The sequence below is a fragment of the Polypterus senegalus genome, chromosome 15, assembly GCF_016835505.1.
Source record: "Polypterus senegalus isolate Bchr_013 chromosome 15, ASM1683550v1, whole genome shotgun sequence".
Taxonomy (NCBI): domain Eukaryota; kingdom Metazoa; phylum Chordata; class Cladistia; order Polypteriformes; family Polypteridae; genus Polypterus; species Polypterus senegalus.
This window is the reverse complement of record NC_053168.1, coordinates 21,671,829-21,816,007: the sequence shown is the minus strand read 5'-3', so window position 1 is coordinate 21,816,007 and position 144,179 is coordinate 21,671,829. Positions and strand designations below refer to the sequence as shown.

Here is a 144,179-nt window from a genome sequence, read left to right as displayed (position 1 = left end):
TGCCCAGTCACCTTGTATGTTCTTCCTATGTGGTGTTTATCTCTTAAAACCTACTTTTAACTTTCCAAACACCTTCATGCCACTACAATATGAAACCTCCGCTGAATACTGATTTGACATTTATTTTTACCAACCAACATTCTTCTTCTGTTAAGTATTTTTTTTGTAAACTTACATAGTAGGTTATTTAGTGAGTCTAAACTTGCCCACTGTGACTAAGTGCATACTATTAGTAGGCTTCTGAAGACTGACTGGAGTTCTGTCCAAGGCTGGTTTTGCTTTTTGCCTGATGCTACAAGGATGGGTTCCCTGTAATCCATCCATTATCCATCCATCTATCCATCCGTTATCCAACCAGCTATATCCTAAGTTCAGGGTCACAGGGGTCTGCTGGAGCCAATCCCAGCCAACACAGGACATAAGGCAGGAAACAAACCCCAGGTAGGGCGCCAGCCCACCGCAGGGTTCCCTGTAATTCAGAATTAAATTAAGTGAATTTGAAAATGCTATGAATGCTTTATTTTTCAATTCAAGGAAGGGAGAACTTTTCCTAAAATAAAATTGCTAAACACGATGTGCAGAATGATGTATCAACTGCGCCACAAATTAAAAATCACTTTACACACTTTAATAAGCTGATGCTTTTTCCCTAAAACTCAACGCATTGATGATACTAATGAGCTTTATTCCACCATAAACACAATTGTATAGTTAAGCCTTTCTGATGTTCCTGTTAGATAACCAAGTGCTTTAAAAATTCAGAGGATAATTAAAAATGGAAACTAATCCAGCATTTACTATATTAGTACCATAGTGTAACTGCAAGGAACTTCTGCTCAAGTCACTTGAATCATCTGAAATCAGAGCTTTTAAAATTCCAAATTCAAAAATTCTGAAACTAATCTTGACACCTTGGTGAATATTTACTAATCTGTTATTAAGTTAAGTTAAGTATAAGTTATACAGATCCTTTTGAGTGCAAGAAATTCAACACAGAATTTAAAAAAGAGTATTACATTAAAGGCTTAATTTAGGAAGTGTATCTCCAGGCAAAAGGCTGTTGGAATGTGGAACAAACTATTGAGTTATGTAGTTTAAGAGGGAACAGTGAAAACATTTTAAAAGGAGCTGCAGGAGAGACTTAAAAATAATATAGATGTTATCTAATGTCCATTGGACTAAATGGTGTCTGTTTTGTTGCAGTACTGTCCTAGGGTGACCCTATTCTATATTGAGAGACACAAAGATCTCTTTTTATTATGCAGACCTTTAAAGAATGCATCAGATCCTATCCATAGTCTTTATATGTTTATTCTTACCAGGTTGATCTCTATAGTTAAACATTTCTCCCTTTCTTTTTCACCTATAACCCCAGGCAACTACATAAGAGTACCAGAACAGGCAGGAGAGACATTGTGCCTAAATATAGGCAAAGTAAAAATCCAGTGCGACAATAATACCATTGCCACTGTGAGACCTGGTCCGAACACCATCAGACAGACACCAGTATCAGTACAAAACACACACGTTTATTCTTATAAAGACACAGCACAAACACCGCTAATCACAGGCCTTTCAAACGTCCGTGGGCTGCCTTTCTTCCCTCTGTCGCTGGAGCTTCATCCACCTCCAGCTCATGACTCTTGCTCCCTGACTGTAGGAAGGCGGCCCTTTTTATTGTCACCTGGATGTGCTCCAGGTGCTTGTTGATGAGTTTCCTGCGGCACTTCCTGGAAGCACTCTGGGTGTCCCTGGAAGGTCCTTCCTCCACCGTCCCAGGTGTGGTGGAAGTGCAGATCTCCCAGGCTCCACTGGGCCCCAGTGGGTTTGAGCCTCCTTGCTCCGTCCCCGAGGTCTCCTCATGGTAGCGCTGCTGCCTCACAGTGAGGAGACCTGGGTTTGCTTCTTGGCTCCTCCCTGTTTGGAGTTTGCATGTTCTCACTGTATCTGCGTGGGTTTCCTCCCACAGTCCAAAGACATGCAGGTTAGGTGCATTAGTGATCCTAAATTGTCCCTAGTGTGTTCTTGGTGTGTGTATAAGAGTGCCCTGCGGTGGGCTGGCGGCCTTCCCGGGGTTTGTTCCTGCCCTGCGCCCTGTGTTGGCTGGGATTGGCTCCAGCAGACCCCCCGTGACCCTGTGTTGGGATATAGCGGGTTGGATAATGACTGACTGACTGACTGAATGGTAAAGATAAGAGCAGATCTTCTTTACCCAATTAAAATAAGGGTTGTTTTTATATAAATGCTACTAAGGAAATACTCCAATTACCTTTGGAATTAGGCTTCGTTTGACTCTTTAAAAAAGTTGGAAATAAATGACTGAATACTTAATTAAAGAGCTTTGTTTTTCAAATTGGAAACAAAATGTTAAGTTTATTTCCCAAAGTACTTGCAAACTACTGTATATTTGATGCTCTCTAATTCTCTTTGAATATCATGGCAAGACTTTGAAAGCAAATTCCCTTGAAGGAAAATCAATTAACATCTGTGCAAATCTTTGTGAAATCTTTCTTTCCTTACGTAGGAAGCTTAACATGCTGCTGTGCTTGAATCGGCTCTAATGCTTGAAGATCAAGGCGCAGTATGCTGCTTAACAAGAATAAAGTAAACTGCCAATCAGATTCTTGGCATAATGTTCATACTAAAATGGCCAGTAACGGGAGAAATCATTAATGTTTTTTTCTTTTGACTGAACATCGAGGTGGGCGGCACAGTGGTGCAGTGGGTAGCGCTGCTGCTTTGCAGTTTGGAGACCTGGGTTCGCTTCCCAGGTCCTCCCTGCGTGGAGTTTGCATGTTCTCCCCGTGTCTGCGTGGGTTTCCTCGGGGTACTCTGGCTTCCTCCCACAGTCCAAAGACATGCAGGTTAGGTGCATTGGCGATTCTAAATTGTCCCTAGTGTGTGTGTGTGTGTGTGTGTGCGCCCTGCGGTGGGCTGGCACCCTGCCCAGTGTTTGTTTCCTGCCTTGCGCCCTGTGTTGGCTGGGATTGGCTCCAGCAGACCCCCGTGACCCTGTAGTTAGGATATAGTGGGTTGGACAATGGATGGATGAATATAGAAGTTCCCACAGGAAGGTACTGTATTCAGCATATTAGTGTGCAGTCTGTGGTCAACTGCAATATTTTGTTACTGTTTCAGTATTTGACAACATTTGTGTTACATTATGAACAGAAAAATAGATTGCCATTTTTTTGTCATGATGAATAATGCAACATGCAAATGAATTGAAATGCACTTAATGTCAATTTCATTAACTCTATTTTAGAGCGGATGTCGACTTTTGTCAAAAGGTGGGGCTGACGGTGGTAATCAGCATCTGTAAACGGTTACAAAACCCACCGTTACTTTTTAGTTGGATTCTCTTTGCTAAACAGAGAGTTAGCTTCATTGGTTTGACTGAGATTCCCTGTGCTTGCATGAGTGGTGAGGAGCAAACGACGGCAAAAATGGCATCGACATCTGGCGAGAGTTCGAAGCCAATGCTTAAAGCAAAACAATCCATGGACGACATTTTGTATGTTATCGAACATACAAACGAATGTGAGGTACCAGCATCAGCTGATCAGTCCCCAGCTGATCGCGATGCTGAACAGGAACAGGAAAAAAAGTTTATAATACAAGCGAATGGTGACCACACGATGTGAGCAGCAAACAATGTGAAAAAAAAGTACATGGAAAAAAATATCGTTACTCATGTTGCATTGTAACAGGTGTCTGGTCACACTTACAGGTAATCTAACCTAGACACCATTAAAATGTCTGACTACGCCACCCAGTTTTATTAAGAGACTGAGAACTCCTGAAATTTACCAGTAATAGCACACAGGTTTCTTTAAATTGGGCGGTGAGTAAACACACAATGAAAGACACAACAGTAATTTCAGGAAAAGCAACAGTAACCTCTATTACATCAGACAATAATAAGTACATTAAAAAGATAAATGAACATAAACAAAATCTAACAATACCAAGAATTAATTTTCTTTTTTTAAAAAAAGGAAAACACACAGTCCACACTCTAAAAGTCCATCAAAAACAGAACTGGAGGATACAACCTTTAGTGGTGCAGAGTCCAGTTTGTACACTGTGTTACCCCAACAATTAATCGTCGCACTCTGTTCACTGGACACTCATTTCCCAAAAGAAGTTTTATCAAATCGTGGAATCCCTGTCAGCGTCTCCTCGTCGTTCTTTTTCTCCACTCTGGGCTCCTTGTGTTGCTGTGACCTAGGCACGCCTCACTTCTCGTCTACCAGCTTTGCTCGGTCCTTTCATGCAGCTTCCGTCTCTCGCTGGACCCACAACCGTCTTCTTGTGGAGCTGTCTCTTCCTCCCTCAGGGTAAGTGTTGCCGTTCATGTCCCTCATGTCACACCAGCCACGTACCCCAGTCTGCCAGTGAGCCCCTGTGCTCTCTGCGAATCTTGACAGCGTTCTCAGTGGATTGTTTCTCTCTTTGCCTTCTCCTGCCCAGAAGTTTAAATCTCCTTCAGTCCCTGACATTATCAGTTCTGGACAATCGGATTAAACAGTGGCACATCTAAATTTCCTGGGTTTAACAATTAATGAAAACACAAGTTATCAAAATGTATTGTTACCAACCATTAATGAGTACAGATCTGCTCATTAGAAGCCAATATTGTCAAACATGTTCATTTCCAAGTCAGGTAAATACAGACTTCATCCAAGGAAGGAGCAGTTCTGTTATCACAACTTGGTATTGTTTGTAATCTCAACCAGCCAAAACTTCAAAGTGGTGACTCCTTTGCAATACAGCAAATACCGATATCCTGTAGACAGCCTTTTAACTTCTCACCCCTGGTCCCAACAGTGAGTGCCTAATGGAACCACCCAGTGTACAAAAAAATGTCCCCCTCTGACAGCATAATAAACATGTCAGTTATCCATCTATATGCTCAAACCTTTTAAAGTAAGTGCCTTTATGCTAAATTGTTATAACACAGTTACTTCCTGAATAATCCGCACCAAGCATAAACTGAAAACTAAAGCCTCATGGGAGTGACTTTTTGAACTAAAGAGCTGCCTCTTCATCATTTGTAACTACAAGCTATGTGGGGCAAGTAATTTATAAAAAATATTGTTTTGAGTGGAGTATAGTGGCATTTTGTCAGTCAGTCAGTCATTATCCAACCCGCTATATCGTAACACAGGGGTCTACTGGAGCCAGTCCCAGCCAACTCAGGAACAAACTCTGGGCAGGGTGCCAGCCCAACGCAGGGCACACACTAGGGACAATTTAGAATTGCCAATGCACCTAACCTGCATGTCTTTGGACTGTGGGAGAAAACTGGAGCACCCAGAGGAAACCCACGCAGACACGGGGAGAACATGCAAACTCCACACATGGAGGACCCGGGTCTCCTTACTGCGAGGCATCTGCGCTACCACTGCACCACTGTGCCGCCCATAGTGCCATTTTGTTTTTCATTAATTTTGTTTCTGTTATTAGAGATTCAGTAAGTGACATATCCACTAGAACTATTTTATGTTTCATTTCCTATGATGTTGTGAAGGTGTGGTCCCCGTGTACACATACATGTGATGTCATGGAGCGTGCTCCTGTTGAAGTAGGGCTTACAAGTAAAACACCCACTGTGAAAAACAGACACCTTTGCAGTCAGAACCCTGATTAGTTACTTGAGTTTACTGAGTTTTCTTGTGGCTACACTGGCTAAGATGGCTGCTTACTGCACTCCACGTGAGTGTCATGCTCAAGTTTGCATCCTGGGAATTAGGGGAGATGTTCTGTGAAGGGAGTGCCTTCTGACTGAAGACAACCTGGTTACAATGGTGGCCATGTTTGAAAGGTCAAATCAGTAATGTTTTGCTAACATGCTATGGAATAAATGGGAATTTCATGTAAATGTCATTAGGATCATTAGCTCCCTGTGGGCCAAGTAATGCTACCCGATTTCATCAAGTTATGTTGTAAGGCTGATGTCTCACATAATTTCAATACTGAAAAAAGAGAAACAGGTTATCATTTTTTAATTGTATTTGGAGAGATGCAATACACTTCTTAATGCATAAAGTTTACAACATTTTCTGTATACCATGTATAACAACCCAATTGAGAGAGTCTGGTGAACAAAATGAGCAAAAACATTGAATGACACAAAGGAGCAGAGCATTCACAAAAGCATCTGACACTTAGGGTCATGTAATTCCTTGAAATTTGTTATTTTTAATTTTATTTTTAATTATTTTTACTTGTTATTTTGGGCAAAAATCTGAGTTTTCTACTTTTAGACATCATCATTTCTTCTTTTGACACATCTTACATATTGTTTCTTGCTGCCAATTATTTTTACTGTTATTACATTTGTGACAGATAAAGGGCGCTGTCGTCCCCTTGAACCATCAGACCAGACGCCAGACACCAGACAAAAGTCCAATAATAATATTTATTTCAATTATACAGTGCACAAAGCACCCTCCACTCCACAATACTCATAAATAAATCACAATACTCCAATCAATAAACAATCCTCCTCTCCCAGACGTGTTGAAACCCTTCCTCCTGACTCAGCTCAACCCTGGGATCTCCCATAGTCCTTTTTATAGTCCTTGACCCGGAAGAGTTTTTTCTCTCTGTCCATTTGACTGGTAACACTTCCGGGTCAGATAAAAACTCCTCTTCTTCAACCTGGGAGAACGTCATTTCCTCTGTCCATGTGACTAGGACGCACTTCCAGGTTGTAGGGAAAACCATCGTTGCTCCTCCCTGCAGCGCCTTCTAGCGGCCCCCGTTGTATCCAGTGGATAAAAACTCCATTGTCCATAATTCCCTGCTGGCATTCGGAACACCTCCATGCTGCAGGGAGGGCTCCATCTGGCGGCCTGGGGTTTTGGCCGGGATGACTGGCCAGCCATATATCACACATTATTAAGCAGATATGGTCATGTTCAACACAAAGTGTAACGTCATTACATACCAATTATTCACGGAAATGTGCAGGTTTCTATATGTCCTAGATTTGGGACTTAATTCAAAACTCAATCCAAGTGTGTAGCTTTTTCAATAATCTAGGCTTTCATTTTTGATTCTGAACCTCTGGCTTGTATTTGACTTGTGATGGCCAGTATTTTTGCCTTCCTCTTTTATTTTGACCTTAGCTTTACATACATTTGGCCAAATTATAATTAAAGATCAATGGCATTGACTTTTAATATACAACAACTGGGCCGTAAGGTGGAGCAGTGGTAGCACTGCTGCCACATAGTAAGGAGACTTGGGTTAATATCTGCATGAGTTTAGAGGTGGGGATTGATCTTTTCTTAACTCAATTCTTCTTTTTGTAAAAACTTGATTGTTTTGTATGGATTGTAATAAAATTAATAAAAAGAAAAAAAAAAAAGAAAACATCTGCATGAGTTTCCTCCGGGTGCTCTGGTTTCCTCCCACAGTCCAAAGACATGCAATTTAGGTGGACTGGCAACATTAAATTGGTCCTGGTGTGTGTCTTCATCCTGCGATAGACTGTTTCCCTGTCCATGGGATTGTTCCTGCTTTGCGCCTTCCCTATGATAGCTGGGTTAGACTCCAGCACTCCTGTGACCCTGTTCAGGACTAACCAAGTTAGAAAATGACTGACTGATATAGTACAAGAGCTAAAATAATAAATATTATTTTTAAAATATCCGCAGTGATTTAAGAAGTTTAAAAAAGATTTTCATAACTTCAGATATTGTGTTATTTTAAAATAACTGTTAGCCAATTTTGTACATTTTTAGCTTGAATTTATAACACAAATCTGTACCATTTGACACGTTTCAATTCAGAATTTTATATACAGTAGCTTTTGTTGAGAAGACAGCTATATTTTAACGTGGCCTCCTGCTTCATTATGCATATGACTTTCTGGTATTCTTGCCTCACAAACGATTTTATACTTTCAAATGATATGATCAGTGGAAATATAATTGACATTTTCTGGTTAGTGGCCATCTGTAGCACATGATTTCTGTGCCTTAGAAAGACGACAAAGTAATTATGCAGTAATTTCAAAGCAGATGCACAGTAAAGGAACTGGGATGTAAGCCCACTCATTACGAAAAAATCTTCAATTTTGTAGGTTACAAGACTGGAGAAGTCAAGACTGGGGACATCCCTAGTTTCTTTAAAGCAGTGGCTCTCAAAGTCAGTCCTGGGCATCGAATGTGACGGCAGATTTTCGCTTCAACCAACATCTGTTTTTAATTGATCTCCTAGACTAGTTAAACAAGCTGTTATTTCCCAGTTTTTGTGTTTTGGGGTCAATTTACAACAACAAAACATTTATTTCTTCAGCACATTTTCATACACAGGTTGTGCCTCAAAGTGCTTTACAAGATGTCAAAGAAATAGTTGCAAGCAAAGAAAGAAAAATTTAAATTAGATTTGAATAATAATGAATAAATTACATACAAAAATAAATAATATACATTTACAAAAGATAAATAGTAATTAATAAAAAAGTAGGGATATAAAGAATTCGTTTTTATGTCTCTAAACAGTCCAATTATAAGGTCAAATGACCAGGAAGGACAGAAAAAAAAATCCTTCAAATAAGCTGAAGAAAAAAACAACTGTGTTTGGTAATTTTTTATTAGAATATACCAAGTATTTATGTTTGTTATAGACAGCATTACAAACTATATAGTCCATCCATCCATTATCCAACCCGCTATATCCTAACTGCAGGGTCACAGGGTTCTGCTGGAGCCAATCCCAGCTACAGGGTGCAAGGCAGGAAACAAACACCGGGCAGGGCGCCAGCCCACCACAGGGCATGCACACACACACAGGACAATTTAGAATCGCCAATGCACCTAACCTGCATGTCTTTGGACTGTGGGAGGAAACCAGAGTACCCGGAAGAAACCAATGCAGACACGGGGAGAACATGCAAACTCCACACAGGGAGGATCCAGGAAGCGAACCTGAGTCTCTTAACTGCGTGGCAGCAGTGCTACCCCACTGTGCCACCATGCCGCCCACAAACTATATAGGTTTTGTTTAATTTTTTTTAGATTATCATTCTACTTTTCCAGGGGTTTTGGTTATCTAATCCATTATTTCCTAATAAACATGTTACTGGGGCTGATGCTGAAGTAGTTGCAGGCTTTTAGCATTCAGTGTTGTTTGCCTGGGTGTCTACTCTGCTCTGTTTTTAATTGAAACTATTAGGATACAGTTAAGAGCGCAAACTGATAGGCAAATTATAAAAATAAGTAAAGAGTTACATTTTAAAGCTATATCAAAAATAAAAAAATATTTCTAAATTTCTTGTATAAAAATGACACTGCTATGCTTCTCTGAATACCGGTTAAAGAAAAGAAGACGTCCAACTGAAGTTCTTGTGGCACTTGTGGTTCCCATGTTAGACTCTTGCAACCCCTACCAATAGGCAAAAAAAGCAAATATATATTTTACATTTTTCTTACATGTTCTGATATCTAATAGATGTGCGGAGTGAATTAACAGGTAACTATAACCTGTCATGGTGTCAGTGTACCCTGTGATTAACTAGCATCCCTTCTAGGGTTGGGTCCAATGCTTCAATACATCCAAGATAGGCTTTGGCAACCCACAATCCCGCTCTAAAGTGAAAAGATTCAGAAAAATGAATGGATGAAGGAAACATCAAGCATCTGTAAAACAGTTTAATTAAGAAACTGAACAAACTCGGTGCTTCACATGTATAAGTATGAAACAGCAAGTGGAAAAATTTTAATTTGATAAGTTAAGAACAATGAGAAGAGCAATACAATTTTATTAACAGTTTTTAGTATTTTATGAAAGTAAAAATATTCTTACTATTGTTTTTTTGTGATACATAAAAATCTATAACACATCTAATTTGGCAAACAGCTTTTATAAAGGCAGCTTTGTTCTCATCATGATGGATACATACATACATATTGTGTTTCCAATTTTTTAATTTAAAGTAAACCTTAAGTTCAAAGTGTAGACAGCAAAAAGTCAGCAGCATTCCGTTGTTCAGAAAAGTTATTCAGATTGGGCACTGTGTGTTACATGGATCTCCAGATTTAAATATTCTGTACACGCCAACCAGAGGAAACATTGTCAGAGCTCCCATCATGGATCCTAACTGCACAACTGCCCCACACCACACCAGAGCACTGTGGCCCTCATCTCGGAGAATTATACCAATCATTACTTTCACGTAAGAAAGAAAAAGGACAAAAAGCAGCCAGGATATGACCTAAAAAAAAGAAGTAGACACATTGGTAGTATGATGAATATTTTCAGTGGTGAGTTTCTTTTTAATGTAATTTTCAATAATTCCTAAAATGCAAATGAAAGGAATTAACATCAACTAGTCCTTATCACATAGTATCTTTCATAGTGGGCACTATCGCAATTAAATATATTGTATATAATGATTCTTGGCCATACTTTATGTATCCATTAATATTTTATTAAGTATGCTATAGATAATAATACAGCATTATTAAAATATTAAGACCTTTCTATTGTTTTATATAATCATAAAAAAGCATATAATTAATAACAAGACTACAGCCAATAGCTTCTTATAATAATAATAATAATAATAATAATGATAAATTTCATTTATTTAGTGTCTTTCCCATGCTCAGTGCTGTAATGGATACCTAAATTGAAATGTTACCAAATTATTTAGTACATCCCATGATAGGCATGAAGGGCACACTTAAGAGATTATATCATTTCTTTGGATTGGGGGCATCTGGGAATTTTTAAGAGGAGCAGGGGAATGTCTGATCACCACTGACAGATGGCATAAAAAACTGAGATCGGGGAAATTTTTGGCTGCTGTAGCATTATACATCTTACCTTCGTGAAGGCTTCTTGCTTAGTGTTCCTGAGTTGTATGAATTCTACAAAAAGAGTGTTTAGTGCCTTGCATTTTTTTGAAATTTGACATCTTTTGTTGAAGTATGCTGTTTGGATTATGGCTTTCCAATAAAGATCATTGTTTTTAACTTGTTGTTGTTATGAAACAACCATCACCTTATCGTGGTGGAGGGATTTGCGTGTCCCAATGATCCTAGGAGCTATGTTGTCCGGGGCTTTATGCCCCTGGTAGGGCCACCCAAGGCAAACTGGTCCTAGGTGAGGGATGAGACAAAGAACGGTTCAACAACCTCCAATGAAGAATAAAACTTGGACGACGCTTTCCCTTGCCCGACGCTGGTCACCGGGGCCCCCCTCGGGAGCCAGGCCTGGAGGTGGGGCTCGATGGCGAGCGCCTGGTGGCCGGGCCTGCACCCATGGGGCTCGGCCGGGCACAGCCCAAGAGGTAACGTGGGTCCTCCTCCCATGGGCTCACCACCTATGGGAGGGGCCAAGGAGGTTGGGTGCAGTGTGAGTTGCGTGGTGGCCGGAGGCGGGGACCTTGGCGGTCTGATACTCGGCTACAGAAACTGGCTCTTGGGACGTGGAATGTCACCTCTCTGAAGGGAAGGAGCCTGAGCTAGTGCGCGAGGTCGAGAGGTTCCGGCTAGATATAGTCGGACTCACCTCGACGCACAGCTTGGACTCTGGAACCAATCTCCTTGAGAGGGGCTGGACTCTCTACCACTCTGGAGTTGCCCCGGTGAGAGGCGCCGAGCAGGTGTGGGCATACTTATTGCCCCGACTTGGAGCCTGTGCATTGGGGTTTACCTCGGTGGACGAGAGGGTGGCCTCCCTCCCCTTCGGGTGGGGAAGGGTCCTGACTGTTGTTTGTGCGTATCGCCGAACAGCAGTTTGGAGTATCCACCCTTTTGGAGTCTCTGGAGGGGTGCTAGAGGGCATACCTTCTGGGATTCCCTCGTTTTGCTGGGAGACTTCAATGCTCACGTGGGCAATGACAGTGAGACCTGGAAGGGTGATTGGGAGGAATGGCCCCCCCGATCTGAACCCGAGCGGTGTTTTGTTATTGGACTTCTGTGCTCATCACGGATTGTCCATAACGAACACCATGTTCAAGCATAAGGGTGTTCATATGTGCACTTGGCACCAGGACACCCTAGGCCTCAGGTCGATGATCGACTTTGTGGTGTGTCGCCGGACTTGCGCCATATGTCTTGGACACTCGGGTGAAGAGAGGGGCGGAGCTGTCAACTGATCACCACCTGGTGGTGAGTTGGCTTCGATGGTGGGGGAAGATGCCGGTCAGACCTGGTAGGCCCAAACGTGTTGTGAGGGTCTGCTGGGAACGGCTGGCAGAGTCCCCTGTCAGAAGTAGCTTCAACTCCCACCTCGGCAGAACTTCAACCACGCCCCGAGGGAGGTGGGGACATTGAGTCCGAATGGGCCATGTTCCGTGCCTCTATTGTTGAGGCGGCTGACGGAGCTGTGGCCGCAAGGTGGTCGGTGCCTGTCGTGGCGGCAATCCCCGAACCCGTTGGTGGACACCGGCGGTGAGGGATGCCGTCAAGCTGAAGAAGGAGTCCTATAGGACTTTTTAGTCCTGTGGGTCTCTGGAGGCAGCTAATAGGTACCGGCAGGCCAAGCGGAACGGCCGGTTGTTGCTGAGGCAAAACTCGGGCATGGGAGGAGTTTGAGAGGCCATGGAGAACGACTTTGGACGGCTTCGAGGAGATTCTGGTCCACCGTCCGGCGTCTCAGGAGGGGGAAGCAGTGCAGTGTCAACACCGTATATGGTGGGGATGGTGCGCTGCTGACCTCACTCGGACGTTGTGGGTCGGTGGGAGGAGTACTTCAAGACCTCCTCAATCCCACTAACATGCCTTCCACGAGGAAGCAGAGCCTGGGGACTCTGAGGTGGGCTCTCCCATCTCTGGGACTGAAGTCACCGAGGTGGTCAAAAACTCCTTGGTGGCAGGGCCCGGGGTGGATGAGATACCGAGTTCCTTAAGGCTCTGGATGTTGTAGGACTGTCTTGGTTGACACGCCTCTGCAACATCGCATGGACATCGGGACAGTGCCTCTGGATTGGCAGACGGGGTGGTGGTCCCCTCTTTAAAAGGGGACCGGAGGGTGTGTTCCAACTATAGAGGGATCACACTCCTCAGCCTCCCTGGAAAAGTCTATTCGGGGTTCTGGAGAGGAGGGTCCGTCGGATAGTGAACCTCGGATTCAGGAGGAACAGTGTGGTTTTGCCCTGGTCGCGGAACAGTGGACCAGCTCTTCACCCTTAGCAGAGTCCTGGAGGGTGCATGGGAGTTTGCCCACCGGTCTACATGTGTTTTGTGGACTTGGAAAAGGCATTCGACCGTGTCCCTCGGGAATCCTGTGGGGGTGCTCGGGAGTATGGGGTACCGGACCCCTGATAAGAGCTGTTCGGTCCTGTACAACGGTGTCAGAGCTTGGTCCGCATTGCGGCAGTAAGTCGAGCCCGTTTCCAGTGAGAGTTGGACTCCGCCAGGGCTGCCCTTTGTCACCGATTCTGTTCATAACTTTTATGGACAGAATTTCTAGGCGCAGCCAGGGTGTTGAAGGGGTCCGGTTTGGTGGACTCAGGATTGGGTCACTGCTTTTGCAGATGATGTTGTCCTGTTTGCTTCATCAGGCCGTGATCTTCAGCTCTCTCTGGATCGGTTCGCAGCTGAGTGTGAAGCGGCTGGGATGAGAATCAGCACCTCCAAATCCGAGACCATGGTCCTCAGCCGGAAAAGGGTGGAGTGCCCTCTCAGGGTTGGGGGAGAGATCCTGCCCCAAGTGGAGGAGTTCAAGTATCTCGAGTCTTGTTCACGAGTAAGGGAAGAATGGATCGTGAGATTGACAGGCGGATCGGTGCGGCATCCGCAGTGATGCGGGCTCTGCATCGGCCTGTCGTGGTGAAAAAGGAGCTGAGCCGTAAGGCAAAGCTCTCAATTTACCAGTCGATCTACGCTCCTACCCTCACCTATGGTCATTAGCTTTGGGTAGTGACCGAAAGAACGAGATCGCAAATACAAGCGGCTGAAATGAGTTTCCTTCGCAGGGTGTCTGGGCTTTCCCTTAAAGATAGGGTGAGGAGCTCAGTCATCCGGGAGGGGATCAGAGTAGAGCCGCTGCTCCTCCGCATCGAGAGGAGTCAGATGAGGTGGCTCGGGCATCTGATCAGGATGCCTCCTGGACGCCTCCCTGGTGAGGAGGAGGCCCCGGGGAAGACCCAGGACACGCTGGAGGGACTATGTCTCCCGGCTGGCCTGGGAACGCCTTTGGGATTCTCCCGGAAGAGCTGGAAGAAGTGGCCGGGGAGAGGGAAGTCTGGGCTTTTCTGCTTAAGCTGCTACCTCCGCGACCTGACCTCGGAGAAGCGGAAGAGGATGGATGGATGGATGGATGTTATGAAATGATTCCTTATTAATTTTTGCAAGGCTTTGTGTTATTTTTCTTACATATATTGAACACCACGGCAGGATTTTCAGGTGTAAGGAATTCAATGATGATGGTCATTTTTGATTTTAATAGGTAATTATAGTTATGAAAATTCTTTTGTGATGTTTCCATTGCCATTTTGGTTTGGTTATGGACATAGCTATTTTAGGATTCCAGCTGTCAAAATAAGGCTTCTGGTTGCCAGTGGCATATTCTTCTAGGTCAATATCTGATGTCATTGATGCATCAGGTTAAAAGGTTGCCAGTAAAGACCTTGCTTTATCCAAGATTATGGACAAACCACAAAACTTTGCTTAGCAGTCCCTTCTTAAAATTCTTTACTGGTTACAAAAGAACTTTTGCTTCTGTTTCTTTGACTTCCATTTTTGATTCATGTTCTCAGTTTTGTTGTTAGGCTTCTGAACTTTGTTTTTCGACATGTCTGTCCTTGAGGTCATTTTCATCATTTTTTGGTGCTTGGCCCATCCACCCATCCATTATCCAACCCGCTATATCCTAACTACAGGGTCACGGGGGTCTGCTGGAGCCAATCCCAGCCAACACTGGGCGCAAGGCAGGAAACAAACCCCAGGCAGGGCGCCAGCCCTCCGCAGGCTGCTTGGCCCTCTTTAGCAAAACAATTGTGGATCTGAGTTTTTCAGTTTGCCCCAGTGTTCAGTCTCCAGTGATTTACAGGGTGGTGGACCTGTAGATCAGCATTTCCTGATGAGGGGTTGAACCATATGTGCTCCTGTTTCCATTTGTGCATCTCATAGGTGCTCTTCTGTCACTTGTTCCTCAGTCTCCTACTTTTCACTTGAAAGTGGAAACCGTCCACTGACATATGTATTCAAGTAGAGCAAGCTCTGCATGAGTGTGTGCACTATACATGTGCTTGCATTAAAGTGAACCTCTGCACAGAAAAATTTATCTGCATTAAGTCTATTTGTCTACTGCTGGCAATAAGCACAGCTCACAACAGTCAGTCAGTAGTTGGTAGTAATGCCACCACAAAAATAAATTCTTTAAAAAGTGATTAGTGTCTCCAAAATAACACCTGAAATACTTTCATTTCGTTTTCTGCTTTCACTAATATAATAAAATACATATGGTATGATGCACTCATTTGTTTGCTTTGTACACTAGTCATTTTTCATTCAATATTATTGTTTTCACAGTTTCATTTACTGTAATTAGGGCAGTATTATATACAGTAGTGTGATTGTTTTTGTTGGTGGTTTTGCATTAAAGGTTATGCAGATTTCATTCATTCAGCATTCACCATTGCAAGGGAAATTAATAGAAAAGTCAGACACTAAGTTTTTACTCAGAATGTAGTTTATTGAGAAGTATTTGGTTAATCCTGAAACTAAAAGCCAGTAGTGGCTTAGATACATGTAATGCCAGTAGTTTCAAAATAAAAGTAGCATAGAGCTGCACACAGAGGATGGCCACATTACCTGCGCTGAGAATGTCTTTGCAATTAGCTGATGCCTCTGCAATATATAACTTTAGAGTCACCACGCATTATGTATGGTGAAGGTTTAACTAGTGTTTCTGTTACAATGAGTAATATCCTGAAATAACATCAATAATAAAAAATAATGACATGTATCAGTAGAGTGAATAAAATACTATTTTATTTTACAATATTATACTTAAAATCCAAGGATTGTGGTGTCTGAAAGAGCTTTCATAGGCATCGGATTTCAACTGATATATAAAAATATATATATTATACAGTTATTAGCTGTGGAGGGTCTTTGGCTAACTGTAGTTTCTATTTCTTAAATACAAAATCTTCTACTCTACAGAATCCTAGGTTCATGTCCTGGCCTGGTCGCTGGTCTGAATTTTGCTCTTTTCCTCCTGGTCTGCATAGGGTCTAAAGGATTTTTAATTGGTGGCTCTATGCTTGTTCAATGTGAATGTAGGTGTACCCAGTAATGGACCATTGTCCCGTATGAGGTTAGTTTACACTGGTCTCCCAGTACTACTAGAATAGTGTCCTGCTCCCTGTGGTCCTGAATTTGAAACATGGAGGATTAAATTAAATGGAGGAATTAAAAACAGTAAAGAATTGATATATTCCGATTAATTAAAGCAGCAGTACTTACAATTAGTGTGGTCCCTGTGTGTCCATGTATTAATACCGGGCAGGGGCTGAGTACAGCCATCGCCATGATGTAGGAGCCAATTGTGGTACCAGCTAGGGTTAGTATTCCCAACAGCAGCAAAGACCTAAAAGGTATAAGTGTATCGAAAGAGAAGAGAAAGACAAATGTAACACCCATAGTAGAGAACAACATAAACAACAGAAATAAAACCAGGTCGAAAATGATTTTTTAGAGTTATTCAGTAATGAGTCAATGAACATTGAAATAGGGTGTGAACTCCCCCACTCCTTCTGTCCCTGCTTCCACCTGGCATTACCAATTTCCTGACGAATAGGAAACATCAGGTGAAACTGGGGAAACCCACCCCTAGCCCCCACACAATAAATACTGGTGCCCCCAGAGATAGTGCTCTCCTCACTGCTCTATTACCTTAGTACTAATGACTACACCTTAAGGACCCCTCTGGCAAACTCCTCAAATATGCTGATGACACCACCATCATTGGATTCATCAGAAATGACCTTTTAGTGTGTTCAGAACAATCTGGGGCTCAAAACTGTGCAGATGACAGCAGATAGACTTCAGGATGTGTCCCCCCAATATTACCTCCTCTCTCCATATTTAGCAGTAATGTGTTTGCTCTGGAAACCTTCATATTTCTAGGATCTATAATCAGCCAAGACTTGAAATGGAAGACAAAGATTCCATCATAAAAAATGCAAAACAGTAGATGTACCTTCTATACAGCAATCATCGAGTCTGTTCAAAGCTCATTCACCACAGTGTGGATTGGATAAGCAACTATATCATTCAGGGGCAACTGGGCTACAGACAACTCAGAGAAAACACAAGTGGGCGACAGACAACTCGGCGAAAGACAATCCGGCGAAAGGACAACTCAGCGACATCCTTTACCAGTTAGGTAATAGTTAGGTTCAAAGAGATTTTTTAAAAATATTTAAATGACAATGTAGGGTGTCGAAAAATCCACAGAATCACCTGCTTTATGAGAGTCCCAATACGTTGAGAGTATGTCACCTTTTGTATTCTAAATATCGTTATCATGCGATTACAATCAATACAATTTATATAAAGGATTAGCAATTTTGGTTGCAGAAGATAATGTAAGATAGAGTTTGTTCCACCTGCAGAATAAAGTTTGTTCGTCAATTATATAAATTTACTTCCAACATTTTAAATCACGTTGTTATTTAAATATTGTAATGTGCCTTCCCAGACGGGCAAATGAATCTCGCAGGCAAATGGTGGTAATTATCAAAAAAAACTAATCAGTGTTTTTTATTCATTTTTTTTTTCTTCTGACTTCAACAAGCTGAAAACAATGTAGTCAGGACAAGCAACAAACACTCAACTCCAAAACCCAACCCACACACAAGTTAAAACACACTCTTCCCCTTTCTTTTTTCAAAAGTCACTCCTCCCCAGCACCCCAGAGGCTGTTTTATTAAGAGTGGCAGTTGTGTCTTTTCCCGCCCCTCTTTTTTTCTTTTAATTATTTAGAACACACTGCCTAGTGGCAATTTCTTTCCCAGCTCATTACAATATAATTAAAAAATCTCTTTGAACCTAACTATTACCTAACTGGTAAAGGATGTCACCGAGTTGTATTTTGCCAAGTTGTTTCTTCGCTGAATTGTCTTTCTCCAACTTGTCCTTTCACCGAGTTGACGGTCGCACAGTTGCCACCGAACCCAACTATGTATGAAAAGAACAGGCTACAACGGATAGTCCGATCTGCCAAAAAGATTACTGGCACCAGCCTTACTGCCTTATAGTACCTTCTCTATTCCATTAGTCATGAAGGGGAACATCATCATCAATTCCTCACTTCCATACCACAAACTCTTTGAACTTCTCCTGTCTGCTAGGTGCTATACACTAAACTACACCAAAACAAACAGATATACAGTAAGAACAGTTTCTTTCCAGAAGCCATCAGCCTCGCAAATGGTTCATTCAGTTGTTCTTACTGAGTCTGGGCACTTCAAAATATCTTGCAGTATTCTTACAGTACATATAGCTAATGCTTAATTATTTATTTCAGTATTTTTTGAACTCCTTGCACTTTGTTTGCATATGTTTACATTCTATGTCTTGTATTTTTCTCAGGTGTGTTCTTGCCAGTTTTGTGTAAGTCTGTCATGTACCTATAGATGGAGAGTCATCAATAAATAAACAATCATGTGAGCATACTTGGCTAATACATGTTTTTAGAATATTAATCTTTTGGTTTTGGTATTTTGGACAAACAATTTTGAACTTGTCTGAGACTCTTTATAGTGTGTAATTTTGGTGGTGAGTATTTTTATTACTTTTTACCTTTTTTGTTTGCTAGTTTCTGTTTAAAAATCTCTTTTTTTCTTTCTCAGTAAAATTTTTCTATATTTGTTTTTGTTATTGTAATATTTTGTTCAATAAATATGTTTAAATACCTTTAGTGGTTTAGGTTTTTTGAGACGGTTTTTGTACAGTAGTTTTGATCTTCCTTCTGTTCTTATTGTAACATTCAGCCAAGTATGCACATCAAATCCAGCATCAGACAGTACAGCAGCACTTACCTCACAGTACTGTCTTCTTGTCACTGTACCTTCTGCGATGAAATGTGTATTTCTTCTCCATGTTGGTGAATATGCATTTCTCTTCCACAGTCCGAAGAGAAGCAGTTAGATTGATTCTATCCATTCATCCATTTCCTGATTAGCTTAGTTCAATGTTAAAGGATGTTCATTCCTGCCCTAGAGGCACTAAGTGTAAAGTAAGAACTATCATTGAATAGAGTGCCAGTCCTTTCAGCCACAGGAATTTGAGTTCAGATTCTGGCACAGTGTACCTGCAGAATTTATGCATTCTACCTCAAACTGCATAAACTTTCTCCAGGTACTTTAGTTTCTACCCAAATTATTTTATTTATCTTGTATAACCGAGATATCTCCATGGCACCCTTCTTAAATAAGCAGGTATGTGATAACATACTTTAATACTGCCACTGCTTTCTGGAACTTAAAAGTGAAGTAAGAGTGCACATGGGTAGTATGTTGGCATGGTGGTAAGAGCTGCTGCTTCATAGTTTAGACCAGGTGTGTCAAACGCAATGCCTGTGGGCCAGGTCTTGTGCTTGCTTAAAGCAACCAACTTAATCTATATTCAAAACATGTTGCATATTGTCTGTGATAACCATTACATTTCTCAAAAGTACACCTGACATTACAATGCATCTCCAGTGTCCACTCATGCAGCACTGTGGACTGCAACTGCTAAACTGTAGTTTAAATGGAAACTGGCTCCTTGTAATGACCCAACAAGAAAAGGGAAAAGAATGTGACACTCCACTTCTGTGTTTTACATGGTGCCAAAGATATGACAATCTCATGAAGGACATTGTAGCTTGACTTCACATGTCTTTGCTGCCACTCTGTACATTTTTTTTAAAGCTACGCAAGGGTAAGGACTGGCCACCATTCCATGTCATATCTGACTTTTACCACACCCAACAACCTTTTGTCTTTTCTATTTTTATGATTATTGCATGAGTTTAGAAAACACATTTGGCTTTCCACTCATATTAAATTTGATCACTATCCATTTTTGCCCAACTCTGAATGTCTTGTGTGAGTGTATCAACAGCACATTTCAACCCATTTTTTAATGTGTACAAGTGCCATCTAATTGTGAAATATTTTAATGTAGGTGTACTCATAGTTTCAAGATAGATGCAAAGCAGTATACTGTATATGATTGTGATGAGCAGAGAGGTACCTGTGTGTCTTGTTTTTAATTGATATGTTCCAGACGGTGTTGGCTATATTGTGTTATATTTGGCCATCAATACAGTTTCAACACGGTCTCATTAGAGTTTGCATATGCTCCCCAAGTCTCATTGGTTTTTTTTTTTTAAGGTTTTCCAATCTTCAGCCCACATACTTAGCACATGCTTATTTAAGTTCATTGCCAGCTGTAAACTGACCCAGAATGAGTAAGTGTGGGCGTTTTTTTAAGCCTACTTAAATTGTTTCCTGACATGCCCCCTAAGCTGCCAAGGTAGGCACCAACCTGAGCATCGGTTCTCAGTTGGCAGATGGATGTAAAAATGCATTTAGTCTTTGCTAGTGTCTACCACACTTCAAAGTGTTTTTTACAGAGAACATGATGTGTTTTTTGGTGACGTTCTTTGCGGAATATTTTCCTAGAAATCTGCTGCACAGCCAGCTTAGACAAAATCTTTTTTTCACAGTGCCCCATGATGCTTTCTGAAGCCAGTGCAACATTACAATGCTACAGCTGGCAGTGTTTGATGGGACAGGTACCCCCCAGCCCCAATTATAATTTATAATGCTGGTCCTAGTAGTGCACTAAAATTAGCACAAAACTTGTGAATATGTTTAAACACAAAATGAACATGCAAAAGGAAACATGAAATGTGTCAGTGTATTCACTTATTAACTCTTTCAGGGCTGATGTCAACAATTGTCGGAATTCAGGGGTAGAGGATGGTAATGGGCTGTAAACTGCAACAAAACTCACCTTTACATTTTAGTTCGACTCTCTTTGCTATAAGGAATGTTACATAGCTTTGTTGATTTAACCTCGATTCCCTATGCGTGCGTGAGTAGCGAAGAGCAAACAACCTCTAAAATGGCATTAGCATCTAGCGAGGGGCCAAAGCGAATGTGCAAATTAAAATACACCATGAACGTTTCATGTATTATTGCTGAATCGGACTCTGGAGATGGATATCAAAAATGAAAGTGAGGTACCAGCATCAGCCTATCGGTCCCCAGCTCATCGTGGTGCTGAACACGTTTGTGTAGCTGGTACACCTACAGCAGCGTTCACCTGGGAGGACCACCACTTATGATGACAAGAGGTACAAACCATATTGTGTCACACTGCGTCTGCCACCGCTGCCCACCTGTTGTGCAAAGACAGCCAGGCTGCCAGCCCACCGTGCATTCCTGCTGACCAAAGAGGTGCCCCCACGCAGCCACTGCCTCCAGAGATGATGAACATGCATCAACAGCAGCCACAGCATGTAGCAACAGATATTTTATGTTGATCTATGTGGGACACCATTGCTTTGTGTGATTTTCAGAAAACTGAGTTTTTCATAAAAATATTCAGCTCTCAAAAAGTTAAAGGTAATTTGTATGGAATTGTATTCAACCTGTGTGTAATATGTGAGCCTTGTTTCTTTAATAGTATTACCCAGAGTGTAGTGCAAGTAATGAAAACAGAAAGGAGTAAAGAATCCACATACATTTGTGTTGTGCTTATTTGGTAGCAGCAGCAGTGACCGGTCAAAAGCATCAGGTAAATATAAAAACAAACTGTACTTTCCAGTTCAAGAAAGGTGAATTCCTAATATGAAATGAAGGCTTAGTGAATTCATTCTTCTTGTCAGCAAGAAATGTTATTATTCTAATATTTAATTCTAGCAATTTTATCTCAGGGGAGCACAGTGGTTAGCACTGCTGCCTCATATCAGGTCACATTTTTGCCCACAATAATTGGTCCAGCATAGTTAACAGGCATTTCTCTAGCTGTCAGGGACACTTAAAAGAGCATCGTACCATTATAATCCATTCAAAGAGGTTCAGTTTCACTTTCCCCATTGACTTCAATGCATTTTGCTGAGTTCCTGAACATTTTCATAATTTTGCAAAACACGAGGCAAAGCAAACTGAGTGTGTTTCACTCGTCACCAGTCTTTATAAAGCTTACCGATGCTACCAAAATAAGAAATGCTTAGCACAGTTGTACATGTGATATTAAACTTGGCCATCATTAGCAGTCCTAATATCTAAATGAAATGTACCAAAGCCTCTCTTTTCAGCGTATGGCAGACTGCCCAGCTCTATTGTTTCACTTTCTTGAGAAAAATAGGGAACTGCATGCACATTTTAGGCAAAAACTCAATTTTACAGGGCATTGAGCATCAGCAATATCTTAGCAAAATCTTACCTGTTGGGCATCCACATGGAGATAAAGCAGGCCAGAGGATTAGCCAAAGCAGCAAAAATGGCTGAAAGGTGGTAAGCATTATTACCATATGGGAGACAAGAATAGGACTGAACAGAAGGTAGAACTGCATTGGTCAATGCGTTTGCCCAGGCTAGTACCACAAATATAAAGAGGACCTGAGACCAGCTGTATCTTCCAGTGCCAAATCTGGTTTGTTTTATAGGTTTGCCATCCTCCGCTTGGGTGATCATAGGTTTGTGTTCTGGTTTCCTGCTGTTTCTGGCTTTTAACTCTCTTCCTTTGGTAATATCAGTTTCATAGCATTTGGCAGATTTATGCTCTTGCTGAACTAAGGGGAGATAATTCAAAAGTAGGAAAGCCACTAAGCATACAACCATCATTAAACTGAGAAAAAAGAAGAAGACTTGAGTTGAAAAGTTAGCTGGCTGGTACCAGGCCTGAAGTTGACTAGTTGTTGAGTTTTCTGTACTTCCATTGACTCTTTCTGTATGGTTAACACATTGGACCATTCCGACTCCTTGAATAATGGCAGCAGTTCCTGGTACCAAGCCACTGAATCCTTCACCAACAAAGTATGTTGTAAGGTACTGAGGTTTGAGACGCATCATGAAAGGAAGAAAAGTCACAGACGATGTGCAGTCCACTATTGAAAGGAAGAACGCGAGAACAAGAAGAGCCACACTATGCACACTGCCAGCAACAAAAAGAGTTTCCTTCCAGAAAAAAGCCAAGAGGAAACTGGCAAGAATACCAATTCCAATAATTGTGTAAATGGCTGCCAGTTCATTTAGCATCTGTGGGCGGTACCTGTGCATCAAGGTGACACAGAGAGGACCCACGTTGGCTACCTGAATGAGCACAGTAAGGTAGGAAGGGAGATACCAGCCTTCAGGGATTTCTGGAACAATCAGTGGAAGCTCTACCCACATTCCATTGATAGCCACCCATGAGCCCATTCCAAACAAGCAGGAAAGAATATGGATTAACAGAGCCATAGGTTTATAGTGTTGACTGGGGAACAAACAATATGAAGTAGAGAGAGTTTCTGAAAAAAAAAGAAAGCAAATCATTACTTTGAATGAATTACACCACCACCTATAGTCAGAACTGTTGCCATGTGCCAGGTTGGGTGAATGGATTCATGTTGTTTGCACCAAATTCTGACCCCACCAACTGTGTACCTCAGCAGAAATGTAGATTCATTCTGGGCTAAGTTTTTCCATTCTTCAGTTGTCCAGTTTTACAGCCTCCGCTTCCTGTTCTTGGCGGACAGAAGTGGAACTCGACATGGTCTTCTGCTTTAGCCCCTCCACTTCAAAGGTTTAAAGTGTTATTCATTCTGAAATGTTTTTCTGCTCACCACAGTTGTAACATGAGTTACATTAGCCTTTCTGTCATCTCAATCCAGTCTTTGTCATTCTCCTTTGTCCTGTCTTATCAACAAAGTGTTTCCATCCACAGAACTTCCACTTACTGAACATTTTTGTTACACCATTCTGAGTGAACTCTAGAGACTGTTGTGTGTGAGAGATCAAATCAAGAGATCACAATATTTTCTCATTTTGCCGTGTGATGTGAACAGAAACTGAAGCTTCTGACCTTAGTCTGTGGAATTTTGTACCATGTGCTGCTTCCCACATAATTGACTGTTTAGAGAATTACATGCATAAGCATGTGTATTCCTAATAATTTGGTCAGTGAGTGTGTGTGTGTATATCATGCTCATATTCACTCACACATTATATATGATGCACATATATGTAGTTTTCTGAGACACAATGGAATTTTTTTTTTTTTTGTTCTTTATTTCGCCTTATACAATTTCTTGTATTAGAAATTTGTTAGTTTTCGCATACTCCTTGGGGTCAGAGCGCAGGGTCAGCCATTGTACAGTGTCCCTGGTGCAATTGAAGGTTAAGGGCCTTGCTCAAGGGCCCAGCAGAGTAGGGGGGAGTGATGGGGATTCGAACCGGCAACCTTCTGGATACCAGCACAGATCCTTAGCCTCATAGCCTTTAAATATAGTACTAAAATACTTCATAATAAATCACAGTTTTATTCAGGAATCTTAAAATCAGTATAGTGGCTTTATTTAAGCAAACATCAGACAGTGCTTAATGACCAAAAATTAAAATGTAAAAATCTTTAATAATCCTTTATGTACATACTTTGACATGTTATTATTTAATAATATACTATACTATATATATATATATATATATATATATATATATATATATATATATATATATATATATATCCATCCATCCATCCATTTTCCAACCCGCTATATCCTAACTACAGGGTCACGGGGGTCCAGCCGACACAGGGCACAAGGCAGGAAACAAACCCCAGGCAGGGTGCCAGCCCACCACAGATATATATAGGTTTAAATTGTAAAAAAAAGGATTATGGTTAACACAATGCATAGTGTGTTACATTATGCTTTATTTTTTATTTCAAAATTGAATCTATTTTATTTTTAAATTACACTCTTGTCTAAAGGCTGGCTCAGAATTTCTAGAGATATAAAACAGTAAAATAAACATAGAAAACCATGCAACATGTACTAATAATCAGAAGAAACAACATAAAAAAAATCACTACAGTACTGTATTGCTGATATAATTCCAAATCTATTAAGTTTATACTTAAATGTTTTATAAATAAATGTTTGATAGTAAGGGTCATGTGTTTAAAATGAATGCTTCTGTCTGCAAAAGTCTTATGTTATGAAAAAAAACACTGTAAACAGCAATAACCAAAGACTCAAACAAACAAATGAGAAATAAACTAGAAGACAGAGATTGTATTACATTGTGATTGATTTTCCCTTCCAAACATATGCACAGTCGTGAAATAACTGTACACTTTCAATCCTATCCTGTTTGTCTTACTTTCCCCTTACAATAATTACATTAAAAACGCAACTTCAAGAGGACAGTGAGACTGACATTTGCAGCATTTGAAATGTCACAAAGTCAGAAGTAAAATGAGCAACACTTACATAAGAGCTGTCGATTAGGGGCTCCCTGCAGCTTCCGTAATGTCTAAAAGGGACAGTTTTCAACAATTATATTTTTATTGCTGAGTGGGTGTGTGTCGCATAGCCAATCAAAGACGCTCTTATTTCAATACTCTGCACATGCAAATCTTTTTTTCTGGTACATTTCACACAGAATAAAGCTGTTACATTTTAACTTTGTAACCCTTTTCAAGAAGTAGCACGCTTTACCCACTCAGCACATATCATCTGATTTCAAGGGTATCATACACACAAAAATATCTGTCTTGGAGTTAATGTGGGTGAAAAGTCTTATTTTGAACCTCTGCCACCATTGAAATTAGTTTCTCTTTACTTTCAGTTTGTAATGCTCCTTTAGTCATATTATTCCTTTAGTGCCTTTCTTCCTATCAATCTGATGGTGCTTCAGAGAAGTGAATATATTTCAGTATATGAGATTTTAAACCTTACTAGGACTTTTATAATTAAGCCTCATTTACACATACAGTATAAACCCCTTTTCACCTCTCCTTGCAAGTCAATGTAATACACTTGCTTACTATGTGTAATAAAACCAAAACACCCTGGCAAAAGTGTCACACTGAATGGGGAGAGCATGTGATTTAGAGATATTCAGTTATCAAGCCAGGATCTGAACCCAAGGCTCTGAAGATATGTGGCAGCAGCACTAGCCACCATATCACCCCTGAATATGGAAGTATTATAAAAATGCCTGGCAGCATGGTGGTGCAGTGGGTAGCGCTGCTGCCTCACAGTTAGGAGACTCAGGTTTGCTTCCCGGGTCCTATCTGTATGGAGTTTGCATGTTCTCCCCATGTCTGCGTGGGTTTCCTTTGGGTGCTCCGGTTTCCTCCCACAGTCCAAAGACATGCTGGTTAGGTGCATTGGTGATTCTAAATTGTCCCTAGTGTGTGTGTGTGCGCGCCCTGCGGTGGGCTGGTGACCTGCCTGGGGTTTGTTTCCTGCCTTGCGCCCTGTGTTGGCTGGGATTGGCTCCAGCAGACCCCTGTGACCCTGTAGTTATGATATAGCAGGTTGGATAATGCAAGGATGGATAAAAATGCCTGTAGGTTGCAATTAATGCTTTAATTTAAACAACATTATTCAGGTCAAAAAGCCTGGTCACCCAGAGGCACAATATAGTTATCTCATAGCTTCAGTATTCTGGGTTCAAATAGCAGCTATGTTACGGTCTGTGTTGAGTTATAAGGACCTCCCCATGTCTCCTGTGGTAAACTCTGTGCACTTTAATTTTTCAGATGCATCCAAAAGATTCACATGTCAGGTTTGAATATTGATATGCACTGGCTTCCTTCCAAGGTTGTTTTTTAATGTTTTTTATTCATAAGATCAATTTTTTTTATTTATAAGATCAATTGAGGATATCTTGGCTTTCAGAAAGCATTTGGCAAGGTGCCACGTGAGAGGTTGGGCATTAAACTAAAAGAAGTAGGAGTTCAGGGTGATGTTTGTAGATGGGTGTAAAATTGGCTCAGACACAGGAAGCAGATAGCTGTGGTGTGAGGAACCTCATCAGAACTGGCCGATGTTAAGAATGGTGTTCCACAGGGGTCAGTGCTAGTGCTGCTGCTATTTTTAATATATGTAAATGATTAAGATATGAATATAAGTATCAAGCTGGCTAGGTTTGCAGATGATATCAAGCTAGGTGGATTGGCAGATAATTTGGAATCCGTTATATCATTACAGAAGCACTTGGAAAGCATACAGGCTTGGGCTGATTTGTGGAAGATGAATTTTAATGTACGTAAATGTAAAGTATTACACATATGATGTAAAAATGTTAGGTCAGAATACATATTGGGAGGTCTGAAAATCAAAAGTACACCTTATGAGAAGGATTTAGGAGTCGTAGTGGACTCTAAGCTATCGGCTTCCCGACAGTGATCAGAAGCCATTAAGAAGGCAAACAGAATGTTAGGTTATATAACACAATGTGTGAAGTACAAGTCAAAGGAGGTTCTGCTCAAGCTTTATAACACACTGGTGAGGCCTCATCTGGAGTACTGGGTGCAGTTTTGGTCTCCAGGCTACAAAAAGGACATAGCAGCACTAGAAAAGGTCCAGAGAAGAGCAACTAGGCTGATTCCAGGGCTACCGGGTTATGAGGAAAGATTAAAAGAGCTGAGCCTTTTCAGTTTAAGCAAAAGAAGATTAAGAGGTAACGCGAGGTTAGGTGCATTGGCGATCCTAAATTGTCCCTAGTGTGGGTGTGTGTGTGTGTTTGTGCTGGCGCCCTGCCCAGGGTTTGTTTCCTGCCTTGCGCCCTGTGTTGGCTGGGATTGGCTGACCCTGTAGTTAGGAATGGACGATTGAAGTGTTTAAAATTATGATGGGAATCAGTACAGTGGATTGAGACTGTGACTTGAGTTCATGAGTTCATCAAGAACACAGAGACACAGTTGGAAACTTGTTAAGGGTCAATTTTGCACAAACATTGGGAAGTTTGTCTTTACACAGAGAACCATAGACACTTGGAATAAACTATCAAGTAGTGTGGTAGACAGTAAGACTTTAGGGCCTTTTAAAACAAGACAATGTTTTTTTTAGAAGAATTAATTGGATAGGACTGGCAAGCTTTGTTGGACTGAATGGCCTGTTCTTGTCTAGATTGTTCTAATGTTCTAATTAAAAGAAACAGTCATTATTATTAATCCATCCATTTCCTCCAATTAATTAATCTGGGTCATTGGCATCCCTAGTGTGGGATTATTTTTATATGCTTTAATTTGCACAGTATTAATCAAAGGGATTAAAAGGTCAATTAGGATAACTAAGCCACCTGGGCATGCAAGATAAGACTCAGCAAGCAAGCCATTGTGCAAGGGGAAAACGGGCACAGTCAATCTGAGCTAGGTGTGGGTAATCCTAAAATTGTGGCCAGGACATGCTTTAAAAAACTATCTTGGTGTGGGGCGAAGCTTAGACTCTGGTAGTTTTAAGTCATGCATGTCAGAAAAGTTATGGGGCGAAATACAGCAACTCTAAATCATGTATACTGGAAAAAGTAAGCTTATAAAAGATGTAAGCAATGTGTTAACCAATCATTTTATATGTTAAAGTTGTATAACCATGAATAAAATCATTTTATGTAGCCACCCTAAAATATATAAAAATATCAGCTTCCTGAAAGCAGGCACTCCCTCTTCGAAGAGAAAATAAAGGACTCAATGAACAAGTTTCCTCCTGCCTGGTTCCTGACTCAAAGAGATCCTAATTGAAGTAAAGATTTCTTTCTTTAATATATATCCAGTTTATTCCTTCCACACATGGTTGGATGCCACTCCTTCATAGATAACACTCACCTAGTCACATAATATACATTGTCTCATATAAGGTGAATTTAGTGAAACAAATCTCCTTTTTTTTATATACTGCCTTTCTTCTTGAGCAGGTTTATAAGAACAAGTTGAAATGTCAATTGTTAGCATTTGTTTTTTACAGCTGCCCCGGATCACAAAGTGAATGAGTGGAGGCCAATGAATTTACCTCCTTCAGGTTTACATTTCAGCAGTTTAGTCAGTGGGCTTACATTATACTTGTTTAAACAAATAAAAAAAAAGAACAGATTTTATATAGAGCTATTTTTAGTAAACACCATCTCTACATGCTTTACAATACAAAGATATCAAACTGCTCATCCTGTTTTTTTTTTATCAATGAAGCCAGGCAAGTTATGAGATTAACCTAACCTGCATGTGTTTGGGGAATGGTCATAGTTACAACTTCTTAGACCTCAGCAGAGGACCTCTGAAGCTCTTTTAAGAGTAACCGTTTGGTTCTTGGTCACCTCAGTAACCAAGGCCCTTTTTGCCTGGTTACTTGGTTTAACTAGAAGAGTCCTTGTGGGTCTAAATTTCTTCTATTTCACAAGTATTGAGGCAACTGTGCTCCTGGAAACAGTCTTTGCACGTGGTTTTATACCCTTGCCCTAATCTACACTTCACCACAGTTTGGTCTACTGAGTGTTTTTTGGACTTCATGGCATGATTTTTGCCCTGACCTGCAGTGTGAATTGTGGGACCTTCTATACAATGCCTTTCTGAATCATGTCCAGTAAATTCAGTTTGCCACAGGTGGACACCAATCATCTTCTAGAAAAGTCCCAAGGAGAATTAAAGCAAATCAGAGGCACCTGAGCAGAATTTGGAGTGTCACAGCAAATGGTCTGAATACTTACAGAAATGAATGATTTCAGTTTTTGATTTTTAATAAATTTACAAACCTTTCTGAAAATGTATTGTCAGTCTGTCATTATGTATTATGGAGTGTAGATTGATGGGCAAATGATAAATGTATCCATATAAAATTAAATCAACATCACAATAAAGTGTGCAGGAAGTAAAAGGGTCTGAATAAGTTCTGAATCTGAATACTTTCTAAAGTATAAATAAAAAAATAAAATTAGAAATTACCACAAAAAAACAAGTTTAATGACTTGTGACTGCACACTGGATGGTGTTTGTGCATAACACAGAGGATCCAAAGCCTAGTTGAAATTCCTTGCTTTGTTCTTTTTCTAGGATGAATGCCAACCCTGAAGTACATTTACTAACGATTTACCCTCCGCCCCCATAATCTATGCAGAAGGAATTTCAGTTGATCTCCCCAGGAAACACACTGTTGATCAAAAGGTCAGTACTGCTGACATTTATAGCATGTGATTCAAACAGTTTACTGTACCTCTACTACTGTGTTTAGGGAATAGTCTCTTAAAAGTCTTCCAGTGGAAAATTAAAACAGCTGCCATTATGACTGATCTGCCTCGAAGCATGTTCAAATTATTCATTTTATGCAGTTTCTCTGAATACTTTAGTTCATGCAGTTACAGGGTTCAAGTGCTTTCTTGTTATATTGTTCAACAATATTGGCCTCTGTTACTTGCCTCCTTCCTTGTAATTGGCCAATATGTTTTCCATCACCAAACTTTTTTCCTCTTAAAAATCATTTTATAAAATGTTTCTTGATGTTTGATCATTTGAGATCTTGGGGTTCCATGGTATATTTACTAGATATCTGTGTACCTTCTGCTTCATAAACTTTGTCAGTGTCCTGATACCTTCTAATGCATGTCTTTTATCAAAGTGGAATCAAACATACAGGGTGGTCCAGATCTAATTATGCAGATCCAGATCGTCTTTGATTAATGCAGGGGCGATTCCAGTTCAGCGCAAAGACAGTTCTTCATGTTGTCGGTTCGCACACTTCTCGATGGTCCGGGATTTTTCCGGTGATTTTCTATGTAATAAACTTAATAAGTTATAGCATAATGAAAATTGCATAATTAGATCTGGACCACCCTATAGTAATTATTAATCTGTTGTATTGTAAATCAGGATGTGCACTCTCATTTGATATTGTATACGGTGACTGAGGGTGCTATTGAATGGAAATGTATGTTGGGAGATCTGAACTGGAATCCAGTGGGACTCAATGTGAAAATTGTCAGCACAGGATATTTTCACTCCCATTTGGGTGAGAATTGGCACTTAACACTGAGAAATGTGGGATGACAAATGATCTATTTAAATAAAACGCCAAGGGTTTTGTTTGTCTGTCACACTATTAATTGCAAGCCACTGGGGCTAGAACTTTAATCTTAGCCTTAATCGAAAGCTTATGACATGATAGGAACATGTGGATAGCAGCAACCTCCATGAAGTTATCAGGGTTTGCATCTTTCTTATGGAAACCTGATTGAGAAGGTGCCATTGCAGAAAGAAAAAGAAGAACAACAACATATGTTGAGAGTAAAGCAAATTACAGAAGCTGATTATGAGGTAGGAAGAAGAACAACAGCTCTGGCACCTTCTGTGCCCTTAAAGGGTATTTCTTGAGACTGTGAGGGAAGATGGAGACAAGACTGTTATTGACAATGCTACCCTGTCATCTCGAGGTGGTACTACTTATTTTAGGCGAACCTGAAACTATCAATAAATAGTCAAAGTGTTTTGAGAAAATGGAGTAAGTACATGTACAAAGCACAATAAAAACTGAATAATATAGTGTTATAAAAAAGACCAGCAAATCAGACATTTGGGGCAGGCTTTCACTGGTTTTTGATTCATATAGAAAGGAGCTAACTATTTAGACTGTGTTTTCTTTTTCCAAGTTAATTCCCAGCTGCTGAGATACACCTTTGACACATGTGCATTCATCATGTCTTACTTTATGGGGCAAGTTATCAAACTTAAGGAAACAAAAGTGTCGCTTAAGCAAAATGAGCACTTCAGCAAATGAAAACTGTTCAGGCTCATGACTTCAGTCCAAACAGTCCAAGAAAAAGAACACAAGGATGTGTAAGATACTAGCAGGATCTCATTTAGACTGTGACTAGTATTCTGCCATTAGTCAGACAGTCAGCCATTTTTTTTTTTTTAATTTTATTATATTTTATTAATCCCGAAGGAAATTACTTGGTTTTACGTATACCCTTTGGGCTCAGAGCGCAGGGTCAGCCATTGTACAGCGCCCCTGGAGCAATTGAAGGTTAAGAGTCTTGCTCAAGGGCCCAGCAGAGTAGAATCTCTTTTGGCAGTGACGGGGATTCGAACTGGCCACCTTCGGGAGTCCAGCACAGATCCTTAGCCTCAGAGCCACCACTCCGCCCCTTATTTTCCAACCTGCTATATCCTAACTACAGGGTCACGGGGGTCTGCTGGAACCAATCCCAGCCAACACAGGGCACAAGGCAGAAACAAACCCCGGGCAGAGTGCCAGCCCACCACAGGGCGCACACACACACACATACACCAAGGACAATTTAGGCTCGCCAATGCACCCAACCTGCATGTCTTTGGTCTGTGGGAAGAAACCCACGCAGACACGGGGAGAACATGCAAACTCCACGCAGGGAGGAACCGGGAAGCGAATCCAGGTCTCCTTACTGCGAGGCAGCAGTGCCACCACTGCACCACCGTGCTGCCCATTCTGCCATTAGGTGGAGAGAAAAAGATTTGGGCGATGCCATGCATATAGTAAGGCCCATTTTTACTTTTCCACACAGGCGCTATTTTTTTTATTTATTAAAAAGTTTCATTTTGGCTGAGGTGGTGTTTGATTTGGTTCTCTTCACATGTGCAGCTCTCGCAGAACATAAACTTGTGTCCTTTGTGTAGACAGCAACTGTCTTAGCCATTTGAGCCAAAGGAGATCTAGTTAATCTTCTGACTGAAAGCTCACTCCCCTAGGGCTCTAGAGGCAGGGTGGAACAGTGGTTAAGGTTTTGCACCTCAAACCCTAAAGTTGTGGATTCACACTACTGACACCGATACTGCGTGACCATGAGCAAGTATTTTCACCTGTCTGTGCTCCAATTGAGAAAAGAAAGAAAATAAATGTTTCAAAAAATATTGTTAAGTCACCTTGGATGAAGGGGCCAGCTATATAGTACAATATGTAATAAAATGTATATGTATGATACCATGAAAGCTTATTTTCCCCTTCATGATTTTCTCTGTTTTTGCTTATTCATAATACTTAATTGTTTCTGCTCTCCAAACAAATTTAGTATAATACAAAAGACACCCTGAGTAAATACAATACACATACTGTATTTTAAATAATCATTTATTAAAGGAAAAAAGTTCATCAAAGCCTGCATCACCCACAGCTGTGAAACTGCTCTGCTACGGGTAACCAATGATTTGCTTATGGCAGCAGACTCTGGACAAACCAGCATATTAATTCTATTAGACCTCAGTGCAGCATTTGACACTCCGGTCAGACATGACATTCTACTGTCCAGAATGGAGAACATGCTGGGTATCTCTGGCGCTGCCCTCCAGTGGTCCTATCTGACTGATAGGCAAGAGTTTGTTAGTCTTGGCAACAGCAGATCCAGCTCGGTGCCAGTCACACAAGGAGTTCCTCAGTGCTCTGTCCTCGGCCCTCTTCTCTTCTGTATTTATATGCTTTCCCTTGGCCATATTATTCATAGCTATGGACTGGGCTATCATTTTTATGCAGATGATACTCAACTCTACTTCAATGTTAAAAGTGGAACTTCATCAGAGCTTTCTCAGCTCACAACCTGTCTTCGTGAAATTAAAACCGGGATGGAGCAGAACTCTTTAAAATTAAATTGCAACAAAACTGAAATCCTGCAAATTGGGACTAAAATGCAACTTAATAAAATGAGTTACTTCCAAGTCCATCTTGGTGGTGATCTCATCAGACTTGCCTCTACTGCAATGAATCTCTGTGTCATTTTTGATTCCTCCCGCTCTTATTCCACCCACATAAATCACATTAAGAAACTTTCTTACTGTCACCTCCGTCACATATCCCGTGTTCGCTCCTTCCTCTCCTTTTCTAATGCTGAAAAACTTGTCCATGCTTTTATCACATCCCGCATCGATTATTGTAACTCTCTGCTGGCAGGTGCCCCTTCTAATCTTATATCACAGCTCCAGCTTATTCAAAACTCGGCTGTAAGAGTCCTTACTTGAACCAGCAGCAGCGAGCACATCACACCCATCCTGCTCCGTCTTCACTGGCTCCCTGTGTCTTACAGAATCGAATATAAAATCCTACTAATAACCTACACAATCTTAAATAACCTCACGCCAAACTACATCAGTGACCTTCTCCATCACTATGTGCCTGCCCGCCCACTAAGGTCCTCTGATTCTGGTAATCTTGTTGTGCCCCACACTAATCTACACTCCATGGGTGACAGCAGGGCCTTCAGCTGTATAGTGCCCAGACTCTGGAATGACCTACGGAAATTAATTTCTTTTACAAAACAACTCAAAACTCATCTGTTCAGGAAGGCTTTTAGTTCTACTTGACTTTATTACCCTTCGCTCAGTTTACCTCTCTGTCAAGATGCTCATGTAACCTGAATTTACTGTCTTAATCTTCTTTATTTATTTATTTGGCTTGTACAATGCTATATACTGTATACCCTGTCGTTCTTTCTTATATTCTGTAAGTGCCTTGAGCATGGGAAAGGCGCTATATAAATAAAATGTATTATTATTATTATGTTAAAAAGTAAATCGTTGCCTAAACGTAATACTTGAGCTAGAACTACCTTAATTTCAAACTTCTGTCTTCTTTATCTAAAAAGCCTCATATCATAGACAGACTACAATGATAAGAAAATAAGTAGGTGCATGATGCTACGCATAAATGACAGCTCGAGCTAGTTGGAGTGATTTAAATAAGGCTTTAGTGAAAGAAGGCATTAGTGTTAAATTGAATATCATCACCATTTCTTTTTCAGTGCATTCCAGTATTTATGGAAATTGAGTTGAAATTTTTTTCTTAACAGTGGCTCCATCCAGAATTTGAAGGAATCTAAGGAGCTTTGCAAAGTGGAGTGGACAGAATGTGTTGTGTACATACAGTTAGGTCCATAAATATTTGGACAGAGACAACTTTTTTCTAATTTTGGTTCTGTACATCACTACAATGAATTGTAAATGAAACAACTTCGATACAGTTGAAGTGCAGACTTTCAGCTTTAATTCAGTGGGTTGAACAAAAAGATTGCATAAAAATGTGCGGCAACTAAAGCATTTTTTAAACACAATCCCTTCATTTCAGGGGCTCAAAAGTAATTGGACAAATGACTCAAAGGCTATTTCATCAATTATCAATTAAGCAGATAAAAGGCCTGGAGTTGATTTGAGGTGTGGAGTTTGCATGTGGAAGATTTTGCTGTGAACAGACAACATGCGGTCAAAGGAGCTCTCCATGCATGTAAAAGAAGCCATTCTTTAGCTGCGAAAACAGAAAAAACCCATCTGAGAAATTGCTACAATATTTCAAGTGGCAAAATCTACAGTTTGGTACATCCTGAGAAAGAAAGTAAGCACTGGTGAACTCAGCAACGCAAAAAGACCTGGACGTCCACGGAAGACAACAGTGGTGGATGATCGCAGAATCATTTCCATGGTGAAGAGAAACCCCTTCAGAACAGCCAACCAAGTGAACAACACTCTCCAGGGGGTTGGCGTATCAATATCCAAATCTACCATAAAGAGAAGACAGCATGAAAGTAAATACAGAGGGTGCACTGCAAGGTGCAAGCCACTCATAAGCCTCAAGAATAGAAAGGCAAGATTGAACATCTAAAAAAGCCAGCAGAGTTCTGGAAAAACATTCTTTGGACAGGTGAAACCAAGATTAACCTCTACCACAATGATGGGAAGAAAAAATATGGAGAAGGTGTGGAACAGCTCATTATCCAAAGCATACCACATCATCTGTAAAACACAGTGGAGTCAGGCAGTGTGATGGCTTGGGCATGCATGGTTGCCAGTGGCACTGTGACACTCGTGTTTATTGATGAGGTGACACAGGACAGAAGCAGTCGAATTAATTCTGAAAAGTTCAGAGACATACTGTCTGCTCAAATCCAGCTAAATGCAGGCAAATTGATTGGGCGGCGTTTCGTGATATAGATGGACAATGACCCAAAACATATAGCCAAAGCAACCCAGGAGTTTATTAAAGCAAAGAAGTGGAAAATTCTTGAATGGCCAAGTCAGTCACCTGACCTTAACCCAACTAAGCAGGCATTTCACTTGTTGAAGACTAAACTTCGGACAGAAAAGCCCACAAACAAACAGCAACTGAAAGCTGCTGCAGTAAAGGCCTGGCAGAGCATTAATAAGGAGGAAACCCAGCACCTGGTGATGTCCATGAGTTCAAGACTTCAGGCTGTCATTGCCAGCAAACGGTTTTCGACCAAGTATTAGAAATGAACATTTTATTTCCACTTATTTAATTTGTCCAATTACTTTTGAGCCCCTGAAATGAAGGGATTGTGTTAAAAAAATGCTTTAGTTGACTCAAATTTTTATGCAATTTTTTTGTTCAACCCACTGAATTAAAGCTGAAACTCTGCACTTCAACTGCATTTGAGATGTTTCATTTAAAATTCATTGTAGTAATGTACAGAACCAAAATGAGAAAAAAGTTGTCTCTGTCCAAATATTTATGGACCTAACTGTAAGTGCAGTGACACCTTGTGGCCAAATGTCATTGAACAGACAGCAGCTGAACATGCTATTACTATGTTCCCTTAAAAAGAATAGGTTATAATATGTTCAGAGGTATTTCTTTACAAACACATTATCTGCATTTGCCATCTGAAACTGTTACAAACTCCAGTGTTTTCTATAAATTAAAAAAAAATATCTTGCCTGCAGTGGTGTTTTACAATGGAGGAAATGGAGCACGAAGCACCACTGGAAAATAAAAATCTAAAACTTACAGAATGCACCTCTCTTGAGTGTCTATAGAAGAAAACATGCCTTCTGTGTTTCAGACGCATGTTTATGACAACAAAAGATGCTCTGGAAAAAGTCATATTCCTCGTACTATTTCTCTTGAGGTAAGAATACGTTTTCTATTTGCTTTGTGCGAGTTTCCACATAGATACAGAAATAAATCAAAATGATACAAACCATGCGTCATGAACAGTTTATTGCGATTTTGTTGTTTAACTGGAAACCACTCCCCAGGTGGGTGAAACATTATTAAGTTATTTTACAATGTGTGTATACTGTAATGTCAAGACCATACTCAATAACTGTCTTGACTTAAAAAATGGACATATTCAGTAAGTTTTGAGGCTTTTATTGACTTTATGCCTTGTTAATTCTAATGTTCAGTGCCAGTGTGGACAAGATTTTTTTTTAATTTATAGAAATCGCCGGATTTTAGGACACAGTTTTGCATGTTTGTGAAGAAATAACTTCAACTTGAAAAATACTGAACTCATCCTTCAATATGTCAAAGGGTCTGCATTTTACTAAAAGTAATTCATGATTTAAAAAAATACAAATAATCTAAGTTGCACAGTATAGTCCCCCTATTTTAGGTAATGCAGACATACATAAATCTATCAGTGCAAGAAATCAATACTTCACTAGCAAGATATACAGAACCTGAGGGGGCCGCCAATGTGATAGATATATTACAAACAAATCATTGTTTGCTTTCCAAGTCACAAGATTATTTTTCATATACAGCTGTGTCACAAGTTCCTATTTCTTCTCAAAACGTCTGTGTCTTCATACTTCATCCCAATACAGAGAGCTAGCTTGACTCTTTAACCTCTTTCCATTATCTCCCTTTATCCAGTTTGAGGTAATTAAGGGCTACAGCATATTCTGTTACCATTAGGTGTAAGACAGGAATTAGTGGTAGGGCACACTCACACATGCACACATCCACAATCAGTTATACAGGACCAGTTTAGAGCTGCTATATGCTGTATATAAAAATGTAGGCACCCTTGCTTAAAATGTCTGTTACTGCGAATAGTTAATTGGGCAGAAGATGAACTGATCACCAAATGGCATAAAGTTAAAGAAGACAAATTTCTTTAATACTTTATAAGCAAGACTACTTTTTATTTCCATCATTCACAATAATGAAAAGGGCCTGAAGCAAAAATGTGGGCCCCCCGACATGGTCAGTACTTAGTAACACCCCCTTTGGCAAGCATCACAGCTTGTAAACACTTTTTGTAGCCAGCAAAGAGTCTTTTCACCCATTCGACCTTGAAAAAGGTTTCTAATTCTGCAAGATTATTGGGCCATCTTGCATGCACTGCTCTTTTCAGATCTCACCACAGACTTTTAACGATGTTTAGGTCCAAGGACTGTGAGGGTCCATGGCAAAACCATCAGCTTGCACCTTTTGAGGTATATCGTTGTAGATTTTGAGGTGTGTTATGGATCATTATCTTTTGAACTTCAACTATTTAACAGATGGTGTGATGTTTGCTTCTAGAATTTGCTGGTATTTATTTAAATCCGTTCTTTCCTCTACCAATGACCTGTTTCCTGTGCCACTAGCTGCAACACAAGACCCATGCTTAATAGTTGAAGACATGTTCTTTTACTGGAATTTGCCCCCCCCCCCTTTTTCTCCAAACATGCCTTTGCACATTGCAGCCAAAAAATTTCTATTTTGAATTTACCAGTCCACAAGACTCGTTTTCAAAATGCATCAGGCTTGTTTAGATGTTCATTTGCAAACTTCAGGCGCTGAGTTTTGTGGTTGGGAAACATGACAGGTTTTCTTCTGCTAACTCCACCATGAAGGTCTTATTTGTTCAGGTGTCACTGCACAGTAGAACAGTATACCACCACTCCAGGTGTACCAATCCTTGGAGCACCCCTGTGCTTGCCTGGTGCACTATTGACATTGGGATGCTCCAATCAATTGGCCGCCAATTGAAGTTGGCCGGTTTTCACTAAAAAAGTCTCAAAAAGAGATGATCAGAAGAATGGACGATTACAAAACCCAATATTTTTGGCCCCTGTTTTTCTAAGCTTTACAGTAATTTACTCGTAGTGCTCCTCATGCAAAGTATTACAGCAGTTGAGCCAGCGTGCCTCTTTTTTTTTTTTCCTTTTCTAGCAAACTTTCTGCAGTGTCAACAAAGACCAGCCGAGTGGAAGCTAGTTTTATCAGGGAACGAGAGGTGATCGGTATATTAGCTTTTACGTTAAAGAAAGTGGAGTAATAAACTGAACACAAGTACTGTAATCTGAGAAGTCGTCCTGTGCAACTAGACAAACAGCAAGAAAAGATACTTTATTTTGTCCTTTAAATTAAAATGAACATCACTTGAGTTTGGGCAGCTGGCTTGTTTAAAATGCAGCAGCTTACACTTTTGGAAAAAGAAAAGATAAAGATGCAATTACTGCTTAGTAAACAATAGGGTTTTTTTTAAAGATGTGTACTGTGTTTATTATTTGTTGCTGTGTGTCATACACAGTTTTGGTTAGAAACAAGTATTACATAATTAAAATGGTAAGCCATATTTTACTATTATAAATATAGTACTGTAAATGTATATTTTAACAGCAAAAATCTGTAGTGCAATTAATGATTTAAAATTATTGCAATGTAGATGTGCATGTATATTTTACACTTACCGTATATACTCACATATAAGTCGGGTCTTGAAACCTGAAAAATCAATCATAAAATCAGACCCTGACTTATATGCCAGTTCAAAAATGCGATACTTAATTATTTTTTAAACATCTTCATGCCTCCTCTAATCTCACATCAGTTTCTCAAACGCATCAAATTTTGTTGCAGCAGCGCAGTTACCAATTTCTTTCGCTACTTCAGCAATGTTTAATTTAAAACCAGCTTCATATTTTCTTCTGATCGATAAAGGTGTATGAGGGTGTGAGATACAAAAAAACACAAATCAGTGCAAACATCGCTTCGGAATAGTTCGGTATTACTGTGTGGTCACGTAGGCACAATAGAGAGAGAGGGAGAGAGAAAGAGAGGTTAGGAGAACACGCTGATACAGAGCATTGCCGCACCCTCATAGAAAAAAAAGGCCATGTGTTCTGTGGTTACTCTCTCAGGTGGGCGTCAGCATATCATAATTCCTTGTACCAATAGCGTGAGTTTTCCGCATTCGACTTATACAACCGATGTTATAAAATACCAGAAATTATATATGTACTGTATATATATGTATATACTGTATTTATATTGTGAACTTGAACTCGGACACAGACAGACGGACATCGTTGGATCCACCACACACTGTTTATTTACAATAACTATTTACAGTTAGTCAGGTGCAGTCCCCAGTGCCTCTTGCACCGTTCCCCAAAGTCCAGGCCTCACAGTTTCTATGCCTCTCTCTCTCCAGCTCCACCTCTCTGCCACCCAACTTCTGCCTATGACTGGAGGGAGGCGGCCCCTTAAATGGGAACCCAGATGGGCTCCAGCTGCTTCCCGGCATTTGTTTATAGCCACACCCCAGTGTGGTGGAAGTGCCGGCTGCGCACCCGGAAGCCGTCCGGGTGTCCCCTGTCATCTTCCCTCCAGCACTTCCTGGTGTGGCGGAAGTGCTTGGCTCCCGGGATATTTAGGCACTGGGGCGCGGCCACGGGTCCCTACAGGGCTGGGCTTCCAAGCCCTTTACCCGAGGCCCCCAACATAACCAGGATGGACGCCCCTTGCGGTCTGGAGGAGGCACAAGCCCTCCTCTGGTCCTCCTGGCCGGGCTTCAGCCCCGGCCGGGGACCACTATATATATATATATATATATATATATATATATACACTGTATATATATCTATACTAATAAAAGGCAAAGCCCTCACTGACTGACTGACTGACTGACTGACTCATCACTAATTCTCCAACTTCCAGTGTAGGTAGAAGGCTGAAATTTGGCAGGCTCATTCCTTACAGCTTACTTACAAAAGTTGGGCAGGTTTCATGTCGAAATTCTACACGTAACGGTCATAACGGTCGATAATGGTCGACAACGTCCGCCATATTGAACTTTCTTATTTATGGCCTCATCTTCACGAAATTTGGTAGGCGGCTTCCCTGCGCTAACCGAAACCAATGTACATACTTATTTCGATGGTATGACGCCACTGTCGGCCGCCATATTGAACTTTCCGTCACTAATTGTCCAACTTCCCGTGTAGGTAGAAGGCTGACCCCATCTTCACGAAATTTGGTAGGTGGCTTCCCTGCACTAACCAAAACCGATGTACATACTTATTTCAGTGGTATGACGCCACTGTCGGCCGCCATATTGAATTTTCCAAACGTCACTAATTCTCCAACTTCCCGTGTAGGTAGAAGGCTGAAATTTTGCAGGCTCATTCCTTACAGCTTAATTACAAAAGTTAAGCAGGTTTCATTTCGAAATTCTACGCTTAACGGTCATAACGGTCAACAACGTCCGCCATGTTGAACTTTTCATATTCATGGCCCCATCTTCACGAAATTTGGTAGGTGGCTTCCCTGCGCTAACCAAAACCGATGTACATACTTATTTCAGTGGTATGATGCCACTGTTGGCCGCCATATTGAAGTTTCCAATGTCACTAATTCTCCAACTTCCCATGTAGGTAGAAGGCTGAAATTTGGCAGGCTTATTCCTTACAGCTTACTTACAAAAGTTAAGCAGGTTTCATTTCGAAATTCTACGTGTAATGGTCATAACAGTCAACAACGTCCGCCATGTTGAACTTTCTTATTCATGGCCCCATCTTCACGAAATGTGGTAGGCGGCTTCCCTGCGCTAACCGAAACCAATGTACGTACTTATTTCGGTGGTATGACGCCACTGTCAGCCGCCATATTGAACTTTACAACGTCACTAATTCTCCAACTTCCCGTGTAGGTAGAAGGCTGAAATTTGGTACTTATTTCGGTAGTATGATGTCACTGTCGGCCGCCATATTGAAGTTTTCAACGGTCTTTGTTACTTATGGGCCCATCTTCAAGAAATTTGGTACGCGGGTTCCCAATGCTAACTGAATCCTACTTACGTACATATATACGTCCATAGCCTGCAGCTCGATCACCGTGTGAGGCGGCATTGGGTCCCCCATCCCAACGCCTCCCACGTTGTTGGCTGCCTGCCTATATAAGGCCGTCCGTCGCTCCAGTCTCTACATTCCCTTCCTTGCTTCGCCACGGGATTCACGTCTCCCTGCTGATAACTACAGCCTTTTTATTTAATCCACGGCTTCTCCGCTGTTTTATTGTTCATTTATTACAATTATAGTTATTGTGTAGGTATTTTAGACTTACTTTACATTGTTCAGGTAGCCATTTCCTTTATCATTCCAACCGTACCCGCATTAACATGTCTATCGAGGTGATCACCATCGATCAAAGAACTGTCATTTACCGAGTGGTTTCCATGCCCAGAGATGGCACCTACCTTTTCCATTCTCTTTGTTACATATTGCACGGCCATATCAGGCTCATTCTTGATATCCGGAGGAACATTGTTTCTTATGTATTGAATGACAGGGACAGGTTCAAGGTGTGGACTGATGACGGTACAGGAGATAATTATACTACACAGGAGCACTAGAAGAGTGAAATGCTTAAGCCCTTCACCTATACATCTGCATGTGAGTTGATGGCTGCCGCTGAATTGTTCGGTTGTTGCTTTCAAGTGTACCGAAATGGCCAAATACTTTACACCTTTCAACAACCACCAATGCCTCTTAAACATCTTAGATTGACAGGTGATGATTTCAGTAGTGGACACTTTGATGTTTATGAGTGTTTAAACTCTCAAAAGCTGGATGTGAAGTTATCGATGAAACCGGTTGTATGCTTACAACGCTTGACAGATGCCGAATGTCACTTCAACACAAGTCCTGCAAATACTGTCGTAATTGAAACAAACCATGAAACTCAAACCGATTATGACAGCAGCAATCCAAGCTGTGAGATTTGAAACAAGATTACTGTTCACATGGCCAACTGTACGTTGCATGCTCAAGAGTAAGCTCAGCGCACAGCTTGGTCATATTACAACCGGAGGGTCGAACTGACAATGTGGTTTACAAGGAGATCCTTAACAAATAATTATTGGTATATTTTCCCTCAGTTTAAAAAGGTTTACTTTTCTTAATAAATATTTTAAGGCAGTACTTCGCCTCTGCGAAGCGCGGGTATTTTGCTAGTATATATATATATATATATATGTATATATATATATATATATATATACTGTATATATATATATATATATATATATATATATATATATATATATACTGTATATATATACAGTAATCCCTCCTCGATCGCGGGGGTTGCGTTCCAGAACCCCCCGCGATAGATGAAAATCCGTGAAGTAGAAACCATATGTTTGTATGGTTATTTTTATATATTTTAAGCTCTTCTAAACTCTCCCACACTGTTAACATTATTAGAGCCCTCTAGACATGAAATAACACCCTTTAGTCAAAAGTTTAAACTGTGCTCCATGACAAGACAGTGATAACAGTTCTTTCTCACAATTAAGAGAATGCAAATATATCTTTTTCTCTTCAGGAGCAGAGAATTTCAGAGAGAGAGAGAGAGAGAGAGAGAGAGAGAGAGAGAGAGAGAGAGAGAGAGAGAGAGAGAGAGAGAGAGAGAGAGCAAAGAAAAGCAAACAATCAAAAAATCAATACGTGTGCTTTTAAGTTTCCCGTGGCATTTTTTAGAGGAGCGTCAGTATCTTCTAAGCAAACAGCCCCTCTGCTCACATCTCCTCTGTCAGGCGCAGAGAACGTCAGAGAGAGAGAGATTAAAGCAAACAATCAAAAAATCAATAAGTGTGCTTTTGGAAGCACCGCGATAAAGGGGCATTAGTCCGTATTCACTAGGCAAACAGCTTCTGTGCAAACAGCACCTCTGCTCACACCTCCGTCAGGCGCAGAGAATGTCAGAGAGGGTGAGATAGAGGCAGAGATAAGCAAACAATCAAGCACCGCACGGCAAACATATCTTATAGCATTGAGGAGTTTTAGTTAATATGTAATACATGCTCTGATTGGGTAGCTTCTAAGCCATCCGCCAATAGCGTCCCTTGTATGAAATCAACTGGGCAAGCAAACTGAGGAAGCATGTACCATAAATTAAAAGACCCATTGTCCGCAGAAATCCGCGAACCAGCGAAAAATCCGTGATATATATTTAGATATACTTACATTTAAAATCCGCGATAGAGTGAAGCCGCGAAAGTCTAAGTGCGATATAGGACATCAGACTGGGCCGAAGGTTTACCTTCCAACAAGACAATGACCCTAAGCACACAGCTAAAATAACGAAGGAGTGGCTTCACAACAACTCTGTGACTGTTCTTGAATGGCCCAGCCAGAGCCCTGACTTAAACCCAATTGAGCATCTCTGGAGAGACCTAAAAATGGCTGTCCACCAACGTTTACCATCCAACCTGACAGAACTGGAGAGGATCCTCAAATCCAGGTGTGAAAAACTTGCTGCATCTTTCCCAAGAAGACTCATGGCTCTATTAGCTCAAAAGGGTGCTTCTACTAAATACCGAGCAAAGGGTCTGAATACTTAGGACCATGTGATATTTCAGTTTTTCTTTTTTAATAAATCTGCAACAATTTCAAAAATTCTTTTTTTTTGGTCTGTTAATATGGGGTGCTGTGTGTACATTAATGAGGAAAAAAAATAATTTAAATGATTTTAGCAAATGGCTGCAATATAACAAAGAGTGAAAAATTGAAGGAGGTCTGAATACTTTCCGTACCCACTGTATATAGTTGTTAGAGAAATGGTGGAAACTGTTTTTAATTAAGCCTTGCTTCAGAGAGGTACATTACAACCTAAACAATATGACAGCTTGTAATTATGAGAAGCATTTTATTTTATGCCATATATTGCATATATATTGTATTGCATATATTGTATTTTGCATTTATTGTATATATGTATTATGGATAAATATTTTTATTAGATAAAATATGTATTTCAAGGACATTTTATTTATTTTGTTATTTTGTGGTCTCTGAACAATAAGCCTACAGAATTTAATTTTGTTGATAAAAAAAATTAACAGTTAACACCTGTGGTCTATAGTTTAATTATAAAAATATACTTTAATGTAGGACATACAACTTTTATTTGTCTGGTTATACAGAAGATTAGTGTAACAAGTTTTTATAGGGATAAAGGAATTTAAATTAAAAAAAAAAAATCAGAATCGGTACCAGAATTGGTCAATCAAGTAACATGAAATTGGTGATCGGTACTGGCATTAAAAAATCTGATCAGAGAGAGTGGTAAGGAGGATATTTTGGTTGACCATGTCAGAGGCAGAGGAAAGATATTACAAGATGAAGACAGATGGCATGTTGATAGTTTTAGCCATCATGGTGGAAGGACTCCTCTTGAAGCCTGACTGATTAGGATCAGGCAATTTGTAGGTTGTAGCATTTGAAGCTAAACTACCATAGGCAGTTAGATGGGATTAAGGGAATATGAAGAATGAATCCCTACTCACCCTTACTGCATCCTGTTATATTCTCAGCAATCCAATGATGCATGGCAAAACAAAATACAATATTATGTGTATGGGGGAAACCTAAAATTCCCAAAAATCAGTCAGTAGCACAGGAATGTGGTGTAATTATCTAACTATCTAATCTGGTTAATCAGTTTGCCAAGTGGTATTGTGCAGAGTTGATGGAATGTGTATTTCTGGTGTTTATTCTATAATTGTGTAGATGACTTCAGTAATTTATTTTCTCCACTACAGGAGATTTTCAAGAGACAACAATGATCACATTTTTCAGTTTTAACAGACTTGTTCATAAAGAATTTGTTCCTCGTGAACAGACTGTTAATCAGTGACATTACTCTGAAGTGCTGAAGTCTACACGAAAAAACATCCAGTGCAGTCACACACGCAAACCTGTATTTTGTACCATGACAGTGCAACTGAACACACCCCTTTGGCAGTCAAAGAGATTTTGAACAAAAACAGTGTGCTTGGTACTTTGCATCTCTTGCTCCCTAGACTTCTTTTTATTCTTGAAAATAATAATAAAATTTAAACTCAGGTGAAGAAAATTTGCTTCTATTGGAGAAATCCAGCTAAAATGAAATGTTTCCAGGAAGTGCTGGAAGTGGTAGAAGTGCTGGAATAAGTGTATTGCATTTCAAGAAGAGCATGCTGAAGGTGACTAAACAGGAACTGCTGTAAGTTTTATACTAAAGATTTAAAACATTGCTGGGATTTTTTAGATTTTTCCTCATATATTATTGGGTAGCAAAATGGCACGAAGGTTATTGGAGCTGTTTTACAGCACCAGAGTACCAGTAGTCTTACAACAGTCACTGTCTATGTGGAGTTTGCAAATTCTCTCCATATCTCTCCTGGATTTTCTGCAGATACTCTAGTTTTTCACCCATATCGTAAAAACTATATAAAAATAAAACATATGAAAGAATAAAAGGAAGTGATTAACATTTAGAAACCTTTAAGCTGAGTAAAAAATAACTGTCCAAGGAACCCTCCCCCAACACACACACGCACTTTCACTTTAACTCTAGTAGAGTTACACGATCAGAACTTGATGGCTTTTATAATTCACATGGCAAATCCATTTCTGCTGATGGAGTTCAGACCTTGGACCTCAAAGTCAAGCAATTATTTCCTTGCTTGTTACATTTTAACAAATAAATATTTTCCTCTTCATCCCACCTAATAACTTTTTTTTACTAGGCTAACTACAAATTCACTAACTGTATGCATTCACCTAAACCATCCCATTATTTTAACTCTTAATATTCACTGGAAAAAATAAACTAAGTTTCCTCATTATGAAATGCTATAAGTTGAAAGAAAACAAGCAGTGACCAATATTACAAAGACATGTGAGAACAGCAGCAATTTCTTTATTCGGCTTTAAAAAGAAAAGTACACTTAAATCTGAAAGAAAAAAACTGCTGAGACACATATACATCTCTAGGAATAAACGGTACATAACAGGGTGTTGGCAACCCTGGACCTGGAGTGTTATGGCAATTGTAGTTTTTCATTTCAACAGGTTTTAGTTTGAGATTTTCCATTTTTAATTGAATTGTACTTTTTGTTTAGTATAATACATCAGCTCATTTCTGTGTTGACTGCCTTTGAAATGATCAACTTTTCAGGATTATGATATTAAAGACATTGATTGTTATAAAGTCAATATAGTGTCCATTTCAGTGGTCCTGGAGAGAAGCAGAGACCACTTATTCATGATGGCCACAGTGACTAACAGTTCTGTACTGTGATTCACAGGCTGTAAAGGTACATTCTTTTTAAATTAAATTACTGTTCAACATATTTATTACAAACTAAACATATTTATTACAAAAGTATAAAACTGATCAGTAATATTTCTTTACTTTGCTTGACATTTGCATTACGCCTTACGAAAAAAAAACAGATTCAGTAGTTAAAAACAAAAAACCTGAAACTAAATATATATATTTATCAAAGAGTGCATTAGGATGTCTTTTAAACTAAAGATCAATATAAGGCAAATTGTCACGTTTTTTCTTCTCAAACATTTTTACCAAGATATTTGAATCAAGTGCAATTTTGTTTCACATTTCATTCTTATCCTTCATGTTAATACAATAAAGCAGAAACACTTGTTGATTACAGTAATCATGTTGGGAAATTTGTTATGATTTTATCTTGTCTAATAATGACCCCAGAAAATCAAAATAACCTTATGGTTCCATTAAAAATGTAACATTTACCAGATAGCTCAAATAATATGTGATGATCACAACAATACCCAGAGGAATGTATTGCTTGTTTCACTTCTTACTTTTAAGTGCAATTATTCACACAATCCTGGCCACTTTGGAATACATGATAGACACTGACCAATGGGAACATGATGAGGGCGCCAATGAGTGAACCTGCCTGGATGGCCACCCCACACCACAAAAGAGCAGCATGCCCAGCTGAATGCAGCAGACTTCCAACAACCACCTTTAAGTAGGAGTAGATGGCGGTGAACACAATCCAAGAAACCACCTAATGGGAAGGAAAGCAGTGTTTAGGTTAAGACGTGTTTTGAGATAAATACTTTTTCAAGTATTTTGCAGGATCTCTAAAATACTAGCCTGAGGAATGCTGAATTACATTGCATTTAAATATGACAACTGCCAAAAATCTACACAAACACATTAACCCAAACCTAAAATCTATTACTGGTTAATGGTCTACCCAGACGGTATTAGCATTGGTACAGGTATTTGTAATCACCTGTGTCTTGGTGGCTACATCCACACTAGCGCTGCAACTAATGATTATTTTGGTAGTCGACTGATCATTCAATTTTTTTTTTCCGATTAGTCACGATTATTTCATGCCTGACTATTTTGATGCCTGCAACATGTGGTTGCATATCCTGTTCTGGGCTCCAGTGCATGTCTTACCTTATCTACTCACGTCTGTCCACCTGTGAATGTCACCCTGATGTCTCTGCATTAACATGATTAAAATTAATAATAATCAAATTAAAATAACAACCAGTGAAACATATGAATTTGAAAATAATCAGATGTTTTATATTAGTGTGACCATCGTAATAAAAAAGAAATACATTAAACAATACAAACTAAAGTGCACATAGTCTTTAAACAAAGAAAGTGCATTTAACTTATCCAAAAATGGCCACTGGTGTGTCTTAAAATCCAAAAGTTTAAATAAAGCTTCAATTCAAATAAAATAAAACAATAATGTATAGTTTATAAAAGATTCAGTTCATATATTCCTGATTGCAGTGCAGGAACATGAGCATTTCGACGTGCTCTGGTGTGAGGCTGCCTCTCTTCTTTGAGACAATGTTCCCAGCTGCTGAGAAGAGACGCTCAGAGGGAGTAGAGGTAGCAGGAATACATAAGAATGATTTTGCAGAGAGAGAAAGATGTTTTAATCATCACATTATGAAGGAAAAGTGTTGTAGTTTATCACATCATGTACTATATTATGCCAAAATAAAAAAAATAAAAATACTAAAATACTGTATGTAACAAGCTAATTACTGCCAGCACACCGGAGCCGAGTATATTCGGAAAAGTACATTCGTTGAACGTCACAACTGGCTAGAGTCAGTTTCCAGTGCAATTTGGAAGCATGCCGAAGCAGAGTATGTGCGGCGACATACATTCGGCAATGTACATCCGTTGAACTCCACAACCGGCTAAAGTTGTTTCTCAGTGCAATTTGCCAGCACGCAGGGGGCAAATATATTTGGTGACGTACATTCTTTGAACCACGCAACCAGCTATATTTGCTTCACAGAGCAATTTGCAAGCATGCCGGAGCTGATCAGTCAGTGCCGTATATTCGTTGAGCACCCAGCTCACGACCACTGCGGGCCCCGGCAGAACAGCAGAACCACTGTCTCTGGGATTCAGCCGCTGCACTAGACGAGCCTGCAATCATCAGCGTTTACCTCTGTGTGTTTGCGTGCAGCCAGTTCAAGTGCAGTTGGCTCGGTGATTTACTGAATTTCATCAATGACTTCATTTGCATCTTGAACTTATAGTAATAAATTGTTGCAGTAGTTTTTTTTTTTTTTTTTGTAGTTTTTACAATTCATTTGCAGTGTGTAAAATGATCAGTGTTGCAGTATTTGCTCTTTGCATGAAAATAAAAAAATACGTGTTCCGTTAAAATTTCACATTTTCGTTGTGAATTGTGACGTTTACTTAAAAAGTGCAGCTAAAAAGTATTTGGTGTCCAGGGATGCATTAACCACTAAGTATGTGTCGGTTTAAGGGTTAACTATCATTGTCAAAACCTTGATATACACATTATAGTACAAACATCAACGTTAACACGTGACACTAACTTTACTCGCTAAAACTTACCTCTCGAGAGACGGCAGCATCACAGGTCCAGGATGCTTGCGTTGGTAGGACTGTGTGCGTCTTGACAAACGATAACAAACGATACTGCCCCCAGCCGTTCATGTAGTGCACTGCAGTTACAAAAACCAATGTGGTTCTTTGTGACTGGAGCCTCTATTAAGGGTTCTGTTTATGACGCGTCGACAATAAAAAATCTGTGTTGACGATTTTTTGTAGTCAATGTCATCAATTACATCGACTAATCGTTGCAGCCCTAATCCACACTACTATGTTTTCATTTAAATAAAAAGGTATTTTTAAACAAAAAAATCTCCATCCCCTCTAGCATTTTCACATCGTTGCATATGAAATAGTTCTTTGAATATACTGGGCTTGCACTCAGCATTGACAGTGCACCCAAAACTGGCAATCATTGAAGGGATGGTAATCGTTGGCTACAGAATTTATTGGCAAAACTGTATTCATTCATTAAATGTACCATGCCAGAATCCTGATGTGGGCGGCAGCTATGGCTTCTTTCTCATTTCTGTATTTGAGGTACCTCAGTATGTAGAGTGCCTTCATTCTAGTTACTCGTAGCCAGCCAAGAAATGTTAATTGCTAATGACCCCTTGCCCGTTTACCATCTATCTGTCTGGTCAGTACTAATTCCCCCTAATTTCTTTTCTGATGGCCAACAAATTGAATTTGTCTTTTCACAATCACCTCTAAAAGTACCAGAGTTCCTCCAGCTACACATCTACATCTGTAAACTTTTTAGTCCATGATATTTTCATCATCCTTCTGGGAAACCACATTTACACTGATTCTAATTGTGCCTCAATAGTTTTGTTAATTATCCAACAGTTGACCAAACATAACAGTTCAGTTTTCGCTGTCGAATAGTTAGTGACATTCTTTTTGATAACAAAACATGTTTCATCTTTTTGAAAGCACTCTCATCTATGGAAATTCAGCACTTTATCTGCTGGTCTGTTCTTGCACCAGCTGCCAATATGTTTCCTAGATATATAAATTGATCCACCTGCTCTAGGGATGCTCCAGGCAAAACTGTAATGATGGTAAATTATTTGCCTTTTGCACATTTATGCAGCATTCATACTATAAAAAGATCCATTTAGAGGCAGACAGGTAAACAATAGTAGAAGTACCATGGAAATCAGCTCTCCTATGTCCGTTATGTTGGAACATGTTTTTCTTCTGTGAGGGCTGACCAAGCAGGGAATGAGATGTTGTAATTAGTAGGATCTAATCAGGTAAAGGCCCTAAGCCTGTGGTTTTAGATGTATACAACTCTGGAGAGTGTTTTCAGAAGTCTCCATTTTGGGGAATTAAAAACACAAAGCAAAAAACAGCATTTTTATACAAAAATGTTGTAGCATGGATAGGAGGGGCCTGAGTCTGACAGCTTAGAAGAAAAAAGTGACTGATTAGAAGAGAGGTATGAACAAGCACAGTCTAATATTTGCAATTAGCACCATATGAAATTTAAACTTATTCTAAAAAGAAGGTTTGTGTTTGAATATACACTGGAAAAGGGAGATATCAAAAATCTTTATGTCCTTATTAAAGGAGAAAAGGGGACTGGCCCAATTTGTCTCAATTTCAGCCTTTACAGCAACAAAAAGGGACATTTCAAAAGGGGTCTTTAAACTTTTAATACACAATTTTTGCATCTTCAAATTCTTCCTATACTCTTCCCTCCTGTAATACCCTGCACCTTGTAGTTTTATTGCATCACAGAATGAGGACAGTCTACTTAAATTGCTGGAACTAACAATACCAGTAACTTACTAGTTCTCAATTTATGGATGCCCATACTTTCTCCATTATTTATAAAATTTTAATGTCAATACATAAGTGTCCAAATGTTGAAATGATGTATTTAAAGCCACCAACTGCCACATGACACATAAATTCTTGTTTAGTACCAAAGCAAAAATGTGGCCCTGAAAGTGTCTTGTCGAAATGTCGATTATGATTTTAATGCAGGTAGAAATCCTATTTATAGCCAACAGGTGACAATACCAGATAAGTATATTGCTTGACTAAGCTTAAACTATTAAAATTTTGGGAGTCCACCAAGTTAAAAGATCGCACTGTGGAGTCCCCCTGAAGCTATGGTTAGTCCCCTTTAGAAAATTGGGGCACACCACTGTATATTATACACCCAGAATTTTGGGGATGCCTGGCCACCACACTTTTATGAGTTTGTTGGACATCTCATTCCAAAACAATGAGCATTAATATGGAGTTGACACCCCTTTGCAGCTGTAATAGCCTCCATTGTTCTGAAAGGCATTTCACCAGATTTTGGAGTGTGTCTATATAATTTGGGGCCCATTCAGGTCAATGAGTATTTGCGAGGCCTGGTACTGATGCTGGACGAGAAAACCTGGCTCATAAACAGCATTCCAGTTCATCCCAAAGGAGTTCAGTAGGGTTGAGGTCAATGCTCTGTGCAACCAACCTGAGTTCCTCCACACCAAACGTATCAATCCATGTCTTTACAGTTGTTTACTGGGCACAGTCATGCTGGAACAGAAAAGGGCATTCCCCAAACTGTTACCACAAATATGGAAGTGCACAATTGTCTGACATGTCTTTGTATGCTGTCACATTAATTGGAACCAAGAGGCTTAGGCCAAACCCTGGAAAAGAGCCACAGATCATTCTCCCTCCCTCCTCCACCAACTGTTGCAGTAGACACTATGCAGTCTGGAAGGGAGAATTCTTTTCGCATCTGCCAAACCAAGATTGGTCCATCAGACTACCAGATAGTGAATTGTGACTGATTACTCCAGATAACACATTTCCATTGCTCTAGAGTCTAGAATGGTGGTATGCTTTACACCACTCTAGCTGATGCTGGGCATTGTGCATAGTGATCTGAGGCTTGTGTGCAACTGCTAGGGCATGGAAACCCATTTCATGAAGTCCGCAATGCACAGTTCTTGTGCTGATGTTGCTTCCAGTGGCAGTCTCGAGCTCTGTTATGAGTGATGCAACACAGCATGGGCTATTTTTGTGCGTTATATACTTCAGCAGTCAGTGGTCCTGCTCTGTGAGCTTGTGTGATCTACCATTTTGTCACAAAGCTGTTTTTCCTCCTTGACACTTCCACTTCTTAAAAACCATACTCACTGTTGACCAGGACTGATCTAGCAGAGCAGATAGTTCACATACTGACTTTCAAGGAAGTTTCAGGCGTGCTAATTGATAATATTCTTGACATAGTAAATTCGTCATTAAATACGGGGGTCTTCCCAGACTGTCTTAAGACTGCTGTAGTTAAACCCCTGCTCAAGAAAAATAATCTTGACCCCTCTGCTTTTGAAAATTTTAGACCCATATCTAACCTGCTCTTCTTAAGTAAAGTTCTGGAGAAGGCAGTCATTATGCAGTTAAATGACCACCTCAATAAACATACTATTCTTGATAAATTTCAGTCAGGTTTCAGAACAAATCACAGCACAGAAACTGCACTCGTTAAAGTAGTAAATGACTTGCGGGTAAATGCAGACAGAAGCCATTTATCTGTTCTCATCCTATTAGATCTGAGTGCCGCATTTGATACCATTGATCACAATATTCTTAGAAATCGCCTTAGTCAATTGGTGGGCCTCTCTGGCAGTGTCTTAAATTGGTTTGAATCCTACCTGGCAGGGAGAAAATTCTTTGTGAGTTGTGGTAATCACAACTCAAAGACACATGATATTCTATATGGTGTTCCACAAGGCTCTATCCTGGGTCCACAGCTCTTCTCAATCTATATGCTTCCGTTAGGTCAAATTATCTCAGGTTACAACGTGAGCTACCACAGCTATGCTGATGACACTCAGCTGTACTTATCAATAGCACCTGATGACCCCGACTCTCTCGATTCACTAACACAATGTCTTACTGGTATTTCTGAATGGATGAATAGTAATTTTCTCAAACTAAATAAAGAGAAAACTGAAATTTTTGTGATTGGTAATAATGGATTCAATGTGGTTATCAGAAATAAACTTGATGCATTAGGATTAAAAGTTAAGACGGAAGTAAAAAACTTAGGGGTAACTGTTGACTGTAATCTGAATTTTAAATTGCATATTCATCAGACCACTAGGACAGCATTTTTTCACTTAAGAAACATAGCAAAAGTTAGACCTCTTATATCATTGAAAGATGCTGAGAAATTAATTCACGCTTTTGTTTTCAGTAGACTAGATTACTGTAACGCACTCCTCTCTGGACTACCCAAAAAAGACATAAATCATTTGCAACTAGTGCAGAATGCTGCTGCTAGAATCCTAACTAGGAAAAGAAAATCCGAGCACATCTCTCCAGTTTTGATGTCACTACACTGGTTACTTGTGTCATTCAGAATTGACTTTAAAATTCTGCTTATGGTTTATAAAGACTTAAATAATCTCACTCCATCTTATATATCAGAATGTCTGACACCCTATATCCCAAATCGTAACCTTAGATCCTCAAATGAGTGTCTCCTTAGAATTCCAAAAGCTAAACTTAAAAGAAGTGGTGAGCCGGCCTTCTGCTGTTATGCACCCAAAATCTGGAATAGACTGCCTATAGGAATTCGGCAGGCTAATACAGTGGAGCACTTTAAAACACTGCTGAAAACATATTACTTTAACATGGCCTTCTCCTAACTTCACTTTAACTTAATCCTGATACTCTGCATGTTCAATTCATCATAATAACTATTCATGGTGGCTCTAAAATCTGTACTGACCCCTACTCTCTCTTCTGTTTCTTTTTCCGGTTTTTGTGGTGGCGGCCTGCGCCACCACCACCTACTCAAAGCATCATGATGCTCCAACAATGATGGACTGAAAGCCAGAAGTCTACGTGACCATCATCATCAAATCCTTTCATGAGAACCCTAAATACAAAGAGGACTGTTTCATTTATGTTAGTTAGAATGCTCAGAGGGGACTGGGCAGTCTCATGGTCTGGAATCCCTGCAGATTTTATTTTTTTTCTCCAGCCGTCTGGAGTTTGGCCATCGGACCGTACTTATTGTACGTTAATTAATGTTGACTTATTTTATTTTTTACGGTGTCTTTTATTTTTCTATTCTTCATTTTGTAAAGCACTTTGAGCTACATTTTTTGTATGAAAATGTGCTATATAAATAAATGTTGTTGTTGCTGCCAAGGTGGTAACCAAAGACAGTATCACGTTTAACATCACTGAGCTCTTCAGTATGACCCATTCTACTGTCAATGAACATTGCATAGCCCTGTGCTTGATTTGATGCACCTGTTAACAATGAAACACCTGAACTGAATCATTTGGAGGTGTCTTTCAATACTTTTGGTTGTATATTGTATTTGTATGGTAGTCATAACTTATGGGGGCTGCTACATTGAGCTCCTTATTCAGGGCCTCAGGGATTTTATATCATCCAGAATCCCAGAAGTAACACCTGGGGAATATATAGAAGTGGCAATGGGCTAGTCAACAGATCAGTGGGCTTGGAGTCGTGAGGTAGAGCTGGACTGGGTTCAAGTAGTGAGGGAAGTGAAGGCCTTGAGCTGTAAATCACCATGGTCCTAGTTCAGTTCCTACTGTAAATAATGCTGTGAAAAGAAGCCTAGTGGTAAGCAACAGGTCTGTAAATCGTAGACTCAATCTCAACCACCCAACTTACTTTGTCACCCTATGTGACTGACTGATGTGGTTCAGGCAGGATTTTTTCCCTGGCTTAAATAAATTTCATATTCTCATTTTCTTATTCACTTTTCCTGGTGAGCTTCATGGTGTTAAGTTTATTTCTTGTTTATTTAATATTTTTGTTTAAAGGTAAGTTTTCATCTTTTGTTAATTCTGTTTTTGGCTGTTTTGTATTTTATGTAATTACATTATTCTTTCAATCAATCAATCAATCAATCAACATTTATTTATATAGCACATATTCATACAAAAAAAATGTAGCTCAAAGTGCTTTACAAAATGAATAGAGAAATAGAAGACACAATAAAAGATAAACATAAGTCAACATTAATTAACATAGAATAAGAGTAAGGTCCGATGGCCAGGGTGGACAGAAAAACAAAAAACTCCAAAGGCTGGAGAAAAAATAAAATCTGTAGGGGTTCCAGACCAAGAGACCGCCCAGTCCCTCTGGGCATTCTACCTAACATAAATCATCATATTTTCATGGAAGGACCTGATGATGATGGTCACGTAGACTTCTGGCTTTCAGTCCATCATTGTTGGAGCATCATGATGCTTTGAGTAGGTGGTGGTGGTGCAGGCCGCCACCACAAAGAAACCGGAAAAAGAAACAGAAGAGAGAGTAGGGGTCAGTACGGATTTTAGAGCCACCATGAATAGTTATTATGAAGAATTGAACATACAGAGTATCAGGATTAAGTTAAAGTGAAGTTATAAAAAGGCCATGTTAAAGTAATGTGTTTTCAGCAGTGTTTTAAACTGCTCTACTGTATTTGCCTGGCGAATTCCTATTGGCAGGCTATTCCAGATTTTAGGTGCATAGCAGCAGAAGGCCGCCTCACCACTTCTTTTAAGTTTAGCTTTTGGAATTATAAGGAGACACTCATTTGAAGATCTAAGGTTACGATTTGGAATATAACGTGTCAGGCATTCCGATATATAAGATGGAGCGAGATTATTTAAGGCTTTATAAACCATAAGCAGTATTTTAAAGTCAATCCTGAATGACACAGGCAACCAGTGTAGTGACATCAAAACTGGAGAAATGTGTTCGGATTTTCTTTTCCCAGTTAGGATTCTAGCAGCTGCATTCTGCACTCGTTGCAAATGATTTATGTCTTTTTGGGTAGTCCTGAGAGGAGTGCGTTACAGTAATCTAGTCTACTGAAAACAAAAGCGTGAATTAATTTCTCAGCATCTTTCAATGATATAAGAGGTCTAACTTTAGCTATGTTTCTTAAATGAAAAAATGCTGTCCTAGTGGTCTGATGAATATGCGATTTAAAATTCAGATTACAGTCAACGGTTACCCCTAAATTTTTACTTCCGTCTTAACTTTTAATCCTAGTGCATTAAGTTTATTTCTGATAACCTCGCTGAATCCATTATTGCCAATTACCAAAATTTCAGTTTTCTTTATTTAGTTTGAGAAAATTACTATTCATCCATTCAGAAATACCAGTAAGACATTGTGTTAGTGAATCGAGAGAGTCGGAGTCATCAGGTGCTATTGATAAGTACAGCTGTGTGTCATCAGCATAGCTGTGGTAGCTCACGTTGTAACCTGAGATAATCTGACCTAACGGAAGCATATAGATTGAGAATAACAGCGGACCCAGGATAGAGCCTTGTGGAACACCATATCGGATATCATGTGTCTTTGAGATTTGATTACCACAACTCACAAAGAATTTTCTCCCTGCCAGGTAGGATTCAAACCAATTTAAGACACTGCCAGAGAGGCCCACCCATTGACTAAGGCGATTTCTAAGAATATTATGATCAATGGTGTCAAATGCAGCACTCAGATCTAAGAGGATGAGAACAGATAAATGGCCTCTGTCTGCATTTACCCGCAAGTCATTTACTACTTTAACAAGTGCAGTTTCTGTACTGTGATTTGTTCTGAAGCCTGACTGAAAAGTATCAAGAATAGCATGTTTATTTAGGTGGTCATTTAACTGCATAATGACTGCCTTCTCTAAATTTTACTTAAGAAGGGCAGGTTAGAAATGGGTCTAAAATTTTCAAAGGCAGAGGGGTCAAGATTATGTTTCTTAAGAAGGGGTTTAACTACAGCAGTCTTAAGACAGTCTGGAAAGACCCCGTATCTAATGACAATTTACTATGTCCAGAATATTGTCAATTAGAACGCCTGATATTTCTTTGAAAAACCTGGTTGGTATTGGGTCAAGGACGCAGGTGGAGGATTTCAGTTGAGAGATTATACTATGTAATTCAGGTAAATCTATCCTGGTGAAAGCATTTAATTTGTTTATAACGGAGTACCGGGCTTTGGAGGTTCTGCAGTGTTGGGGAGATATACTATGTTATCTCTAATATCATTAATTTTTTGAGTGAAAAATACAGCAATGTTCTCACAGGTTTCACTGGAAGTATTCTGGGGACATTCCTTTGTGTTACCTGGGTTTAACAGACGGTCAATTGTTGAAAATAAGACTCTGGGATTACTAGCATTGTTATTTATAATATTAGAGAAATAGCAGCCTCTCAAGACGGACAGTGTTATTGTATTCTGTTATTTTAACTTTTAATATTTCATAGTGGATAGTTAGTTTAGTTTTCCTCCATTTACGCTCAGCTCTACGACATGTTCTTTTAAATCAGACACTCTTTGGGTCTTCCATGGAATAACAGTACTAGAGGATTTTTAACTGTCTTTTCAGGTGCAACTATGTCAACAGCAGTTCTTACTTTAGAGTTAAAGTTTTCCACTTTACTATTTACATTATCCTCGCTATTATAGCTGGCATTATAAACGGACTGATTGCTTAGAATAGTTGTAAGCTTTAAAGCTGCTGATGAGTCAAAGAAGCGTTTTTAACAAAATGCTTCTCATGAGCGTTTTCTATCTTTATTTCTATATTAAATAGTAGAAGGAAATGGTCTGATAGACCGATATCAGTGACCTGCTTTATATCAACTTTAAGTCCTTTAGTAATCACTAAGTCTAACGTATGACCTGCTTTATGTGTAGGCTGATTTACGAGCTGCCTCAAATCAAAAGAGTCCAGGAGGTTCATGAATTCCTTTACCTTTTGGTCACACTGATTGTCGACATGAAAGTTAAAGTCGCCGACTATTAAGAGTGCATCATAGTTTGTAACTAAAATTGACATTAAGTCAGAGAATTCCTCAAGGAAAGACGCGTTATATTTAGGAGGTCTATACACGGATAATACGAGAACGTGAGAATCTCCATGAATAACAACGGCGAGATACTCAAAGGACTTAAATTTACCAAAACTAACATCTTTACATTTTAATCGCTCGAGTAAATGTTTGCCAAACCGCCCCCCCTTTTCCCCTGGCGGTCGGCACGAGTAAAACTGTAATCCGGAGGCGCAGATTCGATTAAAACTGCCGCCCCATTGGAATTAAGCCATGTTTCATTTAGCGCAATAAAATCAATGTTTCTATCACTAATAAGATCGTTTATAAAAAATGTCTTGTTAGTTAAAGCTCTAACATTTAATAGTGCCATATTTAATGTTTCTGAAGGGCAGAGCTGAATTTTATGCGTGTTATCGGTAATCGGAACAAAAATTAAGTTATTTTTGTTAACGCCGCTCTGTGTGTACTTTTTATGTAATCTACAATCCGTTTTTATAGTCTTAATGCAGTGTTGATCTGAAGTAGTAATTTCAATTAAATTATTGGTGTTTTTGCCGCACTGCCTAGATTTTTTACGTGCGTTAAGATTTGTTATTAGATTATTAATGATGTGCACTTTAACGGAAGACTCTGTTAAGCCATTATGTCCTATCAAACCAGTAGCATTACGTAAGGGGTTAGCAGTAGAAGTAGATAATGCATTGTTTTTTGTATTTATTTTACAGGTATTAGCCATTATATTATTTGACTATGTTCTTGTGTTCTGTAGGCGAAGAAGCAGGTCCATCATTGCATCACTACTAGGGACCGCCCTTGGTGTTGAAATTGAGGGTAAGAAGACTGACCTGGCAAGAGCATCTCTGAAAGTTGTGGCTGATAGATTCTGCTGCATTGTAAGTACTCTATTTGGACTTTCCAGTTTTGCTAATTATTACTTGTTGGATTTGAATTGAACTGAATTCCTTTATTGTCATAGTACAAAGTACAACTCCTCCACAAAAAAAAAACAATAATCTTCCCATAAAATGACAAAACAGCACAATAGAACAATACAAGTATACAATATGAAAACAATGTAAATATAAATATAGTGCAAAGTGCTCTACCGGGAGCACATACTGGACTGTTTGAGTGTGTTTATAGATTTTGGGATGAAACTGTCTCTAAGCCTTGAGGTCCATGCATGAAAGGTTCTGTAGCGTTGGCTGAATAGGAGATTTTCAAAAAGACTATGTCATGGGTGAGTGTAATCCATGCAGATCTGGGTGGCTTTCCTAAGGCAGTGTGTGCTATAAATGACCTCCAGGGCTGGAAGCTGCACCCCGACAATACTCTGCACTCTCAACACAACCCATGTAGCGCTTTCCAATATGCAGCTGAGATACCACATACACAAATATAATGGGTTAAAATATTATCTGTGGTGTAGTACGTCAGCGGCAGCTGTTGAGGGAGACCAGCTTTAGTCTCTGGATTACAGTTTGATCTTGTTTATCCTTGAAGGGCATTTTTGTACTTGGGACATTTAAAATTATTTTACTTTAATGTAAGTGTTCCATTTTGGATATGTGCAAGCCTGAGTGTCTGCCTCTTGAGTTTGAGGTCTGGTCGCCTGGAATGAGGCCTGTTTTAGCACTGACTAATAAGGTCCTAGTCTGGCTTTTTTGTGTATGTTGTGGCCTGCATCAGTTTGAAACTAGCTGTTCATATTAGAATCATTCAACAGGTAATGTAAACACAACTGAAATTCAAATAAAATATAAATACCAATACACTAAACAAAGGATGTCGGGGGCAGAGTAAACTTCTCTTTCTAAAAATGCTGTTCATTTCACATGATTATGTGCATTTCTGTTGCTGCTTTAGGCTTTTATATTTATATGTATACTCTGTCTTCAGTGAAAAAACTAGATAAGAATAAATTGAATTTTCTTGGGACACCAAACTTTGTTGTAACCATTTTTCTATTACATGTAATTTTCTGAGAAAGTGAACTTTTATTCCTGCTGTAAAACTGAGACATTTTACAGTAATTCAAGATGTGTCACTTACCACTAAGGCCACTCCTATGGGACTTCCCAAAAGTGGAGGACAGGGGCTTAAGGCAGCAAGGGCTAAAAGATAAGAAGCAAACACTCCACCAAACACCATTAGGATGCCCAGTCCTGTCTTAGATCTGTTGGAGTAATACAGAAAAAAACAGATATGAATGACAAAAGTACCACGATAACAATATTAATAAAGATAAGGGTAAAGCTAATTGCAAGCTTAAACAGAAAGAGAATTGTCCATTAGAGAATGCAAGAGAGTTCATGCGATCGCTTAATTAGCAGCAGTGTTCCATGGCTTTCTTTGTATAGAGTCAGACCTCCATCCATAAATATTGTTAATCTTCCAACTCGCATTTCCAGGTCAGGTGCATGGTGATGCAGTGTGAGAATTCTGGAGCTCTGGATTGTGAGACAGAGGCTGTAGGGAGCAACTGAGCAATTGCACCACACCTAAAATCAATTTTGGCCAAAAAAAGGGAAAAGAGACACCTAAAAGGACTGGGTTTGTTCTTCCACCATATGGATTAGGTTTATCTAGGAGCTCCCACTTTGCAATTTCTAGCCTTGCCCAAGTTACTTTCCCCAGAGACATGGTATAATATACATAACTAGGTGGGTTGAATAATTTTTAGTAATCAATATCATTTTTCTTTTTGCATTATAATTTGTTCTGGCACCCTAAAATGTTCTCCACAGTTGATTTCCCCCAGAAAAGCTCTGTTGTTGTATGTTCTTTGTATATGTAGACTAGGATACAGGAATTAAACTGTTCAAAGATATTCATTGTACTTCAGTTTCAATGAATTTTGTGACTATATTAAGTTAGTTATTTTATTTCAAGGACCTAAATTTAATTTATATGTTAGGATATAGCGGGTTGGATAATGAATGGATGGATGTTTATGGGGCTGAATGTGTAAGATTACAATTTTTTCAGTATCACCATAATCTACTTGTTAGGCTAGTGGATTAAATAGAACACTACCCTTTCAAAAACTTGTTTTATTGCCATTTAATAGTAATTTCTTTTCTATTCATGTGACAAAGATTTGATCATTTTAGAGAAACAAGAGATATAAAAATGCAAGAAAGCCTACCAACACAGCCTAACTGCTACACGTTTTTTGAAATTCACATATTCTCTTGCCAAGTGGCTGCTCTGTTGTGCTCACAGGATTCTACATGTACATCCAACAGTGATGACTCCACTCTAAGCATCTTTGGGCACTTGCCGCCAAGAGCTGACACATTCTCAGAAGTCCTCTTCTGTAAATAATTTAATCTTTTAGGTTGCATTTGTCAAATCAATTATTTCCATCAATTTTACCAATTCAGAATAGACTTTGTTACACAGTCATATTGGATTTGAATCACTTGCAAAATTAATTTGAACATGCAAATAAAAAAATGGATTTAAGCTAATAGAGTTTCTTTCACTTGTAGTCTGAATATTCCCTTGCTGGCCTGTAGCAACATATAAATTCCAAAACAGTTGGTAAGGACTTTTCAGTTTGTTTTTATCATTGCAACATTTCTCTAGCATTGCTCCCAGTTTGTGGACAGCTGCCCCTATACTCCCCACAGAGAGGACATTTATGATTACAAGTCATACATTCAAATGGCTATAAAGCATAACATGCATTAGAAAAAAAAAGAAGCATAATGGGGACAAATAAAGTATAATCTATCTAAAAATAAGTAAACGGGGGCTTTGACTGATTTCTTTAATACCAAAACATGTCCAGCAAAATGAGTTTTTAACGAGGACATAGGGTTCCACCCTTGTCAGCTGTGTGACAGGGTTAAAGATTAAACAGATGACTAGTGATTCAAGGAGCTGAAAGGATTAGAGGGGTATAAGCAGAATCAAGAAACACAGCAATAAGGATGGCTGGGTGAACGAGGGTAGAAAGCAGACAAGGCACATATGTCATTGATTTACAGTTTTGCAGGTGCTGGGCGTTGTTCGTACCACAAATTCAATAAATGAATGACAGCATCATTTTTGGTGTTGTCCGTGTACCCACATTTTTCTTGCTCATTCAGTAAGGCCATCATATTATTATCCATTTTGCCAACTCTTTCCCTATACGAAGCCCTAAATTCCTAAATGTATGAAGCCACATTTTTTACATCCCTACAAAGATTTAAAAAAATTAATAAAACTTACAATTTTCAAAAAAAAAAGTGGACAAAAGTCCTTATCCTAAATGATTCTACCAGTTTTTTTTAAATATTTTTTTAGTGTAGGGATTAAAAAACTAGAATTTTCAAAAAAAGAAACACATTTTCAAGCAATAAATAATAAAGTTGCTGACTACTGTATCTCTCTTTGTAAGAGCTCCACCTTCTGGACATTTTGTGTGCAAAGAAGTGATCTGAATCCTGTATGTGGCAGAGGAAATAGAAGAACAAGCGCAGTCCATTTGGGTGTCTGTTTTTTTTTTTTTCTTCACACTAATTTTAGGTGTGCCATGGTGGCTCAGTCATTAGAGATTCTGTCTCACAACTCCACAATTTTACATTTCAGTTTACAGCTTCTACCTACGTCTCTGTATGTGTAGTTTGATTTTGTTTCGGTTGCATCCCAAACAGGTTTGTACTAGACTGACTAGCAACTCTAAATTCACTTATTTTGAGTGAGGATGGGTGATTGTGAGCTAGCAATGTCGCAAAAATTCTTAGGTAATAAATTGATACTAAAGTTCCAAAAATGTAACAGTACCACCTTTTGTATAGTATCAGTAGTATTGAGTAAAAGTCAGTAATGCATTCATGCATGCCTACAAGTAGACAAATTACTCCAGAAGGCACAATAATAAGCATCAAAAATGTGAGTATAAAACTACATATAAATATGTCTCACAGTGGTGCTTTGTGATCGAGGCAGGAGAATTTCAGTGTGCGATTACAGGATTCATGCTAATTGTTACTAAAATAATAATAATAATAATAAAAGAAGTCAAAGCACACATAAAGAGGTTTTCATTGTTGCTACTTTTATCCAATTACAAAGCTAATTGTGAAATGTTATGTGAGTGATCAGATGTGACCTGTAATTGTTTAACCTGTAGTGTCATGAAGTTGTAGAAGTTGATGGTGAGGTGAATCACTTTGTCATAATGTGTGCTACATAGTCCATTAAAAGAAATGGAGGCTTCACATTCATTCTCTAATTGCATTGAGCTTGTTTTCAGATGTCCATTTATGCATCCATCCATGTTCTAATCAGTTTATCCAGTTCAGGGTCATGTGTGAACCTCACATGCATCCACTGTTATGCATAAAGAGGACTGTGCACACTGTCAACTCTAACAACAATTGTGGCAAGTTTCAGATGAAGTGGCTATTTGGCTTGACTTACACTGGTGATGAAGCAAGCTGCTCCATTTGTTAATACTAAAAGTGATTTGGTGCTATGAAGCACAAAGCACTGCAATTATGTCAGTTAGCAGGATGTGCAAAAGAGCAAATGATGTTAAATACAAACAGGCAAAAGTAATTTTTGTATCATTTGTTTAGCTTTTGAAGCCAAACTAATGTTTATTAGTTTAACCACTAAAATGTGATTAATGTAGTAAATGCACAAATGTCACAGCCCCTGACAGATAATAATCGAGGTTTTACTGTACAAAAGGTCTCGTATTGTGACATCCCTATTGTGAACTGCAGTGGAGTGGCATCACTTTAAGTAGTGATTCCTGGCTTCTGCCCAGTGCTGCAAAGATATGCTGTGGCTTCCTACTGACCCTGAAATGGATAACAATAAGTGCAATTATGAACAGTTTGACATTGATTTTACTTAAGCATTCAACTACACACATGTAAATGCATTAGTAGTTAAATTTGTGTAAATGTTTCTCACAGGTATAAGGTGCTTTTTCAGGTGCTTGCAAGGTAACCCTAGAGCAGAATAGTACCATGGAATCCCAGCTAATGTAGTTATCAAGAAAAATAAATATAACATTGCAGATCTAAGGCAAGGAGCAACAGAACATATAATGGTAATAAAATAACAAAACTTAAGCACTTTTAAGCACCAAACTGAGCTCATTCTTACCTCCCTAGCTTTTTTCTCTCCCTCAAGTACCATCCTCCCACCACACAAGGCCTTGTCTCTCACTGGAGCTGTAAGGTAGCAGCACTACTCACTTTTATTCCAATTGTTTTCATTTAAAATGCATTATTACAGGGCTATATAAAATGTAAACTTCAAAATTAACACACCTACAAGTTAGGAACTTTGCACAAACATTAAGAAGTTTTTCTTCAGATACAGACAAATGGAATAAGTGACCAAGTTGTGTGATAGACAGTAGAACTTGAGAGACTTTCAAAACTCGACTGGATGTTATTTTGGAGAAATTAAATGGATAGGATTGCCGAGCTTTGTTGGGCCGAATGGCCTGTTCTCGTCAATATTTTTCTAATGTTCTAAAATTGCACTGGTATTAAGTGTATCATATCTGCCATTTATACACCTGGTGCTCTGCAATGGATTAGCATCCCATCCAATGTTGATTCCTGCCTTTCATCCCTGTTTCTGCTGTAACTGGCTAAACATGATTATATGGAGGTGGATCAATGGCTAAATGCACTTGCTGCACATTCTTTGAAACATATACACACACACACACACATACACATATATATATATATATATATACACACACACAACACATATATCCACATATAAACGTATAACATTACCTGTATAGATAAAACATGGCCACAAAGCAGGCTAATGGATTGGCGATGTTACCCAGAACAACAGATAAATGATAGGTCATGCTTCCATAAGGCAGGCAAGAAAAACTCTGCACTGAAGGTAACACTCCATTGGTCAGGGCATTCGACAAAGCCAGAAGCAGCAGCAGGTATACATTATGAGCTGTCCAGAAGGGGGCAGTCTTAACAATCTCCACTTCATCTTCAGTTTTTGGATGATTTCCATCTTTAAGGGATAGTGATTCATTGCTTTCTGCAGTCATTGCTGAGGTTGAGCTGCTTTGGCCATTTCCAGATGGCTCAGAGGACTTCCCACTATGGACAGCAAAGTTTAAAGCTAAGAAAGAGAGTCCCGATATGATCAACATAACAAACAAGAACCAGAAAAAGTTTTCAGCAGGGAAGTTCTCCTTTAAGTAGAAAGGCTGCAATGTACCGTTCCCCAACGTGTTGTTTCGACATTCCAACTTGCCGACTCCTTGCCCTAGAGCCACAACGCAAGGGAACAGTGCACTGAGACCCTGACCCACAAAGAAGGTGCGGATATACTGAGGTGGGTAACGGTACATGAAAGGAAGGAAAGAAACATTAGATGTGCAGCACACCAGGGCAAAGATGAAAGTCAGTATTAGGAAGGGAAGAGAGTGAAGGATTCCAGCAACATCTACAGTTACAGTCCAGAAGATGGCAAGGAACACAGCAGCAATAACAGCTAAGGCTTGAATGCTGTGGATCAGCAAGCGCTCATTTAGTCTTCCTGGGGCAAAATGGTGCATCAGGGTTACTGCAATTGGGCCAACATTTCCAAACGCAATCAGAACTGAAAGATAAGCAGGCAGGTCCCACCCTGAAATAAGGAAGGATAGTAAAGGACATTAAATTAAGAGTTCAATTTAAAATTAAAAAAAAAAAGCCTAGAGTATGTTTACCATGCAAAGTAGTCCACTTTGAAGAATTTCTTTGTATTAAATAATTTGTAGTCTTACACAAATTGGGGACAGCAGAGTGGCCAACACTCCTGTTTCACAGCTCCACAGTCTTGTGTACAGTTTGCTTGTTCTCTCATTGTGTCCTCATTTTTTTCCCTGGGTATGCCTATTCTCCTTCCACATGTGATGATTTTAATTAGGAATCTACAATAAACTGGCCAGTTTGAGTGTATGAGTGTGTACACTATCTGAGAATACACCCACACTATTGTATTTTTTTTATATAATTTATATAAAGGAAAACGACCTCTGCCCACATTTTCATATCATTTATGAAATTATTTGTGCCCACACTATAACAACTGAAAACACATGATGTAGCTGTTCTCCTACACTGGGCATCTGTGCATTGATGGAAACGGTAAGAGGAAGTGCCCTCCATGCTAGAACTTAATTTTCAAACTTCAATTCATTTTCATTTTACATATAAACAGCAATGGACATAGCTTGAGAGTGGGCCATTTTTGTGCTGTGCTAGGATAGAATGTGAACCCCACAACCTCAGATTTGAATTAGGCCAGTAAAACACAATAGACCAATATAATAACAATGTGCTTTTAAGAGGGTTCAAGTCAAAAAAATAGCAGATTTACAAATCACTGTTTACAGCAGTTTCATGAAATCTCAGTGCTTTATATGTAGCATTAGCAGTTTGTTGCATTTCAGCCAGGGTCTTTTTACTGACTCAAGAATGTTCTCACTTTATTTGGTTTTACTGTTGTTTTTCAGATATTACTTTTCATATTACGTTATTGATTCAGTTTTTGCCTTTGTTTTGTCTTTGTGTTTAGTAAGCATTAGCCCACAATGCAATTCAGGTTTCATGTTACAATATTCCTACGATATGAAATTTTCATGAAAGAAATGTACTGTACGTTTAGTGTTGCTTATCACTAGAAAATTTATATTTTGTTTACGAAACAATTTTGGGTGTATCTTGTTGATTTTGATCTGCTGATGAAAAAAATAATCTTTAAATTTTCTCATTACATGCAATTTTATGGCAATTGCTGTGTTTTGTGATTTCCTTTCATAAGTATAAGTGATTTTTCTTTCATAAGTTAGTATGTGTATACCAATGGTAATGGCTATTAGTGCTAGATGCTGTCAGTACTGTGAATGGGATAGCCATGCTATAGAGCAGGGGTCCTCAATCACAGTCCTGGAGGGCCTTAGTGGCTGCAGGTTTTTATTCAAACCCGGTTGCTTAATTAGAAAGCAATTCTTGCCAATAATTTAATTGCATGGCTTGTTCGTGCTTTAACTCTGCTATGTCAGGTCATTCTCATATCCTAGATTTTCTTCCCCTTTCTAAGGATATCACACAAATGATTTGAAGGCTAAAATGGATGAGTAATTCTCAGTCCTTCACTTTTTTCTCTTCACTTTCCTTCCAAGTATTTGATTAAACCCAATAGTGCATGATAAATACACACAGGTGTAAATGGTAACAAGCTAAATGGAGAAATGCTTTTGTCATTTTCATGCTAATTAGGAGCCATTAAAAACCAAGAATACAGCTGTTTAAGACTAAAATAAGCAATAAAGGTTCAAAATCTTAATGAGGCAGTGGTAGCTCTGCTGCCTCGCAGTTAGGAGACCCGGGTTCGCTTCCCGGGTCCTTCCTGCGTGGAGTTTGCATGTTCTCCACGTGTCTGCGTGGGTTTCCTCCGGGTGCTCTAGTTTCCTCCCACAGTCCAAAGACATCCTGGTTAGGTGGATTGGCGATTCTAAATTGGCCCTAGTGTGTGCTTGGTGTGTGGGTGTGTTTGTGTGTGTGTGTGTCCTGTGGTGGGTTGGCACCCTGCCCAGGAATGGTTCCTGACTTGTGCTCTGTGTTGGCTGGGATTGGCTCCAGCACACAACCGTGACTCTGTGTTTGGATTCAGCGGGTTGGAAGATGGATGGATGGAATCTTAATGAGCGAGTCAACTAAAATGAAGCAGAAGTGCTATCTGAGCTGTAAGTACTTCTTATTATGCAATTGGGTTGGAACAAAAACCTACATCCACTGTGGCCCTCCAGGATCGCCTTTGCTGACCCCTGCTATAGAGCCTCATTATATTAACAATTGGCCACTCTGTAACCAGAGCAGAAAAGGGTAGTACATAAACCACTTGGCGACCCAATAAAAATATTTTTTGCTTTCTCATTCATAGAAACCTTTGACTGATGAAAACTTTTATGAAAGCATTGAACAAGGGAAGTGAAGGACTTTGATATTTCAGACAGATGTTTTTGTGAATAACCAATGCCAAGATTATCCATCCATTATCCAACCAGCTATATCCTAACTACAGGGTCACGGGGGTCTGCTGGAGCCAATCCCAGCCAACACAGGGCGCAAGGCATTTTTGTTAGTCCACAAGTGAGACATATCATCCATTATAAGTGGTTCGAAGATCTGCTAGTGAGGTCGTAGGTAACTATATGCATTTTGTCAGGACATTGTCATGATGAAAAGGCAATATCAGGACAAACGGAATCTATCACTGCTGGCCAAGTATTGTGGGATAATGCAATGAAAATCAGATGTGGAGCACAAACACATCTACAACAAAAATGTTTTAGCTCAGTTGAATGAATGCAATACGACAGTATTGTTAAGCAGTTAAGATACACGTCATTTTATGTTCCTCCAAATTCCTATGTGATACAGTCAATCTGAAATTCAATTTGTGTTCAGTTTGAAGGTGTCTATCATCATAATTTTGTCATGAAGCAAAACGTTTGACAGTCTAACTACTGAGCAACACATTTTGTTTCAATGAGATTTACAGTGCATCCGGAAAGAATTTCACAGCGCATCACTTTCTCCACATTATGTTATGTTACAGCCTTATTCCAAAATGGATTAAATTAATTTTTTTCCTCAGAATTCTACACACAACACCCATAATGACAATGTTAAAAAAGTTTACTTGAGATTTTTGCAAATTTATTAAAAATAAAAAAACTGAGAAATCACATGTACATAATATTCACAGCCTTTGCTCAGTACTTTGTCGATGCACCTTTGGCAGCAATTATAGCCTCAAGTCTTTTTGAATATGATGCCACAAGCTTGGCACACCTATCCTTGGCCAGTTTTGCCCATTCCTCTTTGCAGCACCTCTCAAGCTCCATCAGGTTGGATGGGATGCAGGGCCAGATTTAGATGAAAAGAGGCCCTAGGCTATTCCACTTATGAGGCCCTTTCACCTCCCATTCTTAAGTTTGTTCAAATTGCTAACAATTTGAATGTAGGCCCCTCTTGATCTTGAGGCCCTAGGCTGAAGGCTAGTTAGCCTATAGGAAAACCCGGCCCTGAAGGGAAGCGTCGGTGCACAGCCATTTTAAGATCTCTCCAGAGATGTTCAATCAGATTCAAGTCTGGGCGCTGGCTGGGCCACTCAAAGACATTCACAGAGTTTTCCTGAAGCCACTCCTTTGATATCTTGACTGTGTGCTTAGGGTCGTCCTGCTGAAAGATGAACCGTCACCCCAGTCTGAGGTCAAGAGCGCTCTGGAGCAGGTTTTCATCCGGGATGTCTCTGTACATTGCTGCAGTCATCTTTCACTTTATCCTGACTAGTCTCCCAGTTCCTGCCGCTGAAAAACATCCCCACAGCATGATGCTGCCACCACCATGCTTCACTGTAGGGATGGTATTGGCCTGGTGATGAGCGGTGCCTGGTTTCCTCCAAACGTGACACCTGGCATTCACACCAAAGAGTTCAATCTTTGTCTCATCAGACCAGAGAATTTTGTTTCTCATGGTCTGAGAGTCCTTCAGGTGCCTTTTGGCAAACTCCAGACGGGCTGCCATGTGCCTTTTACTAAGGAGTGGCTTCCGTCTGGCCACTCTACCATATAGGCCTGATTGGTGGATTGCTGCAGAGATGGCTGTCCTTCTGGAAGGTTCTCCTCTCTCCACAGAGGACTTCTGGAGCTCTGGCAGAATGACTATTTAGTTCTTGGTCACCTCCCTGACTAAGGCCCTTCTCCCCTGATCGCTCAGTTTAGATGGCCGGCCAGCTCTATGAAGAGTCCTGGTGGTTTTGAACTTCTTCCACTTACAGATGATGGAGGCCACTGTGCTCATTGGGACCTTCAAAGCAGCAGAAATTTTTCTGTAACCTTCCTGAGATTTGTGCCTCTATACAAACCTGTCTCGGAGGTCTACAGACAATTCCTTTGACTTCATGCTTGGTTTGTGCTCTGACATGAACTGTCAGCTGTAGGACCTTCTATAGAAAGGTGTGTGCCTTTCCAAATCATGTCCAATCAACTGCATTTACCACAAGTGGACTCCAATGAAGCTGCAGAAACATCTCAAGGCTGATCAGGGGAAACAGGATGCACCTGAGCTCAATTTGGAGCTTCATGGAAAAGGCTGTGAATACTTATGTACATGTGATTTCTCAATTTTTTTATTTTTAATAAATTTGCAAAAATCTCATGTAAACTTTTTTCACGTTGTCATTATGGGGTGTTGTATGTAGAATTCTGAGGAAAAAAATGAATTTAATCCATTTTGGAATAAGGCTGTAACATAACAAAATGTGGAAAAAGTGATGCGCTGTGAATACTTTCCGGATGCACTGTATGCTTTAGGTTCTGTGAAGTTTTGCAACATTTACATATTTAAACATACTGTATAAAGTGTGAGCATCTGAGTAAGGACCTATACTCTTTGCATGGAGGCAAGATGGAATGCTTGTGTGGACATTTAGAACACAGATGGATGAAAGCTCAATAAACAGCTGCTCCTTTAAAACTAGCACCAGAAGGAGAACCAGCTACACTGTTTCTCTAATGAATGAGCTTGTCAGCCCTGACGTAGAAGTTAAATTCTTACTTTTTTTTTAAACATAAAGCAAAAAAATGTGTACAGTTGCATGGTGACACAATGTTATCAGATGAATCAAAGCCATTACCTTCAGGAAGTCTGCTGACCACCACAGGCAACTCCACCCACAGAGAGTTCACAGAGACCCAAGAGCCCATGCCAAATAGGGAAACTAAGACATGTATCACCAAAGGTCTCTTCCAGAAGGAGGCAGCCATTTTCCTGCAGAACAACCAAAATATTTTAAGCATACTCCATTCCTTGTACACTATTAAATGCTTTTCATATGCAACAAGTTATCATTCATATTTAAAAATAAGTATGCCAAACTTAAGAAACAAATTCACAGAAGCAACACAGACAGGCAGGTCCAAATTGATGCTGTGTGAATGGGGCCTGTGAGGGACAAGCACTCATGTTTTTTTTGACTTTGTACCCAATGCTGCTGGGATAGGCTTCAGCTCACAGTGACCCTGAATAGAGTTAAGAATATACATGTCAAAAATGAGAGGAGCCCATTCAGTCCATCAAGCTAACTTGTTTAGCTAATGGCTAGGGTGTTCCAATATTTCAACCATATACTTAAAGGTTGTCAAGATTTCTACTTCAACTACATGGCTGAGTAATTTATTCCCGATTCCCACAACTCTTTGTATAAAGAAGAGCTTATGGACGTCAGTGCTAATTGCACTTCCCTTAATTTCCACTGGTGTGAGTACGTGATTTACCCTGAAGTTGAAAGCATTCTGCTAGAAGGTTATGTGGAGTTCAGAAGGGTAGGTCTATAAGTGAGAAGTATGTCATTTGAGCAGGATCAAGGTACACACATGCCAAACGGCTGCCAGTAACATGTTCAAAGCTCTGTGTGGAGTTTTCACACTCATATTGAATCTTCCTCTTTTTTTCCCCCACCAGGACCTACCAAACACATACAAGTGAGGCCAACGGCCACAGACATCTCCACATTCAGCCAGGTTATAGTCATTAGCTAACATAAAAAGCACATTAATTACCTGTGTATGCAATAACACAAATCCGTCTCCAGCACCGTAACGAAAGCAAAATCCGAGAACAGTAGCCTTTTATTAACTCAATGCCTTTTATTCACCAAAAGACAAAGCTGAGATTAAAACAGTGCACAGCGCAGGTTTAAAAAACGATTCGTCACCCAGGGTAACAGAAGTCATCTCCTTCCGCAATTATTCTTCCAAAGTTGGACGTCTTTATCTTATCTCAAATGTTGGATCAGACTCCAGTGCTTTCGCAAACAGACTACACAATCGCGATTAGTGAGTGTCATATGGTATTTATGCCAAAAGTATACACTGTTCACATTGTGGTAGTTATGATGTTGAAGTATTGACATATTTTATATATGTAAAAGATAACTGATAATGCGCAAAAGCTATGTAAGCACATGGTGAACTTGAAAAGTATTAGGCAGCATTTTATTTTATTTGATGGGGCGGCATTTGTATTCTAGCACATTAAAATTACACAAGGGCAGCAGCACGTAACTGTGTCACAACCAATATACTTCTTAAGCTTGCTATGCTGTATATTAATATTGTTACACTTAATGATATTAAATATCACATATAACAGAACTATCAGGTTGTGTTTATTTTAACTTCTTAATCTTAAATTACTGTCACTGAAGATATATATTTTGTTTACTCTCCGTTGGTTTATCATACAAATGCAACTTTTGTTTTAATACAACATCAATTTAACATTCTTATATTTAACATTTTCTTACATTTTACATGTTATGAATGGTGGTAATGGTTGCTTTTACAAAAGTAATACTACACAAAGAAATATGAAAAGAATGCAAGTATAACTCAAATAATTACTTCTATATTAGTAATTTACTAAATTACAAAACCAGTGCCAAATTTTTAACCAAAGGCACTGTTATATTTATTGTAAAAAAAATTTAAAAAATACTATTTTAACCACTAATATTTAAATTTTTTCAACTAATCCAACATTTAGCAATTTCAGTTATGCTAAACAGAGGTTTTACTGTATTGTATCTATACACAATTCAGTAGAGCACAATAAAATGTATTGCACTTTAGAATTATTAATCAAAATGAATACTTACAATAATATCAACAAGGAAAATAATTGGTCAATTATTAATTTTCTGGTAATTGTACACCCTTGCATTCTTGCTTATCTGCAGACTGCCAACAAACTGCATGCTGGTCAGTAAGCTAATTTCACTGTACTCTGCCAATGTGACTGACAATATCTCTATTACTATTGGACTGCGTATTTGCTGAACTCATTTTTTCAGATTTTAGCATTGCACCGAGTCAGGGTACAGCCTGGAAACACTGGCTGCACACACCCATGACAAGTACATTAACAGTAACAACCACAGCCACACCGCTCACATACGGCCAATTTATAGTCGTCAGGTAACACGGTAATCACACAAACTGTGACACTCAGTGGCCAGCATTTGTAGCTGTTCTTCTCAAGATGTGGAGCGGAATCTTCAACCACCCACTGTGTTAGCATTCTGCTTCATGTGATAATCAAACAGAAAATGATATTCCTATTTGACTATGCTATATAAATGTACTCTTACAATTAGACATGTTAAAAAAGATTCACTGTTCTTATAATAAACAAACCTGTACTTACTAAATCCTTTGTATGGCCAAGTAAAAGGGTGTTGCACTTTAAGCCACAAGGCTGGCAATTCAATATACATTTCCAACTCGGGGTATTTGAACTATAAGTAAATGCTTGTCAGAATCTGACAATACCTGGCACACCAAGTTACTTTGAGTAAAGGCGTTTGTAGAGTAAGCAGTAGATAAAATAATCATTAAAGTATACACACACACAGCTAACACAGCCTCTTTTCTCATGATCCAAAAGGTAGAACATGAACTCAGCCGAAGGTTGCCAGCTCGACTCTGAGATTAGTAAACCTTTCTGGCATTTTGCTGCCTTTAGGGCCCATGCACTCCCTTTTCAGATCGGTTCTGGACCGCTCTTTGTACCTTAACATCTGGTCTAGCTTTACAGCAATGTCACAAACATTATTTTCAACTAGCTAGCATGTTTTACCTTATCACTGATTAAACACAATGTTAACTAATTCATTGCCCCATACAACCTCCCTTTGATATCAAGATTGGAAAAGCAGATTCAATAAACAGAAGGACAGACTGCCAAGAAAACAATGCCCTTTGACCATTTGGCTAATACAGATAACAAAATAGATTTTTTTTTTTTTTTTAATACATCTCAGAAAGCAGGCTGGAACTGAATACTCTGTTAAATGAACGTTAGGCTAAATGGCCTACTCTTGTGAACATTTTTCTAACAAAGCAAACCAGACCTAGCCGCCCACTTCCTCCAAAATCATATCAAGTCGAGTTTGAAGAAGTAGCACAGTCTACCACACTAAATGGTATCTTATTACATGTGTCGATGATTTTCAGTGTTAAAACATTCTGTAAAATGTACCCCTAACATGTTTCCAACTGTTCTTGAACTCATTTTAAAGATCAACTGTGTTAATTGCTTTCAGAATTTTAAAAACTTCAATTATGTCACCTCATAATCTCTGTTTGCTTAAACTGAAAAGGTCCAACTCCTATCTTTCTTTATAGTTCTTACTGCTTGGTCTCAGAATCAGCCTAGTTGCTCTTCTCTGGACTTTCTCAAGCACTGCGGTGTTGGTTTTGCAATATGAAGACCAAAACTGCATAGTCCTGGGGAAGTCTCACTGGTGTGTTATATAACTTAAGTAGAACTTCCATTGACTTGTATATCATGATGCGTGGGTGTACAACCTAACATCATATTAGTCCTCACTGTCTGGACTTGCACTGCTGTGAAGTCCACTAGGACTCCTAAATCCTTCTCATAAGTGGTACTTTCAAGTCTCAGGTCTTCCATTGTACATTCAAATCAAACATCTCTACTTCCTAAGTGTAATCTTATATATAAACACGTCAATGCGCGCGTGTGTGTCTGTCCAGTCTGGAAGTGAGAGGTGGAGTCATCTGGCCTTAGCTGCGTCGAAAGCTTGCATTTGTAATCTATTTAGTTATCCAATAAAATGTGTCATTTCACCCTACTTTCTCCTGTATCAGAGGAAACAGAAAACTCGCTTAGCCGCTAATAACACAAGCAGGGCGAGCATGTCTGCAAAACTAAACCACCGAACAAAGACAAAGTCGCTTAGCCGCTAACATCGGCAAAACGGTATCGCTTTTACTTTTCCACCCGCCGCTAATGCACAAGCAATCCAAGCACGTCGGCAAAACAAATCTTCCTAGGAGAGAGATACCCAGAGTAGTTCCTTTCAATTACCTGACATCGCTACATCCCTACAACTCTAAATCCAAAGAGGACTGTTTCATTTATGTTAGGTAGAATGCCCAGAGGGGACTGGGCGGTCCCGTGGCCTGGAACCCCTTGCAGATTTTATTTTTTTTCTCCAGCCGTCTGGAGTTTTTTTTGTTTTTTCTGTCCACCCCGGCCATTGGACCTTACTCTTATTCTATGTTAATTAATGTTAACTTATTTTATTTTCTTATTGTGTCTTTTATTTTTCTATTCTTCATTATGTAAAGCACTTTGAGCTACTTTTCATATGAAAATGTGCTATATAAATAAATGTTGTTGTTGTACATTTCAGTTTTTTTCTGACTTTCAATATTTTCGAGGCCACAAGTCCACGCACACACACACACAAGCCCCTATGAGGGCTCACACAGGACTGATTTTGAGAGAACAATCAACCTAACATACATATCAGTGGCATGTGGGAAGACACCATAACATGTGAATACAACTTACACTATGAAAAAAAAAAAAAAACGGGTTTGTGAGGAAAAGAAATTGGCAATCTAATCAAACCTACAAAGACCTAAAGCAGCCATAAGCACAGTCACCCATATGCAAATCACTTAATATATTTTAGAAAAATACAATTCCATTCTGCAATAAGTACAAATACACTTATCCCATCATTAGTCACCATGCCCTGCACCAGAAACCCTTTCTCCAAAATTAAAGTAACACAAATAATGCAGCAAAAAGTGATATACTGTATCTAACAGCAAACAGATATCAGTTTGTTTTTAAGCTTAACTTCTTTAGTAGGAGTGTATATAAGTATCTATCTATATTTTTATCAGGTATCATATAAATATATATAAAAGGCTGTCCTTTTCATCATACAGTAAATGTAGCAAATAAAAAGAAAAATTCCCAGTTTAAATATGCACCTTAGTGGTCATCCTGCTGTGGCCAACTTTATTAGTAATTCAGGCAATAAAAACAGGCAAACTTTATAAACCAGGATTTGAGCCCAGTGTCACTGAGTTGCGTGCAACCAGAAGATATTAAGTGTTTAAATAATTCTAAAATATGATTGGAATAATTGGGGACAAGACACATGGAGTTACTAGTTTAATATTCAAATTTATTAACAGCAAAAAGAACACACAACCATAAAATTTATATATTAAAAAAAAAAAAACATTTTAGTATACAGTATGTGTCTTCTTGTAGGAATCTTTATCAAAAGGCACAATCGAATAATTTACAGTAAAAAAATAAATACAGAACTTTCTTGAATAATGAGAGCAACAGCTCAGTACCTGAAAACAGTTTACTTATGTTTAATGGATAGATTTTTTTTTTTTTAGCTATTCTGTACAACTTGATGAGTTGACAACCTTTGTGACATTCAGCTACAGTTGCAAAAAGAATAATAAGCTAATCAGAAATTCTTAAAATTAAAAACACAAATCTAAATATCTTGGGTACAGAAATTAAAATTCCATCCACAGCTTATTTTTAACAAAAGCATTACACTTTTTGGACTCTTAAAGAAGCGTAATTCTGTGAGGTAGTTATATATTTGGAACCATTTTCCAACCAGAGTGTTTTCATTGTCAGAGTATTTAGAGTGTGAACAATAGAATTCAAATAGTATTCTTGGTGTTTAACACTTTTGGACTCCCATTATATTCTTGGGAGCAAAGAGAATTAATGGCCCCAGTAATCCGGATGCTAGATTTAGATGGATGTCTGCTCTACACCAGTCAAATCAGTAATGTGATTTATCACAATACACTTTGTTGGCATTTCCTTAGCTTGCTTTGAAGACATAAAATTAGCTTTAAAAAGGCAGGCAACAGGCCCACTTACTACATTCTCTGGTTGAGAATTTCTGCCCCAAGTAATACGTTTTCCAAAAAAAGGGGGGAGTCATTGTCCATAGTGAATATTTAATATAACTCCATTATAAAAATTTAACAGCAGAGGGTAGAACATTAACAGAACTAACAATGGCTTCTTTTTGGTAAAAAAAAAAAAAATATATTTCCATTAACATGGTAACAATATTTTAATGCAACTATACAACAATGTTACTATCCAATTAGGAAGTGCTACAAGATTTATCCTGTAAAAGGAATTTTCCTTTAATGGAACTTCACAGTAAAGCAGAAAGTTGACAACAAATAATTAAAAAAAAGCTGCAAAATTCGTCACTGCTATTTTAGAACATTTAATATATAGTTACAAAATGCAAGAACCTTTGCATGCATCTTAACCCGCACCATTCCTAAAAAGTTAAATATTTTAAAAAATGGACCAAAACACATCTATTCAGAAATATAAAACTTTAAGATTTTCATCTATGGCACTCTTCTAAAACAATAAAAAAGGTTAAAACAACTCTCGTCAAGATACACTTTAACAATATCTGTAACAGTCACTTAATCAAGAAATACAAAAGTCATCATCCTGACTTTCAAATGCTTGTACAGCGCACTGAGCCATATTTACATATATAGAGTTGTCATCCAAACAGTCGTCATCATAGCCTCCTATAATGGTAGAAGCAGCGTTTACTTCCGACTGCTGCAAACGTGGTGCCGGTTGGTAATCGGAGCTATAGAGCTCTTTGTGGTCTGCAGTGTGCGTGTAGTCCTCATCAGCCAACACCATTTTTAAATTTTCAACCATATCTTTCAGTGAAAGCCCAACGTGACTGAAATTTGTGTCTGTTACCCCCAAAATGTTTTTTTGATAATTCATTTGCAGTTGTACTGCTTCAACCTTCTTGGCAAGAGTCGCTCCTTCCAGTCTGAACAACAGATTATCGACATCCCTTTTTGTTTTGCAAGGCCCTCCATTACTCACAACAGTGGACACAATCATTGCACTATTTTGAAACTCTTGAGGCAGTACTTTACAGTTTAAGACTTGGCTGTTTTCCATGAAAGATGTGTAACAATTTCTTTGCAGTTTAGAGTTTGGTGGCATCCTGTATGTGTCACTGTAATGTTGTCCATAAGGATAGTTGCCCATCAGATGCTGCAGCTGGCAGAACTTTAGCTTTGCACAAGCGTCTGTACTTGGCTCATGGTCATAAATCCCACCCGGCAAAAAGTCAGCAAGATATTTTACAGTAACAGAAACAAATGACTTCATGACACGCTCTAGACACTTGGCAATGAAAGGGAAATACTGGTTTTTAGGATTACAAAATGAAAACACTCCATAATAATGTTCCTCTTCTGGAAAGAGAAAGCGATGAAAAACGTTATCATCTGTGAATTTTTTAAAAAGCAAGGGTGTTGCATCCGATGACCACTCATAAAGCTTCTGATAAAGGCACTGCACATACTTACGAAAATCTATATACTTTGCTTTACTTGTTAAAAGTTGCCAGTAAGGACCAATGACTTTTAGATACACCAAAGCGAGTACACAGAGGAGGGACTGCAGCGTTTCATCAAACAAGTCATCCTGGACACTCTCTTGTATCACATTGATTCTATTCCGTGGGCCAGAATTGTAGCTCTCTGTAAAGAAGGTTGCAATGTCCACATAATGATGCATCAGAGCAGCAGCTGCTTCAAAGAAGTGAACAAATCTGTTAGAGCGAGCACTTACCACTTTGGAGGTTTTACCATTAACTTGACAAAATGCTGACCACTCCTTTTTACATCCATATTTCTGACCACTGTAAGAGTTCAAAATATCACAAGCCATATGAACATATCGCTCAACACTGCTTTCAGAAAAGTTAACGAAATTTGCAAACTTGGGGTTCTTATCCCGTCCTAGTCGTTCGCCAGTTATAATTGCAACTTCCTTTTCAAAAGCTTTGATCTCCTGGTCAGCTGCATGCCTCAGAGCAAGGAGGTAATGAATATTTGTATTCATAAACTGTAACACTGATGGTACTTTAAAGTGGTTTGGCTGGCATACTCCTACTTTTTCACTGAAGTCTTTAATAACACTATCAAAATTGGACATTAGCAAAAACTGCTTTTTCAGAAGTTCTTGGGAAACATGGTTGTAATAATCAGGGTTTCTGCCAAACACAGATGACAATTTTTCAAAAGTAAGAATACAAAAATCCAGAAAAGTTATACTCTCCTCCTTTAATGACTCACTAAAATTCACACTTGCATCTGCATACTCTTGCTCTTGCTTTTTTTCCAATATGCCATTTGAGACAATCCAGCACTGTGGATACCTGGTAGACTTATTTGTCACCGAACACGTCTGACTATGAGAACGATGTGGCCCAACCACTGTAGAATTTGGCCATCTCCAAAGTCCAGGATCCTCATCCATTCGGACATATTTCTCTTGTATACTTCCCCAAGGGTTTCCAAAATGTGAGAATTCTGTTCCTCTTTTACGAACACTTGTGAGCCCATTCACCCAGTTTGTCTTTGCACATTTTACCTTCTTTTGTTCTGTATTGTTTTTTGAAGATTTTGCTGGTTTCCGAGATTGTCTGGCATTTGAAAGCTTTTTCTTACTCCTGAACTGACCATGCTTCTTGTTAAGCTCTTTGCCTGTCATGGTAACCCTATTTATAAAAGTAATTAATTATAGATTCATTAAAAAAAAAAGTAAAAAATAATTCTGTTTCAGTCACATATTCAACAGTGAACTCTGTGGGGTGTTTTTTTTTTGTGTTTCTTTAATTCTCCTTTGGTGATGGGAGTTCCAGTCTTAAACTACCATAATTGTAATAACTTCATTTAACAATGTATTCTATGAGTCCACAACATTAATAATTGTTTGGGAGTTTGTTAAATTATAAACAGAGTGGTTGATTCCACATGTGGCTCTTCTAGATATATGGCTATTTTCTGTTATGCTTAATCCATGCCATTCCAGGCAGTCATTCCTTTGTACTTGATACCAAGCTGGAGAAAGTGCCGTGCAGGTCTTGAAATCTGGACAAGCTGCATGATTGGATTTCAGCAGTTAATCCAAAAGCTCAAAACTGATGTCACTTTCCTAAAACAAAGGGAAAATGTTCTAAAATTAATATGGTGCATTTTTATTAGAGCGATTCAGCACGACACCCAACTCTAGAATCAAACAGCATGAAAAAATTAAAAATTTGACCTCTGTAGATAATTGCTATGAAAATAAGTTTTAGTCACAATGTTAAAATTCCCAGTGCAACAGACGTTCATTTGTAGTTTCACATCCACATGGACTACAATTTTGAAATACATAAATCAAACTGAACACCAAAAACCTAAATAAAGAAAGAAAGTACTTGGTAAAAAAATTAAAAACACACAACACAAGATACACATTCTCAAATTCTCATCCATATTAAAATGTACTCAGATAAATAAATAAATACTTTTGTGGCATTGTAATGGATAAATTAAATCAATTTTTGATGTATGCTTTTTAAAGAGGAAATATTTATAAAACTAAAGCAGCTTAATTAATGTACTGTATGAATAAAAACCGTAATAAAATAGTTGTAATAAATGAGGACTTTGATAGGAGACAAGTCCATCAACCAATGTGATTTTACAATACTAACTACAATGAGAAACAAAAAACTGGGAGAATAAGATAATAGGAGTCATGTTGTATATTCATAATATATATTCTTGTTAGGGATGGTTCAGTTGGGGTTTTATCCTTCTATTTATTTCAGTTTATTTAATACATTAAAATAAGCCACTGCATAGGCAACCACATACAAGCTTTGTTTCATTTTAAAGTGGTATACTATACTTATGGTCACTGAACACCTATTCTGAACGCAAACAAAATATTTGTAAAATCCTCCTTAAAACTTCCAAAAAAATTATCCATAATACATCTGGCATAGAAGAAAGTAAAATGCTCATCGTGAGTCAAATGAAAACCTTAAAACTGCAAAAGAATTCTAAATGCCATACAAACGTCATGCAAGTTGGCAATATTGTTAGCAGTGATATTAGAAGTGTCCAGCAGGTGGAGGCACAGTGCAGATGAGCTACCTGAGGTCATAGTAGAAGTATAAAGATGGCAGACCCACTGGAAACATACAATGAACAGCAGTATCTCACCTGCTTTTTAAGCAGTGAAGAGGTGAAACGTATTGAAATTTGCCAGCGAGTGAAGGTTCAGGAAGGTGATGAATGTCAGTCATTCCAGCAAGTATGAGTAGGAATACACGTTCTGGACATCAGTTACAGTTCAACACACCTCACTCTCAAAGATATGCTCCACTTCTCCCAAAAAGTGTCTGCAGGGTGGATGTCACAGTAGCGAACTACAGAGATGAAGACGATGTGTTAATGCAGGTCAACAACTTCTGTGGCTGGTGATTAAATTTGGGTTCACTACCACCAGCCAGAAACCAAGCAAATGAGCAAAGAAAGACACCATCCCTCGTCGCCAAAACCAAAAAAGCAATCTGTAGAAAAGTGATGCAGTCTCTTCTGAAATTAATGAAGGCCTCTTTGACACACCGCATGCCCAGTAGGAACACGGTCACCAGACACATATTCAGTTCTCCTCAGAAACCTTAAACCCATGATTTAAAAAAAAAAAAAAAAACACACACACACACACACACACACACAACACACCACACACACGACCTGGACCTTAGAGTAGAGGCATCTAATTGCAAAATGACAATGCTTGGCACACTGTGCATACAATAGTCGTAACCACTGAGGACCTGCACTTTTGGGTACCTTCCACATCCTCCATACTTCTCCATTGTTGGGCCACTCAGAGACACAACGGGCAGAAAGACTTTCAATCACTACAGTAAAGAGGTGCATGACCAAAACAATTTTTACTGAAGAATCTATGCACTTTGTAAGCTCTGGAGGATTTTATCAAATGCTATGGAGATTACATAGAAAAATGATAGTTGTACAACACCTTTGCTTTAACAGAATTATAAATAAAAATTTAAGGTTTTCATTTGACTCTTGCTAGTACAGGTGTGAATTCTAATAACATGTTCATTAAGATATTAGCATTGTATCTACTTGACAAAAATGCTTAAGACATTTACATGCAGAGTAAAGAAATTTGGCTATTGTTTACTAAGGAGTAAGGGCAAATTCTTTATTCTTTTTCAATTACATGAATGAGCTAAACACAAGTTCACTCACTATTCCCACTGAGTTTCCATTTGAATTAAAAAAAAGGACAAAACAAAAAAGGTTGAACCCGTTAAACAATCAACTTCTTTACATTTCTGCCAAAGGAGCACTTTCTTCTACTCCAAGTACAGCTGGACAACATATACCTCTGCTATCCCCCTCTACATGTACAGGGCAACTCACAAGATTCCCCATTCTCAATTCATTACTCCACTTACTTTGTAAAAGCAAGTATTCCTGCCTTTATGCTCTACTACATGCTCTGCCTGTGCCTTCTCACTTTACAGGAAGTTCGTCCAGGAAAAGGATGCATGGGTTTCTCAGCTATCACAATAAACAACAAAGGAGCACACTACAGCTAAATTACAATGACGCCTATTTGAAAAAAAGAAAAAAGACTGGAGATCAGCCTCCTTAGAAGTAGAAAACTGTCCAGTTTAGATTAGATCACTGCATCATTATTTCTAGGTGAAAAGATGAGCAAGAGACAAAAGTATTGAATATCACCTTTTAATTCGGGGCAGAGTTTTACAAAAAAACCTGGAAAAAAACTGAAAAAAAAAAAAAATTGTTGGGTTTAGCCCCTCAATTCCAGCTGAGCAAAAGTATTGGGACGCATGACTTGCAGGTGATTGTAGCTGCTCTGGTGCCCCCTAAATTATCAACACAGAAGAGCTCCAAAGTGTGTAGAGTGGATTGTAGTCACTGGATTTGCATTTGGGGTCTGGTGGTGACAAAGTTACAAAACATGACGAAAACAGAACTGATAGAATAGCATGCAATTTTGAAAATGAGATTAAAGCAAACACCATTTTGACAGTGAAAGAAATCTCTGGAGGTGTAAGTAATTTGCAATGGAGTAGGCCAACCCAGAAAGACCACAGAACTCAATGACAGGAGTATTGTTAGAACTGTGAACAGAAGCCCAAAAATAACAGCCATTATACAAGGTGCAGGGGTGAAATTGTCTGTACTCCAAATTTGCAGAAGAATTAAGAAGCTACACCACAAGATGCAAAACACCAAGAACAGACAGGCCAGAGATGAGAGGTGCTCTAAATGATCCTAAGTACACCAATTTATCTGTGAAGAATGGAGGTAGCAAAGGAGGTGGCTTGTGAATGCATGCTAGCTTCTGGAACTGGCTCGTTGGTCTTTCTTGATGATGCAAATGATGATAGTAGCAATAGGATGAATTCTGAAATCCTAATAAATGCCTCCAAGTTCAAAAGTATGGAACAATGACCAGGAGCATACTGACTGTCTAAACAAGGAAGTCAGAGAGAAAAAGTAGTCTGGTTAAGTCTGTCTTCCAATTTAAACCCACTTGGAAGATTGCCAGTTTGAATCCTGTACATACCAAAAGTGACTCTACAACGTTGGGCCCCTAAGCAAGGTCCTTAACTTGCAGTTGCTCTGTCCTGGGAAATCTGCATGCAGTCCTGCAACTTGGTGGCAGGACTGGCACTCAAAGTCAAAAGTCAAAGTGAACTTTATTGTCATCTCAACCATATACAAGTATACAGATAAACGAAATTGAGAAGTTTAGGGTCCACAGTGTAACAACATGATGTCCAAATAGTAGATTAAAAATGGAATAAAAATTTTAAAATTTAAAATTAAAACACAAACAAGACATTGTGCAAAGATAGGACAAAGAAAACACACCTCATGCTGTTCAGTTTGGTGCTGAGGTGTCACCTGTTGATCTCAATCCGGGTGGTTTGCCATGTGGTAGGTGCGGCAACATGCTGTAATCAGTGCATGCTCCCAACCTCCTCTAAAGAGAAAGCTAAAGTCATAAAAGCTCACAACAACCACCAACTGATAGAGACTACCATGAAGGCTTGGCAAAGCATGACAAATGAAGTTATCAAGAATCTAGCAATGTCAATGGGTCGCAGACTTGGGGCAGTTATTGTACTGAAGGGGTATGCAATCAAATACTAACTTTAACCAACTTTTTTTTTTGGCTTTGTACTCATTTACCATATAACCCACCCCGCTCAGGGTATGCCTGGGTAAAATATAGATTTTGCATTTAAATGATTTAATATTGATTCTTAAAGTCTCAAACTCTTTCTTGTGAATCTCGATCCTGCTCAATTACTATACGTAGAATTTTGCTTACCTTTGGTTTTGGTACCGGATCCAGTAGGATATCACTAAATGCGCTTTAAGACTTTCTGCAGAAAAAGCACTTTACTACACTTAAATCCGACGTGTGCTCTTCCTACGGATTTAAACAGTGCGTCGGTAAAGAACTGGATAAAAGCAAAGCCATAGGTAAGCTGTGCAACTCACAAGTACCGTTGATGCGGAGGAGCAGCGGCTCTACTCTGAGCCCCTCCCGGATGACTGAGCTCCTCACCCTATCCTTAAGGGAAAGCCCAGACACCCTGCGGAGGAAACTCATTTCAGCCGCTTGTATTCGCGATCTCGTTCTTTCGGTCACTACCCATAGCTCATGACCATAGGTGAGGGTAGGAACGTAGATCGACTGGTAAATTGAGAGCTTTGCCTTACGGCTCAGCTCTTTTTTCACCACGACAGACCGATGCAGAGCCCGCATCACTGCGGATGCCGCACCGATCCGCCTGTCAATCTCACGATCCATTCTTCTCTCACTCGTGAACAAGACCCCGAGATACTTAAACTCCTCCACTTGGGGCAGGATTCCCCACCCCACCCCACCCCACCCTGAGAGGGCACGCCACCCTTTTCCGGCTGAGGACCATGGTCTCGGATTTGGAGGTGCTGATTCTCATCCCAGCCGCTTCACACTCAGCTGCGAACTGCTCCAGAGAGAGCTGAAGATCACGGCCTGATGAAGCAAACAGGACAACATCATCTGCAAAAAGCAGTGACCCAATCAGTCCAATAAGTCTACGTGCTAATAGCAAAGTAAAAGGCAATTAAAATCGGCGTGTCCTTCTCCACTTTAAGAGACACATCTATTAATGGATTGAGAGTGATTGTGACACCAAGGCTGTCTGATAGGCAATTACATTTTTTTTCAGAATAATGTTAATTTGGTGCAGGCCCAAAACATGTGTCCTAGAGAAGCTGGAGCTTGATTGCAATATTCACAGGTTGGATCTTGCCCTGGAAACATTTTGGACAATTTCAAATAAGATAGATGTGCTCAATAAAAAATTTTGAATTACATGCTTTGCGCATACAGAGATTGAGTGATTTCTGTGCATGGCTACCTTCCATTCGTTTTCTGAAATGTTGATTAAGAGATCCTTTTCCCACTGTACTTTGGGATATTTAACTTAGATTTCTAATTTCTATATTGTTCCCAAAACACAGAACGTGGGAAATAACACATCACTTAATTAGCCCAGGAGTCCAAGTAAAAGCAGAAGCTGGTTGGAACAAAAACCAGCAGGCATAGGGGGACCACAGGACCGAGGTTGGGAAACACTGAGTTAAATTATGGTGAATTTTGAATGAGTACAGTGTTGGGGAAAAAAAGGTTTTTTCCCTCAAAATGATTTTGTTCCACATCTTGCAAAATATTGATGTTAACTGCAATTCATTACTAATCAAGTATTGCTTCTTAAAAGTATTCCCATGCTTATGCATATGTTATGAAGTCATTATGTAGACACCAATCAAATAAAGTGTTACTAAAATTTGTCACATTATATTTATATTCTCTATGCATGGTTAAGTAATCTCAAAAAAAGCCAGCACTTCAAAATATCTCAGTGCACACTAATTCAATCAAAAATTGGGACATCAGTGCTGGTTCCCAATTACAGCTGAGCAGTAGGGTTGGGTAACACTACAATGTTAAAATGTAAAGATACTGCCCAGAAATAAAAGTTCACATTCTGTACTTTAGCTTCATATTTATCTTTTTGCCGAAAAGGCATTATTAAATACATATAAAATGTATTCTAAGTGAAAAGATAAATGCCTGTAGTCCTCTCAATTATTGGTTCCCCAATACAGAGTAAAAAAAGTTAAGAAAGAAAAAAACCCATCTTGTAACAGTTTGAGACTACAGAGAGTAGGGAATCTGAGAAAATTCCTCTTTACAGAGTGCCCAGATCATCCAGAGTCTTAGGTCCTCTCTAGTGCACTCTCCTCTTGACAGATTGTAGTAGTATTCCATGGAGTCCATGTAACCTAACAAGATTCCTTGGGCATTTGGAGATGAAACAACCCAACAACATCACAGAATGTTCATCATTCTTGACAATGCTGATCAGGTTCTTTTTTTATATGGCCATCCTTTTTACACCACAACCACCGTGACCTTGAGAAAAACTTAATTTTTGCTTCGTCTGACCATAGAACACAGTTCCAATCAAAGTTTCAGTACTGTTTAGAAAACTCCAGGCATTTATGCTTGTGTTTAAAATGACAGGAAAGACTTTTCTGGCATGCCTTTCAAATAATTTGCTGGCATGGAGACAGTATCGGACAGTAGTTTTAGAGATTTGGTGACTCCAAGATGCTACTTTTGCCTGCATTTGCCCAACAGTGATTTTTGTTGATTTTTTTTTTTTTTTTTTAAAGCTTGCCATCCTGTCTCACTGTGTGTGTGTGTGTGTGTGTCTGTGTGTGTGAGAGAGAGGGGTGTGGTTGCGGGTAAAAAACTAGGGTCGTCTTCTAGGCAAACTGTTAAAAGTTTTACCTGATCGGAACATGAATTATTGCCCTAACTATAGATTTGATCATTTTCAGGAAAGTAGCATAAGTCATTCCATGATTTATGAAGAACACCCTTTTCTTTCATTTAAATTGTGTTTTTATCTTGACCATATTGATGAATGAATACAGGAATTTGGCCCCTGTGCCACCCAATATTTATACTCAGGAAAACAGGCAGTCATGGATTATTTACACTCTGATCAACTTAAAGAGTAAGCTATAAATGGGAAAAATGCTTTAGATACACTTTGTTCAGAAGAATTTCTAAGGGTGCTCATAATCGTGCCACATGTGTTTTTGTTAAAAATTATTTCTTGATGACCGATTATTTTTGACAGAATATTTTTCCTCAAAATAAATGTACTTCAATTAAAGATTGGGCTTCTCTCCCTCCCCCAGCCCTCAAATGCGAGATTAAGGTAATTTTAAAACAACCCTTTTACCAGTTGTATCAATAATTCTGGAAGACACTGTATATAACAAATAGCCCATATTACCTCATTATTCCAGTATTTTTGCTCTTCTGCATGCCTAAAAAAAAAAATATTTACACACATGCACACAACAAAATGAACTTTGTATAGGCTTGCAGGGTAAACCACAAAAGTTAACAGAGCTGTGCTAGACCAGCGAGTACAACTGACCAACCTTCACAAAACATAAAAAAAGAAAGGAATTACATATCTCAGTATGATCAATATGATTTTAATTTTTAATAAAGAACCTTAGAGTTTGTAACAGATTTGGCTTTTCTCATATATCACAGCAGGCGCATTGATGTGTGCCTCAGTAACCCGGTCATTTACAGACGATGGTTAGGGAAACTGGGTTATTGGCCACTGTGAAGCCGGGTTAACAGAGGTAGATATCTCTGAGAAAAACCAGGTTACCTTGAACCGAGTTATTGTTAAGAATTCTGTAGTCTGCACATGTTTGTTGCACTCTGTCAACTTGTACATGTATTTGCTTCACACACACTTTCAACAACTACAGACAGAAGCATCTGCTAAAAATATTTCCTGAAGCAAACGTTTAGACAAAGATAATCCAAGTAAACACAAAATGCAGTTTTTAAGTGATAATTTTATTAAGGGGGGAAAAAAAAAAAAAACCCAACAACTAGCATTGTAAATATTTCAGAAACCGCTAAATTTATGCTGAAGTGCTAAACTCAGTAACACAATCTCAAGAGCAGTAAGGTAACTCGTTAAAAGTAATATACACTACATAGTACAGTTACTTTTTAAACTAACAAGTAACCTAACGCAGGTATGTTTACTTCAATAAGATTATTCCAGGAGCACTGGGTATAAGACAAGAAAAACAAGTACCAGGTTCTTTGTGGGACTCCAATCACAGAGCCAAGCAGAAGAAGTGTTCTGCGAGCAATTTGGTAACATAAATCTATAAATAAAGCTTTCAATTTAACATTAAAAAAAAAAGCTTGAAAATTACCACAGACATCATGGGTATTTTTGGATTCGTTGTGGTCAGCGATATTCATCTCAACATTGTGCAGTTTAATGACATTAACTATTTTGACAAGGAGGATTCCAGAAGAATATATTACGCATGTAACATGCATTTTTAAGAAATCAGGTTCATTTTAACCTTGTTATTCACCCTTAACCTGAATGTGTGTGTGCATGCATGTAGAACGCTGTCAACTGTTAGGTTGTGCAGAAAACGGAACCATTAACAATGAAATCCAAATACATCGTTTAACTGTATTACATATGAGTGGAGTTAGCTTGTCATGTTATTTGTTCCATTTCTTTGGCAGGCAAGTTTAACGGATCCACATAAGAATTCTAAGTAAATTTGTTGAAATAACAGATGTACTGTTGTTTTTCTATTTTTGACCTACTATTTTCATTGGATAAAAAAAAAAAATTCAGTTCATCCCTAACTTTAACTTATTAAAAATGTAACTATTTTGGCTACGCCTGTATATTTTTTAATATATTAAAAAAAATAATAAAAACACAAAGCGTTCTACATATGATATGTATCAAACAACAAAAGCAATGCATAAGATAAAGCCAAAAGTGCAATGAATTGTATTGTTACACACATTACAAGTTATATTCCAATAGATGGTTAATTGCAAATGTTAAAATTGATACACCTAACTGGTCTACTGGTTTCAGTTTCAGTACATACTGGTATAATTAGCATGTACTTATAAGATTGCAACATATTAAACATAGTACTGATTAATTATACACAATGGTAGAACTCTTACCTGTTGAAAAGCTTGCCAATGCTCTGGTGGTCAAACAATTTTGACAGCATGTATTCACTTCTCTTGAACCAATAATATTACAGGGTCTGTCCTCCTTCCCCTGCCAATCCAACCAATTCGTTAACGCAACCACTGCTAATCAAACACAGCACAAAACCAAGCTTGCTCATATCCCACCTTTGCATCAACCACATAGCATTCTGGGTAATGATCTTAAAGGGGCAGGCTCACACACAGGTCACATCCAGGTCCAAAGAAAAACACATTAATACACAGTCACCCCAAAAATAAATAAATAAAATTTCCAAATTTTAAATTGTGTTAGCCTGGTTCAATCTGATGCCACTGTGACCCTTACGAGGAGGGACAGATGAACAGCTAGAAAACTGGTTACTGAAAACTCTTTATATTACAGATGGGAATGAGGAAGTGAATCTTCTAGTTAGTTAGTCACAATATTTAAGTGCCTGCAACACATTTTTCCCTAGTATGCAGCCAACAATGTCAATATTAAAATACAAAAAGGCAATGTGATGTAGTGGTTAAGGCACTGGACTTCAAACCCTGAAGTTGAAGTTCAAATGCCACTACTGACACTGTGTAATCATGAGCAATTCACTTGACCTGCCTGTATTCCAATTGGAAAACCAAAAGAAATGCAACCAATTGTATCGTAAATGTTGTAAATCACCTTGGATAACAGCATCAGCCAAATAAGTAAATATAATGTAATGCAAAGAAATCCACACAATTCAGGAATCCAGTAGCCACCCATGTGCAGAAAAGTCAAAGCTCACTTCCACACTACCTCTACGCCTTTCAATGAACAGTGGAGGAGAAAAGAGACACTTGCGACGGATTATGAAAAACAGGTGGTGGGGAACTAAAGATTTAAAAAAAAAAAAATAATAAAGAACTCAAAATTGTCCAGTTCTTGCCATCAAACAGCTGGCAAAACATAATTACACAGAAAATTGAAAATGCCCTATAAATGCTTAATGTGTTGTTTTGCAAGTATTCGCTTAACTTTAGAATACCACACATTACAAATGCAATTTATTATGCTAATCTTTAGCCAAAGTAATGCTGTTTTCACTTTTTCAGTGGAAGGGTTGGCCCCTGCCTTGCACTTTACACTGCAGAGATGGGATGTGACTCAAATGATTGTGCCAGGTTAGATTATAGATTGAGAAGGGAGTACATCCCTGTGCATCTGCAATAGGGGGTAAAAAGATCAAAGTGTATCCAACACCCTCAAATCGTGTAACAGAGGCGTACATTCTAAATGCATGAGTACACAGATCCCTGAACTTAGCAGCTCAAACTTCTCTTACACAATAACCTGCTTTTCTACAGGATACTGTTTTGCGTTACAACCTGCATTTAAATCTTAAATCAAAAACCAAAAGATTTACAAGAAAGGTCATTGAAAAGCAAAGAAGAGAACCAAGGACAAAAAGAACAGTCTTTATCTTCTAAGGCATAAAAAAAAAAATACAAAATTCACCGTTTTGCTTTTCAGAACCAGCTAATGGAGGAGGAAATAAAACAGAATATGCCTGTTTAACTGAACGATTTTATGATTCAGAAATATACCAGAACCAAACTCAGCAGCACTAATTAGCACTTTAGCAACAATGACGACTTTGATAAGAATACCCATCCAGCATCCAAAGAGAAGAAATTTGGGAGATACACCAGGCCATCATAGCAAAATTTTGGAGCGTTTATATCCTGGACAGTGATGTCAGCATTGATGAGTCTCATGGCTCATAAGGGATATGGTACATCACGTCAAAAAGAGCAAGATTTGGCATAATGTTTTACAAGCGTTGTGAATCTAAAATGGGATACTCTTTACTTTATTGTTTTTTATGTATGCTGCTGCTGGAGTATGTGAATTTCCCCTTGGGATTAATAAAGTATCTATCTATTTGGAATTCAGTTCTGTACACAGGGAAAGGGACAATGTTTGATCCAAAATACAATCAGTATGGCTTGGCTACATCATCGGTGCAGACTTTGATAGATGCTCTGCTGGATCAAGGTTTCCGTATAACCATGGACAAACTATATACTTCACCAGAGCGGACATATTTCTATAGAAAAAGACTGATGCATATGGAACAGTACGTCCCAACCATTGCATGCCTGAAGACTTTGGCACAGCTAAATTTACAGCAAGGTGCGTCATTTGCTTGGCAACAGCGCAAAGTGCTTGTGTTGAAATGGAAAAACAAGAAGGATGTTGGTCTTTTTAGCACTGTATGTAATTGCAGCTATGGTCACTGTACAAGCAAAAAGGCAACAAGCAGGTTACAAAGCCTTGTCCTGTGGTTGGCTACAATAGCAAGATGGGTGGCACAGGTTGTGCGGCTTAAGAATTGACTTTCTATCCTATTATGCGGAGGCAACAAAAGAAACACTACAAAAAGACAATGTTTCATCTAGTGGAACAGTGCATTTGGAATGCATTTGTCTTATACAAACAAAGCTGGCGAAACTGCATCTCATGCAAACTTTACATGCCAGCTTGTAGAACAAATCATTGCCTCACACCCACCGTCCACTACCGCTAAAGAGATGCGGTCAACCCAACTGTGAGGCTGGATTGTGTCTCACCAGACTTTCAGATTTACCACACAAAGAACTCATATTGAGATTATATACTGTTTTGACATCCTTAGTAGTATTAGTGTTATTTTTGTTATTTTTTATTTCAAATTATTTTTATTAATTACAATTATTCTTGCATGTCAAAAAAAAGCAACGCTTTTTACATATTTTTTTGGATTAAAATGCAACACTAAGGAGGTTAAAGAATTATCAGTAATTAAAATATATTTATACTTCTATTTTTTGGCAGAAAAAAAAAAATGTATTTTTACCTAGATATTCCATTTTTATATCTGAAGAAGAACCAAGGTTTCAAAAGGCATTAGGCTGCTACCCTGCAACCCCCACCAAGCCTTCAGACAACAATTTTAAAATTACCAGCAATTTCCCAGAATAACAAATATCCATGTAAGGAAATCTCTGCAATACAAAATACAATAAAGCCATTTGTTAATTTCTTACAGAAAGAAAACTTGGGTGTTGATGGCAGGTTTGGCACTACAGCCGCTGAGAAAAACAAAAAAACAAAAAACAAAACACACCACACCTCACACTGTTCAGTTGCATGGCTGCACTCATCTCAATCTGGGTGGTTTGCCGTGTGTCAATACACTAATCAGCGCATGCTCCCAACCGTCTCTTCCCCACATATATTTTATTCTTTGATGACATTAAAACACAACATAATTCTTTACCAGAGATCATAACATCAGGATAACACATTGGTAAAATACCAGCCATAATGTCTACGATAACTATACTGGATTTTTTCCCAGGTTTTCTTACACAACAATTTAAACACACGGACTGCCATGGTGACACTAGGTAAATTTGTTCCTGATATCAACATAAAATTTGGGTGTACTTTTAATGTACTAATTAAATGCATTTCTGTTTCTGACTAAAACTCGCCAAAAAAAAAACTGTATAAAAATATACATACTCATGTGCTTTTTGAACTGAAGACAGGACTCTTGACCAATGAATGAGAGCATAGTATTATGGGAATGTGCCTTTCCTTATAAAGTGTAAAATTATTTTTTTTTTATGTATTAATATTTTAGCAAACAATACATGCATTTTCATACATTTCATGTCCCAAATCAAGGATGCATACAAACAGAAATTGTCATGAAAGTTTAGGAATAAATGAAAGGTTGACCTACTTAAAAAGCAATGTATGCATTAACATGGGTACTGCCTGCTCCCCCCGAGGCAAACTTATCGACTGCGGACACTTAAAAATTAAAAAGGTACACCCTGTCGGTTCTAGCCATTTACATTCTGGAGAAAAAAAAAAAGTCAGCATGTCTTTCTACTTTTATTTCCTTTTTCTGACTGCTTTGCCATGTCTTTAAACAAGTCACAAGGTCAGTCACTGAATATTGAAGGCACTGATTTAAGAAAAGCTTCTGCTATGGGCAGATTGCTTGCTCACACAAGTGAGATCAAGAAGTTCTTTGTTTATGTACATTCCTAAAAAATACAACAAAAATGTTTATAAAGAAACCAGCGGTTGACATCTGACTTTTTCACCCCCAGATGACTTTTATATAAATAACCGTATATTTTAATTTTACTGTAAATATGCATATTGGTGTTGTATTAGTACAAAAAAATTTGATTTTGGTATCAGCAGCTGTCGGACCTCAGTGCCAGTATCGAAGCAAATAAATGATAACTTCCCCATGCCCGCCCATGGTCTCACAGCATCTTCAAATCAATAGAGAGGGCAGGGTGGTGGATGTACGGGCTTTGGAGTCTCCAGCACATCAATTTATAATCTCGTGGTGAATTAAGGCAGATGTAATAGGAGCGTGGGAGTTACGATCGGGTTGAGAAACGATTGAGCCAGAGAGGCTTCAAAAACTATTTACTTCCGGTACCGATAAATCGCACAACCCCAATTGATATACATTATACAGAGGAATACGTATTTATTCATTTAAAATTTTAAATCAGATGTGGCTTATTGTTTTACAGTTTTGAAGTTGTAATCTAGCCGTCATAAACCGGCAAATCTGCTAGTTCAGAACATTGTGATGGCAACTGTGAGGATGCAAGAGATGTGACTGAAAGGGTGTATTGATTTACTTTTCGCACCGGAATATCTGATGATTTATTAAACATCATAGTCCAAAAACGTAGGTGTTGACATTTAAGTGATTAACATGGAATTGATATCCAAAAAAATTACATTCTATAACCTCTATATCTTAAATAATGACCACCTTGTAGGGGTTCATAAACTTTACAGCATGGTTGCAGTGGGTTGTCACTCACAAAGTAACCTAATGGGAAAACGGAGAATAAAAATACATATTAAGGATAAAACTAGCACAAGGTCAAACTTTAAACTCGGCATCAGTAATTATCAGACCTGGATTCTAACCCGACATCACGTTGCTTTCACATTGGAAGAACACGGCCATAATATATTTTTTTAATACATCTTAGCCATCCTCCTTAGAAAGAAGGCAACTGAATCATCACTAAATGCAATCAAGATATTCTTAAATTCCTAACTACAGAAGGATTTAAAAGGAATAAAACTTCATGTCGGCCCATGGAGAAATGGATTAGGGTAATTGTTTGAAGTCTTTCATAATCAGGGATTTTTTAATCACAAGGACGAGTACACGAGACCGAAAGCGTCACACTACTTGGTGAGTCATGGTGACATACACATAGGACGTTAATCGTCCCACCTTCCGTTAAGCCCTTCCTACTTGGAAGATTATAAAGACAAAGTGCCACAATTGAGTTGAGAGAAAAGTCACTCCTGAGGAATCTCATTTTATTTACGAGTGCATCCATACACATACAAACTGTGAGTTGATTTAAGTGACCAAACTACAGCCACGAGTTTTTACATAATTCTCTAGAGAGCTGTTCTTGATCAAGGTAAAGTCTGTTACAGGCTGACTCTTACAGATCCTAGTACCCGAGGTGAGCAAACATACTTCAATATCGGCGACGTTAATATCTTACCTTGACGCGGTCCTTCCTTCCGTTCGAGTAAAATCGCTAACATTAGACAACACGCTGCAGCCAGACGCGTTCTCCTTATTTATAACCCCTCACTTGCACGAACTGACTCCTGTAAACTACAACGATACCTCCCAATGTCGCAAAAGCTCATTGGAACAGCTTTGAGCCAATAGAATGAGAAGAACTGTGACGTCGTCAGTTATTTACTTAAGTTATGTAAAGCTACACTCAAAAACATTTGGATTTAATTATTTTGATACAATGTTTACACAATTAAATAAATTAAGGCCTAAATAAAAATATGTTGCTAAATATATTTATTTCAACTTGACGAAACTAATTGATCAACACGTAGATGACTAGAAATTCCAAAAAAGTAATCTCTCTAATTCACTGAAATTATTTTAAATAATTTTAAATATTTATGTAATCAACATTCAAATAGCGATATACTGTATCAACACAAACAGTAAATAATATGGAAGAGCTTTTTATGTATTTTGCATTACTCACACTTATCGTGTAATCTAAACATTAGTTACTCTGCTGTATAGGAAGCAGGGGAAGAGTGGGTCAGTCTTACATCCCTGGAGTGACATGATGCAGTCCAGCCTGCCGCCACTCTATTATTACTAGCCTAACTGCCAACAAAAGTAAAGAAGCACACGTCTCCTAAATACGATGTATCTAACTCTTTTTAATGTACTCTTTAGAGCAGAGGTCATATTTACTGAGGAGCAGCAAGTTTCTATGGCCAAGAGTATAGATAAGGGCACGCTTTCTGGTCGCTTTTTCCACATTGGTATCACACCATCTTGGAGACTGTTGGAGGTGATGGCAGAAAAACTTTGTACAGTGGACGTGCAAAGCAATTAAAGCTTGTAACTGCCTTCTCTATGTTCCCTTTATTTGTCTGAGTATCACTTTCTTTATCTTCCTCAGCTGTTTTTGTCTTTGTCATGTACCCAGAAGTACAACCTTCTTTTGAGTCTGACATGGAACTTCCTTCCTTCCCACAGGGCCAGCCTCATCTTTAATAACAAAGAAATGAATTAATTAACAGGATTACTATGTAGTGTGTGCTACTGCGTACCATGGCTAATTCTAACTTTGCAATACATTCTACATGATGCCTGTACAAGTACAGCTGTATTATTGCACATCCTTCCATTGATAATTTCTTCATATGGTGCAGGTATAATAATATTTCATGCTGGTCATGTAATTTTCTGTAATACTGAAAAATACTCACAGACCTCCAACCTATCATCACACCAGCGCACGACAATGTTGCATATACCTGTTACTGTCCTTTCTTTTAGAATCAGAATGACTTTTATTTGCCAGTACTTAATGTACAGGAATTTGACATGGAATATTTGGAACTGCTTATAACATAACATCACATATAAATAACATAAATAGCTTATGCTATAAAGAAAAACTTCAAACTTCAGAACAGTACAATTATAAATGAGATGTGCAAATGTGATTGTGTATGCACATACACACACATACATGTACACATACTGTAAACACACACAACTTCGTACAGTATATGACAGAACACATGAATATACAAAGAAGATAGGCTAAGTTACTGGTTTGAGAAGGTTATGGCTCTGGAAAAGAAACTATTGTGGTGTCTGTATTAGTTTTAATTCACTTTAAGCATTTACTAGAGAGGAGTTTTTGGAATAAGTGATGAGCTGGGTGAGATGAGTCCATGGTCATCCTGTTGACATGGTTAGTGACACGAGATGTATACAGGTCTGACACGGATGGATGGGCACAGCCAGCTATTTTCTCAGCAGACCTCACCACACACTGTAATTTAGATTTGGAGTGAGCCATTGCAAAACCAAACCAGACCACAGTGGAGTATATGATTAGACTTTCTATTATAGCTTTGTAAAATTGAACTATAATTGGCCTGGATATAGTTTCTTTAGTTGTTTAGTTTGAGGGCCGTTTTAATGTTATAGGCACTGGCCGGTGGCCCCAGGAGCACAGGGGCCCACAATGTTTCTGATACCTATTATGGGCATTATAGGATACTGTTGCCTCGTGAAACCCAAAAGGCAGATACTCTGGACACGTTTAAAAGCACTAAGCAGATTTTTAATCTTTTCTTTTCCAAAATAGTGCCTCCAAAGCACCACATCCACCAAACACACAATAAACACCAAATCAATACAATAATTTTCCTCCTCTCCTCCCAGCAAGCTCTGTTAAACTCCCTCCCAACTCCAGCTTGCTTGCCGACCATTTTTGCTGAAAACTACTATTGGTTTACTCTTTGTCACAAGGGTGTAATTTCCTGCACAAAAATCAATACAAAATGGCCTGACAATGAGGAATTTTCAGGTCTAGAGGGCTGGGGGGTAACCGAAAAAGCTCAACGTCATGTACAGTATAAAAGACAAGTCGAAGGGTATATTGATATGTCGAGGGGTTTATGTAACGGTAAGTCAGGGGACACCAGACCAAAAAAAAAAACAAAAAAAACTTAAGTGATTTAAAAGTTTAAGTAATTCTTATGAACACAAGAGAGTTAAATTTGAGCAAGGACAGCATAAAATAGGTGCGCAACTAGAACAGTCCTCGAGGCAGATTATACCCCTGCTAAAGGAAAGTAAATTGCTTTTGTTTCAACATTTAAATTTGACATGTAAGAGAATTATGTTATCATAACTAGTCAGTCAGTCAGTAATTTTCCAGCCCGCTATATCCTAACACGGGGTCACGGGGGTCTGCTGGAGCCAATCCCAGCCAGCACAGGGCGCAAGGCAGGAACAAATCCCGGGCAGGGTGCCAACCCACCGTAGGGCACACACACACACCAAGCACACACTAGGGAAAATGTAAGATACATAAAATAAACATTCCCATTAGTTCAATTTTTGAGTGAGGTGTACCTGGGTTCCGCATAGGTGACGGCTCATGTCTTTAAACAGCTAGGATGTTGATAGCCATTGCGATGTTGGGACACCAATGACAAGCCGGCAGGCACTAGGCAGCAGATGATCATTATGAGCTGGGAGTGTGCCAATATCGGGGGATCTTTGGAACATCGGCCAGGAAGAATGGCATACAGAGCAAACTATATCGTCCTTGTATGTTCTTGTCAATAGCCTTTCATTACTTTAAAAATATAGTACTAGTCAAACGTCTGGACACACCCAGAAATTGTCATGTTTTTGATATAAATTGACATCTGTTTAAATTAAGATACCACTAAATTGATTTAGAAATACGGCCAACACATTACTGGAGTTGCTAATGGCTATGAATGCTTGAAATTACTTCCTTAATTCATTGTTCACATATGACTGCAAAGCCTGATTTTCAGCAGTAGTTCCTTAGGTATCCAAATGGTCAACTGTCTTAGCTTAGCTGTAATTAGTCTTTTTAAATCCTGATTTGTTGTTAGAGAAACCTTTGTAGTTGCATTACTATTATAGGAGCCTGTTATTATGTTCACTTAGGTTGCAAAATTTCAGTTCTGATTTCAAGAATTGCAAAATGCAACAATTTTCTCAGGAAAACATGTCAGTCTATTTTCTGGGTTCACGTTCCAGGTCTTCCCTGCATGGAGTTTGCATGTTCTCCTCTTGTTTGTGTGGGTTTGATTTCCTCCCACTATGCAAAGTTATACAGGTTAGATGAATTTAGCAACACTAAACTGTCTCTATTGTGTTTGGTGTGTGTTTGTGTGTTCGTCTTGTGATGTGGACTGACACCCTAGGTTCCAGCACCCACCAAATCCCGTAACCCCCATCCATGGACACAGTGTGGATTAAGTGGGTTGGAAAATGACTTTTTTTTTCTTTTCAGAATGGAGGGCATTCCATGTGACAGACTGGGAAGAAACCAAAGATTTCATACAAATGTGTCTTCTACCCTATTGAGAGAAGAGGACAAAGATGGATCAAACCAGAGTAGAAAAAGACAGGGAAATCCCAGATGCATTATGCAACATAAGGAGGTCAGAGAGTGTAGTTTGAGAAAACAACACCTTACAGGCCCTCATGGCTTCTTTCTTAAAAACAGACAGCAAATACCAGCATAGACTGAAACAGAGAAAACACAATTTTTAGGATGCAGTCTATTGTAATGCTTTTCCAGTCATCTTCTGTCTAACGTCTGTGTTCTTTTGCCTAATTTATCCTTTCCTTCTTTTATTTTCCAGTTTCAGATATGGTTTTTTCTTTGAAACTCTGACTTCAGAGTCATGGGAGGAAACTAGAGGACCCGGGGACACCCATTCAGACAGTAGAAAACATGCAAACTCCACGTAATGAGGACCTTAGACCCGAACCACTCACTGACTTGGTGAGTTTAGAAAACAGACTGCTGGAATGATGGTTTATTTCATGGTTTGGCATCCTATCCATGGCTGAATTCGCCAAGTGTCCCGTACTGCTGAGAGACATTGTAGCTCTCATCAAAACATTAACTGGATTGAATACACTTGAAAATGTTATTTTATGGATTACCGCAGCATTCAGGGTTGTCTCCTGTCATGCGGTTACTAAATGTCGAGAGATGTTTCATCCCGAATTAGATTAAGGAAATTACGTTTTTTATGGACAGGATTCTGCCTTTTACATAATACTGCATGAGAAAGGATTAAGCGACTTGCACCTGAAACTTTTTTTATTACTGTAAAATGCCGACGAGGCAGAGGTCTACTAGGATTCACTGCGCCAGCATTAAAGTTGTAATTATTTAAAGACATGCAGCGCTTTGAGTTTGTAAACGAACTATGTTTGGATACTTTCTATTGGAAGATTTTGTGTTTTTTTTTCCCTCGGGAAACGTTCTCTGGTCTTCCTGCGGATCACACTAACTCTTCGTTTCTCCAGGTAATGCTACGTTGTAGATTGAAACCCTACGAACGCAGATACAATTCAACTAAGCACAACACTTTTATACCGTGGCTTAGACTGAAACGAACGTTTTCATCGTACATGGAAGCCTTCAAGCACAAAACAAAAGGTATGCCCCTACTAGCGTAAACATATCGTGCGCACTTAACGTGACCAGTTAGCGAAAAAAACGTAAGAGTAAAAAGAATATGTACGGAGCGGCGTTTGGGTCAATAAGTGCTACATCTTCTTTTCCGGCGCGTGACCGATTAGGATTGATTGACACGTTATCCAATCAGATTCGCGATTGTATTGTCTTCGTCCTGTTATTGGATAGAGCTTTGCTTACATTGCCGTGCGAGGACCATTTGAGGAAGAAGGCAGGAAAATGAGAACATAACAAAGCGAAATCTGTCCATCTGTGTTTTTAACAAATCAATGACTTATTGGGCGAGTATTCATTTATACAATATTGTGTTGTAGAATATTGGAAATAATACATAGTAGTTTTAGGTTCAGAGGTATTTTCTTGGCAACTATTAAGTACTTATATCGAATTAGTCTCGTTAATTCTGTCTCCTTAACCGCCAAAAAAGAGAAAAAAGTAACGCTGGCCTGTGATTTAACGATGTGTATATATATATATATATATTACAAAATTTATTTAATATAATTATTCTTCACTTGTTTGATAACGTTACTTTATGAAATCTCTTTGAGAAACCGCAGACAATGCAAGTTTAATTATTTTTTAACAAAAGCATACAGTCGGTAATAACTGAGTGAACTAGCCAATCCTGTTACACACGTATTAAATATATTTTAGGTGGCGTACTGGTTAGTTGTAGAGTCCTCGGGGTGAGTCTCATGTTGGTATTGCGTTTGCACGTTCTTTCTCCCCGTGTTGTATGTGAGTTTTTCTGAGACTTCTTGTGTGCGCCACTCACAGTCCTAAAGACGGGCTGGTTAGGTTATTTGGCATTACAGTACAGTAATTAGCCTGTGTGAATGTGGATGGTTCGAGTCCAAGTAGATCATACAATATTGTTAGTGGTTGAAATCCTATCTAGGGCTGGTTACTGCCTTGTGTCTGAAGCTGCTGGAGTTGTCTGTATCTTCCGGCAACTCTTAACTGGAGTAACTGTGTTTGAAAATGTGATATTGTATTTCTGAGTAGACTTCTGAACTCTATTGGTGAGCTGATAGACTTTATTAATTCATCATTTTAACTGAATCTGCTTGGTCAAGTTTTACTGGTGGTAGGTTCTAGAACCTATTTCTGCAACATAAGACACAAGCAAGGAAACATCCCTGAATGGTATATAGATTCATAGATAATCCTGCTGAATTCACTTCACCTTGAATTTGAGGAAAATGTGTAAATGTGGAGGAATTTTGGGAAACTCTGCAAAATGTATCAGAGTCAGTGGGGAAGCAGAAACTGGGCCCTTTTTTGAGTGGATGTTAATGATATTGTGGTCTTTTAAGTGTTCTTGATGGCTAGGGGAGCATCTCCAAATATGCCGGACAGATTATTGTTTACAAAAATGTGACCTGAGCTGTGATGCAGCAGTGTTAACCACTGCACCACCATGCTTCCTTGAAATAAAATCTACTCTGATTCCTTTATCTCTCTCTGCACCTTCCAATCTCCTGTCAGTATAACTTACTAATATCTACGGAGCCAGGGATCAGCGTTATAACTTAAAGCAGTGTTTCCCAAACTCGGTCCTGGGGGACCCACTGTGGCTGCAGGTTTTTGTTCCAGCCAGATTCTGTTTTTAATTGAACTCCTGGGCTAATTAAGTGATGTGTTATTTCCCAAGTTCTGTATTTGTTGGATGGCTGGATGGAAGTTTGCTTAAAAAAAAAAGTAAATATACCAAGGAGTTATATAGGAATGATGTATTTTTTTCTTTTTAACAGAATTTTCATCTTGATTTTTATTCTACTTTTCAAGGCGCTCTAATTGTTTAATTAATCCATTATTTACTAATTAGTGGGTCTGATACTAAAGTAGTTGCAGCCTTTGATTATTCAGTGTTTGCCTGAGTGTCTGTTCTGCTCGTTTTACATTGTCATTAATAAGATACAAGGGGGAAAAAACTGCACAGAGAAAAGGCAAAATATAATGAAATCAACAAAAGAGAGTTAAGCATTTAAATCTATAGAAAAAGCAGAAATATTTCTAAATGTCATATAAATGTAAAAATCATGCTCCTGTGCTTTACTGAATGTCAAATAAAAGGAAAAAAAAAAACCCAGCTAATTAAATGAGCTCTGCTATCAGGTGTTGTCACTGATTAGGAATCTGGTTGGAACAAAAACCTGCAGCCACAGGGGGTCTCCAGGACTGAGCTTGGGAAACACTGACTTGGGGGCTGATCCTATCACTGTCTGATCTGTGCTACATAGCTAGTAGCATAACGTGCCTAATCCAGCAGGAAAGACACAACATACAGTGAATCTGTGTAGAACAACAAAGCATTTTCATAATATTCTTTTTATGGTCTGCCCTTGTACCCATCCAAATAAAATACTACAAGTTTTTTTTTTTTTTTAATGCATGTGGGGGTTCAAATCCATTTGGAGTACCAATCAAGTAATGACATTGGGCTTGGATGTGTACGCTGTAAATTATTCACAAATGTGCGAATTAGACCAGGCAGTTCTACAAAGTGGAAGGTGGAGTACGCTTGTGCAACCCAAATTGGGCAAGTACACAGATAGGATAGTGACATGTCCCATAATCATGGCAGCTAAAACTCTATGCTATTACGCTGACCTTGGAAAGTATTGTGGGGTGCTGGAGAAAGCCAGCTGTATGATGAATTTTCTAAAAAAAAAAAAAAAAAGTATATATATATATAAAACAATTTCACCCTCAAACCCAGAAAATTAGCTACAAGTTGCTTGCGTGCACATACACAAACTGACTGGAAGTTAAATTATTTTGTAGTAGCCAGTTAACCTAATAAATACATATTTTCCCCATGGAACGAAACACACACGTGGAGAACATACAGACGCCACAAAGAGTTGGCATTTTGCATTTGTGTTATTGCACGTGAATGTAGAAGTCTACAAATAATGCTATTGCAATAGATTTAATTATTAAATATACAGGGTGGCGCAGGGAAACAGGAATTTTGGAACTAGGTGTTCATGACCCTGGGGCATCGGCAGTTGTTTGGGACCAATGCAACCTTGTTTAGAACCCCTTGTCATTAGTTATAATGGAGCAGTGGAGTGGTGTGCAATGAGCTTTCGCTGTGAAAACCTTTTATAAGAATGGTGATAGTGTGACTGCTGCTCAACGGGAATTTTGGCGTCATTATCAGTTAGAATGTCATGGTCTTGTCCCGTCTGCTCATGCGATTACAACATGGGTGCATAACTTCAAAGAAACATGTTCAGCCTTAAAAAAGAAGTCCCCAGGTGGAGCAACTTCACATACTGACAATTGATGGCAGCTATTCAGCAATTGTTTAGAAGGTGTGTCATTTCATGCAATGGTGACATTCGATGGCTTCCAAGATCCCCAGATCTCACTGTGATTTTTTTTTTTTTTTTTCTGTGAGGACATCTTAAAAGTCAAGTGTACCGCACACGTCCTGCAACCTTTGCTGAACTGATTGAACAGGAAATCTCTGGCATTCCTCTTGACATGTTATGTCAAGCAATGCAGATTTTCCACAACAGGCTGTCAAACATAAAATGAATATTGACTGAATATTGATTGCCATCGTTAATTACATATCCTCTACAATACATTTCATCATTAAATGTATTTTGTAATGTGTTTATTCGTGCATTGTGCCACCCTGTATTTCAGGTGGCTAATGCTGATCCTAGAGGGCCACAGATTCAGGCTTGCCTTACTGTCACTTTCTTAATCATTGGCCATTTCTGACTGTTAATTGACTTGTTTTCCCTTTATTTTAATTGCCTTGTATTTTTTACGACTCTGTCCTCTGAATTGCTTCTTTTTTGCTTAAATAACAGCTATACAAAAATGAGTTGTGAAGTGAGTCAGCAGATGACCAGTTAAATTGGGACCTCAAACCTCAAGTTCCTTGATTAGAAGTAAATTATTTATCTTAATTAAAACCATGACCTGTTCCTGCTCTCATACTGTCAAACCAGACATTTCCAAAACTGTTCATTTGGGTTTTCTAAGAGCACCCTCAGAATATTTTGTGGGCCCAAGCAGATCAACAATACTAAGACCATTTTTTTCACTTTCAGATGTTGTATGATTGACACAGGTTAGCTGGTCATATGGTGCTCATTTTGTATCTTATTATTGTTTTATTGCTAATTATGGAAAAAAAAACAAAGGGTCAGAGACTTAAATAGTAAGTCAATTAAAATTAAGGAAAAATGTTAATTATTACCAAAAACTGGTAATTAAGAAAATGGTTACAATTAAACCTATATACACTGTGGCCCTCCAGAAACTGGAGTTAGCCATGTCTGCAATATATACAGTAGTTTTTAACATGGGTGTGCAAATTAACACAGATGAGTATAATCATCTACGATAGCAACTATAAAATACAACTGTTTAAATGTCTTTTGTTTTGAGCATTTTTTAATTCTGGCCAGTTATCATTTTTTTTTCCCCAATAAGTCTTTTTTTTGTTTTTATTTTGCAGGGTTGTGAGGAGGTGGAGTTCATTCCAACATTAACAACATCAGAAGCAGGAAGTGTAAGACACGAGTCAGACCTGGCATCCTCAGCATAAAAGATATTTGATAAAACCCTCAGCAGGCAATGAGCAGCTATCACAGGTGAACATTAAATACAATACATATAACAGACTTCAAGATTTTGAAAATACCAGAGATGGATAGAATATGTTGTCATTCAGCAAAGAGACTGAAATGTATTAAACACGAGATGTTGTTCTTGCTAAAATGGTAGAAGAGTAGCCTATTTATTTATTTTCTAGCCATGACAGGTAACAAAATAAACTTAATAATACTAGATATCTCTTGCTCTACATGACCCTTTGGCACCTTTCCTCTGTATCCTCGCATGTCTGAACCTCTCATGACCGGAGTTCCCTCTGTCGAGTGCGTTCCCATAAAGCCTGCTTTTCAGTCTCTGTAGTTATTCTGAAAGCACCTTGTTCACCTTGTCTCTTCTCTTTTATCTTTAAAGGCTGTGTCAGTGTGACTCCTGCAGCTTTATTCCTTCCCGTGTGTCTCGCACTTGCACTTCATGTATTGATTACGTCATCAAAGCTGAACTGACCACTCAGATTGCTCTCCAGGACTGGGCACGCACGCACCCACACACACACCTTAGTGTTGTAAGATATGTTAGATACATACTCTTTAAATATTAAATATATTGCCAGTTTCACAGTACAGGCAGTCCCCGGGTTACGTATGAGATAAGGACTGTAGGTTTGTACTTAAGTTGAATTTGTATGTATGTTGGAACAGGTGCATTATTTTAATAAATGCTATTGTTGACCGACTGTGATCAAGTGATCTAACAATGAATGATGGAGTTTCACCTCTCTCTGACCTTTTTATTATTTCTACTTTATTTTCAATGGTGATTGTTTTTCTCTTCTTTACTGTATCACCAGCACTTGCATCAGATTTGTGTTTCAGAGACATTGTTGAAGGGTGAAGACAAAAGGTTAAGATGAACTCTTCTGCACAGCACTGTAAACGCTAGAAACTGCAGGAAGGCACCCGGCGTCAACATGATGTACTGACAAGAGACAACTTCCTGCTATGTGTGTAACAGTACAAGCAGGCTTGCTATTGAGAATGAATGGGGGCAGCGAGGGGTGGTTCACTACCCACCCACCGCACATTCACCTCCATTACAGTATGCTGCCTGCAGCGTCCAGCCACCGAGAACGAACACGGTGCGGCCAAAGGCGGGTAGTGAATCGCCCACCACCGCCCCATTCAACAAGCACCCACCCGAGGCACACTACAATGCTACCCCCTGCCACCCCGTTCACCCTCAGTGGCCTCCGTTCATCCACAACCGGGTCACCGCTTGCAGCATCACCAGCCACTCACCAAGAATAAACGGTGCAGCCATGTGTAGTGGATGGGCAGTGTAACGGCGGCTTAGTTTGTGGATAGCAAACCGCCCCATCAAGCCTCTGTCCTGCACATGAGCGATAGCTGTGGCGCCGGTGACTATGGACCACAGGTCAACGCTTGCCGCAAGGAGCCGCTCGAGGGACACGACACGACACTGCGCGAGCAGCGAAATCGCCCCCTTCCAGCCTCTGTCCAGTCTCTGCTTGCAGCATCCCCAGGCCGAAGATGATGGAGCGGCAGTTACTAAGGTGCATGCGTCGCAGCTGCGGCCCCATTCATAAGTCGTAGGTAGGATGTCCGTAACCTGGGGACTACCTGTACTCGATACCTATTCCAATCAGCAGCTTTTTATAAATGGCATCTACATTATTCATACGAACAATATTGTATCTTATTCAGTAACAGAATATGCAAACTGTAACTACTAATAGATAGAACTCTAATAGATAGAACTTTATTTGTCTCCTGATTTGGAAATAATAGTAACAGCAGCCTGAAAAAAATGGTATATCTGTAAAATAGATACCCAACTATGATTCAAGTAAACTAGTAGTGGTATTCATAAATATCAAAATACAATGCAGGGCTTGAATTTTAATGATTGATAGACATGCAGACTCTCCCAGTGTAATAATGCATTTTATACCCTTGGGGGGGAAACAACATAAGGTTTATAATGGATGATATCAACATGCTCTACTTATCTTGTTATGTGCACATTCCAAATTTATTCTTTTACATATTTAACAGACTAACTACAAATACTGCTTAAAATTAGTAATAAAATTAATTCTCGCGGATACGCCTCATCATTGGGAAGAAACACTACTTTACCCTGATGGCAACACAAATTAGACGATCTACAAGTCTCTGACTTAAAGTTTAAATCCAACAATATATTCAATCTCTTTTTGCTGTTCTGTTATTTCACCAAGTAATAATTTCTGTTTGTTTGCGCTAATGTGATCTTTACTATCCTTTTTTTGAGACTTTCGAATACAGTATTAGTACTTCCATTATCTCTAACCTGAGCTGCATGTGTATCGCGCCAACATTTTTTAATTCTTTACAACATTCTACTTTGTAATCTACTCTTTGTCTTCTGTTTCCAGCCCTGGGCGTGGTTAAATCTCTTGGCACAAAGTCTCGTCTCGTCCCAGGGTTTTTTATTATAATAGAGAGATATGTTTTTAAAATCTAGTTTATTAGATAAATCCCCATGTTATGTTTGTAACACTTGCTATTGTAAGAATTTTAAGGTTTATATTTGCATCATTAGCTCCTTTAAAAACATACTGAAGCATATGATTTACAGAAGAGTTAAACTGATTCAGTTTTGAAACCTCACAAAATCCTGGTACTTTAAGAACTCCTGTAAAACACCCTTTTGTTGACCTGTTTTCAAATTATTTTATTTCTGATATTGCCTTTGTTTAGTCCTTGTACTAATACAGCATTACAATATTAAATGGACCTTCAGTGTAACTGGTATACTGCATTACATTTCCTGGTGTACTTTTCAAATATATGACATGTAAGCCTTTACTGTGTTCATCACGTTTTAGGGCTTATACTAAATAGTATTAGTTTGGCTTCAAAGATCCAAACAAATGACACAAATTTAGAGTTTACATATTCATATTTAACAATGAAGTATGCCGCTTTGCCCGCCTTGCCGACTGGCATAGTCACAATGGTTGGTGCTTCAAAACACTAAATAAATTTTATTTTGATAATAACAAATGGAGCAGCCTATTTCTTTGCAAGTATAGAAAAGCTAAACAGTCACTTCGTCTGAAACCTTCCGGCCACATTGCTCAGTCCTATACACATAGCACTGGGTGTGTGTGAGGTTTCTTCTCTTACAATTTAGTGACACTACAAGTTAAACATTTGCAACTCAGATCTGATTAGTCACTTAATTGTGCTTTTAAAGCATGCAGAAATCTATATCTGAACTAACTCTATAATGGGATAACAGTGTCATTATCAAAAGCCTGTGTATGTTATTTTTCATTATTTTTTTTTTTTAATAAAAATAAACACGATTATTGCAGTTGTACACTGACATTCTCCTGTCTCCAACACAAAGCATTTTCAGACATGACCTCTGCTGCTGTTCTTTTTGACTTGTGTTAATGTGGTGCTGACATTTTTATATGTAGTTTTTACTCACATTTTCTCGCATATTATTTTGCCTTCTGGAGGGTTTCAGGTGCTTGGAATCACACTTGAATTTGGTACCGACTTTCATTCGGTACTAATGACACTGTACAAAAGCTAATACCATTACACACAGTTACATACTGTATATAGGAAACCACATTATGGAGTAGTACAAAGCCAAACACTTGAACATTGTTTAAATTTATCTTTAAAAACAATTGAGATTTCAAGTTAATATCCATCCATCCACTCATTATCCAACCTGCTGTATCCTAACTACAGGGTCACGGGGGGTCTGCTGGAGCCAATCCTAGCTAACACAGGGCGCAAGGCAGGAAACAAACCCCGGGCAGGGTGCCTGCCCACTGCAGTCAAGTTAACATTGTTTATTAATAACTTTTATTAGTTCTTGGTTGCATCTGATATTTTATATGAGCCAAGTTGGATTTAGTTTAATATTTTGGAACTTTAAGCACCCTGTTTTGGTAATCTCAAGTGTATCAAATGATGTAAAAACCAAGGCCTGTGTAAGGCCAGCAAGATTGCTTATACTGTAAATTCTGCTTTACTAATTCGGTACAGTTCAGCACTATTTGATCCCAAGCCACTGTATTGTGCTTCTTACATAGAACTTACAGTAAATGTTTTATCCATTGTGGGTTTTTACATGTGGAACATAGAACATTTTAAACTCAGTGGCTGAAATGTGTTACAGCTTCCAAATATCTCAAACATTGTTACTATCTGTTTTTGCTTTGTTTACAGTTTCTCGCCACTGTTGTTTATCTCTTGACCCTTTTTGATAATCAAATGGAAGATCTAACTGATTCAAAACCAAATGCAGACTTGGGCTCTTCAGTTTTGCAAGAAGATGAAGAGGCATCGGGAAGTTCTGCCCATATGGAGATGTCTTGTAAAAGGAAATCTAGCTCTAAAGAACCTAAGGAGACTATAAGGGTTAAAGGAAAATCAAAAAAATCCCTGCCAAAAAAGAAGCCACTGCGCAAAAGAGCCAGAATGATCACACCCAGTTACACCATTCAGGAAACTGACAGTGATATGTTGTTGATTATCTCCAACCTGGGAGATCATGAGGTTCGAAGGAAGACGTGGGAGAAAAAGAAAAAATCCACTAAGAGAGGTGCCAAGCAGTTACCTCCTAATAAAAGACGTTCTAAATTAAAGTGCAAGGTAGAAAAAAATCCAGCAGGACAGACAAGATCTGGGCAAACCGAAAATGATGCACATGATAATTTCAATCCTGCAGCAGTGGCAGTAGAAATTGGAGAAAGCAATTGGGGACTGCATCTTCCAGTTGAGATTTTAGTCAGAATTTTTCAAGATGTGGTCAATCAGGATGGTGCAGTACCCTTTTTATGTAGGTGAGTAAGAATTATTTGTAACAATCTGTGTAGGTTTGCAAATCGTTAGGACAGTCCTATTTTCATTTTATCAAGAATTTTTTTTAGTGTGTGTTGAATTCTGGTTACAATGTGTTTAATAGTAATATGTGCCTATTAAACAGAGGCTATTGGGAAGTAAATCTTATTAATTCTTTGAGGGCTAAATATTTTTTCCAAAGAACTTGGCACACAATGCACTGGTTTCACACATAAAGCAACATAAAACATCTGTTGCTACGTGCTGTGGCGGCTGTAGGTACCTGTTCGACATCTTTGGCAGCAGTGGCTGCGTAGGGGCGCCCGATGACCAGCAGCAATGCACAGAGGGACGGCTACCTCTCTGTCTTTGTACAGCAGCTGGGTGATGGTGGCAGTCGCTGTGTGATGCAATATGTACCTCTTGCCATCATACATGGTGGTCTTCCTAGACGAACACTGCTGTAGGCATATCAGCTACACAAACATGTTCATCATGATAAGCTGGGGACTGATAGGCTGATGCTGGTACCTCACTTTTGTTTTCGATATCCATCTCCAGAACTCTTGCATCAAACTCAGAGTCCAAAAAGTCAGAGTCTGATTCAGCGATAATACGTAAAACGTCTATGGAGTATTTTTTTTTTCACATTTGCTTTAGTCTCGCCAGATGTAAATGCCATTTTAGAGGCTGTTTGCTCTTCACCACTCATGCATACGTAGGGAATCGAGGTCAAATCAACAAAGCTACGTAACCTTCCTTCAAGCAAAGAGAGTTCACATGGGGCTTTGTTTAATATTGCAAACACATAATATTTAGAGGATGAGTATCTTAACAGTTCACATCTCCAAATGGCCATGTGTCACCAAGTGAAGCAGTAACTACTGACATTATTTTAAGCAGCAATTGGCTGAAACCTCTAATTACAAATGCAAAAAAAGGAACATTTTCTGGTGTCCAGTTAAGAATCTATAAACAATGCTTGACTAATTCTGAATTTTTTTTAAAGAAATTGTTGATGACTTTGTTAGAGTTCTTCCTACAGAGATTTTTTTAATGTTGTGGATGAATTTTACCCAGTTCAGTTGCTGATTTCACATGTATATTTCAGAGTGTCACGAGTCTGCCGTCTGTGGTGTTGCGCAGCTTCTAGTCCGGTTCTCTGGAGGAGTGTTACGTTGAGTTTCTGCTGGGTTGCTCCTGGAGCAGCACAAACGCCAAAAACTGAACAAAAAATCAAGGACACCGTCACTTGGCTGAGTCAAAACAGGCAAGTGCAATGATATTGCTCAACATTTTTATAAATCATATACATTTATGTAATAGGTCTTGTTTCAGTTTTTCCAAAAACTATTTTTTTATGTGAAAAAGTATGTTTTATTCTTATTTACATTTTGCTGTCACAGTATATGAATTTTTGCTTGCATTAATATTTGACTTTGGCCTTGATAACTCTTGAACCACACAGCTAGCTCAAATCTGCTCAAATCTTGGTCAGAATGTTTTAATGCACAAACTACTCATATAACAGCCTGTCTACTGGTATCTCCTCCATGCTCTTAAGACCTCCTTGTGATGACACGCATGGATGTGCCTTCCTGGAGGAGCTGGACTACCTGTGCATCTTGAATCGGCTGCAGGTACTGCCTCATGCTGCCGGTAGTGACAAGGACATTAGCAAAATGCAAAACTAAAGAGTAATCGGTCAGGAAGGATAAGCAGAGAGCAGTTGTCTGTGGCTGCTACCTGCAAAACCATTCCCTTTTTGGGGGTCATCTTGCTGTTGCCTCTCCAGTGCATCTGTTTCATTTGCACCGAAAAAGGTGACAGTGATTCACGATTGCTTAAGCTTCCTAACTAGACAGATTGATATCCCTGAAGCTTAATTGACTTGGTGTTAGACTGTGATGCTTAAGTGTTCCCTTGATTTGTTTTGAGCAGTGTGTATATAAAACTCATACACACATATTCACTCATATTAACAAAATGCAATTTCCCATTTGGCTAAAAAGCTGAACTTTGGCAGGATGGTATGTCTGGGTTTTTAGGTATGCACTAAGAGAGGATCTTTTGATATATCAATATTTATTAGTAACAAATAGAAAAACTGAATACCCCAAAATCTCAAATATGCTTTGAATTGATTGAAATTTGGCGACATTATAGAAAAAAGAAAATTAACTGACCTTTATTTTTTATTTGTTGTTAATAATGCTGTAGCAAGTGGGACATTGTAATGCATCCTGTCCCATTTTTGCCACAGAGCTGACTGCGATCTCATGGAGATCAAAAGGTGTATAATGTTCTACCTTAAAGAAAGTTCTGCTAAATATAGAGCTAATCAACTGCGTACTTGTTAATCAGAGAAGTGCTTGCTTTTGTTGGACTAGATGATAGCCAGATGGATACAATGTATTGGGAGACAATGTCCAAAAATGTTTCCATAATCAGTTAACTTGCAATGTGATACATTTTCCATTGTCTAAGTTCACAGGTGCCTGCACAATTGTTTTACTGTCCCAATAAAATACTGAAATGACCTGCTGAAATGTAGAACTCATACTTCTTATCTAAAAGATTTTAGATAACCAGTGTATTTATATTGTAATATTGCTGACATTAGACCCTTTCCTAATGGGCAATTAGACGTTGTCTCTTTAAATTAACAAGTGAATTTCTATAAATATTTCTGCTCTCCTTAAGGGGAGATAGAAGAAACATAGAAAATTATACTTTTTTTTTTTTTTTTAGCTGTGACCCCTTTCATCTCAAATTTAAATTCCTTCATTGTAAAGAAAAAGTCTTTTACTGTGGGCCTTGTATATTTATATTAATATGTAATGTTTACTTGTGATGTATTTACTGTACTTTAAATATTTATGTGGACACCCACATAATTCAATGTGATAAAAATTTTTACAAACATCTACATTTTTCTCCAGTACATACAGTCACTTATATCAATTTGATTTTCAACATTTTCTGTAATTGTCTCTAAATCTTTTCAGTGAAAGCAAGAAAAAAAACTAGTTAATGTTATGTAACAGGTTATCAAACATGCTTTTTCTGTATGTTTATTTCTTTAACTATTATTTTTTAGTAACTAGTTATTGTTGCTAGCAGAATATTATTGGCCATATATCATTAGTAGTTTACTTGTAAAATATTCAGAACTGTGAACTGCTTCTTGGAGATTCCTCAGTTCCTCCTTTTAAACTAGTTGCAAATCTGGGCATTTAACAGCTAACCAGTTACATTGGTCTGACATGCACCTATATGTGTCAAGGGTCAATTATCATTTTTAATACAATAACATAAATATATTGTCACGCTTGGGTCACAGATTTGCACAGAGACACAGATGGTTGTAGAAAAATTGAATTTTATTCAAACACTGCAAACAAACATTTGTTTCTTTTTCAAAAGCTTAAACGTGCTCCATGACAAGTCAGATGACAGTTCCGCTAGGAGCAGAGAATGTCTCAGAGAGAGAGAGAGATAAAAGCAAACAATCAATTCCAAAACTGACAGGCGCTGCACAAGGCTTTTAAGTTAGCGGAGTATCGCGTGAGGTTTGTATTACGCGTTATAGCGCAAGTGAAAAAGTAAGGAGCAATGTGAGGGTAGTCTGTGTTTCAGGGGTTGTGGTTTTCCCAGGGGCGTCTGTATCTTCTTGGGGTGCGATCAGCCCTCCCAGCTCACACCCTCCCCCTCAGCTTTATTCACATTCCCATGAATCAAGCGACTCTCTGTACCAGGTTCATGTAGTCGTGATAATATGTCTGCGTTGACGTGTTCAGAACCTGGTCGATGTTTTACTGTGAAACTGTAAGGTTATAAGCCCAGAAACCATCTCATGAGGCGAGAGTTTGTATCTTTCTGTCGTTATAATCATTGAAGTGGAGCATGATCAGTTACCAAAGTGAAGTTTCATCCCCACAAGTAACAGCAAAGCGCTTCCACAGCCCACCTAAATGCCAAGCATTCTTTCTCAATTGTAGAATAATTACGTTCCCTAGGAAGTAATTTCCTACTCAAATATGTGATTGGATGTTGTTCTCCATCAAAAATCTGTGACAGAACGGCGCCCACACCAAATGCACTTGCGTCTGTTTGCAAGATAAAATCTTTTGTGAAATCCGGGTTCCTTAGAACCAGGTAAGAAGACAATGCTTTTTTTAAATCGCTGAAATAACGTTCGCAATTTTCTGTCCACAAGATCGGTCGGTTTTTTCTGCCTCTAGTAAGTTCTGTAAGAGGAGCAACTCTATGTGCAAAATTTGGAATGAATCTTCTGTAGTAACCAGAAAAGCACGTACTTGTTTCTGTGTCTCAGGTCTCGGGTAAACAAGCATTTCTTCTATTTTCCTTAACTGTGGCCTAAGTAAACACTTGCCCATAGAATAGCCTAAGTAATGAGTCTCGGACATGCCCAGTTTACATTTCTTAGGGTTAGCAGTAAGGCCAGCCTGTCTCATGCTTCCAAGAACAGCTTGAAGCCGCTCTAAGTGTGTTTTCCAATCATTGCTAAAAATCACAACATCGTCAAGGTATGCCCCGGAATATTCAGAATGAGGCTGCAGGATCTGATCCATCATACGCTGAAAAGTTAGAGGTGCCCCATGAAGACCAAACGGGAGTCTTGTAAATTCATAAAGTCTGTCAGGAGTCGCGAATGCGGTTTTCTCACAACTGCTAACCTCTAAAAGCACCTGCCAATAGCTTTTCATGAGATCTAGCGTGGAGATATAGCTCGCCTGACCCAGTTTTTCCAACAGTTCATCGACACGGGGCATGGGATAAGCATCGAATTTAGAGACCTTATTCAAGCGTCTGAAATCGATACAGAACCGAACCGTCTTGCTTTGGGACTAATACGATTGGGCTGCACCAGTCACTTTTACTTTCACGAATTACACCCAGTGTCAGCATCTTTTTTACCTCTTCGCGCACAATATTTCGCCGTGCTTCTGGTATCCGGAACGGCCGCATCTATACGCGAACATCGGGTTCAGTAGTGATTTTATGTTTTGTAATGTTAGTCTTGCCTGAAATCTGAAAAGACATCAGTGTTCCGTTCTATCAAAGATAACAGTTCTGTCTTTTGTGTGTCAGTAAGATCGTTACCAATGGTAACATCGGTCTGAGAAACAGCAGCCCCAAGGAATGTGTAAAATCTGGAATGGTTTGCGCTGGCCTGATATTCTAACCTTGTAATTTACCGGACTCATACGCTCCTCAATAATTGCGGGGCCCTGCCATTTAGCTAAGAATTTGTGTGGGTCGGACGGAACCAGTACCAAAACGCGATCACCAGGTTTGAATTCACGGAGCTTACTGCGCCTATCGTAAAGACGCTTCTGAGTTTCCTGTTCTCGTTGTTGATGCTCCACAGCAATAGAGGAAAGCATGGAAATTCTGTCTTGCAATGAAATTAGCCGATCTGCAAAGCTTGGTCCTTGAGTTGCTCTCTCTTTCCTATCCATTCCTCTTGTACAACATCCAGGATGCCTCACGGCCGCCTGCTCAATAACTACTCGAACGGACCCAAGCCAGTGGATGCCTGTGGTGATTCTCGCACCGCGTACAAAACAAAAGGCAGGACAGCGTCCCAGGTTGTGGGATCTTTATGAGCGACTCGCCTGATCATCTGTTTCAAAGTTTTGTTAAATCGCTCAGTCAAACCATTCGTTTGTGGATGGTAAACAGTGGTACTCAATTTCTTAATAGCAAAGCGTCACACAATTGTCTCATCACGCGAGAAGTAAAAGGTGTGCCTTGATCAGTTAAGATTTCTCTAGGGATACCAGTACGAGTAAAAGTATCGCACAGAGCTTTGGCTACAGCCAAGGAGTTGGCCTCTTTTAGGGCAGTCACTTCTGGATATCGTGTTGCATAGTCAACCAACACCAGCAAATATTGGTACCCATTCTTAGTCTTAGGTAAAGGGCCTACAATATCTAATCCCACCCGCTGAAAGGGATTTTCTAAAATGGGCATAGGACAAAGGGGAGCCCGAGGAGGCTTATAAGCAGAGACGATCTGGCAGTCAGGACATGAAGTACAAAACCGTTCAACATCTTTTCCCATATTAAGTCAATAAAATCATTTTGATAACCGCTCTCTGGTTTTGTCAGCACCGAGGTGCCCTCCCAAGATGTGAGAATGTGCCAGATGCAAAACAGTTTCCCTATGTTCTTCAGGTACAACCAGTTGTTCAATAAATTCCCCCTTTAAATGATCTGAGATCACTCTGAAAAGGCAACCGTCCTTTTCTATAAAGTACGAGGTTTTCACCCCAACTGAATCACGCTCTTGGTAATAAGAGTCATTGGCAGAGCGAGCCTGTTTAAATGCATATTCTAATGAACTATCAGTATGCTGCAAATGCACAAAATCTGATTGTTCGCTAATGCTCGGTTTGTGTTCAGAGGCGTTTGCAATCTGGGAAGATGTAGAAGGACCAGCCCATTCTGGAAAATTGTCGGGGGTGACCTCCGTCTCACTGGAGAGATCTGGTTCAATATCTAAGTTGGGCTTTAGATTTTCCCCGGCCGCTACCAGTTCTTCGTCTTGGTTTTCTTCTTCTTACCCCCCACTAAGTTCAATATTGGACTGGACTACTGATCCCTGACATTTACTAATCAGTTGAGGAAAAAGGGCATTTCTCTGTCCTATGAGTAATCGCCATGGGCACGAGTCTGAAACGGCAGACCAAAACTTAAAGTGAAGTAATGTCTGATAATCTTTAATATCACCATGTACACAGCGTATTTTTACAGTCTTCACAGTCTCTAAGGCATCGTTCATCAAGACAGTCTCGTCTCACGATTCAAAGGTCACTTCCCAAGTCTAACAATACTGAGATTTCTTTGCCCCCCAATTTCACCGGGATCAACATGCCATCTTTTCTATCCGAAGAATATGTAATATTTGCGAAACAAACCTCGGCCAGTCCAACTTCCATTGATTGAGCTGGAGACAAGTGACATTCTCTTGCCAAATGGCCGAGTTGATCACACTGGAAACATCAACGGTCGGCTCCGCTTCCAAAATATCCTCTGCAACTCCACGGTTTCCTCGGCCCGCTGTTGCCGTTTCCTTAGAAATAGGTATCTCTTCTACGACTGGATTCCCCGGGGCCCTACCTGACCCCATTCGATTTTCAGGTCCTGCAGCTTGTCGATGTTGTAGCTGTCGATCGAAGCGAGGAGTATGTCCTGGATGTTCGTTCACAGGTTGCAAAGCAGCACCAAATCCACCGCTCTTTCTCCAAGCGGACTGTGAACCCTCCAATCGTCTGGACATAACCGTTAATGATTTAATATCATGACGCAGAAATTCATCTCGAAGAACTGCAGGTATCCCGGTCAGTAGTATATTCATGACAACTTTTTCCATCACGTCTCCTTCAAACCAGCAGTGCACTTTATGTATCAAATCTTGAATTTGCGCACGGATTGGGTCATCCATGTTTATTTTCCAGTCTTTAAGTGCATGACTTTTGGCCATTTGAAATAAGTCTTCGGCGGTATCCATCTGTGCAACCACTCCTGGTACCACTTGTCATGCTTGGGTCACAGATTTGCACAGAGACACAGATGGTTGTAGAAAACAGGAATTTTATTTAAACACTGCAAACAAACATTTGTTTATTTTTCAAAAGCTTAAACGTGCTCCATGGCAAGTCAGATGACAGTTCCGCTAGGAGCAGAGAATGTCAGAGAGAGAGAGAGAGAAGCAAACAATCAATTCCAAAACTGACAGGTGCTGCACAAAGCTTTTAAGTTAGTGGAGTATCGCGCAAGGTTTGTATTACGCGTTATAGCGCAAGTGAGAAAGTAAGGAGCAATGTGAGGGTAGTCTGTGTTTCAGGGGTTGTGGTTTTCCGAGGGGCGTCTGTATCTTCTTGGGGTGCGATCAGCCCTCCAGCGCACAATATATATATATATATATATATATATATATATATATATATATATATATATATATAGTGGTAGATAGGGGGCGCTCTCGCTCCCTTGAACCCTTGTCCACGACTCCAAACACCAGGTAAAAGTCCTCCATTTGACTTTATTTAAATGCCACAGTGTACAAAACACCCTCTCCTCCACTATACTCATAAATTAACAATAACTACAATAATAAACACAATAAACCAATCCTCCAGCTCCCAGACATGTTGCCACCCTTCCTCCCAGCTCAGCTCGCCGTCTGGGAGCTCCCACTGTCCTTTTATATCTCCTGACCCGGAAGTGTTCCCAATTCCCAGTCCATGTGTTTTTCAATCACTTCCGGGTCAGGTAAAAGTTCTTTTCTTCACCCCGGAAGCCTGTAGCTCTTCCTATGACGAACTTCCGGGTCATAGGGCACGAAGAAGTCTTCGGTCCTCCCTGCAGCTCCCTCTTGTGGCCCCCATGGCATCCAGCAGGGCTGTGCATAAAAACTCCATTGTCCATGATGCCCTCTTGGTCTTCTGGGGACCTCCATGCTGCAAGGAGGGCTCCACCTGGCGGCTTGGGAGTATTGGCCGGGATAAACGGCCGGCCATCCTCCACAATATAAATATATCCATCCATCCATCCATTTTCAAACCTGCTGAATCCGAATACAGGGTCACGGGAGTCTGCTGGAGCCAATCCCAGCCAACACAGGGCACAAGGCAGGAACCAATCCAGTACAGGGTGCCAACCCACCGCAGGACACACACAAACACACCCACACACCAAGCACACACTTGGGCCAATTTAGAATCGCCAATCCACCTAACCTGCTTGTCTGTGGATTGAACCGTGGGAGGAAACCGGAGCGCCCGGAGGAAACCCACGCAGACACGGGGAGAACATGCAAACTCCACGCAGGGAGGGCCCGGGAATCGAACCCGGGTCTCCTAACTGCAAGGCAGCAGCGCTACCACTGCGCCACCGTGCCACACATATATATATATATAATACTTTTTAAAAACCATGCTTATATTAAGTTAAAAAGTGTACTAAAAAGTAAAAAATATGTCTCTCATACATCACTCGTAAAATAAAAGCGTGGGCACTTTTGCTAAGATTTTAAGAAGTGTTTTTTGAATTGAATTGATTGATGAAAAGAGCCCACGCTTTTATTTTACGACTGATGTATGAAAGACTTATTTTTTACTTTTTAGTACACTTTTTAACTTAAGTGTGGTTTTTAAAAAGTATTTATTTATATATATATTATTTTCAACTTTTTAGTCTTGGGTTTGTTTTAGTATAATTTTGTAATCAATATTTTAACACTTCCTTTAATATTTCTATCAGTTACTAGCTCCATCTATTGGTGAAATGTTTAACTATTCTTTATATGAAAATGTAATTTCTTAATTACCATGGATTAAATTGATCAATTAGTGAAACTGATTATTGATTAATGTATTGTCATCGGAAGTGAGTAAGTGTGCAAAATTTCAAGTCATTTGGACAATAGGAAGTGGGTTATATATCGATTACAAGATTTGTACCAGACAACAAACGGGTGAAGTTAAAATAAGTGTGGTAAATAATAATAATAATAATAATAATAAGGAAGAAATAATTTAGAGAAGTGGACCTTTAATAAGTGCTAATCTTTCTTCGTTCACAAAACCTTTTCTAAATTCTCAGACAAGAAAAGTGTCAGCAATAGAAATGTCAGAATGAGAAAAACAATAAGTCATGTGAATAAATAACACAGTATGTGTTATGACAAAACCTTTGCTACAAACACATTTGGCAGGATTTAAACTGAGGATTGAAATTGTTTTGACACATGATAAACTGCAACTCTTTGCACAAGATCCTTCTACCAACAGTTCTATACAAGGTGTACTGGGGTACAGTTTATTTATGTAATTATTTATTACAGGCCCTAGGAAATGATAAATTCTGGTTATTGACTATACGAGGGGGGACCCAACAATAACAAGAATTTTTTTCTGAAGGCTGGAGGGGCATTAGTTACAATGTTTGCTGGCTAGGTGCGTGTACTAGACTGCCCTCTGCATCGTTTGGCGAAGTAGCGTCCTTGGAGAAAGTTCTGTAGGGTCAGTGTAATTTATTTTTTTTTTGAGCCTCTGTTACCATATTAGTTGATTTTGTGATGGCAGACTTGAAAGAATAACGTGTTTGCATCAAGTTCTGTTTCCTTTTGTGAAAAACTGCAGCAGAAGCTGTCACAATGCTTCGAGAGACTTTCAGAGAAGAAGCTTTGAGCCAGGCAAGGGGTTTTACCTTAAAGTGCTCAAGCAATTGCGAAATGCAGTGTGGAGAAAATGTCTTCAGTTGCAGTGATCAGGCAAGTGACTTCTGCATCACAATGCTCCCGCCCACACAGCATTGAGTGTGTGGCAGTATCTCATGAAAAACAGGATGACAACGTAATAACGGACCTTGCACCTTGCGATTTTTTTTTATTTTTTTCTTATTTCCAAGAATGAAGAGGGACCATTAAAGGAAAGCGCTTTCAGGATATAGAAGAGGTCAAGAAGCAAACGATGGAGGCACTGAAGGCTATCACTATTCAAGAGTTTCAGAACAATTTTGAACAATGGAAAAAGTGGTGGGACAAGTGTGTTGTGTGTCAGGGAGAGTATTTTGAGGGTGATTACATTTTGGAAATGTTTAGAGAAATATACGATTTTTTAATACAAAATTCTCTTTATTTTTGGGTTCCCCCTCGTATATCTTGGAATTCTGTCTAATGTTTTGTATATTCTTAATGTCAAATGTCAGAGCAGCTATTGAACTATGTATTTCAAATGAAGATTATGTTAATCGATATTTAACTTTTTTTTTCAGGTTTTCCCAGCTCAGGGAGTTTGCTATTTGTCATTGGAAAAACCTTGTGGACTATTCTGTTAAGGTAGGGCAGATAATGCATTTCTTTGTGTGTATCCAGGTAATAGACACATAGTTGTTTCAGTTAAGAGATTGCTCTCCAGTACAGTAGGTTAGTGCAGATCATTGTGTTTATTTGCATTTGTATTGTGTCAAACTGAGTAGGTCTGCTTTGCTTTCTAATCTGTCTTTGAATTCTTTTTTTACCCTTTTCTTCTTTGATACACTCTGTCTTACAGTATCTGGCACTCATTACCTGTTTGCTTTAAGAATGATAAAATAGGCATGTATACATTTAGCAAACCCTTCCAGTTAGGTTAGGTCGACTTTATCATACTAATGGGATATTTATTCGCAACAGGAAAGTACAAAACATAAGGCAGTTTTACACAGGTACAAAAAGACAACACACAACAACTGAAAGCTTGTTTTATTATAAGTACACTTGCTCACCAAAGAAGAATAATTACCTTTAACATTCCACAAAATAATAATTCAGAATTCAGTATCATCCCCACAAGTAGCAGAATTAAGAGTTCTTATAGCTCTAGGAATAAAAGGTTTCATAAATCTGCTGCTGTTTGCCCTTGGGAACCTTTATCTGTAGCCTAATGGCAACAACTGAAATTTAGGTAAAGGAGGATGGTTGTTGTCTGACTGAATTAAATTTGCCTTCTTTCTAATATGTTTGTGATATATCTCAATGACAGGGGTCTGCAAACCAATACTTTTACTGCTAGAATAGCCATTTCTGCCCTTTTTACTACATATTTGTTCTGTGTTGAGATGAAAAGTTAACCTATTATCAATGATCGTCCCTCTATGTTTGTACTTCTCCACTATGTCCACGGTCTCCCCTTTAATTATTGTTGAGAGAACGAGAGGAAAGGAGCAACTAAAATCTATAGCCATATCTTTTGTCTTGGTCATATTTACCTGTAAAAAGGGACCAGCAGCACTATTGAACAAACTCATTAACAGTAGGTCTATGACTGTTCTCCTTATCTTGTAGAAGATTTAGTGACAGAATTATCTGCAGATTTCAGGATATGTTTGTCTTTGCATGAACTTTTCATTTCATTTGCGTATAAGATAAGCAGAGGAGGAGACAGACGGCAGCCTTGAGGTGATCCCATTGAAGTTAAGCAAAACAGCCATTTACAGTCACTCTTTGTTAGTTAAAAAGTCCAGAATCTGCCCCACCAAGTTAGAGTTCAAACAGAATTTATCAATCAGTTTGCCAACTAGTATGTGGGACTGGACTAAATTAAAAACTAGCAAGAAATCTATGAACCACAATCTTGCATGGTTTTTTGGTTGTTTCAAATGCTCAGACAGTAAATTCAGAAGTGTCATTGTGATATCCTACACTCTCCTTATTACACTATATGCAGATTGTTAAAGGCACAGATAGGCTTGGGTTTTGTTAAGTAGTTGTTTCTTGCTATTGGATATCACCACTTTGCTAAGGGGCTTCCTAATATTTTAACATTGGTTACTCACTATACTTTTTTGAGTTTCTACAAGGGCTAGGCAGTATCTCAAGTTTTTAAAAAATATCGACATATTTTCATACGAGATATAGGATGAGACAATATCTTGTTTATCGAGTCTGTGTTACATTAAAATTATTCTCGTACAACTGCCAGTTCGCCTTTTTTCTTCTCCCCGTTTGTCACTTGCACAATTTCACCCTGCCCCATTTCTTTCCTTCTCTGAACACAACTCGCCCCTGCTCCACCGCATCAATGTAAGTCCTGCAGGCAGCGATAGGATGGGGATAGATAAGGACACGAAGGAAGCTATAGAAGAAGAGCTGGTTGGTAAAAATTAAAAACAGTGGCTCAATTATTTGGAGATGGTTCAGATTCAAAGTGTCAGATGAGCAGCAGAATAATGTATTCTGTATAAAATGCAGAAAACAAGCTCTGTCAAAAGCTTTGAGCACTACTAATCTTTTCCACCATTTACAACAGCACCATAAAGTGCAGTACGAAGAGTGTGTGAAAATGCGTGCTGCAGCCCAGACCATGAAGCCTTCCCAGCCCCCTGCTCCGAAACACATCATGTTACAAAACTCCTATACCCGTATTGTGCCTTATGAGAGAAAAGTGAGAAGTGGACCAACATTACTAAAGCAGTGGCTTATCTTCTTCTCCCAGGGCTGAATAATTTTCCAAAAAACTCAAAAGATCACAAAGCAATGGTTTCTCACATAAATCAACATAAAACATATGTTGCTGCATGCAGTGTGCTTTTGCTGATTGTTAGAGATCTGGCAGCAGCTGGACACGTCAGTTGGGGATTGATCAGCTGATCCCAGTACTTTACTTTTGTTTTAGATCTCGATCTCCAGATCGCTTGCAACAAGTCAGAGTCCAACAAGTCAGAGTCCAATTCAAAATAATAAAACGTACGCAAAATGACATTCACTGAGTATTTCGCTTTGCACAGTTGCTTCAGTCTCTCGCCCGATGTCAATGCCATTCTAGACGTTGTTTACTCTATGCTACTTAAACACACACAGGGATTCAACATCAAGACAATGAGTCTAACAGTCCTCCAAGTAAAGAGGGTCTACCTATAACGTAACTCTGCGTAACTCTTGAATGGATTTTTTTTTCCTGACTCTTTTTTCAGTAGTACAGAGATCCATTCTATATTAATTAGTTCGAACAGATTATTATTATTTTTCCACCTTGCAGTCCAGTTCTTATTATGGAGTCCCATACGGTTTTCCTGGCATACAGTTCAGTGAACTTTAAGGTGTGTGTCTTTACATCAGTGAAGTGGAAGAAGAACTAGTTGGAAGACCACCATGTTCGAAACAGCTCTTTTGTGGAGTTATGAAACGAGTTTCAAAAGCAGGAGACGTTACAAGAATGGATTTGTGGAATTTTGTCCAAGAACGTGATATTTCAGAGTCAGTGGTGGAAATGTTAATAGAAGAAAAGGTAAGTTTAAAAAATCTAGTTGGTAATGCCACTGAACAGTGTAGAATAAACTGAAACCTATGGCTGGCTATACCTCACTAAACTGGATATCAGCAAAAATAAATAGCTACTGAAATAAGAACAAATATAATCAGTGAAAATGAATTATTAATTCATTCGAAAGAGTTTGTAATCTGTTTGAACCAGTTAGTAGCAGATTTTTCTTTTCCCTGACACCTACAGGTCTTAATACATTACCATTTTACTTTAATTTTCAAAACATACATTGTTCTTAATTGACATATTTTGCTTGTAGTTGAACATTCAAAAGTATACTGTCACCCTGAGTGGACATTTAACAAATCTCATTGTCCAAAGTTTCAGTTTCTCTATATAAGAAATTAATGCATTAATGCTTGTGCAAGAAGCATGAATGCCTGTTCATTAAAAGTGCATGTTACATTTCAACCACACTGATGAAAGTCATCTCTAATTAAATTTGTGTTTTACTTCAACAGCAAGAGTTGGTTTCTTATAAAGAAATAGGTTTGAACTATAACCTGCTGCTTTGTTTCTGTAGTCTTACATTCCAAGGCTCGGCAAATATTGTGTAGATATGTTTTGTGACACTAGAGGGCACTGTCACTCCTCTAACCCAACAGACAGATGCTCAGGACACAGGGTAAAAGCACAAAGTATTTTAATTCTACTTATAAACGGTGCTCTAAGCACCACAGCCATAATAACACAGGCAAGTAATTACAATAATAATCACACAATTCCCTTTCTCTATCTCCTCCACACCTCCAAGCAACTACCTCCCGACTCTGGCTCGCTTGCTGGGTTCACAACAGTCATTTATAGAGTCCTTGACCCGGAAGTGCTTTTGTCCTTCTGTCCATGTGACTTGCCAGCACCTCCAGGTCAGATGGAGTACATTTGGCATTGTTCTTTTCATTGTTTGAGACAATGACAGTGTTATTTCAGTTTCATTTGTTTATTTTTACCTTTACTGAAATTTTTATTATTGTTTTAAATATCTGTTTTGAACTTTGAGCAATTTAAAAATAGTTAATCACAGGGAGCTTTATGATTAATTTGTGCAAATTGTATGACCATATAACAGATAATCACCTATTATTTTTTTATTTACAGACAGTTGCTCAGTTGTGCCCACATCTAAAATCCATCAAGCTTCTACACTGTAGTGGAGTGGGATCAGAAACATTTGAGAGTCTTGCCAGTGGGTGCCAACAGTTAGAAAGCCTTAATCTACAACATTCTCAGGTGATTGTTTTGCAGTAGTAACTTGACAAACTATGTACTTTACAAAACAACAATAATATTATTTAAAGTACTAAAGAATCATTATGGAATATATACAGTGTGGTCCAGATCTAATTTGCAGATCTAGATTGTCTGAATGACTTTGATTTATGCGGGGAGGATTCCAGTTTGGCACGAAGACAATTCTTCATGTCGTCAGTTCGCACACTTCTTGATGGTCCGGGATTTTTCGGTTGATTTGCTAAGTAATAAACTTAATAAGTTATAGCGTAATGAAAATTGCATAATTAGATCTGGACCAATATATATATATATATATATATATATATATATATATATATATATATATATATATATTTTATATATTTTTTTTTTTATCATTATTAAACTTTTGTTAGTCAAATCCCTGTGTCAGTCTGTTTCATCTAATATCATTTTTTAATTTTGGAAATTTATACAGTCTTTATGACATGACTGAGAATACTCTTGTTATGGTGCACACAGTACACACTGGTATATCATGCAAAGTAAGATGTGGGTGGATCCTTGTAGTAGAGCTGTCAACATTTTTAGATTGTTTCATATTTAAAATATTGTTGCAATAGATATAAATGTGCAGATAGGTTATTCTCAATTTTTACAATGTGAAACAACTTATAAAACACTGTAAACCTGGCTACTTGCTATTTTCTACTACAGGTTCCAAATAGGATTCTGTTGAATTCCATAATGCTACAAACCATCTTTTTGAATATTCACAATGACATGCCCTGTTGGTGCATAGAGTTATATAAAATTATTATGAAAAGGAAGTTAGTCAAGTTGTGTTTTTTTTAAAAAAAAAAATTAAAAAAGGCATGCATAGTACAATACACAAACAACAAAATGCTTAAAAAAACATGTTCATTAAGTTTAAAATAACTCTTCATATTCAAAGATAAATAAATACACCTTTGTTTAACAGATAATAAAACTGAAGTAAGCCAAATTGTATTTTTGTATGTAAGCCTCCTGACAGGAGTTATGAATGAAACATGGGTCCTAGTGCTGCTTTTACTGTGCAAGTGTGTTTGTGACTGAGGGCATAATGATATCTTGTATTGCAAAATAATTTAGTTTAAAAAAAAAAAAAAAAAATGGTGTATTTATCTTGCTTTCAGAATTTGCATCAACTAATGTTAAAATTTTAATGGAGATTTATAGACCTTTAATGGCCATTGTAGTTACTTTTGAAAACTGCAGTTTGAAATTGTATTTCATATGCTATACTGTCTTGTAAACTAACTTGTACAGTACTCCATTTTTTGGTCACAGTACTTATAAATGATACAAATGATTATTTTGGTCTTTCATTAAAAATGTATAAACTTTTGTAATCTTCCAGGTTGAAACAGCAAGCTTAATAAACTTTTTGGAAAAATATGGTGGTCGTCTTAAACACCTCTGGATCACATATACTTGCCGATTAGTTGGAGTTATCAATGCTATTTCAGTAGGTATATTTTTTGATATTAATACTTGAAATATAAACTGTAATTTGCATTTGAAGTACTAGTTGCAGCACAGTTTTTGTTGTTTTGTGTATTCAACATCTGTTGACTCAGTAAAAAAAAAGACAACATCCAGTCTTTATTTATATTTATTTATATATATATAATTATAAGATAAAAAAATCTGCAATAATGTTTACAGTATTCCACATAGGTACAGAAAAATTGAAAGTGATTTTTAGGCTTCAGTTATATTTTTTTACACTATTAAGCAGAATATTACTATATAATAGACATTGCCTCATCATTTGATATTTTCTTATTTTCATTCAGACATTTTTAAAACATTTTTATGTACTTTGATTGAATTACAGAACTCAATAGTTTATTACATATTCACATGACTCATTTTTTAGAAAAAGTGGTTTCTACCTACAGTCCACCATTATTTGCACTCAAGGTGGTGCATATAAATGGTTTAAATAATGTGTCTTCAGACCCTCAAAGTAAAGCTGCTACTGTTCCAAGTTGAGAGAGAATGATGTGGTTAACAACCATCAATCTAATTTACATTTCTTCTTCTTATTTGTTTTTTTTTTATTTTATTTACGGAGATCTGTCTATAATTTACAGTATGGTAGTTTCATAAGACACTGATTTAGTATTGTATTTTTTTTAGAAAGGTTGCTGTCCTGAGCTTCAGCTGTTAGAAATAAATAATACTCTGCAAAGAGACTACAGTGACTACCGTCAGTTCCAGCTTGGCATTGAAGCTTTGCAGCTTGGTTGCCCTAAACTACAGGTAATATTTTGTAATTCTGTTTAATTTGTGGGGTTGGATGAAATAGAATTATAGAATGATCTTTATATGTTTATCCATACATCCGTTTTCAGAACCTGTTTAATCTAATTAGGTTGTGGACACCAGACTCTTATTTTGCTATCACTATGCACAAAGCAGACAACAACCTGTGTGTGTGAGATGGGGTTTGGGACCCACAAAGATATTGGAAGAGGCTGAAGTTTCCATACAGACACTATACTGGCTGAATTGTGAGCCTAGCACTTGACCTAATTGAGCTGTCAGCATAATTTGGGAATACAGTACACCAACTCTCCAATAAGCAAACCTCTCTTCTACTTAAAATAAAGATTATGGTAAAAGTTTTCTATTCATTGGAAATGACTTTCAATCAAGTAGCTAATTGAAAATAGTTTAGTTTTTGTATTTTTGTAATGAAAAATTAAGATAAACCAGTGATCTAATCAGAAGCTTTTTGTACCCATTCATATCACACGATAAAATGTGAGAACTGTGAATGACCCTATAGGGGTTCGATCTGTAAACAACATGTGGAAGCATACCTTTTATAAAACACATCTTGAGTGAAAATTCATTTTTCCAACTTAGTTACATATTTAATTCTTATTGATTTCATTACATAGTGTGTCTGGCAATGTCAAACAAAGGACACAGACCCTTAAAGTGTGAATCATATTTAATTGGAAAACAAACTTTTGTTGCTTGTTGATCATGATAACCTGAAAAGTGTACTCTCTCAATCTGTACATTATAAAGAAGTGAAAAAACAAATAGTAAAGTGTGTCTTCTCCATGCATTTGTACCATCTTCAAACTGAAAGGTTAACGAGGATAGAATTGCGCATTTGGCAGTCTATCAAATATTTTTTTTTAAACTGGCAAAACCATTTTTAACAATTTAAATTATATCTAAGCATTTCCATTCTACTAATGTATTCATCTATGAATCCACAACTTGTAGTGCTGCTTATTCATAAAGCATGCAAGTAATATTGTTATTTATTAAATGTTAGTGTTTGTTCAATAAAGTTTGTTATTTTATCTGCACTGGTTCTGATATTTAAATTTTTTTTTTTCATAACTGGTTGTTTTTTCTTGTTTTTTTTAAAGGTTCTTCGCTTGCTGAACCTTCTTTGGCTTCCAAAGTCTTCCCGTGCATCTGCGTTTTGTACGGCAGGTTTTCCTCACCTGGAGGAGCTCTGCTTAGCTACGTCATTCTTCTCCTTTGTAGAGGATCAAATTCTGCATCGAATCCTCCATGAATCACACAGCCTTCGAGTGCTCGACCTTCGAGGTTGCTACAGAATTACTCCTACTGGCCTTGCTAAATTACCCTGCAAAAGTGAGTATACTATATGACTAGAATTTATTTAACTGATCAAAGGTCTGAAAATGAACATGTATGTAAGCTAAAATATCTTCTAGTGTGGTACGTGCAGTTGAGGTCCAGTGCTGATAGGAAAATCTGATATTTTAAGTAAGATTATATATTTATAAACTTCATAGAGTAAAGTTAAGCTACCAGGATTTTTCCACCCAGCTTATAGCATTCCAATAGTTTTTAATGTTTTTGTTCAGGTCAGTGTGTTAGGGAATTGTTAACTGCCTGTGGCAGCAATGTAAGTGTGTCATGAAGACTTTGTACATGTAATTGTTATCTGTAACAACTGCTTGAATGCAGTTTAGTTCTATATTTGAAGTTAAACTCAAGCTGGCAACATACAGTATTAAAGTAATACTACTGTTTGTTTTAAGGGAATTCTATCATACTAGATTACACATATTACAATTATCATGCAGTACTGCTTAGTGTCATTAATATTAGTGGGTGGACAAATATTCCATCATCATTATGCTGTATGTAGTAGGCCTGTATTTTTAAATTAAATAAAGATGATCTCCAGTAGTAGACATGTGAAATTGTGGAAAATTAATGAGACCAAATGAAACAAACCAAAAAGCTGTAATTAGTGTACTGATGGATGGCTTAGAAGACAATGACATGAGGATGGACCCAAATGTAATAAAATGTAATTATTTTACAATAAAGTGCTCTTTAGTATCAGTCTCATTAATTTCCTGTAACACCATGCAGGTGGCTAAATAAAACCTGGTTGAAACGGCACTAACACCAGTTGTACTTTCTGAAAGCTATCCACTTCTTTTACGCTTCTGTGCTACTACATGAGTTTAGAATGGCTGCCTACCCAAACTGTCTGCTTTACTTGCTTTTCCCTGTTACTTAATATGTGAAGTGCACTGCCTGCTTTTCGTGTACTCTTAGTAACTAAAGGCAGACAAATGTTTTGATAGTTCTCTAACAATAGAGCATACGAAAGTCAGATGGCCGGTGAACATACTGTTTGACGTTGCTTTTCCAAACAACAGTACACCTTCATCAGGGCTTAAAATGGAATCTACTTAACAAATTTTTTTAAAGATACAGAAAAGACATGGCAAAACCTGAGCTTATATTCTTTACATAAAATCGGCAGACAGTCAACCATTTATGAAGCAATGGATGAACTGTATAATCCATCCATCCATTGTCCAACCCGCTATATCCTGACACAGGGTCTGCTGGAGCAAATCCCAGCCAGCACAGGGCGCAAGGCAGGAATAAACCCCGGGCAGGACACCAGCCCACCGCGGTGAAAATTGTTTACTATTGAACCGGCCCTTTTTTAAACAGTTAATTGAATGGAATAGCTTCTGTTCATAGTTAAGCTTTCTTTTTATTGTTATTTATGTTTATATATTTAATGGAAATTTTTGCAGATGTTGAATGCCTCTACTTAGGGCTGTACTGCAGCGGTAGCAGCAGCAACCAGCTATTGCCCAAAGAAGGGAGCTACCTATTTACTGAAAAATGGCACCATTGTCTTGCGGAATTAGACCTAAGCGGTCATGTTTTCTCTGAGAATGACCTTGAAACTGCTATAGCTAAACTTGCAATAAATGAAGGAAGAAGTCCACTCCGATCGCTAAACCTTGGTGGTACCAAAATTTCCTTGAATTCTGTAAGGTGAGTATACAGTTCTTCACTGGATGACATGAATTTATTTGTAGTTTGAATGGTATACTGCAGAATATTTGTATCCATCTAACCATTCTTTTTTTTTATAAATCACTCTTTCAGTTCATGGTCACAAGGAACTGGTGGCTATCCCAGCAATACTAGACTAAATCCAAGGACCAACCCTGGATAGGGTACAACAGTCCACTACAAGTCATATGTATATACACCCCCAACCCCACCTACACTCACTCATGTGATTCCAGTGTTATACTGGCCGTGAACCTAACACACTTGTAATACTTGAATTAAAACCCACAAGTACATAAGGCATGTGCAAAATCTACACAAGCAGTGCAATTTATCAGATTTCAAAAATGAACAATGGAGTTATCGGACAACAGTGCTCACGACATTAATATTTTATTTATAATATCAATAATTATAGTGTGGATTAAATAACTGTAGTGTGGATTAGTTTAGATAATAATCTCAAGAATGTATTCTATTTATGACTTGGTTATATGGGTACATCATGCACATGCCAGGCAAAAAGGCTTAAGGACAATAAGGTCAAGGTACTGGAGTGGTCATCACAAAGCCCTGACCGCAATCTGATTAAAAATGTGTGGGCAGAAAAGGTGTATGCAAAGAAGAAGGCCTACAGACCTGTCCCAGTTAAACCAGTTCTGCCTGGGGTAATGGGTCAAAATTACAACAACTTACTGTAAGAAGCTTGTGGAATGCTGCCCAAAATGTTTGGCTCAAGTTAAACAATTTAAAGGCAATCCTAGCAAATATTAAGGTGTATGTAAACTTGTGACCCACTGGAGTTGTGATATAGTCAATAAAAAATTAAATACTCTGAGGTCTGTGAACATTGTTGACAAAAAAAAAATCATTTTGACCTGCACAAAGTAGATGTCTTAAACGATATGCCAAATTTATAGTTTGTTAGTATAAAATCTGTGGAGGGGTTATATAACGAGTTTTAAAGAATTCAATGTAAACCTCTGACTTCAACTGTAGTTGTTTTGTTGTTTCGTGTTTCTTCTTAGTTTGCTCAACTGGCTGTCTGATTGCCTGTTAACTACAACTAGGAGGCAATTAGTCGGTCACCCTCTGTCAATTAAGGGCTTGCTTCTCTACATCTTAATTCAGAGGGAACAAGTGCAGGGAAAAAAGTACATCCTCATGTAAACTTGATAAAATGTATGAAGCTACATCAGATCGAAGTGTTACTATAATTATTGTAAATGTTATTTAAATCAAGTGTCTGAAAAGGCTGTGAAATCTAAGAAAAGTATATAAAAAGTAATGACGATGAAAGCTAAATGTTAGTAGAATTGTATTTGAACCATAATTGACTCTACCGACAGGGTGACTTGGGTCTTCACCCTGGCATATGTGAGAAAAAAGTAGTACATGTCTTGTATTGAATTCACCCACTCCATGTGCATTGGTGTTATCCAAGTCAAGAAGTATTTATCTTTCTTAAGGTACTTGTGTAAGTGGTATTCATTAGTTCTGTCATACTATTAGGAGAGTTTATAGCCATTATAAAATCACATTCCTTTATAGTTTGCTTATTACTGCATTGAGCATTAGGAAATATTATTTGACTGTACCTCTGCTGAAATAAACACTTCTCCCCACTTTACTCCAGACTGCTGTCACCAACTGACCTGTAGATTATGCCCTAAAAACTTAATTTCTACCTAAAAGTACCTGTGTTGCAGTTACAATCATGAAATTTCAAACATCTTGCCGTCTGTCAATAGAACCAGCATATTTCCGTTTTAGCAGTACCCTGCAATCTTCAACGGAATACACTTACGCGGTTACTCTACATGATATCTCTGCCCTTTGATCTAATGTACTAGTGACAGCTAGAGTTGACACTTGTAATGAATTTTGCACCCAGCCTTTCATAATAACCAAATTAATGTAGCAGTCTCCAAACCATATAAAATACTTATTTAGAGGCTTGGCAGTATTTGTAATATCACTATGTGGCCAGCAGGGGGCTCTTACCCTTTGGCCTGTGTGTGGATCCCAATGCAATAACGGGGACACTGCACTGTACTTATGACACAGTTCAGATAAGACCTAAAACCAAGGTCCTAACTCTCTGTGGTCATTTTAAGATCCTTGGGCATATTTTAAAAAAGTAGATTGTATCCCAATGTCCCAGTTATCACCTGTTCCACAAACGTTCCATTTGAATTTCCCCTTGGGATTAATAAAGTATCTATCTATCTATCTGTCTATCGGTCTGTCTGTCTGTCTCTAATTTGCTATATTCTCTCATCCCTTCACCACCTAATAACTAATGTATGGTGGCCATGGTGCAGTAATGGCTGCTGTCTCATCATCCAGGTGGGTGGTTATGGTATTTAGAATACTATCGCTGTTCCCTGGACCATTATATTGTTACAAGTTAATTACAATAAGATGCATTACACTAATAAACAATATGCGGTTAGTTTCGGTGTATTTATAAAGCCGCGTCAGGAAAATAAGGTGTAACCACACAGGAACAGTAGCACTGCTTTGGCGCTGGGTGCCGCCAGTCTGCAAAACTGAGTGGAGAACTTGCGTACGACAAGGTATGAGGTACCGTGGAAAAGTGCGTGGCTTTACGCCAAGTGTAGGTTTTATACATCTGAATTTGAACGTGGAAAAGTTCTTACGCACCGTTTCTGTGCGTACGCACCGTTTATACATGAGGCCCCAGGTGTTTTTTTTTGTTTTTTTTTAAGCATTAAACAACTTTTCCAGTCTTTTCTTGCTTCTGTTCCAACTTTTTTTGTAAAAAATTGCCCTGACATCAAGTTCAAAATGAACAGATGTTTTTCATAAATCAATAAAACCATTTTCAATTAAATGCAGTTTTTAAACGATTTGCAAATTATTTCATTATTTTTTTATTTATATTTTACACAGAGTCCCAGCTTTTCTGGAAATGACTGTATGAGGATAAATCTTAAAGCTATAATTTCATAAAGACCCTAATTTTAATAAATAAGGAATAATAGAAGTATCAAACACTTTAAATGTGTCCTTTTTCAAAAATGTTTTTCTTTATGTTGCCTATGGTACAGTTTGAGAAATAGTGCAATTTTGGAATTCATGCAACTAAAGTTAATTTCTAGTAGTAGCATATGGTCATTTGGAAAATATATATTTAATATTTCACCTTTCAACTAATTTTTGTTTTATTTTTTGACCCTTCATAGGCAGGTGATTACTCAGTGTCCACAGCTGTCTTTCCTAAATCTGGCATCATGTCGACATCTTCCCCGTGGTTGGAAAAGGGCATATAAAGGACAAGAAGACATACGCCAGTTACTACTCAGGCTCCTAGAAAGCAAGAGTGATGATAGTGTCTGTTAAAGATAAACCAAGGGTGAGCTAGATTACATATGCAAAGTAAAATAAAATATTAACCATGCAGTTCTCTTTCTCAGGTCAACCTCATACTTAAAATTGTCTGTTGCAGAATGAAATTCCTTGCAAAAGTGAATTTTGTTTATTTTAATGCATTTTTGTACTTTTTGTGACATTTGTTGAATAATAATAGAAATAAAATTATAAAATGCTTGAGAATGTAATCATTTTGGTTCAGACTGACTTTGCTGCTGGCAGCATTGTTTTACAAGGATTTTCACGTAAAAGTGAGTTGGGTTAATTGGTGACTCTATATTGGTGTAGGCATGTGGTTCATAAATGGCTGTAGCCTTGTGCTGGATGCTGACAGCTAAAGCTCCAAATAAGCAATCCTGCACATCTCTGTGAAAATGCAAGGAAAATCCTTGCAGGCCCAGCAAAGAAGTGCAGACTCTATACAATGGCTAGGCACAATGTCGAGTCATCAGTGCTTGCCCCTGTGCCCTCCTAGTTGGGTCACTCAAATTATAAAAGTATATGAGTGAGTGGATGAAGATACAGATTTCAAATTATGGATATGTCTGTCTTGATGAATTCAAGCACAGCTTTTTATTAAGTTGAGCTGAATTTTCAAAATAAATAATATGTATCAAGCTCTGTTTTGTGAATAAAAAATGGGAAAGTATAGTTTTTCATTAAAATGCAGTCTCTCTGAGAAAATGCATTTTTACTTTCATGGCTGAGCTCCTGCAGCATATATTGCGCTATTGCCTAAAAGCCTTTGAAGAACGGCACTATTGTTAGCACCATGGTCAGGTTTTGAGGGTCATAGCAGATGTCATTACCACAGAGGATGTGCACAGCAAGCAGCAACAACTAGCAAGGAAGAACATCACCTCCATAAGGACTGAGCAGAGACTGCAGGAGCTGCACAATTCGCCACAGGGACGCCTCTGACAAACATGAGACTAGCAGCTGATGGTTGACCTGGGGAAACGGCTCAGATTCCGTGACGCCACTGCAGAAACCACACTCGGGCTGGACATGGTCCTGGTGTCGGAGACATGACAAGTGGTCATGCTGGTACTGTCTATTCCTAAGATGACAGTAGCCATCGAGATGAAGAGAGTCAAGTTTGAACAGCTTGTAAGAAAATAGCACAACAGGTGATGGAGGACCTAGTGTAAGGCCATTTAAGTCGGATGTAGATGCTTCACAGGTTAATCCCTCTACCGGGCACTTGAGCTCCTTGGAATCTTGGGACTGAACAGTATTAGAGCCTTCACGAAAATCACAGATGTCATAGAATGGATGTTTAGAGGGCTGTGGATCAAGCAGAGGGATCTGTGGACTACACAAGCTACTTAGACAGAATCCTGGTGACCTCTGAGTCACCTGGTCAAGGGTGCCTGATGTTGCATGAATCAAAACACCCAATGACCACAAGTGATGTCACTGACCATGTGTCCAAGTTGCACTGCAAGTTGTGTGCTGAATCAGCAAAATGAAAAAGGAATGTGAAGAACTGTGGTCAGACAAGGTGAAAGTAGATAGTGATCATTGATGAAATGCTCAAATAAAGATGCTTGCTTACACATCGAAGGACCTTTATATGTAACTGTAAAATATTCATTGCTGTTTGATGATATTTGTCGGTTATGTTTTCATTTGTCATGGGGAGTTTAAGGGCAAAGACATTAACTAAAAAATTTAGGACATTTCTACTTTTGCCCCTGTGACCTGACAGCAATTGGATGTTTCTCAAAGGTAATGATTCCAAGCATGTACCACATTTTGCTCACCACAAAAATTAGTATTTCAAAATTATCATTTTAACCTCAAGAGTGGAATCCATTAAAAACCTGTGGCTCATACTGTACGTGCAGGCTCTGAAAGCTATAAAGACGTTGGAATGGTACTGTGCAGAGGAATAAGCTAATGTCCCTTATAGCATATTTTCCAGCTTGTGATAAACATTATAGATAGAGAGTGCAGTGCCATTACACATGAAGTGGGTGAGTATAAAGGTATTAAAAACTGAAATTTTGATTCTTAGTTTTCTGGAAATGTATAATTTAATCCGTCTAATTTTGCTTAATTTCACAGTGTAACAATGTAAACTCTGACACATGAAAATGTAGAATACAGTACTTTAAATTCTAATACTTAAATAACAAATATGAAAGAAAATAAAAGCAAATGATCCTATATATGCTTGCCTCCAAAAGAGTTCACGATCAAGAAAAACATGACAACAATACTTCCTTGCTAGAATGCCTTGTGTGAGGTTAATTCTGGATTCAAGCAATGTACCTTCACCAAACTGATAGAACAGATTTTAATTTCACTGGCAATTTACAGAAAATTCTCTAAATCACACAAAGAGCAGATGTGACACTCATTGGTTGCTCATTCCTATTGGTGTTAACTCCTATGGACCTTTGGATCTGTATGACATAATAAATTGATGACAGAAGTAAATTATACCTTTAACTGAAGTATCTCCTAACTTGTGTTGTTTCTGTAGTATGATACTTTAAACTTTTCGTATTTATGTGTCTTGTTAAAAAGTACTATAAATACTGTTAAGGATAATATACAAATCCAGAATTAAAGGAACAGTCTAACAAAAAGTAAATACTTTTTATGTTACTTATCATATATACTTTGTAAAGGTGGCCAAGAAAAAAAAATAATCTCATATTTTAATGGAGAATGGAGAGAAAGAGGTTTATGGCGTAACAGAAGCTAACAGCAGTTCTGTACAACTTTTAAGTAATAAATATACTTATATATTGTTAATGCATATTGTAAACTATTTAAACTTTTTTTTTTTTTTTTTAAGATTCAACAGTCTTTATCCTGATGAGTATCATGCATTATTTATTTCTTGTTGTTGGTCGGTCTTTCAGTAGTCATCTATTTATTTGAATAAAATACTAGCTATCTCAAGAAGCTTCTTAATTCAAAATCTTGAAATCTATGTTCATCCTTCCATCCATGTACAATATCATATTCAAGAACTGTCCTAGTTCAGAATCTTGAAGTATCTATCTATCTATCTATCTATCTATCTATCTATCTATCTATCTATCTATCTATCTATTATATAGTGCCTTTCATATCTCTCTCCCTCTCTCTCTCAAGAACCTTTTTAATTCAAAATAATGCTGGGTGGCATGTCCCAACTTAAGAGCATTGGCTTTAAAATCAGAAACCAACCATGGCTTGTGTTTTTGAAATGTAATAAATGTTTCTGGTCTTGTGGTGAGTTAAGTATACTCTATTTTTTACCTAGGGAGTGTAGCAATCTCAGTATTTGTAAATTTTACTGCTTGCATCAGAAGCATCTTGCTTAGACCAGTTAGGATATTTTAGAAAACAAATATTTTAATTTGATAGGATGAAGCAGTGGGTTGCTATATTGGGTTAAATGATTATGAAATTATATTGTCCATTTATAGTTTGCACATTGTCCTTGTGTCTACTTGTGTTTTTTTTTTTTTTTTTCTCCCAGGTTCTGTGGCCTTTCCCCCTCAACCCTAAAGATGTGCCGGTAAATTAGCAATTCCAAGTTGGCTTCTTCAGTGGATGAGACTTGGATATGTGATGGACTGGCTTAGTATGTAGGATTGTATTTAATTATTTATAAAGTCACAAAGCACTGTACACCACAGCAAACAATTAATACACACAGTTACAACAAAAAAAAATTTAATTATACTAACATTTCAACAAATGAACAAAAAACGGAAGAGCCAAAAACGGCTATCCGTGTACTATCCTAAAAAAGGTGCCTCTTCAACTGTTTTTTAAATGTATCAATTGTTTCAGTAGCCCATAAAGCACAAGGAAGTCTATTTCACCATTTCAATGCAACGGACTAAAAAGCCAATTCCCACAAGACTGAATATGTGGAACAGTAAGAAGGCCCTGGTTAGATATTCTAAGTTGGCAACTAGCAGTATAATGTTTAAGAAATCTGAAATATATCATGTTGTTTGACCATGCAGTGCTCTACAGGTGATTAGTAAAATTTTAAAATTGGTTCTGAATTCCACCGGAACCCAATAAAGCAAAGATAAAATCAGAGTAATGTGAGACCACTTACTAGAGCTGGTAAAACAATCTACCAGCAGCATTCTGAATAGACTGAAGACGCACTAGCAATGTCTGTTTTTAAACATGTAAATAAAGAATGATCATAATCAAGATGTGAAAAAATAAAAACATACATTAATGTCTTCATTCGAGCCTTCAATACTGTTGTTCTTAGTTTTGATATAATTCTCAGATGATTAAAAGCAAGGGTGAGATAAGGACTTAACATAGGCATCAGGATTTAAATAGTGGTCAAACATACTGTAACACCCAGGTTCCAGACACAAGATGTGAAATTGGGCAAAACAGCCGGTAACCTGAGACTGGTCTCTGCATGAAAATTTATTGAGGCAATAGTTAAAACGCCAGTTTTTTTTTTAATTGAGCTGTAAGAAATGAACAGCTAGTCATTTATTTATTTCACTCAGGCATTCAAATAGGGCTGATAACATATGGTGGTTTTGTGGTTTAAAAGAGCATGAAAGCTGAATATCATCAGCCAAAATGTGATATGAAATATCTTTAAAAGAACTTAAAATTTGAGCTAATTGAGGAATGTACAATGAAAATACCACTGGCCCAAGAATGGATCCCTGAAACACTCCACATGACAAGGATGCCCGGTCTGACATGTACTCACCCATGCTAGCTGAGAGACTCTCTTCTGCCAAATAAGAAGTAAACCATTCTAAGGCAGTCTCAGAGATACTTTAACCTGTTAATTAGAAGTGTATGGCCTACTGGATCGAATTCTGCACTAAGATCCAAAAGTACAAGGATGGAATGTATCCCAGCATCAGCAGCCATCAGAAGGTCATTAGCCACCCTAAGAAGTGCCATTTCTGTGGAATGTTGTAATGAAATGGACCTAAAATTTGATATTTAATAAGAAAAGCAATCAGTTGTGATTTGACTGCCTTTTCTAAATTTTAAGCTAGTAATGGGAGTTTAGAGGTAGGCCTCAAATTATTAAAATAAGAGGGATTAAGATTGATTTTTCAACAAAGCCTGCATAATAGCAGTAAGGTGAAAAGAATTGATCATGGCCACCAAATTTGGGCCAATCAAGTGAAGAACTCGTAAAAATAGAGAGGTTGGAAGACTGTCCAACACACAAAACAAAGTATTTAAATTCTAAATTAAAGTAAGAAAACTGTCAAGAAATACTGGGGAAAAGGAATTTAGACTGAAAGAGCAAGGGGGAACAGCCTGCACAAAGTTTGGAAAAGCCGAGATATTTGATTGAATGGAAGTGACTTTTTCAAAAAAAGTAGTTGAGAGTATTGTTACAATCAGTATTTGAAGAAACGAGAAAATTAACAGAGACAGGAAAAACGATATTAGAAGTAGTGTCGAACAAATCTTTGAAATTAAATGAGCGATTTTATATCAATTGCGCAAAATACAAATCCCTAGCTTCCTTTACTGTCTTATAAGTACAATGCAAATCTTTTAAATAAAGATGGTAAACTTCCAATTCAGTCTTTCAACAGTGGCACCTAACACTATGAATAGATTGATTTAGCCAGGGCAAAGGCTTGCCATCCTGACTACAACTTGATTTGAAAAGTGTAACAGAGTTTAATATATCAGTACATTGCTGGTTGCAAAAGTAAACTGATGCCTCAGCATCATCCCCATCAAAGTCTTTTGAGCTATCAAGCAGATTAGGGAACGGAGCTCGTGCATGTGTAGGTTGTCTAAGAGGGACAAAGTCAACACAATATAGCACATCAAACAAAATACATTTGTTCCTGCCTTAAGCACAATGCTGCCAGGGTAGACTCCAGCACCCCTCTGTTATAAACTGAACTCTGCAAGCTTGATAATGTTATAGTCCAGTAATAACCTTGCCAGGGTAATACTGTGAGTATTCTCTAGTGAACTGTTTAACTTGTGATATACTGTGTAGCCACTAGGCTACACTGTCTGCATACAAATAATTATGTACTACAGGGAATGATTACATTTTGCAAATCTTAGTATCATGAGTTTCCTGTATTTTAATATGATTACAAAAACTTACTGTTAGGATATTTAGTAAAAACCTCAATAATATTTAGTATTTTGACCAATATTAAATTTCTTAAGTGCTAAGAGTAATGTTTTGCCATCTATGTTAAGTTTCTTTTCTTTTTTTTATACTTATTTAATACTTCACAGGATTTTACCAGAGTTAGAAAAGGACTGTGTCATCATGCATCTTCATAAGAAAAAACTATGTACAGGTTATTTTTGAAGTGAGAAAATTTTATACGAATTTTCCATCCACAGCAGTACTCCTTGCATGAACTGAAGTGAACAGGTAAGATTTACAGAGAGAGAGAAAGAGAGACAAAGAGATGAGAGAAAATGAATGGATGGACCAGATTAAAGGCTACTTTTGTTGTGAAAGACATCTTTTAGACCATGCAAAGGCTAAGATTAAAGTGTAATTATTCATAGCTGGAAAAAATGTGAATAATGTCTAAGAATAAGTTCAAATTCTATTAGTGCTTATTTTAACAGTTTCACCGAGTTCTCACAAGGCAACAATGGCAGGTTGTTTGCAGAAGATCAAGAAAAGTGAGATATTCTACAATAGGCTTGGAAATGTTCTGGATCCTATTTGCTCTGACAACAAAAAATTATGTTATATCAATGTTATTTGGCTGGACTAGACCAAGGGGTCACCCATGTAACACCTGGCTACGGCAGATAGAAGGTCATTTCGGGAGGGTGGGACTGGGCCGTGTGTCTGTCATGGGGTTGTTTGCCAAATAGTATCCCGAGCTGTTTCGTTGTGTGGTGGTGGGTTTGGCAACGAACTGTACCAGTGTATGATCCCCCAACTTGACTTGACTTGATGATATTTGCAGGATACTCTCTCTATGAATTATAATACATATGTTTATTGAAGGATGACAGGCAACCTTGGTATGTGTACTGGTTATGCAGAGTAACAGTGTTGCATACAGTACAATCAAAATAGCAAAAAGAGTGTGAGGCCATTAAGAGGCCAGGACCTTAAGGTAGGCCTTACCCCAGGCAGCCTGAGTCCAAACTCCACAGGCAAGCTTTTGCTTGTAAAGTCTCAAAATGTAAAGTTATAAAATATCTTAACTGTCTCAAAATACACTAAAATCCCTTACTAGGTAATGAAACCATCAGATACGTTGCTAGAGGGACAATACTAACAAGGAATCTTTATAAATGCAAAATGTATTCAAGAAAAAATAAAGCTGAATAAGCTGAAAGGATTTGTCTAAAAAGGCAGTCCAAGACGAACCAAACAACACCAGTTCCAGAAGGTAGAAGCAAAAGTCCCAAAACAACCTGGAATCAATACTATACTGACTATGACCACTCTTCCACAATCAATGAACCACTGAAGAACCTACTTCCCATTCTGAGGTGTAAATGCTGAGGGCGGTCCTTCAGCAGTGATGTTTGGTTGGTCCTACCCTTTGAGGTTCCACCCACAATACACAAGAAATGAAAACAAATATATAAATACTAAATAATAAATAAACATACTGGTGTTAACAAACTATACAGAATAAAAAAAACATACTGTACTGTGATATATCTTCATTTGAAATAAAAAAAGAAGTGTCACAAAAACAAAGTTTATAGTCCATAGGACAAGGAAAAAAAACACAAAAAAAAGACGTTTGATCAAAAGAAAGTGTATATAGCAGCTGATAAATGGTACATGACAAAATGCCGTTTTTATACTAAAATCAAAATGGGAACAGGAAATGGTTGGCATGATATAATGTCGATGCTGTGGGATGGAACCGACGTTATTAATAGAAAACCAGAAGTGATGTTATCATGGAGTGTCAGAAGTTGCGTCTTGACAGGCGCCGGAAGTGATGTCATGGTGAACAATTTGGAATCCGGAAGTGCAATCTTTATTTTTCTTCGGTTTTCCTGCTGAGAAGAACAAGAGAATTGGGTTAGTACCGTGTGACAACCCCTTGTCTCGCGATGGATGTTTCACTCACCTTTAGGCTTTTTGACTGCCTCCTAAGCGCACGTGTGTGACAATACCTAATTTTGGAATTAGTAACAAAGTTAAAATAACTCCGCAGTGAGTTAATGAAGAAGTAAAAAAGCTGCAAAGGAAAAAGCAGATGTACAAGGTTTATAAGACTACTACCTCCAATATGAATTGTAGAGGATATGAGAACATGAGGCCATTCATTAATGAGGATATTAGGGAGGCTAAAAGTCACTTAATGTCACAAAAATGACCAAAAGACATGGAAAAGGTTTGGGGCAGCCACCCGTATAATTTTTGCCTGCTGCAAAACTGTGTCAAAATAAGAGACATGTTCACACAATTGAGTCTAAAACAGAACTGATTAACTAGAAGCAAGATGGCGGCTTTAAAGGCCAGTGGAGGAAGTGATGTCATCAGGACTGGAACCGGAAGTGACATCGTTGGCTGCCCCAGAGCTGGGCAGGATTTCCCTAGAATGGTCTGCAAAAGATCGAGAGGGAGAATTAGTGCACTTTGCCACCCCCTGGTCTGGCGTGGAATTACATGTACTCAAGCCCTTTAGTTGTCTCCTAAACATGTGTGTGTGACAACCGTTATATAACAGAAAAGGTGAAAGATGACCCAATGAGATTCTTTCAGAAATTAGGTAGTAAAAGAACAATCAAGAAGCAGGTGAAATGCAACAGGAACAGTAAAGGGGAATTAAAAAAATAGCATATGCTCTAAACTTGCATTTTTCAGAAGTTTTCACATGAGAGGAAGTGGATAACCTCCCAGAGGTAAATAAACTATTAAGGAGGTACTGATTGGTTTAGAAATTATAGAGGGAGAAGTACTGCTCAGATTAAATACGCTGAAATCAAACAAATCTCCAGGACCAGATAATATTTACCTTTGAGTTCTTATGGAGGTTAGCGAGTACATATAAACCCTTGACACATATTTTTAAGAAGGCACTGCACACTGGGGAAATTTCAAAGGACTGGAAAATGGCAAATATTATCCCATTATAAGAAAGGGGTTATTGAGTAGATCAAATCAGCTATAGGCCTGTAAGTTTAATGTACATCACAGGTAAATTAATGGAAGGATTTATTAAGGGTAAAATTGAGCAGCACATGGCAAGAATATGAGGTTTAATGAGCAATCAGTGGGTTCAGAAGAGGGAGGTCTTGTTTTACTAATATGCAGGAATTCTATGAGGAAGCAACCAGAAGATATGATCAAAGTGGAGGAAGTGATATTATTTATCTTGACTTTCAGAAAGCATTTGGTAAGATGCCACATGAGAGGTTGAGTATCAAATTAAAAGAGGTGGGAGTTCAGGGTGATGTTTGTAGATTGGTACAGTATTGGCTCTTACACAGGAAGCAGAGTTTGATGGTGCAAGGACCTTCATCAGAATTGGCTGACATTAATAGTGGTATCCACAGGGGTCAGTGCTAAGGCTGCTGCTATTTTTAATATATAAACTGCTCAGAAAAATTAAAGGAACACTTTGAAAACACATCAGATCTGAATGGGAAAACAAATCCTGCTAAATATCTCTACTGATATGGACTGGGTAATGTGTTAAGAACGAAAGGATGCCACATTGTTTGATGGAAATGAAAATGAAAGACACCCTGAAAATCAAAGTGAAAAATGATGCGGCAGGCTATTCCATTTTGTCGAAATTTCATTGCAGCAACTCCAACTCATACTCAGTAGTTTGTGTGGCCCCCACCTGCTTGTATGCATGCCTTACAGCGTCGGGGGAGCGGGGTATGCTCCTAATGAGATGACGGATGTTGTCCTGGAGGATCTCCTCCCAGATCTGGACCAGGGCATCACTGAGCTCCTGGACAGTCTGAGGTACAACCTGGCGTCGTCGGATGGACCGAAACATAATGTCTCAGAGGTGGTCTATTGGATTTAGGTCAGGCAAGTGAGCATGGGGGCCACTTAATGGTACCAATTTTTTCATCCTCCAGGAGCTGCCTGCATACTCTCACCACGTGAGTCCAGGCATTGTCATGCACCAGGAGGAACCCAGGACCTACTGCACCACCATAGGGTCTGACAATGGGTCCAAGGATTTCATCCTGATATCTAATGGTAGTCAAGGTGCCGTTGTCTAGTCTGTAGAGGTCCATGTGTCCCTCCATGGATATGCCTCCCCAGACCATCACTGACTCACCACCAAACCGGTTATGCTGAACGATGTTGCAGGTAGAATAATGTTCTCCAGATCCTTTCACATCTGTCACATGTGCTCAAGGTGAACCTGTTCTCATCTGTGAAAAGCACAGGGCGCCAGTGGTGGACCTGCCAATTCTGGTATTCTATGGCAAATGCCAATCAAGCTCCATGGTGCCAGGCAATGAGCACAGAGCCCACTACAGAATGTCAGGCCCTCAGGCAACCCTCATGAAATCTGTTTCTGATTATTTGGTCAGAGACATTCACACCAGTGGCCTGCTGGAGGTCATTTTGTAGGCCTCTGGCAGTGCTCATCCTGTTCCTCCTTGCCCAAAGGAGCAGACACCGGTCCTGCTGCTGGGTTAAGGACCTTCTATGGCCCTTTCCAGCTCTTCTAGAGTAACTGCCTGTTTCCTGGAATCTCCTCCATACCCTTGAGACTGTGCTGGGAGACACAGCAAACCTTCTGCAAATGACAGGCACGTATTGATGTGCCTTCCTGGAGAAGTTGGACTACCTGTGCAATCTCTGTAGGGTCCAGGTATTGCTTCATGCTACCAGTAGTGACACTGACTGCAGCCAAATGCAAAATGAGTGACAAAACAGAT

The 144,179-nt window shown here is 38.6% G+C and overlaps 4 protein-coding genes across 5 annotated transcripts; 1 reads left to right on the top strand and 3 right to left on the bottom strand.

Annotated features, from left to right (window-relative positions):
• Positions 1-9,313: 9,313 nt before the first annotated feature.
• On the bottom strand, positions 9,314-26,210 carry si:ch73-196l6.5 (riboflavin transporter 2). Its single transcript, XM_039737452.1, has 4 exons — positions 25,444-26,210; positions 22,416-23,481; positions 16,437-16,560; positions 9,314-10,228 (listed from the first exon to the last, which is right to left on the bottom strand). The coding sequence occupies exons 2-4, from the start codon at positions 23,429-23,431 to the stop codon at positions 10,016-10,018; spliced, it is 1,353 nt and encodes a 450-aa protein (XP_039593386.1). The 5' UTR covers positions 23,432-23,481; positions 25,444-26,210; the 3' UTR covers positions 9,314-10,015.
• Positions 26,211-46,632: 20,422 nt separating this feature from the next.
• slc52a2 (solute carrier family 52 member 2) lies at positions 46,633-95,148 on the bottom strand. Its single transcript, XM_039737386.1, has 5 exons — positions 95,022-95,148; positions 71,158-71,291; positions 65,232-66,096; positions 60,523-60,646; positions 46,633-47,803 (listed from the first exon to the last, which is right to left on the bottom strand). Exons 2-5 carry the CDS (start codon positions 71,285-71,287, stop codon positions 47,594-47,596), a joined length of 1,329 nt encoding a protein of 442 aa, XP_039593320.1. The 5' UTR covers positions 71,288-71,291; positions 95,022-95,148; the 3' UTR covers positions 46,633-47,593.
• Positions 77,580-84,201, bottom strand: LOC120515978. The gene is made up of 2 exons (XM_039737382.1): positions 84,170-84,201; positions 77,580-80,384 (listed from the first exon to the last, which is right to left on the bottom strand). The coding sequence occupies exon 2, from the start codon at positions 79,938-79,940 to the stop codon at positions 77,838-77,840; it is 2,103 nt and encodes a 700-aa protein (XP_039593316.1). The 5' UTR covers positions 79,941-80,384; positions 84,170-84,201; the 3' UTR covers positions 77,580-77,837.
• A 4,088-nt stretch (positions 95,149-99,236) lies between the features above and the next one.
• fbxl6 (F-box and leucine-rich repeat protein 6) lies at positions 99,237-137,484 on the top strand. 2 transcript variants are annotated; one of them, XM_039737384.1, is made up of 12 exons: positions 99,237-99,356; positions 104,551-104,686; positions 108,902-109,518; positions 110,628-110,786; positions 120,325-120,388; positions 124,452-124,583; positions 125,968-126,075; positions 126,753-126,875; positions 128,006-128,237; positions 129,674-129,920; positions 133,151-133,320; positions 136,819-137,484. In XM_039737384.1, the coding sequence occupies exons 3-11, from the start codon at positions 108,947-108,949 to the stop codon at positions 133,305-133,307; spliced, it is 1,794 nt and encodes a 597-aa protein (XP_039593318.1). In that variant the 5' UTR covers positions 99,237-99,356; positions 104,551-104,686; positions 108,902-108,946; the 3' UTR covers positions 133,308-133,320; positions 136,819-137,484. The 2 variants fall into 2 exon arrangements, with proteins under 2 accessions (XP_039593318.1, XP_039593317.1); XM_039737383.1 differs by lacking the exon at positions 136,819-137,484 and having other exon boundaries at positions 99,238-99,356; positions 133,151-133,490.
• The last annotated feature ends 6,695 nt before the right edge of the window (positions 137,485-144,179 follow it).

Excerpts from the sequence above, each read along its gene's own strand:
- si:ch73-196l6.5 (XM_039737452.1), bottom strand. The coding sequence starts at position 23,431 with ATGGCTCTGTTAATCCATATTCTTTCCTGCTTGTTTGGAATGGGCTCA. Across the intron at positions 16,561-22,415 it reads TCCATGTGGATGCCCAACAG|GTCTTTGCTGCTGTTGGGAA; the intron begins GTAAGATTTTGC and ends TATACCTTTTAG. Across the intron at positions 10,229-16,436 it reads ACACAGGGACCACACTAATT|GTCATATCCTGGCTGCTTTT; the intron begins GTAAGTACTGCT and ends TCTTTTTTTTAG.
- slc52a2 (XM_039737386.1), bottom strand. The coding sequence starts at position 71,287 with ATGGCTGCCTCCTTCTGGAAGAGACCTTTGGTGATACATGTCTTAGTT. Across the intron at positions 66,097-71,157 it reads GGTCAGCAGACTTCCTGAAG|GGTGGGACCTGCCTGCTTAT; the intron begins GTAATGGCTTTG and ends TCCTTATTTCAG. Across the intron at positions 47,804-60,522 it reads CCATAGGAGTGGCCTTAGTG|GTGGTTTCTTGGATTGTGTT; the intron begins GTAAGTGACACA and ends CCTTCCCATTAG.
- LOC120515978 (XM_039737382.1), bottom strand. The coding sequence starts at position 79,940 with ATGACAGGCAAAGAGCTTAACAAGAAGCATGGTCAGTTCAGGAGTAAG.
- fbxl6 (XM_039737384.1), top strand. The coding sequence starts at position 108,947 with ATGGAAGATCTAACTGATTCAAAACCAAATGCAGACTTGGGCTCTTCA. Across the intron at positions 126,876-128,005 it reads TTGGTTGCCCTAAACTACAG|GTTCTTCGCTTGCTGAACCT; the intron begins GTAATATTTTGT and ends TTTTTTTTAAAG. Across the intron at positions 128,238-129,673 it reads TGCTAAATTACCCTGCAAAA|ATGTTGAATGCCTCTACTTA; the intron begins GTGAGTATACTA and ends AAATTTTTGCAG.